This window comes from Lygodium microphyllum, chromosome 16 (genome assembly GCF_053477565.2).
Source record: "Lygodium microphyllum isolate KBCC chromosome 16, Lygodium_microphyllum_v1.1.10, whole genome shotgun sequence".
NCBI classification, from domain to species: Eukaryota; Viridiplantae; Streptophyta; class Polypodiopsida; order Schizaeales; family Lygodiaceae; genus Lygodium; species Lygodium microphyllum.
The window spans coordinates 51,251,919-51,391,756 of record NC_141150.1 but is presented as its reverse complement, the minus strand read 5'-3'; the positions used below and the strand labels follow the sequence as shown (position 1 = coordinate 51,391,756).

At 39.8% G+C, this 139,838-nt stretch overlaps 1 protein-coding gene and 1 pseudogene across 1 annotated transcript; one reads left to right on the top strand and one right to left on the bottom strand.

Moving 5' to 3' along the window:
• The first annotated feature begins 48,440 nt into the window (after positions 1 to 48,440).
• LOC148022808 (Clathrin adaptor complexes medium subunit family protein) lies at positions 48,441 to 104,468 on the top strand. The gene is made up of 13 exons (XM_087695732.1): positions 48,441 to 48,906; positions 49,696 to 49,873; positions 49,959 to 50,049; positions 50,144 to 50,238; positions 50,322 to 50,414; positions 50,504 to 50,552; positions 79,313 to 79,451; positions 79,594 to 79,710; positions 103,448 to 103,538; positions 103,665 to 103,807; positions 103,899 to 104,013; positions 104,104 to 104,148; positions 104,230 to 104,468. The coding sequence occupies exons 1-13, from the start codon at positions 48,824 to 48,826 to the stop codon at positions 104,308 to 104,310; spliced, it is 1,320 nt and encodes a 439-aa protein (XP_087551858.1). The 5' UTR covers positions 48,441 to 48,823; the 3' UTR covers positions 104,311 to 104,468.
• LOC148022809 (copper-transporting ATPase HMA5 pseudogene) lies at positions 55,286 to 60,414 on the bottom strand (annotated as a pseudogene).
• Positions 104,469 to 139,838: the final 35,370 nt, after the last annotated feature.

Genomic DNA, 139,838 nt, shown 5'->3' with positions numbered 1-139,838 from the left:
GGCTTAGCTTATAGGTACTTACCCTTGTTGTTAATAACTTACAAGGTAGAGAAGGGCTTTGTGTCATATCCTTAGAACTTCCAAGGGTAGGGAGAAATTATAAGGGAAAAAAGTTTGTATCAGAATGCCCAAATATACCCACAAGACCAGAAAAGGAGATCAAGTGCTATTTCATGTGCCAACTTCATTGCAAGAGAAGGCCTTGTATAAGTATTGTGTATTGTGTCCAAAATGAGGAGAAGTGAGGCATTGTCATGGCACCATCTATGACTTGCTCTATTCGTGGCAAATGAAAGAAGATAGAAGATCACAGCTATGTTAAGCGGTTGTTAACTGCATGATGAGCTATATAGGCTAACTAGAGATTGCACCCAGAAGATAAGTTAGGTGTCAGATGACTAGATGCGTGTGCTAAAGCCATCAAAGTCTTCATTGGGAATAAGACATATATATTTTTGTAAAACTATTTTTCCCAAACTACAACAACCCTCGCTTTAGGATGATGAGTAAGATAGAAGAGAGCTAAAAGAGCTCTACTTACAATATCCATCACTACATGAAAAAGCTGATCAAGCTTTTAACTCTAGTTAAGATGATAGGTCCCCATGTTTTAGCCCAAGGTGCAATATGCTTAAGATTCAAAAATATAACTCATAAACATCCTACATGGCCACCTTAAATGGCTAATTAGATGGTAATGAACAATAAATGGGTATAGATTTGAAGAACAAAATAGACCTTTGTAATCTCACCATCAACACAATCCAAGCTAATGTCTAATGATGATGAATTTAGAATCCATAGGGATGAAGAGAGCTAAAAAGCTCTATGATAGAGATATTATTCTTAGTAAAATTTTAGCCAAACGAAGTGCAACTAACTAAGAAAAGCCAATCATGATTGTACGAGCTGGCCTTTAAGTTATCTATAGTTAGGCAATGCAAAGCTAGCATTGTATACAAAAATAAGGCTCATCAATACCCACTGAGGAAAATTGTTGATACTTGGTTCGACAAAACATAATCTAAGAATTTCCTTATTGATTTGTGCTAGAAACATTTCAATCATCAAAGTGTCAATAATAATATAGCTCTGAAAGAAAATATGTGCAGGGCCTTTTTCCACTTCCATGTCACACCATTAATAAGAGATTTATTGTATCCCATCATATACCAAAATTTGTAGTGGTAATTGGAGCTACATGAGCTAAAAATCACGCATTTTTTTCATACAATATATGGAGTCATGTAGTCATATCATCCTAGTATGCATCACGTCTTTATCACAAAGATGTGTAGTGATGGAAAGAACTTAACATGCTTAATGAAGGGCATTGATCCCAATGAGTGCATGCCCATGTTGCCCATACTAAGTTGATATCCACATATCATATATATTAGAAATTGACAGACTTTCTACTATGCCTATGCGCAATAACATATATCAAGCTAAAACATAGGCTCATATGTCATAGTGCAAGCTATAATAAAAAAGGACAAGGATTATAATGACTAAGCATTAGCACTTAATTTAATTGATGTAAACAGTATATATGAAGTTATGCCCCATTATGTAGTCATCTCATCGCAATATGTGTTGTGTCCTTTTATCAAGTTGCATAGTACTTAGGGGCATTCCCCCCAGTCTAGTTGTGCATACTATTCCTGTAAAGGAAGGAACCCTACCTATACGTCAAAAAGTAAGGCGTATGCTTTTTGAATTAAGGGACCGGTTGTTTGAGGAGCTATAGAAGTTGCAAAAAGCGGGTTTGATCCTCCCTGATCAACATACTAAACGGTGTTCGCTAGTTGTGATTAGAAAGAAGAAGAACAATCAAATCCGATTTTGTGTAGATTTTAGAGAGCTAAATAAGCAAACAGTCAAGGACTACTACCTGTTGCCCTTTATTGATCAAAATTTGGATCAATTAGCGGGTAGGGAAGTATATTCATTCATGGTTTGCTTTGCCGGGTACAATCAAATGGCAATTGCTGAGCAAGACAAGCTTAAAATGACATTTATTACTGTCTTTGGTACCTTTGCATATCATGTGATGGCATTTGGTTTATGTAATGCACCTGGTTTATGGCAAAGAACATCTGACAAGACCTTTGGTGACATCTCTCCAAAGGAGTTGACACTATTCATTGATGACATGGGGGTAACCACCACAAGAGAAAGGCAATTGATTATTTTGTGGAAGTGTTTTGAGCGTTGCAAACAATTTTGCATTGCTCTTAACCCATAGAAGTGTGTCTTTGGAGTGCCTTATGGGCTATTGTTAGGCCATGTGGCCAGTTCAGTAGGGGTTGCAACTGACCCTGAAAATTTTTGATCTACCAATTTGGTTAAAATTTTATAAAGCTCTTTGTTTGTAGATTTTACTAAGCCATTGGCTTGTATGGAATGAGTTATTCAATGATTTATGTGACCAATCAAGAGTAAGTCAATGTATGACACAATGTAAAGTACTAGTTTCACACAATGGAGATGTAAGTGACCAAAATTAAGTGTAAGAGACCATTACGAGTGTGCCAAGTCTTATTTTGAGTGGTACAAGTCTTCAAAGTTGAAATTATAAAAAAGAAATGCATTTACCAAAAAGTGATATTTTTTATTATTCTAAGAGGATCTTTGTATTTATGGCTGCATTGCCTTGTTGATGCGGTCTATTCACTTCAAGTTGAGACCTGGATGACTCTACTCTGAGTTCATATGCAAAAGTTATGATTGAAATAAGTTGTAGTTATGCACAGATTTAAAAAATAGATACATGAAAAGTTTTGGAAGGCAAAAAGCATAAAAAGCAATAGTGAAAGCAAGCTTGAAATGTTATAAATAGAGATATCAGCCATTGTTATAGGTTTGGGAGAATAAATAAGTGCTTTGCTACATTGATTAACAAGGCCAAAGTAAAAAGCAATTGATTCTACCTCTTTGCACGTGCCTTTAGCCCACAAAGGCTTGCTAATAAAAGGTTATTTTTGGGACACATGTGAAGGTATCTTTACCTACTAATGTAGGTGATGACTAAAAGTGTTTGTGTAGTTATAATTGAAGAGATCATAGGGTTTTGGCAAATATAGAGGATTGAAATGGTTCCAAGTCATTTAATGCATATTTTAGCTACTTTGGTAGGGTATTCTACAGTATTTCCAAGTGTTTCCTTTATATTTGCTAGTGTGATTTCTTTTGGGTTGAAAGAGTGGTGCTGAGCTATCGTCTTAAACAGAGTTTTCCTACACCATTATCTTAGGTGTAGTGTATTCATATTGAAGGGATTTATTGTAGTTGTATAAAGTTTCCAAGAGTAATACAATTTCTTGTTGGGTTTATCCATTTCTTGTGTTCTACAATATATTCAAAAGTTTTTGCTCCAATATTCACTTATTCCATCTATATTTTCTTTTCCTTGCTCCCCAATGGATTTAGGCCTAGACTTTTTCAACCCTTAATATTTGGTGAACCTACCATGAAAGGCCTACCTTTGAGTCTACGAGACGATGGGAGAACCGATTGCAAGAAGTGATTACAAAGATGAAGATTTTTTATGGCAAATTTGCTTTTGTGCATAGAAGCTAGAGTTGGCTAGTGTATCGATAGATGATATGCCGATATATTTTGTCAAGGTTGTTTCTTATCAAATCCAAAGCCACATAGAGTCCATCTACACAAATTATGAAAAGACATGGGCAAATTTTAGGAGAGTCTTGAAATAGGAGTATTATTTCTCATCAAATCTGAAGCTACACAGAGTCCATATACACAGATTATGAATATTTTACTTGTTGGGAATAAAGGGCCATCGTGCTTGCACCCTACATGGTGTGAACATATCCTTTACGAGTATTGTACTCTATTTGATATATCTATTTTGAAAATTTAAAGAGGTACAAGTCATTGTACCCACATATGCTGTGTCTACTCTCTTCTCTCTCAACCCACTGCATCTCCATTGAAGCATTGAGGAAGCTTCGTCTAGAATCCTTCACTTTAACTAATATTAGAGAGGTAGAGATCTAGAGGGGCTCTCTAACATTGCTTCAACAAACAATTCAATACCTATAGGATTGACAATCATGGCAACTCATCTACAAGGTAAGAGTTGATCTCTTATTGATCCATGGATTCATTAGGACTTGTTGAGACCTTACCAGGGCATTGTCAAGGGGCATTGCATTGAACCCATTCAAGTGGACATTGGCCTTAGCATGGAAGTTGTGAATCAATGTGGTTTTGAGCCTACTTGAGCTTGGAAATTTCAATGTGACCAGCCTTTGAATGTAAGTGCTCTCCCATCTATGTTGATATACACCTATTGAGGCTTTTTGTGAAGGTTATTTGGGAGCCATTCAAGCTACCCCAACACTAAATAGCATTGCTTTGTTCACTAACCCCCCAGGCTAATTCACGTTAGGTTGCACTTGATTTTAGGCTTCTACTCGGGCACACAATAGCTCATTTTTAGATAATATGGTTTGTCTTCTTCATTGGGTAGCTCATTGAGCACTTGGCATCTTATTTTGAATGCTTGGATGTTGAGCATTACTTCTTGGCATTGATTCTTGACTTGGCATTGAGCTTTGAGCTCCACACTCTCAGTCAATGGTGGTGCCTAGAAATTACAGGTAGGCAAGTTGTGTAAAATAGGGTAGCCCCATGTCTTGAAGGTTCCATGCTTAGAGGTTATGCCTACACGATGCTTATTTATGTCCGCTTTGGGGATGTTTGTTGGCCATCATTTTGGCATTCTCTTGAGCATTCATTGGCTCAGTTTTGATAGTGATATAGATGTTGGAATACACATGGCTAAATGCATTTCATAGGGATTATGTTATGCCTAATGCTTATGGCTACCATTTTGGGTGCTTTCTATGATGCGCTGATGTCTACCATGGATGTTATGCACTCGAAGGTGATTATGGGGATGCTTTCAGCTTGCATTTAGGCTTGCCAACATTATCACTGGCTATAGTAAAATTACAAGTTGCAGGTACAATATATGGCAGAGCATTTGATACAATTTTATGTTTCCTCTTGATGTCTTCGAGTAATGATTTGGTATTGAATCATTGGCATATGCTTGGATAGTGATTGCACATGCTTTGTGCCTCAATTTTGGGCTGAAATATATTAGCTTTTGCAGATATTTTCATGTTGTATACCAAGGATAGTAGGTCTTACATGCTGACAAGAAAAGGGGGTACGGCCATCAAACATAAAGAAAGAGGATTGGTAAGATATGGATGAGCTTGCATACTCTACAATAGAGCTTTCAATTTTAGACTCATTGTTGTTCAACATAGAGAAGTTGGATTTTGCCTATGCTATGTGGACTAGACTTGAGGAGTTGTATGTTTAGAAGAATGTTGCTCGCAATGTTTATTGGCTGAAGAAATTGATGGACCTTTGCATGAAGGAAGGTACAGCCATGTTTGTACATCTCAATGAGTTTAACTTGATTTTTAGCCAGCTGGTTGCTTTGAAGTTTAACATTGATAATGAGTTCAAAGCCACTTTCCTGCTATGCACTTTGCCTAAAAGTTGGGATACATTCAAGATAGCCATGAGTAACTCTAATGTCATGTTGATATACTTTGATGCGGAGAGCTCTTTGCTTATGGAAGAGCTAAATAGACAAAATATTGTAGCCAGCAAGTCTTCCGATGCATTGCATACCAGAGGCAGATCCTAGCAGAAGGGAAAAATTGAAAATAAAGGGCTCAACAAGTCTCATGGGAAAGATGTAGAGTGCCATCATTGTGGTAAGAAAGGACACTTTAAGTGTGGCTGCTATAAGTGGAAGAAAGAGAAGGGCAAGGGTAAAAAGACTATTGATAGCAAGGATGAGAAAAGGGACAGCCAACTTGCAAAGAATAACAATGTCAAGATAGAGAAAGTCAATGTAATCAATCATGAGAGTGACAGTGGCAATGATGTTATCTTTGCTTCTTCTTTTAGTGCATAGTCTCTGATTGTAGATTCTGATGATGACATGCACACTTGGATTCTTGATTTAGGTGCTTCATTCCATGTAACACCACACCTTGAGTGGTTCTTTGACGACAGTGGTGGCAGACATGGTATTGTCCACTTGGGGGACAAGTATGCATGTGATATTGCAAGGATTGGTTGTATACAGTTGGAATTTCAGCACGATTTAGTGTTTATCTTGCATTATATGAGGCATGTACCCCAGCTCAAGAAGAGCTTGATAAGCACAAAGTAGATAGATATTAAAGGCTATCACACTACTTTTGGGGATGGCAAATTGAAGATATGTAAGGGATCTAGAATCATTGTTAGAGGCTCTAAGAGTAACACTTTATATCCAATACATGTATCTAGTGTGCGCGATTGTGTAGTCGCCATAATTGAGTAGCCAAGTGTTTCTTTGTGGCATGGTAATTTGGGACATGTGAGTCAAACTAGAATGAAAGTGCTTTCTCATTTGAGTTATTTGTCATGTTTGAGGTATGATGATTTTTATCATTGTGATTATTGTGTCTATATGGTAAGCATGCTCAAACCACATAAAAAGTCTCTCTTATTGAGATCTTCTCCCTTAGAGTTGGTATATTCAAACGTATGTCAAATGTTTCTCCCTTAGAGTTGGTACATTCAAATGTATGTCAAATGCCAAGGTTGTCTCTAAGGGAAAAGAAGTACTTTATCACTTTTGTTGATAATGATACATGCAAAGTATGGGTGTATCCTATTTGTTGTAAGGATGAGGCCTTGGATAAATTCAAGAAATTATTGGCATTTGCTGAAAATATGACTAGTAAGACATTAAAATATATTTGCTGCGACAATGGTAGGGAATATGTGTCTAAAGTCTTTCAGGACTTTTGTGACAGCAAAGGGATAAAGAGAGAACTCACTGCCCCTCATAATCCACCCGAAAATGGCGTTGCAAAGCAGACGAATAGGATAATTTAGGACAAGGTCCATACTATTCTATCTCATGTTGCATTACCTCATGGATTTTGGATAGGGGCTATAATGACAACCGTACTCTTGATAAATTGGTCACCAAATAGGTATTTGTGGGGGAGAGTCCCTCAAGAAGAGTGTTTGGTTGTGAGGCATTTGTGTACATTCGCAAGGAATAACACAACAAACTTGAGTCAAAGTCTTGTAAATGCATTTTTCTAGGATATGGTGACAAGGGTGAAATGGGGTATAAATTATGGGATCCGAAGAAAAGGAAAGTTGTACATAGCAACAATGATGTTATCTTCTGATAAGATCGCATGAATAAACAACTCAAAAAGATAGAGGAGGTTAGAAGGGTTGTATTCCAAAAAGAGGTACCTCTATAGGACAAGAAAGAATGCCCATTGAATAGCAGTAAATGCCTATTATAAATAACCCTAAAAATGCAGGGAGTTATCCTAAAAACAATTGGCAAGGAGTGGCCCATGATATACCATAGTCTCAACATGAAAACATGCAATTGGGATAGTTGGAATTGGCATGATAACATGCTGAAATTTTTGAATAGCAAGCTATAAATGCATATTTGTAGGCCCAACAGCCCGCAAACCTTAAACCTTTGGTCCATAGGTCACCCAAACTCCAAGACAATCGGATAGCTTTGTTCCTAGTGCTCAATATGCTACTAATTATGTCACGATGACAAATTGTGGTGAACCATCATGCTTCAAGGAAGAAATGGCATAAGGCTATGCTATCAGAGATGGAATCTCTAGAGAAGAATTGTACTTGGGATTTGGTCTATTTGCCTAAGGGAAAAAAGTACTACCATGCAAATGGGTTTATAAAATGAAAGTCACTTCTAGTTCCTCGCTAAAGGATAAAGCACAGCTTGTTGCAAAGGGGTACAAGCAAGAACATGGGATTGATTTTGATGAAATCTTCTCTTTTGTAGTCAAAATCAAAATGACTACTTTGTGGACCATCTTGGGCTTGGTTGCATCTGAGGATATGGAACTCATATAGATGGATGTAAAGACCACCTTCTTACATGGCGATCTACACGAGGACATCTATATGCAGCAACCTGAGGGTTTTGTTGTTGCAAAGGGGAAAGAAAATATTATTTATTTACTCAAGAGGAGTTTGTATGGACTTAAATAGGCACCACAAAAATGCTATCATAAGTTTGATACATTCGTGTAGTCTCAAGGGTTCAACAATAGTCAAGTAGATCACTGCTTATACACCAAGAAGGCAAGGATGACATGGTGATTGTTGCAGGAAATGATGTTCACACCTTGGATACCTTGAAACAAAGCCTACACAATAGTTTTGACATGAAGGATCTTGGTGAGGCAAATCATATTCTTGCGATGCATATACTCATCAATAGATCAAAGCATCTTCTCTATCTGTCATAGTAGGAGTATGTGTCCAAGATTTTGTAGGGCTTCAATATGGAGGGGGGGAGAAGTGATTGGTGTACCATTGCCTCCATATGTGAAACTCAATACACAAAGGACAACCCTACATCTGATGATGAAAAGGCTAAAATGGCCAAGATTCTATATGCTTCAATTGTTGGTAGCTTGATGTACATTATGGTTACAATACATCCTAACATAGCATTTGTGGTGGGAGTGGTTAGTAGATATATGGCACATCCCCAATTGTCCTTTTCTTTTCATCAATGTTGGAGAGTTGTCTCCCTGGTGGATTGCATTAGATGATTTAAGCCCTCGTGGCTATGATGGACTTGAGCCAAAATTCATTAGATTTTTGTTTAGTTATGCTTCCTATCATAATTTCCTCCATTAGGCCCTTGGGGATCTGGTTGGCAAACACGTTGAGCTTAAGACAAGTGAACACATTATGAAAGATTTGAGTGTGGTAACTCTCAAATCCTTATCTTGGATAGCACTTAAGAGTAGCTCAAGTCTCCCTTGTTACACTACATGTTTGAAATCATTATTGCTTTATTGGCCTTATCATAACTTTCATCCCACATCCTTCTGCTTAGGACATGCTCCACCAACTTTGGCATGAGTGAAACTTGGGTGAATTTCTTTTCCCTACTTTCTATAAAACTCACTGTAGAGGTTTTGGTTTTTGGCTTAAATTCTTGAATGAAGGCCTTGTATCCAAGCATTTATTTGGCACGCCCATGACCTTGATGTATTCAGTGAGTTTGCATTCATTTATTAGATTTTTGGCCATGTCACTACTTGGTATGTCCTAACTTAAGCTATTCAAAAAGTATAGATTGGAGGTCAAATTCTTGTTTTTGCTCTAGAGTAAACATGATTTTGTTATGGTTCTTTACTTCTTTGATGGCATTTATTTTTTGTGAGTGGGTACTTGTTCCACCGTCTAAATCAAAAAAATGATGTAAAGTGAAGTTTCTCCTATTCAAGTAGTATTTTTTGAATAAAGATAACAAAGCAAAAATTGAAAACACTCACAAGGGATAGGGTTAGTTTTAAATTATTCGTATAGCATTTAATTTAATTTTAAATATTCCTAATCTCTTTCTTAATTTATAATATTCTAAATCTCTCTCATTTCAATTAAATTCATTCAATTCCCCCTACCATGAACAACATTGAATAGCTTCCTAGTTGGAAATAAGTCCTGTATTGCTCTTGAGGTATGCCTCTCTCTTGGTGCCAAAAATGCAATCTCCCTTTTTAAATCAAGTGAAATCTCTAATTTTACATGATTTATTTAGCATTAAATTTAGTTTTCAATATTTCAAATCTCTCTCTTTCCATTTAATTTCATTCAAATCCCCCTCCCATGAACAACATTGGATAACTTCTTAGTTGGAAATAAGTGTTGTATTGCTCTTGAGGTATCTTGTTGTTGTTGATTATCATTGTTGAAATATCAATTCTTTTAAGCACCCTTTAGTTTCCACCTCCTCAATTGCACAACTAGATTTTTCTTAGACCATTTAACCTTCATTTGAAGTGAGACCTGTTTGGGCTAGCATCCAACTATGAACTTCTTACATTTAACTCTTATGCAGAGTCCTTATCATTGTCCTTGATTTCCTCTATCTTGCTAGGCCATTGAGAGTAGGGGTGAGATCCCCGAGCATATATCCTAATTGTTCATGTTCTAGGACTACTTCTAGCCATTATAATTTTGACTTCACTCTCACCATTCTGATGTCTTCTAGTAATCCTTCACCCTTTCGAGGCTTGGGATCTACTAGAATTTGTTCTAACATCTTATCGTTAAAGTCATGGGCTTGCAACTTATCATTCTCTTCATCTTTGAAAATATATTCTTTAGCATCACTATATTCATTGTCCTTGTGATCTCCAATTCCATTAGCAACACCGCTAAGTTATTACGGTAATCAAATAATGCTTGGTGTAACTTGGTCCATTTCCATTCTTGTTGTTGAAGAAGCTCCTTGAAAATGAGTAGATTGGCTTGGGGGTTATGCTTGAGATACCATTGCCAATGGGTGTGGATTTTTCTTAACTCTAGGTGATTTGTGGGAACATTGAACCCCCTGGCACTAGGTTGAGATGGTTTTGGGTTCATCATAAGGAAAGGTATTATATAATTAGTCCAATCATGCTAGGCTCAACCATGTCTGTAGTGAGTTCCTCTCCACTACACTAGCAAATTCATTCATAGGCTTCTTTATATTCACTCTCTTCCATGAACGGAAGGCTTAGAGTGACGAGAATGTACATCTAGTCTTGCTCGTCTTGGGGGCAGGGGATGTATTTCTTATTAAGGGGTTTGATCATAGGTCTAGAGTTTATGTCTCCTCAAAGCATGCTAGATGTGGCATCTAGGTTGATAAGCATAGTCTTCCAACTTTCCATTTCTACTCTAATTGTGTTGCATCCATTTCCCAAGAAGACAAACCCATTGCCTTTTTCATTGATTAGTCAAGAATTTTGCATCCAAGGGCAACCAAGTAGTAGTTCATAATCTATACCTTTCATGACTAGGAAGTTCATGATGATTCTAATCCCCATTATCTTAATATATCGGTCCTTTAGCACTCCTAGTGGTCTGAGACCTTGACAACAATATGCAACATCAATTCCCTTCTTGTATGTAATTATTTCCCTATGGATGTCATCAATTTGGATTTCTTCATTGAATATGCTATTAACTTTGGATATGTCTAATGTTGAGTTTCTTGCCATAGCCTCAAAAACCATTTTGTTATATATAATCTTGAAAAATGATTTGGTGAGGGCCTTGGCATTAGACCTTTCTACCAATTGGGATCCTCTTGTGTAACCTATGGACCTTTGAGACAATCTCTCATACTCTTATTTTCTTACTGAGAATTGTGACTTAGTCCAATGAATTGTGTATGTTTCTTTTCATCCAAGCACAACCCAAAGCCTTTCCCTTTCTTCAAGTTTAAGGTGAGGCTATCTTCCTAGTATACTTGCTCAAATTGCTCTACAAAGTCGTAGGGTCATCCCTTACTCAGTACTTATCTAGTTGTCTGGCTATTAAGGAACACTAGGTTGGCTAGGGAGTCATTAAAGGATTCTAGTAGTCCTATATTCATATCAACCTCTTAATATCATCATCTCACATTAGATCTTTCTCCTTTCTTCCTATGCAGCTATTGTTAGGTCCATTAGCTTATTGAGAGCATCCTTGCTTTGGTCCACGTGTGTTGATATTATCATTTTAGATAAGGGCTACATTAGTTGACTTTGATCTAAGCATGTTGCAGCATAGAAGCTGCTTAGGGACTCACAAAAGTCTTGTAGAACATTTCCTAGTGTGGAAGAGACCTTGCACAAATTGAATTTAAACACAAACCAGATAGATAAAATGCAAGAAAATGAAGCATGACATGAATTGGGTACAATCTCCTCTCATGCATTGAGTAGGCTCTTCTCAATGCATGTATTTATTGAGTTCATTGGTCTTGTGAACAAGAATTGGTTATTACATTCATACTTTTAGCCTCTTTTCTTGAACTCCTGCTCTTTTTCTAATATTTTGATCATATCTAAAATTCCAAACAATATCTATTGGTTTTAAATAAATCTGTCCAGTTATAGAAATAAAATATAAAGGTATGCAAAGTATTAAATGTCTTGCATACCAAGCACATAAATAATACATCTCAAAATGTCAAAAATATTATTTCCACTCCATGTAGTGCTCCCTTGGTGAGATATAGAAATCATAATTCCCTCTAATTCTCTTGTCTAATAAATTTCTTATAAAAACCACAAAACACATTGATTCCCCTATCATCCACTTAGCACAATGCAATCAGTGCTAGGCATTCACACATGCAACAAGTCGTGATCGTGTGTCAAATGTACGTAAATTATAATAATTAAATCCTTTATTTGAGTCAATTGGATCAATAATCATAACAACTAGAGTATTTATGATCTTGATTTCCTCTAAGGTATGTTTGAGACTTGGAATCCAACTACTTTCACAATTTGGGACTTCCAAGTCACCATGCGAATGCATGCACTAGTGATTTCTAACTCTTCACTAGCAAATCAATCATTCATGGACTTGATTTCTCACCCTTTGGTTGCACCATGTACTAGACTCTATTTCTAGTAAATTGTTGTTTATGTGTTTTTAGGTTTTGTTTAATTTTTTCTCTCTTGTTTATTCATTTATGATTCAATAGTTAAGCAACACAACCAAGGCTTGTTTCAATGCACTAGGTGTGTGTAATCTTGTGCTCAATATCAAAGCATTCTACTTTTCATGAATCAAATGATTAGATGCATAGACAAATCCTTTCACTGATGTGCAAATTATCTATTGGTTAGCTTGGGTTTTTCTACACTCTTGGCCTATAAAAGTCACCTCCTGCTTGATTAACTGTTGTTAGTTGGTCTAGTGGTTGGGCCTAACAACTGAGTCGTCACTAAGTGGATCCAAGTTCGTTGAAGGTATATGTACCATATCCCATGTGCCTTGTGGTTGGATCTAAACCAATTCTCACCAAGTGGATCTAAGTACATTCAAGCTAAATGTACCCCCAAATGTACATAAAGTATAATAATTAAATCATTTATTTGAGCCAATTGATTCAATAATCATAACAACTAGATTAATTATGATCCTGATTTCCTTTAAGGTATGTTTGAGACTTGGAATTCAACTATTCTCGCGATTTGGGACCTCCAAGTCACCATGAAAGTGCATGCATTGGTGATTTCCCACTCCACTAGCCAAATTCATCATTCATGAACTTGATTTCTCACTTTTAGGGCTTTGTTTGCACCATGTAGTAGACTCTATTTCTAGTAAACTATTGTTTATGTGTGGTTAGGTTTTGTTCAATTCTTTATCCCTTGTTTATTCAACTACGATTCAAATTTTAAGCAATACAACCAAGCCTTGTTTCAATGCACTAAGTGTGTGTAATGTTGTGCTCAATCAAAGCATTCTACTTTTCATTGATCAAGTGATCACATGCATAGGCAACTCCTTAAATGATGTGCAAGTTAGCTACTAGTTAGCCTAGGTTTTTCTATGCTCTTGGCCTATAAAAGTCACCTCTTGCTTTATTAATTGTTGTTAGTTGGTCTTGTGGTTGGACCTAAGTGAGTCATCACTAACTCTTTGCAAGTGTTCCTAGGCTTCATTGGGCACCTTGTATGCCCCCATTTCCCCCCTTATCCTTAGCATAACCAGCATACCCCACAATAACAACTCACGTTTTTTGCGGCCGTTTCAAAATTTGGCTCAAAAATCCCATTTTTTCTCATATCTCGAGCATCCGAAACACTATTTAGCCAAGGTAAGAGTCTAACTTGGGGTTTTGACATGCTCTGAATGCAATGGTGATGTCAGATTTGCCAAATTCTGATCACAAATTTTTTTGTAACAGATCTGAGTTGATTTACAACAAGAAAATATCATGCTCTTAGCTTATACGATGCTCTCGAGGCTTGATATTTGATGCCCAAATGCTTTGGGGATGTTTGCCCAATGTTTTGAGATGCTTTGGGACTTGGTTTGAGCTTCCATGGCTCGAATTTATGCATGGATTTGTTGCTGTACATTGTTTGGGTAGCAAGGTTTTATCAGGGATGGCTTATGCATAATCATCTTTGTAGACATTCGGGTGTCTTGTTGGATGTATTGATACTTGGTCATCATGGTTTATGCCTGGATATGCTATTTGAGAGCTATTGAGCCTTGATTTGGATGCGAACACTTTGTTCTTGGTTGGGATTTATGCTACCTTGGTTCACAACTTACTTTACCTCCAATTTGGTTATGCCTATGGTCTATGGGCGCTCCCGACTACTCGGGATGATATGTTGATGTATTTGGATGATGCCACTTTGATGTTTATGCTCTCAGATTCTTCTTGAGCAAAGAGTAGAGCTCAATTCTTGGTTCACTATCATTTTCTTTGCAGCTGGCATTTCACTTGACAAGGTTTATGCTTCGTGCTACCCATTATGGGACTTATGTTTAATGTGGATGCTTTTGGGTTTGGCTGCAGTATGGCAGATGTTTGGGCTTGAATCGACTTGCAATTGAGAAGTTTGTGGAGAAGTTTGCATTTGGTTGGCCTATCACTTATGCACCTTGGATGTTATTTGGCCCTTAATGGCCCGATTATGGATCTTGGATTTACTTAGATGCAGATACATATTTGAGCAGTGCTTGCTCCATTGTCTTGGCAGTTGGTTATTGAGCTTTCATTGCTCATTGATGCTTGGTTCTTTGCGGGTTACTCCTTGATCAGTGGACTTCTTGATAGTGCTTGGGTTTAGCAGTTATGGCTTTGTTGCTTCTGTGTTGCCTAGCTTCTATGCTAGTTGGGTTGCTTTTGCCCATACATGTCAGAGAGCAGTTGCTCTTGATGCTTATCCAGCTATGCACTTTGTCTACTATCATGTACTTTACAGAACCACTTATTTGGATATTGTTATACAGATAATTGGGCTTCTCTTGAAGCTTGACCATTGCAAGATCTTATGCCACTTACCGGACTTACATTGACTTGGTGCTACTATGTGGTCTGATGTACTGCAGAGTCATGTTTGCCATTATGGTTATGGGATGATTTCATGGCTGAATACCGTATGCTCTTTTGACAGATGTCTTGGCCTTTACACTATTGTGGTTGGTTATGTCATGCACTTAGCTACGAGTCTTTTTCATGTGGGAGCTTCTGCATCCCTAGTTGATGCTTCTGTGCTTCCCTCTCTATTGAGGATGGAAGAGTACTTGCAACAGCATGCTTCTACCACACTACAGAAAGTGTGTGTAGGAGGAACTACAATGATTTTGGGAGTTATTTCCTACAATCTACCAAGTAGGAAATCAATGCAATATCTTCTTAAGGAAAGAAATTTTATATATTATGAAAAATATTTTTATCCCTTGATCTTATCAGTTCAACCTTGAATGTTGGACCTTATACCAACGCTAGGAATGGTCACCAACTTATTTCTCCATTTATGCCAATCATACAAGCAATCTAAAATACAATCTATGGAGGCTTTATAGGCAAAAAGGCTTAATTTAGTCAACCTTTACATGTTTCATCAAAGCAGCCAAAACTCATTGGTTCACATTGAAGGTGAAACGATGACCCTAAACTAATGGGTTTATTGTTGTATCACCAAGGTCATTTGACTAAATTTCACCATTATGGCTTGCCAATATTTTATAAATAATTACAAAATTGAAGAACACCCCAACCTTCCTGATAGTTATCTAGCCACATACAAGGAACCTCCTACTTACACCATTTGGACATTACCCCGAATCCATGATTAAGAAGCCCTTTTTGTTAAATATGGCTATTGTTTTAAGGAGATATTCTTGATTTGGAGACATGATGGAGATGATCCAAATTAAGTGGACCTTCCACATCACCCGAATCAACATTTTGGGACCCTTGTTTTCCTAGATGTAAGGTTTGTTGACATTTTGGGACCCTTAATTTCTACTTTTCATGTTTTCCTAGATATAAGCTCCATATGATTACTAGACTTCCTAGTTCTACTTGATTAAGGAGGGAGGGTACTTTGGTTTAAAATTAGTTTTTGAAAATATGACATTGTGAGGGGGGATGTTTGAAGACTTGGATAGAGGAGAAAGAGAATAATCGAGTCCTCTTCTATGTGTCTAGAGCAAAATGGTGGAAATCCTTTCATTTAAGCAAGTCATGATCACTTTTCAAGTCAAATTCGATGCCAAATGGACAAAATAGAGTGCATAAGTGTTAGAGATAGCTAAAAGCTCTATTACTTATTAAAGAATAGTCACTTTTCTCTTCTTTCTCAATCGTCCAACAAGGTTCCATGGAGGAGTCCGTCTCCTTCTACTCATACAAGCTTCCACATCCTAAACAATGCCACAAGAGTGTTGCTTACTTGCTATGTTTATGATTGAGTGGCTATCTGGAGTCATTTGATCCATCTAGCCCACATGGACAGCCAATTTGCACTAGTTGTAAGGCCTATTCTCTAGTAAAAAAATGAATGCATAATTATCATATTAAGCAAGCTTAGCTACTACTTGGAGTAAGCTACTACAACAAGTATTAAAGGTTATCTTCATCTCTTCTTGCCACTCCTTTTAGATGAAACCCTAGCAAGCAAGGTATTCAACTTGCTCGTCTTGAGCATCAAGTTTTGAAACTATTCCCTTCTTCATCAGAGATCCTTCCCTTGCCTTCCTACATCAATGATCACACCAGTAGAGCTTCATAAAAGCGCTTCCCCTCTCATTATGGACCAAAATTCTTTAAGCTTCCACTCTTACAAAAAGGGAAATAGTAAATCTTGGTTGCAATCTTCCAATTCTAAAGGGGATTCATCACTCTAAAACTCCTACAAGTGATCTACTATTAAGAGGGAACCATTGATGTCAAGATTGGGCCATCTTGCAACCATTTTGAGCTCTTTTCTCTCTTCAAGCAATGCTGGATATTAGGGTATTTAAAGATTCACTTGCAATCTTAAGAAAGTTTGAAGCAAAGCCTTAAAAGCTTGTAAAGGGAGTCTCCTACACAGAAAGCAAATGCAAGCATCAATCAAGGATCAAAATTCATTATGGGCAGATTAAAGCTTCATTTGGTACCCTGATTTTGGGATTTCACTTCAAAAGGTTCAATTTCTTGCTTCCAAGCATTAAGGAGACTTGAGGACAATGGGAGAAGGAATCTTCATCACTCACTAATCATCCATTGTGTGAGATTCAATTGAAATTGAAGTATCAAGTCACCAACAAATTATTGAAGAGGTAACCCAATGATTCTTGATCCCTCCATCTTAGCCAATTGCTGAGCCTATTTCCACTTGCTTACAAGTTCAGTAATTCAATTCTCCAATGTATGTAAGTCTACTATTCTATTAAAGTTCTCAATTAATCTAAATGAGTTGCTAAAATGGCTTTTCCAAGCTTAATCGAAGTGCTAGTTTGTTTATAAATTTTCTATCACTAAACCATTTGTTTTACCTCTAATCTTTGTTAATTTGCTTGAAGATTGAAGGATAAATTATTGTAAAAAGAGGTAAGAGATAAATTAATGAGTCACTGATTATGCTAGTAAATCTTTCCTATTCCCAAGCATTTAGGAATGGGCTTCAAGAACAATAAAAGACTCCAAAATATCATTCAAAAAGAGAATATAAGTTTTCTAATAATTTATTGATAAGTTCTTAGCAAATAACTATTTTTTGTTGAATCCAAGCAAGGGAGGGAGAAATATGCATAGGAATAGCTTGTAGAATGCGATTCTTTGGTGTAAGAAGGACCATGATTATTGGTTATTATCACCCCTTTAACCCATGGAGATACGAGCATGGAAAAGATCTCACTACATACATGAAGAATGAAACTTTGATGTTCCATATAGGAACGATGCTTAAGGAATAAATTTGTTATGAAATTATATTTATTGATTATTATTATTGCCAATTTTATCTATTTATTGCATAATTCGTGACTTATCTTTCGAACATTTGTGTGTGTGCACATGTAAACCCCATAAAATGTTATGGAATTATATTTATTAATTGTTATTATTGTGGATTTTGTCTACTTGTCACATAATCCATGACTTGTCATGAAAACATATGCACATGATATTGGTCGCATTACGCCTCGTAGATAGATGGAAGGATATTGATGTGTTTTGTGTTGTGATGAGCAAATAAATAGATGGAGCTAAGTATAATTATTATTTTCGGGTGCACATTTTAATATGTTGAATTTGTATGCTTCATAATGTTGAAACAATATATCACAAACATTATATTCTGTATGTGCTTATTAAGGCAAGGACTTTACGTATACACATATATAATATATTTATTTTGATGTATGTATTAGAATATATACTATATTATTATAGATGTAAAGCTATTTAGAACACGAAAGTAAGTTGCGCAAGGTGAAGAAAAGGAAGAACACGAAAATGATGATTTTAATGTATTTTGAGGATAAAATCTTATTCTAATATAATAAATACATGCATGGGGGAGGTGCTCACTCATGCATGGGGGGAGATTGTGCCCATTCTTGTGTTGTGCAAGTTTTGGAATTCTCTTCTCTTGTGCAAATTGTTCTCTTCTTATTTTTCTTTTAATTATTGACAATTGTGTGGTAAAGGCAAGCAACAAAAATGGTGGCCTTAGTGGGAAAGGGGGTGTGTTATATCCCTACCCCAAACAAAAAGAAATAGCTACCTTCAAACCTTTTTTTTTTAAATCTTTGTGTTAAACAAAGCTTAGCTTGAAAAATACTATTGTCTATGTGATGTCCACAAAGCCCTAGTCCATTTGCAATAAAATTCATTTGGGCCTGCGCCTAATTGTCCATGCTAACATTAACCACATGATGCTTGAACTAGAAAAACAATAAATAATCAAGGTGGTTTTGGGGATGTTATGGTAGCTATAACAACCCAGTAATCCCAACTCTCTCTCTCTCTCTCTCTCTCTCTCTCTCTCTCTCTCTCTCTCTCTCTCTCTCTCTCTCTCTCTCTCTCTCTCTCTCTCTCTCTCTCTCTCTCTCTCTCTCTCTCTCTCTCTCTCTCTCTCTCTCTCTCTCTCTCTCTCTCTCTCTCTCGTGTGTGTGTTGCCAAAACCATCTTGAGGAGGGAAAAATCACCTTATGGATGGAATGGAGATACACATGGTTGGAAGAGAACAAAGGCCCGTTGAAGGAACCTTTGGAAAGGCCTATTTTACCTTGAAAATGGTAAAATTGACATCTCCCATACCCCAAATAAGAAACCACTCTATAAAGATTTATGTGATGGACTCTTTAATGATGCTTCATGGTGAAGATGGAGGAGATCTGAATGAGGGGTGGATACCATGTTCTTGGTGTTGACTTTGATATCGACACACAAACCAATTAGTGTGCTCTAATACTAATGTTGCAAGAATTCAACATAGCTTTGCACAAAATTGAAGGAAATGCATAGAACCACTAATTGCAAAAGAATAGAATAGAAAGACAAGAGCTCACGAGAGACCAATTGGGTATAATCTTTCCCCCATGCACGGGTAATCACATCCCCATGCATATCTTTATTTAATTTTATTGTATTGGTGCTCAAAATACAAAAGACATCCCAAAATAGACCCATACATTTCTCTTTCTTCAACAGCTCTTCTTTCCCAATTCTTTTCTCCAAATTGGACTATCTTTCCTAAAAATAAGATCTAAAAATATTCTTCCTCATCTATTCAAGATATACATCAATAAAATAATCATTCCAACCTTTTATGAATCAGCTCTCAAATAATCATTATCACTTGTGCACATACAACCATCACACTAAAGAGCATGCATCAAACATAATAATTCCATGCTACTTGAGCACCCAATAAATAAATATCCCAAGTTCTTGCCATTTATCTACCAAGAATGAGCAACTAGTGTCACATGCAGGCCTATATATGACAAGTTACAATCATGCAGTAGTTAATCAATGTTGAAGATTTATAAATTAAATCATCATCTTATTTTCATTGTTCTTGTAATTTTAATAACATCCATGGCTAACCCCCATGGGGTGGCCATACTAGCCAAAGGCGATAATGGTAGCCACATGGGCCCTAATAAAAGGCTTAGACCAGAAAGTAAGATTGAGGATGCTGGCCACAATTGAGTGCCAATGGTCACATGGTTGGTATAGTTGGCTTAGGCCTAGGCCAAGGAAAAAGCACGGGGGGTGATCAAGAGTATTAGCATGGCCAAGAAAGTATGTTAGTCAATGTAGTAGTCCTATGGGCTATGTAAACAAAGCTCTCTAGGGCCATGAGCTAGGGTGCGATGCCTAGCTAGCGACCAAGCCATCAAGCAACTAACTTGGTATGAGTACGACTTCTATGGTTGAATTGATGAAAGGCTATGAAAGCCAAGTGAGGTGGTGTTGGGAGCTTGTGGGCCAAATCAAAAGTTGAGGGCTGAGTGAGTAGGTTGGGAACTCGAGATGTTGTTCGAGCCACCAATGGCCTAGTGGTTGAGTAGAGGGCCAAGCCTTGTGGGCATGGGGAGCCGAAAGGCCACATCTATCCAAAGTCACATGGCTTTTGTACAATGACCAAGCTACCAAGAAACAAGCCACACAATCAATTGGGCTACCAACCTATTAATTGAGAAGTAGAGATGATATCTACAGTGGATGAGAGTCTAAGGGGTGATAGCCTATGGCCAATATCATGAGATGAGGGACACGATGGGAAAGCTAGTAGAGGGGCACCTATGATGAAAAATGTTGCCGAGTGGACCTATTACAATAAACGAAAACCTTGCCCTAAAACAATAAACTTAGCTCATAGAAAAACATGGTTATGGGACTACTTGTGCATTATGCTAGAGATGGTGATAAAAGCACACCTATTGCACAAAATGCTTGGACCAGCATAGCCATGTATTTTGCAAAAATAGCAAGCCCAACAAGGAGACAAATGAGCTTTCCAATTTCCTTTGACCAATGAGAGGCAACCAAGATTCTGGCTCAATCCTCGAATCTTCAAATACAATGAGCACAAATCCATGTAATTTGAAACTCGGATTGATTTGCTAGAAAGCAACTCAACAACCAAAGAACTAATTGAGGAGGGTGGTCTACACCAATATATACAGCTATTGGGGGGGATGCAACATCAGCCCTCATCAAATGTGTGTTGAACTCCTTAAATATGACAATGTTTTGAGAATAAGTTTAGAACTATGAATGTGGAGACACCATAAGGACTAGTAGAGCACCCAATCACCATAATGAGATGAATAGTAGAAGAAGTGCTTGGCACAAAGTGCAAGAATAGATATTATGATAAGAGCCACGAGGCAATAGAAACTACCTTGAGACGGGGACACACACTATCCTCAATCAAGATGGCATGTGGCCACTAGCTTTAGGGGGTCATGGGATAAAATTAAAAGGACCAATTGTTTCATACTATGATCTTCAACATGCCCTAGAATAGTCTCACGACAAGGATCTCTAAAACCTTTTTGGAGGACATTCCAACATAATAATAAAGGAAGAATATCTAAATAGATGTTTGATAGAAACAATGCATGATGCAATTATAAGGCTATAGGAATACTTAGGCAACACAAAGAGTGCATCTCACAGAAAGAAAGGGGACATAAGCATCATCACAATAGGGTTTAGTAGTGCTTTAACATAGATCATCAGTGAGGCTCTGAACGATCCTCATGCCCCATCCCCTATACAACAAAGGCCTCACCCTGAGAAGAAAACAAAACTATCTCATTGGGAGAACTCGTAACAAATAGAAGAAGTGAGAGACTAAGGAAGCACGCGGAGCAAGAACAAAGGAAGATAGCATTTGAGGCCAAGAAAAAGAATATCTTAAAAATAAGTAAGGACAAGACAAGATGATGAACATGTGGAAAGAGCAAGACAAAATGATAGATGGAAGAAAAATTGAGGATGGCATTAGAACAACCAAGGAGAGAATAGAAAGCTTTCCAATATCGAAGTTTTTTTTAATTATATGAGGATTATTATATCATCTTTTGAAGAGGATCTTTAAATCACTTTGCTTTGCAAGCAAGACACGAGGTTAACTAGAACAATGCTTACTATAGCTATGTTTATGGTACTCAAGCTAAGTTAGAAGAAATTTGAAGCTTGCAAACAATACAAGGTTTAGCACAAATGTTTGCACTAAGGTTGTGATGCTCAAACTAAGTTGGAAGATTTGCATGCTTCCAATAAATCAGCAAAGCTTTTTGTATGTATGCAAGAGTCAAGCATGAAGTTTCCTACTTTCATTACCCAAGCAAACCAACCCTTAAAAGCAATGTAATAGCTCCATGTATGCCCAATTGTGTAATCAAATATTTCTTTTTGTGTAAGATCCTAATAATGGTTTACTTGTGAAAGATAGTCATGTTTGCATCAAGCCATTTCAAAATCATAATCCTAATCATTTGAATTGATAACATGACACTCCTAAGCTAGCATCTAGCCATGGGGTATTGACTATCACTCACCCACCACACTAATAAGACCAAAACCAAGGTAACTAAGTAGCAAAATGTGCACATAGGGCTAAGCCCTTCACCATGAAGCTTGTGAATCAACCTCTCTTGCATGGAAATATACACACAAAAAGGATTCAAGGCATTCCCACACCACCCAAAAGATGAGATGAGGTGGCTCCTCTCCTTCCTCTACACACATAAAATCATAGTTTTTGCATAGAAGTAGGGCAAGAAGAACGATGGACAAAGACAAAGAACAAGAGAGAAGGTAGAGGTTAATAAGGTAGCTACTCATGGGAGGGGGACATTCAAAAAACACCTCTAACCAAATTTTCACACTCCCTTTGCTTCCCTTTCTATCGTTATTAAATTGAAAAACTTTTAACCATATAGAGATAAAGGTATAGAGCCTTTAGTGTTGTGTATACAAAAGGCTAAGGTTCCTAAGGCCATTCTAAAAAAAAAAGATAGAACATATACAAATGATTTCATAACTCCAAGCCAAGCATTTACGATGCACCCCAAAATCTAACATTGTACAATGAAGATGAACATAACATAGAACTTTTGAGAAAAAAAAACATGTGTATCTCAAGCCACAAACTTTTGCCCTTTTGGTGCCAACATAAAAAACATTCCTCCCATACTCAAATGGTGAACTCATGAGAACTAAGTAACCAGGATAAACTTCCATCTATAGCTTTAAGAAGCTTTCACAACTACTTTCCTTCCATTTTGTCATACTTTACTAGATCATTTGTCCACTTCTTAAGCCACTATCTCTTCACATTAATTTCTTCATTTCTCTCAAATACTCAACACAATTACTTTAGTCCACAAGGAATGGACAAGGAGAAACACAATGACACTTTGTTAGTGAAACACCCCACCATCATGAATAAAAAGTAAGGAAACTTCATCACTTTGAACACCAAAGAGGGTGAAATCACACAAAAAATCACCATTAAGCACTCTTGCTCATTAGATTTGTCCTCTAGCCCATCAAATGCACATACTTTTATACCAAATAAACTACTAGAACCTTTGGATTATTGAGTCTTTCTTTTCCTTTTACATGTATTGCATATGGACACATGGATAGTACAAGGGCAAGACATGAATAAACAAATTGCCACATGGAATAATGAAGGCGAAATAGGAGATTTGTGAGAGAAAGTATGTCATTGTTGCAATCTTCAAGTTCCTTCACACATCAAGAAGGTGAACACAGTTGTTAGCATTGAGAGGTGGAACAAATTCGGGGCAATGATTGCTAGAATGGTGTGAGATGCCTCTCTCTTTTTTTCTTTTTTTGTTGTGATTTGATGCTCTCTCTCTCTCTCTCTCTCTCTCTCTCTCTCTCTCTCTCTCTCTCTCTCTCTCTCTCTCTCTCTCTCTCTCTCTCATCTTACATCCCTTTCTCATTTGCTTCATTTATATGTTGCTCTTATTAGAGGATCACTTGTCATAATAATGGTAGTTGTAATGGCCAAGCATGAAACAAAACTGCTCGTGCATACACGAACATGATAAAGCCAATCTAGTTAGAATTTGGAAAGGCATTTAAATTTGGTAGGAATGATCTCTACTTGAGATAAAGTAGTCCAAGTTGTTGAGTACCTATCAGATAGCAAAGATACGCTTTGTTGCTTGCAAATTCTTGGTACCTTAGCTCTACACAAACCTATGCATATGTGACCTTAGAAATTGAATGTTAGACCTTGTATGCAAACATAAATGAAGCATCAAAGTAGTTTTTGGCATCGTGAAGGCTTGAACCTATCTCCATAGGCATAACATGAATTTGAAGTCCTTAAGACTAAATCTTTACAACAATATATGCATAATTTTATGACACAAAGCAATGCCTTCCATTACATTGCTTAGATTGAATGCCCAAATTATGATGTAATAGGCCCAAATCTAACAAGTCAAAATCCAAATTCAAAACAACCTTAAAATCATAAACACATGTCAAACCAATAAGTAGCATGTCATTTGCCTAAGTTACAATGGTTACAGGCACATCACCCTCATGTTTGACATACAAGGTGCTTTTAGTTGGACTATTATGAAAACAAAATGTAGTTAAGTAAACATGCATTCTCTTGTACCAAGCTCAAGATGCTTAGTTTAGACCATATAATGCCTTCTTCAATCTACACACATTATTTTTCTACCTTTTCTAGACAAAACTATGAGATTGAAATATATATATGCTTCCCATGCAAATCAATATGTAGAAATGTAGTTTTAATTTCCAAATGCAATACACTCCAACTATTATGAGCTACTAATACACAAATAATACAAATTATTGCCATGTAACAAGTGGGAGCGAACATCTCATCAAATTCAATGCCCTTTTGTTGAGCATAACACTTTGCCAAGGTGCCATTCTTAAGAATAAAATCAACTTTTATTGCATAGCAACCATCCAATTCTTTAAATTTTCTGCCACTTTAAATGAAACAGGCTCATCCTCATCATACCTACTAGAAGCAACTAATGCATAAAAGAAAGAAGAGGAAAGAAGGCCAGGGAAAGACTTGTTGTAGTAAGTCGCAAGATTCACACAAGAGCAACGAGTCGATAGGCAAAGCAAAGAGGTTGAGCACAATGCATCTTGGCATTCACAGGGTGCATGGGATTGGGGGTGATAGCTGGCATAGGACAAGCACTTGAAGCAAACCTCTAGCTGAACTCCTAGCCACAATTTAATCAATGAGCAAAATAGTGTTACACTAGCTACCTCAATCCTAACTATATTAGGAATTGCGCCCAATGTCAGAAGCCAAATTAAAAACCCGATAGTCACAAAAAAAAGTTGAGAAATACAAGGTAAGAGATGACCCATACAGTTTTGTGGAACAACTAAAGTAGGTGTGTGAGGCAAACAACCTCCATGATACAACCCAACACACACAAGCCTTCTGTCCTTGGGAGAAAAAGAGCATACCTGGTTCACCAATCTTGATGATGCCAAATGCAATGATTTTGATATATAAGATGTTGAGATGTCAAGCTCAACACAAGTTGACACTCATGTACCTTGATGACCATTTTTGCATTCATATCATTGGTGTGGTTGGTACCTGCATTTGTATAGCATTTTAGTGATACATTATAGCTAGACATTAGTTAGTCCACCTACTTGAGTTATGCAATATCTACCGAGTCATCTTTCTACTTAGCATGTTCACACTATGGAATGCTTGTATATTATGTATGTTGTACTCTCTCTTATTCTTGGTAGACTCATATAGCAAAGAAGAAGAAGAATAAGAAAGACTAGGGTTTCAACTTCCTATCTTGTGTGCATTCTCTCTATGTATTTCGTGTCTTACAAGAGCTCAAGCTCTCTCTCAAGCAAGGAGCCATGAACCACAAGTACAAGAGTCTACAAGAAAACCCTATCATGGAATACACTTGTGGAGATATCTCTCAGATGATCTCTAATGGATGAGCTATCTTCATGAGCTTTTGAAGTGCTTGAGGAGTGTTACAAACCTTTGGTCTGCACCTTTAATCTAATTTTGTGTGGTTTGATTCATGTTTCGAGCATGTTTTAGTGTCCATTCAAGAGTTTAAGGCTATTTGTATAAATAATAAGATTCACAATTTATGCCAACATTGTCATTTCACAAATAGGTTGTTGCAAGTTTTGGGTGTGGAAGATAGGTAGTTGGATACTATCAAATATTACAAATGTTGCTCATGATATGTTTATGTGCTAAGTTTAGTACATGTGATAGTTTACATGAATTAGCAGGTTGTTGATAAAGGTAGATTTGTGGGCTTTGCCACACAATGTCTCAAGAATTGAATCAATTTATCTACGACAAGTTTGACAAGCAAAAGTTCAATGCTTGGAAGCTCCAATTGACCAATTTCCATATGGTGGATAAAGGTTATTGGGACTACATCAAAGGAGATAATGCCAAGGCTTTGCATTGATTGAAGGAAAATGCCATGCTTGAGAAGACCAAGGCATTTAAGGAATGGAACCATGGTGCTCTCAAAGTTATGTGTTGGCTTTCCATCAATGTTTCAGACAATATGGTTGGGCATAACCAATATGTCCTACAGAACCATGGAATAACTTGGTCAAATTATTCGGCACAAGTACCAAAGCTAGAAAATTGCAGTTGAAGAGTCCGAGTTAAACAATGTTGAGCATAGCAATCTATCTATTAACGACTGTGCATTGAAGATTAAGAGCATTGTTGAAGCTCTTAGATCTATTAAAGTGTAGTTTGATAATGATGATAGAGTGACCCCATGTTTGGATGGCTTAGGCGAGGAGTACAAGTAGTTTCAAACCTCTATCAACATAAGAGATGCCATCCTTAATTTTGTAGATCTAATATCTATGTTGATATTAGATGAGAAAAATGTAGGTCTTATTGCATCTTCATTGCAAACCAAGAACAATTCGAAATGGATGATCTACTCTAACACAAGTATAGGCAAAGGTCATGGTGGTAGAGGGCATGATAGTGACTGTTATGGGCAAAATCAAGGGCAATCTCATGACTCACAAGAACAACCACATATAGGTGGTAGAGGCGAATGTCGAGGCAAGGGGAGCCATAGATGATGTGGGAGATAGAATGCAAGTTGTGATAATAGAGAATGATATAATTGTGGTTAAAAAGGTCATATTTCATATGATTGTCTAGAAAAAAGAAGAGGTTAAAATAACAGAAATGGAAGAAGATAGGATAACAATTATGCATCAACCAATAATCGGGTTGATAATGAGAAGTTGTTTTTATGTAGCATATGATGAAAGTAATAAGTGTAGATGCATCAATAATAATGATCGATGATGTATGGTATGTGGATTTAGGTGCCTCTAAACATACAACATCTCATGGAAAATAATTAAAAGAATGATTTTGTGGAAACACGTGATAATACTGCGCATCCAAGTATTTACTTAATGTTGTACATTCAAATGTATGGGGTTATATAGATCTTGCATCAATGACTAGATGTAAGTGTTGTGTAATCTTTATTGATGATCATACAAGGAAGGCATGGGTGTACTTCATGAAGGAAAAAAGTGAGGTGTTCTCTCACTTTGAGGATTTTAAAAATTTGGTTGAGAGATAAACATGTGTGGTAGATTAAGTGTTTGAGGTTAGATGGAGGGGAAGAGTCAATGAATTTAGTATTTTTTTTAAACAACATGGAACTTAGAGACAATTTACATGTATGTATACTTTGCAATAGAATGGTGTTGATGAAAGGAAAAGCATGCACATCGTAGAAATTGCATGAATCTTGATGTTGAAAAGAACATGCCTCATTATTATTGGGCTAAAGCTATCTCTACAATTATGTATATTATGAATACGACTCTCATTGCTGTAGTGTGTAATGTGACATAAGAGGAGAAAATTAATAGCAAGAAACCATATTTATCACATGTTAAGGTATTTGGATGCATTGCATATGTATATGATTCTAATGAGCAAAGAAACAAATTAGATCCAAAAGTTGAAAAGTGTGTATTTTTGGACTATTCCCTTGAGCAAAAGGGTTACATGTGTTATATTCTAATTCAAGTTATAGATGAGGAGAGATGTTTACTGCAAAGCAAAGGAAGGAGGAAAAACGAGGCATCAAAAGGAAAAGTGCAAGGTGGAAAAAAAAGGAAAAGGCGCCCTACAAGAGAGTGGGCTCGGAAGAAATCTAAAAGAATAGGAACAACCACTAGGAGTACAAGATGCAACCATGGAAGCCACAAGAAGCCAAAAGTAAGAAGGCGCACATTTAAATACAAAGGCGCAACCAAAACTTCTGTAAAAGAGCACCGAGCTCTCACCTATGCAATTTGCCCACTATAGGTATACCCACACCTTCTCCTTCATGCATAGGTAGGATCTCGAGGTGCTCGACTAGTGTGAAGGGCACAATATCTCGGTGCAGTGATATTTTTGTCGACAAAAAAAAACGTGTTGCATTCAACCTGTCGACTCTAGGTCGAGTCCTAGAATCAGCCCTTGGCCTTCTTATATTCAGCTCTCAGCCCACTCGACTCGGACAGGTGGAAACTTGGCCATCGGTCCACTCAACTCGGACACGTGGAAACTCGGTCCTTGACCCTTGGCCCACTCGACTCGAATGCTCACTCCTTGTTCGAGTCAGTCACTTGACCCAACTGGCCCGTTCGAATAAGCCACTCGGCCCAACTGGCCTGTTTGAATAAGCCACTCTGCCCCTGCAATTCGAACCTATTGGGCCAAGTCTGATTTTTCCAAAAAATTTTGAAAATTGAACCAGACCACCTATACACCAATTTTACGAACATCCGAAGACCATACATACACTTGAGATGCCCTTCTGGCACAAGGAACAAAGGGATCATTGAGACACATGCATAGAGGTGGTGACACTAGTCGACCATCTAGCAATCCGGCCCGGCAGCAACATCGAGTGGAGTCTTAGAGCACTAACAAATCATGACTGAGTGGAGAGAATAGTAGAGAACCCTATAAACTAGCGAGGATGAGCGTACAAGCCTATCAGGCTAAACCCACAATGAGAGTGTTAGAGTCATCTAGGCACTTGTTTTCTCACTTACTCTAATTTCGAGCCCTCAAGACACACTTGGAAAGAGCTAAAAGCCTGATTTCGCACATCGCATGGAAAAGAACACGCATACGCACAAAGTGAAGGTAAGTTAAGGGCTAGTTGTAATTAACAAGGAACTCACCCAGACTTAAGAACTTGAAGGAACCCACCAGTAAGAGAAGACCAAAGACATAGAAGGGTGATCGAATCCCTAAAGGTAGGCCCAAGCAAAGACCACAACCAAAAAGCTAGATGCAACAAGGACATGCACTATCGTGGAAGTCGCTCTACTTGGCCTTATCGACTTGATCGACAACTTGGAAGAGCAGGAAGCTTTGGACATGGAAGAGGGCAACTCAGGCCATAAAAGTAATGAAGAGCTGGACCTAGGTGATTTTTTGAAGGCTGTCCAACAGTTAGTGCATAAGTACGATGTTCAAACCTGACTAGAACACCATGGTAGACCTATGGAGGACATCATACAAACCTCGAGGAAGAGAGGAAGTTGGCTCGCAAGGCTCTGCAAGGCCTAGCTGAGTACAATGAAGACCAGTAAACCAGAAGCTTACGCCAGAGTTTGGAAATGCAAGAGATCCAAAGAGTGCTAGCCTTAGCAACCATAAATCGATCGGATAGCGAGAGAGCACTAAAGGGAGACCTCACATTGAGAGAGCTTCTGACCAAGCGACTACTAGATAACACGACAGCAAAGCAAAGTGCTGTAGCATTAGTAACATCATTGCTAGTAGGGTTAGGGTTAACCAAGGCTTTAAGAGCAAATCGAAAATCCCTGTGGTGGCGAAGCAGCCGGACAAATAGAAGCAAACTTCGTATAGCTTTGTGGAATAGTTCAAGCATGTTTGTAAGGCCAATAGCCTTACCGATTTTGCTCAATGCTCCCAAGCTTTCGGACTGTGCTTAAGTAACAAGGATCGGACTTGGTACATGAGTTTGGATGTTGTAGAACATGCCAATTTCAATGGCTTTAAAAATATCCTCATCAAGAGATTTTTCGAACTTGGGGTACTCTGACAACCTGCTAGTGCGACTCATGAATGTCAAGCAGAGAGAGAAAGAGGATATTCGAGATTACGTGACCTAGGTGAGGAACCTCTTCAGGAGAATCCCAACGGGTGAGAGCACAAGGCGAGAGACCAATTGAAAGAGCGATATCCATGGTATTCATCAGCTGAATACAAAGTGAAGAGCTCTACAAAGCCTTGGCCGGTAACTCGAGCTTGTAGGGAGACCCATTGGCAAGGGTCTTTGAGGAAGCTATTAGGGTGGATGATCAAGTCAAGGAAAGAAGCTCCAAATGCTCAAATCGAGAAGAGTCAAGCACCAAGAGTTCCGAGAGGGCCTCAATGCTGAGTGAGAGAGCAGGCCCAAGCACGCAGAACAAAGTGAAGGGCAGTGACTCAGGACAAGAGCTAGTAGAGATTAGGATGGACATAACCAAACTATAGGAGACGATGAGACGACCAACACGCCCACATGTCCAATACGTGCATTGTGGCAGGAACCACTTGCCAGTTGAGTGCTAGGACCCTAGGTCACGACCTTTGCGCTAATTGTGGTAGGTTTGTCTCTAACGCCATGTGTTGTAGACTGCCTTGGAGATTCTCATATTCGTAGCCTTATGGTCAACCCTACCTTGAGAACAAGTCACTGAACTTCCTTGGAAGAGGAGCTTCCCTGGCTCTCCCGGCACCTAATGATGCTAAGCCATGCATCCCTACAGTGGAAATAAATCCTATAGGTATCCCTAGACCACTTGGACCTTACATGACCCACCCACCGAGTGATACTCCAATCCACTATGTGGACAAGCCTAGCAATGCGAGGCTTGTGTAAAATCATACGTGTCGTACGATGAGGAAGGCATCATAGTTTTTATGGACTAATGACCAATACCTGTAATGGCATTAGGTAAGGGGAGAGGCAAAGGCCTAGGGGCACAAACCGAAGAGCCAATCATGTGTTAGATTTGCAGTCACCCACCAGGACACATTTCTTCGTTCTATCTCGAGAGGGAGCAAACAAATAGAGATAAGACTAACCTGAGATGCACTGAGTGTGGAATCACTCACCTCTTTGTCAATTTTCTTGGGTGGAGGCCATCCTCTAGTTCAACAAACGAGCCATCGGTTCTATTGGGGTTGTTCGGTGTTGAGAGACTTGATGGGGAGGCCACATCTATCCCATTGCATGTGATGACTCGCATGCAGATGAAGCATGCCGGCATATCATTGCCAGGGCACAACAACCTTGACGCAACCTCTGTTGGAAAGATGAACTGGAGACAAAGGAAGAAAAGACCAGATGCTAAAGTCGCCCTCAAAACCAAAAGTGCCACAACACTTCCGGTTGGAGGGAAAGTCATTGACGTGGAGGAAGAAAGGTCGACCCCATGGACAACTGAAAAGGAAAGTGCTAAGGTCGGGGAGTATCCCAACTCGAAGCACTAACTCGAAGCCATCAAGAAGGTGAAAGAGTAGGTGAAGGAGGCCCAGGAGCACCCAAAGGATGCAGAACCTATACTAGAAGATGAGATCGATGATCTCTCAAGCGTGAGCACACCAATCTCTCTCCCATGACCAAGATCAAGGGAGGCGATGGCACCACAAGCTGGGTTGCCTAAATAAAGCCTAGATGCTCCAAGCCAAAAAAAATAGTCAAGGCCATTGGCCAAGAACCGTAGACTTAGGAAAGAGGCAAGTGACTAGCAACCTCCTCAATACACTGGTGACCACCCCTGTAACTCTAAGCTTGAGCGACCTGTTTAGGCAGCATCCAACACTATCGCTAGAGCTGAAACAGTAAGTCAAAGAACCAAATGAGCCAATTACCACAGACTTGCCTGAGCATGATGTAGAAACTTAAATACCGAGTCCGACACTACACTTCATACCTAAATCCTTGCACGTTAATGCCTTTTGGGAAGGCACGAAAACGCATGTAGTCTTGCTAGTCTTAACACTGGGGGACATCACCAGGAAGGGGATTGTGCACATGGGGGCAGGAGTGAGTGTGCTAAGCCATGCAGTGCTCCAAACTTGGGGTAACCTACCAATCAAGACTGCTAGGTTCAACGTCACACTGGCTAACAAAATGAAGGTGAAACAGTTCGGCGTGTTTTGGCCAATGAAGATCACGGGAATCCAATTTTCTATTGATTTTATAGTCACGAAGGGAGTGGACTATGACATCCTACTAGAACGACCCTGGATGCGCAACACGAGAGTCATAGAGGACTTGGGCAATGGTTTTATCTTCCTGGGCAATCAAAAGGAGGCCGTAAGAGTGGAGATGGACACATGGAAGACTACACCGATTGACCTGGATGGCATCTCCACCATGCTGAATGGCGATGGACAGACTAGGGGATCCTATGGGGCCCTTACCAAGTATATCACGTATCCTAAGGACGAGCGAGGCTGGATGCATGTTCTTGCTACCATTGGCCTACTGTTCTCAGACACTGAGGAGTACGAACAAGCCATCAAGGCAATCGATAAACCCAAGGACACACCCTTAGTGCAAGTGTGTATGATGACTGGAAGCCTACATGGAAGAACCAACCCTGTTGTGTTCCAAGTCTCAAACAATAGACGAGAGCTCCTAGAGGTCATGGGGCTCTTGACCGAAAAGTTGGCTAGCAATCCAGCAACGAATCTTAAGCCACTCAGAGATCTCTTAGACGAGCCTAAATGGCGATGGTCCAAAGTGCACAATTTAAACTTGAGATAAAATTGGGCCTTAATTCTCGACCAACAAAAAGAGATATGTCAAAACCTGGAGAATGATGAGCAATCAGACAAAGACAGCTCTGACGACAAATATGAGGACTGTTGTTCCTTCAGTGATGACAGCAACAGGGAAATCGATATCCTGAAATACGACAATGGGGAACATATGATCGAGCATATATGAGTAGACCCCAGCAAGCAGAGTGCCCTTAGAGTAGCGAAACAAGTTCGACACAAGGAATGCAATCACAAGTGCAATCGAGTACGAGTATGCAGGCCTAACCACGCCAAGTGACGCAGCACTGCTATGAATGAACTCAACTTTTGAGCTACAACCGCCAGGAGAGAGGCCCTCTTCTAGTGCAGACGACGAGTTTGATTCTAAATTGGAAGTCAATTGAGATAGTAATCCTGAAATGCCTTGACCTCCCAATACTAGACGCACCAAGGGGGACTTACCCGTCCACTTAAGATGCCAATGATTAAGGAAGGAATGCGGGATGCTACCTAAAGAAACACAGATAAAAGAACAACGAAAGCCACAAGACCTATCGAAATGATTCACAAAGTTTTAAAAGGGAGATAGGGTGGTGATCTTGCTGGGAGCCAAACAAGAGGGGCAAGAAAGCAAACCAATCGAGGGACCCGCCAAGGTCAAAGAGTTCAATTTAGCCAGGGAAGGGGAGAGCCCACGACCTGTCTTTATAGCCAATGACTTGGCAGAGTAAGATGAAGCAAGTCTCATTACTCTCTTACGGGAGTATATAGACGTCTTTGCTTGGTCCCTAGAAGAGCTCAAAGGCATAGACCCAAGTAGGGCGACCCACAACATACCCATGACACCTCACGCAACGCCGGTCAAGCAACGACCATATCCCATGAATCTAAAGCACGCCCATGTTGTTAAGGAAGAAATCGACAAGTTAATGAGAGCAAGATTCATCTATGAAATTGAACACACGGACTGGGTTTTCTCCATAGTCATTATATTAAAGAAGAATGGAAATATTAGAGTGTGTGTCAATTACAAGAAGGTAAACGCAACTACAAAGAGAGATAACTACCCACTGTTATACACTGAGCATATGCTTGAGAGAGTGGCTAGCAAAGAGGTCTACAGTTTCCTGGACGACTTCTCTGGATATAATCAGCTGCAAGTACATCCTAATGATAGGCATAAAACCGCATTCGCCATGGAATGGGGAATCTTTGCCTACATAGTCATGCCTTTTGGGTTAACTAACGTGCCAACCACCTTCCAACGACTAATGTGTATAATATTCAAAGACATGCTTAGGAAGGAGTTAGAGGTCTTCGTAGACAACTTGTGTGTTTACTCTACTTGGTGAGAACACTTAGATGGTCTTTGAATGATGTCGACTATACTGTCTCTTCTTGAACCCCTTAAAGTGCTAGTTTTAGATGAAGCATGTATGTATACTAGGATACATCATGTCGAAGAATTGCATCACCACAGATTTCTCAAAGATAAAGGTCATTGTCGATCTTCCACCCCCAACTAATTTCAAGGGTGTTCAGTGCTTCTTGCGGCATGCAGGGTATTATCAACGGTTCGTGAACTACGCATTGATTGCTAGACCTCTATACAAACTGTTGATCATATTTGAATGGACCAAGGAATGCCAACGTGCATATGAGGAACTGAAAAAGGCTCTGACCATAGCACCGATTCTACAAGCCCTAGATTGGACACTCACGTTTCATGTGCACATCGATGCTTCAAAAATCGTCGAAGGAGTTATGTTGTGCCAACTTGGTGAACATAACCTGGATTATCCAGTGAGCTTTGCTAGTAGACAATTCACTGAGAGCTTGAAATGAAATACTCAACGACGGAGAGAGAGGGCTTGGCCATGGTATTTGTCATAAAGAAATTTTGACATTATCTTTTGGCTACACCTTTTACTTTCATTGTTGACCATCAAACCTTCTTGTATATTGTTAACAAACCATGTGCTACAGGACGCATTGCTAGATGGCTTCTTCTGCTTTTGGAGTTTGACTTCTCCGTGGTGGTGTGTAAAGGGAAGCATCATTACATGGCTAACCATCTATCTCGTATCCCTACGGGAGAAGTGACTAGACAAGGCATTGTGGATAAACTGCTAGACACACATCTATTCCGCTTATCGAGCGAAAAAAATTTGCTTAGAGCTGACATGATGCCGTATTGGGTAGATGACATAGTTCGAGTGTTTGAAGAGGGACTACCTCAATGATCAATAGAAAAAGCTTGACTCAGGCGACTCATCCTGAAGGTCCAACCCTATCAATTGATAGCCAGTCAACTTTACAGGCTAGGGCAAGATGTATTACTGTGCAGATCTATGTGTGAGCACGAAATGCATGACATGATGTGACAGAGGCACACGACGGAATTGCAAGAGGACATTTCAGTGGAGACACCATAGCCTGCAAAGTGTACTGTAGTCCAAGTTGTGGTGGCCCACCCTCTTTCGAGATGCGGCACGATTTGTGAAGCATTGTGATGAGTGTCAAAAAACTAAAGTTTTGATTCATAAGGATCACATGGAGTTAACCCCAATTATTGCACAATAACCCTTCAAAAAATTGGGGATTAACTTCATCGGACCCATTAGTCCTGCGACACAGTATTCACAAGCCAAATACATCATTGTGGCTACCGATTATCCAACAAAATGGACATAAGCACAAGCTATGAGAAATAATGACCCTCGGACCACTGCTAAGTTTCTATGGGAGCAAGTGATCTCACGATTCGGCTGCTCATCGAACTAGTTAGCAACCAAGGCACACACTTTATCAATGAAGTGATAGCTCACACCTCTTGTCCTCCTTTCTAATCATCCATCGAAGATCCTTGCCTTATTACCCCCAGGTAAAATATCAAGCCAAATCCACAAATAAAATCTTAGTAAACGTCCTAACCAAAGTCATATATGCTTCATGCAATGATTGGGATAACAAATTGATGGTGGCCTTGTGTACCTACCACATGGTTTATAAGATGGTTGTAGGCGGAAGACCCTCCTCGCACTCGTCCTTCTTCAGTCCATGCATCTCAAAGGGTTCCATCTACTGCGAAGGTTTCTTCTTCTCTCACGATAGTCGCTCTCTCCCTCGCTCTCACTCTCAAAACACAAAACATGCAAACGTGAAATAAAACCGCGCTCGGTTTCGGCCCGCTTTTTTCCCTGTGGAGCATCGCTATTTGCGTCGCTATTGGTGTCGCTATTTGCGTCGCTTTTGCAAATAGCGACGCCAATAGCAATGAAAACAGCGACGCCGGTACCCACCGTCGCTAATCGCCGTCGCTACTAGCCATTGACATATGGTACAGAGGCAATCCTTCCCTTGGAATTCTTTGTACCAAGCCTTAGGATAGCCCTTCAAGAAAGATGGGATGGGAAGGAGGCATGGACAAAATGCTTGATTAAACTCGAACGCTTATCGAAAACCCAGCTTTTGGCCACCCATGCACTAATATGCGAGAAGGCAAGGTGCAAATGCTGGTTTGACAAGCATGTCAAGCAGCACAACTTTGAACAGGGTGACTTAGTACTACTATACTCATTCAAGGGACACAAGCAAAAGTTAAAGTTTCGGGGGTTAGGACCTTTTTAAGGTTTGAACCATCAGACAAACTAGCAATGTAGAACTCGAAACCCTAGAAGGTGAGGACATAGGCTTCTTCAATGGCAGTCATATAAAAAAGTATTTCCCTCCCACGCACACATTGCATGAGCCCCCAATGCTAGCACCCCTTATCCACGTATGAGTAGTCACTATCACTAAGGTGAACGGTGAGGATGAGGAAGCAGTACCACCAGCTTACCTACGCATGACAGACACTACTGAACACACATGCACCATCAACGCATTGATCGATGAGAAAGCTGATTTTAATATCTTAACCCATGACCATTAGACCCAATTTGGCAAACTACAGTTGCAGCCCACTAATGCTAATCTCACCCCTTATGGAGGCCAACCCTACACACTTTTGAAAAAGTGTAAGGTTGCAGTTTCTATCGAGTCAGAAAGCGTGTCGATAATCTTCTATGTGTTGCCCAACACTAAGAATGCAGGCACAAAATCGCTATTAGGACAAACTTTCAAGAAGCAAGCTCATTGCAATGTTGACTATCAATTGCAGCATATCCACCTAGCCGTGGGAAATGTTCGCATTGTTACAGCTTTTAGAAAGGGTGACATGACTCTTTCCAAGTCCGCAAAGCCATCAGTAGAGAAACCCATCATCAAGTCTAAGCAGGGGGTTGTGACTCGTCACAACCTACTGAGCCTCGATGCCAGCAACCCACTAGAACTAACACTGAAGCCCATGAACCCTAGTTCAAATGGGTACTTAAACAGAGAGCGCCACCTAGGAATAGAAACCCATGGCCTCGCAAGGCTAATGATCCATACCCAAAACCTCGGAAGCCACGACGAAACTATAAACATCGACTTACGGTCAAGCCGCAATGGGTCCCCAAGGCCTTATTGCAAGCACAAGGCTATTATGCGGGTAACACCTAGATTTGGCTGCCTAAAGCCAAAACAACCAAAGAACCTACTCAAACACCCCCTGACCACATGAAACATCATGCCAGAGACACTCAAACCACAATAGAATCAGGCCATTAAGTCCATAAAACCTCCAAACCCTAGCTCCAGTAGGGCCTGAACTAATCTATCGCCCAAAACCGCAGCCTGCTACTAACAAACCAACCAAATCTAGCCCCAGTGGTGCCCCTTAGACCTCAGATGCGTCTATTAGCACCACAACTGCAACTACAACCCAACCCATTGAACATGAGGCCAAGCTACATCCTAAGGAGCAAACCATGTTGCAATCATTAGATGTTGAACTCTCTAGTTCTGTCAAGCCTCAACCACCCACCAGGCTTAGACCCTCTTATGAGCGGTGATCAATTCTAACCTTGGCCCTAGATTTAGCTGAAAAATACTAGGGATGACTTGGTTGCTTGCCTCTGACGCTTGGACACTACTTTCATGACATTGGCTAAAAGCTAAAATCGACTAGACTTAGGCCTCTTGGAAGAACCTATAGTGAAGGAAGTACAAACACTCCCTTGCTTTTGGGAGGAGTCGGAATTCGCATTCGTTAAAGCTTTCAAAGTAGCTGAGGAGTTAATTACAAGTGAGATATCCAAGGAACAAGTAATCAAACAGCATCCCATTATGCCATGTAGCAAGAACACGATCATGGCTACAAACCAAGAAATCGAGAAGTTGCAAAAGCTTGCTAACAATAACTCCTCCTTTTTGCAGAAATGGTACGTTGTACGATTGCAATGGGAGCTAGAGGGATGCCAAATAATGACCAACACTGAACAACAACGTGTAATCAAGGCATTTGAATACGACCCAACCTATGTCACTCCAACTTCCTAAAGGGTGTTGACTACCATTCGTAATCGGCCCCTAGAAGAACACATTAAGGGACGTTCTTATTTAGATCGCATCCTCACTGAGGGGGAGTTGCATGCTGCTAGCCGAGTGGACTCCGGTGACTTCTTGCTTGATGTTCTCACTTACATTATGCATGTAGGCATACGCCCTTTAGATATGGATAGCTATGCTACTTTAGAATACAACCTTAATTTCTATGCTTGGCTTATGCGATAGTAAAACACTAAGATTATGTGTTGCAAGACCTTCATTCGCTAAACATTTAATCATAGGAATGATTCTTCTCAATTCAAAAGGGGGGGGTACAGTGAATTAAACCAAACACATAAGGAAAATAGTAAAGGAAAAACACACATGGGGGACCTCAATTGTAGGATGAAAGCAACTTGTGATTGAGAAATTGACAATAAAATTTGAAAGCAATAGACTGACTGCTTGGAAGAAAAAGGCTAATTCTGTATTAAAAACAATTTAATCTACCAAGTCATGAAGTCTGTTCTTTCAACAAGTGACTATTTGGAAAAGCACTAATGACAAACCATGGCTTATGATAGGAGCTGAAGATGTTGTAGCAAGACCGAGCCCATCACCTTCCCTTCACAAAAGAGGAAAGAGCGAAGTATGGCCTCTCCCTTGAGAATTGGGCTTAGAACCAGCTCAAGTTTAGGAGCATCCATAGCATCAAAGGGGTAGTGACTAGCAATGAAGCCATCAGGAGGATCATGGACCAATACAACCTCACCACGTATATCGAAAAGTTTGGACAAGAGCCTGACCACACTAAGCGTGTGGAATTCCTAAGGACGTATGATCCCGATAAGGACCAGTGCAACCTTGCCACGTATATAAAAAAGTTTGGATAAGAGCCTGACCACACTAAGTGTGAAATACCTAAGGATCGTGGACCAGTGCAACCTCACCACGTATATCGAAAAGTTCGGACAAGAGCCTGACCACATTAAGTGTGTGGAATTCCTAAGGACATATGATCCTGATAAGGATAGTGGGATAGTGTCCTTGGCAGCAGAGAAGGAATCAAGCAGGTGCAGGCCTCGCTCAGTAGGGCCTTAGTAGAAAAGGGATTGGGGTTGGAACCAAAGGTGGAGAAGAGGCATAAAAGAGAAGTCTATGACATGCTGGGGATGAGGAAGGAAAGTGTCTTAACGAATGATAGCATAAGTATCCAGGACATTCCCAATGCAGAGGTTAGGCTACAAGCCAAGGTGATCCACACCCTCTTCTCCAACCTAAGATACAAATCACTCATGCATAGGATCAACGTGCCTGTGCTGGAGAGCGTGGCAGCTCATTCGTTGCATGAAGTGGATTGGAACGGCTATGTCAGGAAAACCATAGATCAATCAGCCAGGACACTAGACCTTGGAAGCAGACCGGCGGGTGGAGAATCCCTAGCATCAAAGGGAATTGACAGGAATAACCCCTCAGCCAAGGCCTCATCCATAGGGTATGGAGGAGTCTTGATCGCCCTTATCCGAGAGGCAATAAAAGAGGCACAAGACGAAGTAGAGGGATCAGACGAAACACTTGAGAGGTCACCTCCTCGTCATGACAAATAACAATCAAGTGAGAGGATGGTGAGTGAATAAGAGGAATAGCAAGAAGCTCAATCGAGCAAGAGGGAGGTAAAGACGCCTAAAAAGAAGACGACTGAGAAGAAATAGGTGGAAGAGAGGAAGAGAAAGGAGGAAGCGAACCTACTAAAAGCCAAGGCTACATAAAAAAGAGCCGAGAAAGAGAGGAGGAGAAAAGCCACCGAACAGGAGGAGGAGTTGAGAAGAAAAGAAGAGGACTTGGTGCAAGCTGTGCACATGTCCATAGAGCAGCACTCCACCTGACTCCGCCTACCCTCTTGCCAAATACCCCAACCATTGCGGCAATGCCAGGCACTCCAACCACGGCTGACGCCAGCAACCTCATGGCATGGATGCAATTGTTGGTTGATAAGGCACATACCCCAATGCCCACCTCTAGTCAAGAACCCCAATGACAGGAATGAAAAGACCGGCAGCTGCGGACAACAAATCTCAACAGGGGCCCAAGCGACTAAGAAGAGGTACTACTACCACGGAGCCACAACCCACTGACCAGGACGAGCATCTCAGGGAGCTTTATGCTCAATTGGAAAGGGCAAAGGAGCAGAAGAGAGCAGCAGTGGCGAAGCTACAAACGGAAAGGGAAATGTCAAATACCTTCCACCTAAAAAAGACCCACCAAGTGGCATTGCAACAAAAAGAAATCCATGCATTGAAAGTAGAGCTAAGGGCCAAGGAAGACAATGAACCGTGGTGAAAAAGACTAGAGAAAGAGAACCAAGAGCTGGTCACAATGCAAAGGGAATAGAAACTCCTGGTTCTACAGCCGGCAGAGCTCAAAGCATAGGTGAGAAAACTCCAAGAGGGCATGGAAGAGCTCGCCGCGCTAGAAGCAGAGAGAGCACAAGAGCAAGAAGAACGGAAAAGAGAGAGAGAGGAAGTAGAACGTGGAATGTAAAGACAAAGGAAAGAACAAGCAACGCTAGAAAAGGAGATCGGGTGCCTAACAAAAGAAAAAGAGAACCTTGTACAAAAATGGAAGATGCAGGAGCCGGTGATAGTGGCCCTGTCACAAAGGCAAAGCGAGGGCTTGGATGAGATAAAAAAGAAGGCAAGGGAATGGGAAGCCAAGAGGGAGAAGCAAGTGAAGGACCTAAGGAGCTGCTTGGCCCTTGTAGAGGGAAGCCGAATACTAGCAGAAAGCAGGGCAGGTACCACTCAAGCTAGTCTCGAAGTCCAACAACATGCCTTCCTCAGCACAATCTTAGACATCACACTCTCTGAGGAGGAGGAGGCAGTTGATGTGCTTAAAAGGAAACTAGAAATAGCCTGCAAGGCGATCAACAAGGGCTGTGCTCCCAGATCCAAGACACAAGTCTCAACTCGATCGATTAAGATCAATGAGAGAATCGGTTGGGAGCAAGCTTGACGCAAGAGGAGATTGACGCATTGGAGCTTCAAGAAGGACAACCCCAAGAGGTAGGGTCATGGTCAAGCCATGAAGGAACGCAATGAGATGAGAAGTGGATTCCACCACCCCCCTCACCACAACCAGAGCCCCCTTAAGAATAAGATGCCACAACGGAAAGGAAGGCAGAAGCTAATAAGAAGAGGGCCAGAATATTGGATCAAGCACACAAAAGAACTCAAGAACAACCGCTTGTAGTTCCACAGCCACCCATTCCACTACAAAGGGACTACTTACCCATGAACTCGAATACGGAGCTATCAATGTGGGAGCAATGGAAAAATTGCTACCAACCCTTGGATTTCACATTTTGATACCTAGCGGCTTTGAGCAAAGTACTATCCACCAGAGCAGTAACGAAAGTGATCACCATGGGAAGAAGGCTTGGTGACCGATGACTCGCTGAAAGAGAGAAAAATCCAACGGCTTGGGGGACAGAATCCCTAGATTACTGGGAAAACAAGGTTGAAGAGGTACCCCACACAGTGAAAGGCTACGAATCCCAACCTAAGTGGAGGAGAAGAGTGTGGAAAGGCAACGTGGATGCATGGATGTCGTTTTGTGGCTCCCTACTCTTCGAATGGAATGACCCGACCTATCTACCATATCCTCAAAGGGTGAAACTAGATTTTGACCCTGACATCCATGACCGATACGACTTTCCAAAGATCTACAACATCAATGCCACAAAACCAGAGGAAGTGCTCACCTTCTCAGAACAATATCTATGGGACTCCATGACCCATTTCCTGATGGAATTCTCATCTTGCCAAGATCCGCCTTTGTAACAACATGTGATTATATTAGATTACTTAGGACTCTCCTATCCCCGCACCAACAAAGTACCATCTTCCACTGCTCTTTTTTAACATTAACGTGGGAATAGATGAGTGCGCCATGACTCGGCTAATGATGCATGCTGCTTTACTCCATCCTTTTGCATGGCCCTCCTTCAGGACATGAATGACAGCTAATTCACCAACTGTAGCCATCCATTCTTGTCCACCACCCCTCTCCATGTTAGAATAGGCCAAAAAGGGTATATGCTAAGTAGGCACTTCCTTAATAAATCATTAAAGCCCCCAACCTCCCCATCCCACGCCCATGAACTGAAAGAATGAATCCTTTATCTTGTATTACCTCACCAAAGTCAAGAAACTGTTTTTTCCACAAAAAAAGGGAGAAAGAAGAAAAATAAATGGGATGAGACACCAGGCCAAAACCGCAAGTCGCACATAAATCACAATCACTGCACCTAGGGGTTCTCAAGTTAGGTCCGGTGCCACCGGTCAGCCAGCTCCATGTCTAACCCCCTAGCCCTTTGGATCCCCCATGACACATGCTTAGGGACATCAAGGGTAGGACATACCTAGGAAAGTAATTCTTACCTATGGTTAGAATTGTCACACTAAGCCCCATGCACCGCACCTCACCTCTACACAAACCGGATCCTCAAGTGTAGGACACCACCAAGTGCTTGGCCAAGGTTAACCCATCTCCCAAATCCACAAGCACGGGCACCACGCACTCCACGGTAAGGCAAAAATGCCCCCCCAGGTAGTGCACCTTTATTTTCTTTTTAGGTACAAAAAAAGGCCCCAACCATCAACACTAGAGACCCCATCATCCATGCAATGCACTCCCCATCCTAGGCAACGTGCTACCAGGCAAGCACAACAAAGCAAGGGGAGAACACGACAACCCCAATCAAAAAGTGAATGAAGAAGCTCATTTGGGACAACACAAGAGACGACAAGCGTAGAGGGCCAGCAGAGGGATCCGTTCAACACAACATTCAATTTCGGTTCCATAAATCCCTCCAACAGGTCCATAAATCCCTCCAGCAACAGGGCTCATTCCAAACTCAAGGATCTTTCAATTCCATAAATCCCTCCAACACCAGGGCTCATTCCAAACTCAAGGACCTTTCACTTCCATAAATGCCTAGTAGAGGGATCCGTTCAATACGACATTCAATTTCGGTTCCATAAATCCCTCCAACAGGTACATAAATCCCTCTAGCAGCAGGGCTCATTTCAAACTCAAGGACCTTTCAATTCCATAAATCCCTCCAACACTAGGACTCATTCCAAACTCAAGGACCTTTCATTTCCATAAATCCCTCCAACACCAGGACTCATTCCAAACTCAAGGACCTTTCAGTTCCATAAATCCCTCCAACAGGTCCATAAATCCCTCCAACAGGTCCATAAATCCCTCAAGCACTAAGGTTCATTCCAAACTCAAGGACCTTTCAATTCCATAAATCCCTCCAACAAGTCCATAAATCCCTCTCGCACCAGGGCTCATTCCAAACTCAAGGACCTTTCAGTTCCGTAAATCCCTCCAACACACTTCCCAATAGGGCTCATATACACACTCAAGAAGCCACCTAGCTACCCCAGCAACACTATCCAACTCACCATCCAACCGTGCGATGGGACTGGGACTCACCTAGGAGGGGGGTAATGTTTACTACAAAGTGAAGAAAGTGGGAAATGAGAATCAAAAGAAAAAGTGGAAGGCGGGAAAAAAAAGAAAATGCGTCCTACAAGAGAGTGGGCCCAGAAGAAATCTAAAAGCATGGGAATAACCACTAGGAGTACAAGATGCAACCATGAAAGTTGCAAGAAGCCAAAAGCAAGAAGGCACACCTTTAAGTATAAAAGCGCTGCCAAAACTTCTGTAAAAGAGTGCCCGTGCAAATTGTAAAGGTAGATGGGCGGTAGGAAGGAAGTGAGGAAGATAGGAGAACAATGAAAAAAAGGGGGGATGATTGCCCAAGGGAAAGAGAGTTTTGTATATAAAGTTCAAAAAGTGAATGAGAGCTTATTCTTTGGTGTGTGGCAAAGTGGACTCTTCTTCTTCTCTGCTTCTCTTCTCTTCTCTTGCTTGCTTGCTTGTGAGTGCGTGAGGGAGGGAGTGAGAGTGAGTGAGGGAGAGAGTGTGTGAGGGTGAGAGATCTTGGAGGTGAAGCCCTCCACCATCTCTTTTTCTTCTCTTTTTCTATTCTCTTCTCTTGTCTTGCATGTGGCTATGGAGGATGGAGCCTGAAGGAAGAGACTTGAGGACGCTTGAGTGTGCATTACGAATCATGGAGCTATCAAAGTTCTTGAGAGAGGAAGCAACTCAATCGGGCATTAAGGTAAGCTCACTACACTCATAGAGAGGGATAGTACATTGGCTATGTGAGAGGTAGCCATTAGTGCTCGCTTGAAACGCTTGACCAATAAGCGATTCGTGGGTCTTGGCAGTGGGCTCGAGCTCGCCTCTACGAGAGATGTGTTTGATGAGATGAGAAGGTGGTATACTATTGAAAAACAGGTTGTTGTAGATGATACAAAAGAAAAGCTGATTGTAGAAAATGTGGGTCCACAAGCATAGACATTGAGTGCGCTAGAAGAGTCCTCTTCTAGTAGGTCTATTGAAAGACCATGGAATGGTAGGTTGCATGCAAATAGCACTCCTACAAGTACAAAAAATGTATCACATGAGGGAAAAGAAAAGGTGTATGAGTCACTTAGTGTGCTAGATGTTTCTATAGGCTATTCACACATAAACAATGAGTCTGATGGCTCAGATCAAAGAATGAATGAGAAGTTTGATATTCTAGTTATTTGTATGTCTAGTGTAAGGAAAACCAAGGTTGATGCAAAAGGATCATAGAGTGCTCCACAAGCGCGGAGGTCAATTAGAGTAAGGTATCCCTTAAACAAGTTGACATATAATGGCTATGTTGCTCACCATTATATGCCTATGGTGAAGGTTATACAATTAGTTGAATCCACTTATTTTGAGGAAGCTACTAGTCATGTGTATTAGGAGAAAGCCATGGATGAAGAAATGGCTACATTGGATATAAATCAGACTTGGGATTTGGTGCCACTACCTAAGGGAAAGAAAGCTATATGCTACAAGTGGATTTACAAAGTAAAACATAATGCAAACGATAGTGTGAGTAGGTATAAGGCAAGATCGATTGCTCAAACTTATGCTATTGATTATAAGGAGACATTTGCTCTAGTGGCAAAGATAACACCCTTAGTGCTAGCTTATCCTCTAGATAAATGCATCTCAATATGTAGTCTCCGCCGCCCCCCCCCCCCCCCCCCCCCTTTCCAAATGCCTGCAATGCCCTTAGCTCATGTAGTGTCACTACAATACGTTCTTAGTGTGTTGGAATTTGTTGGAATTTTTGCACTTGTGTTTCCCTTTGTTCCAACAAATTTTACTATTTGTGTCTAACTTTTTCACATGACTTACAAACAATCTTTGAAGATCCTTTGCTATACTACGTGGTTCAATGAAGTTTCTTATATTTTTTCTTCAAGTTTGCTTTCTTGCTCATAAAGAGTAGCTTCCAACCATTGAGTTGGGTTTTCTGTCTAGTAGATTTCTCAAAGTTGCTGCCACTTGTTCATATCCTTTGTTAGGTTTGTCAACACTATTAACAACACAACAATCGCTTCATCTTTATTGATATTTTTAGTAATAGAAGCTAGTTGGACCTTTAAGCTTTTAATTTTATTTAATAGTGAAGTCAATGAGCCATAATTGTTTAGATCGAATCTTCCATAAGATGATTTATGAGTTCTCTATTGAGAGCCAAAGGTTTTGTGCAATTCATCCTAGACTTCTTTTGCTTTTGTAATCCCATATATTTGGTGTAGAATGCCATCTAACAATCCCCATGCAATCATGTAGGGTGCTTTATTATTATTATTTTTCCATGTTGGATCATCAGGAGCCTTAGGTTCTTCAAATGTTTCCCAAAGGTCTCTCATCATCTAATGGTACAAGGTTTTCATTTTCCAAGTGTGAAAACCATTGTTATTGAATATTTTCACTAACTCAATGTTAGACATATTGGGGATGGAGAGACTTGATCAACGATGACTCACAATGCATTGTCTAACTCCGATTACAAGGAGTTTTCGAAATTGTATAATGAATATCTAAGAAGTTAAATCTTGCATGAGAACCATACTTTATATATTTTTATAATATCTAACCTTTTAAGAATGACACAATGCTTCATGTAGCATGAACAAGGACTTATAACAACCAGTTTATGAGCTCTCAATGTGAAAGTGGATTAGATGTAGGTGTGAAAGGGTTTAGATTTGGAGAAGATTTAAACCTTATGAAAAAAAAGAAGAAGATTAAGAAGAGGATATAGCACTTGTCATTCTGTTGGATGGCATGAGATAGGCCAAGCCTCTTACATGGCTTGACTACATCGATTTAGGCTTGAACATCCTCCCATAGTTGTTTGATGACTTATAGATCTTTTGGCTCCCTCTTGGGCACCACCACAAGTCAATCTCTCTTCATTTCTCTATGTTTGATAGAGGAAGCAAACCCCCTTGCTTATCTCCTCAAGCTGCCCCAACTTATCTTCAAAAGTAGGCCTTGTGTTTGGTATAAGCATCCCCCTTGTAGATAGACAACATAAGAAACTAACAAAACAGACCTTGTACAATTTCTCTACTACTGGATGCTCTCTCTCTTCTTCGTGACAATGGAAGACCTCCAAGGATGGATTGAAATTTATAATGAAGAGGTATACATCAAGGACGATGACCTTTTCCAAAACAATGAGCTTGGCAGCTTTGAGCCTTCAATCTCCACTCCAAAAACGTATTGGACCTTGTGCACAAGTATGAATGTCTCCCTTCCTTGCAAGCCTCAAGGATGAGGCTTTGATACCATGTTACAAACATGGTTTGAGCAAGAAGATAGAGATGAGCTATGGGGGAAAGAATAAGAACAAGTAGTGAAGCATAATGCCATGAAAGAGACTTGCTTAATTGATAATTGTGCCAAGTACATTCTTTTATAGATTTTTAGTTGGAACATACTCTTCCCTCTTTGCTTATGGGATATAGTTCCTTACATGTGCTTGTAGCATAGCCTCTAATACCGTACATTTTAGCTACGAACTTGTCAACTTGAAATGAGGGAGATCGAAGGATATTTCTATAGCATGCGTGAAAACATATGGAGTTGATAGGAATACACGCATGTACTTTCAAAAAAGTAGAAATGCAAGCTGATATTATTATAATTTTAATTGGGACCTATTTCAACCTAGAATTGATCAGGCCAAGGGCGAGGGCATTACCTAATGGGGTCGCAAACCACCTCATTATTTGGAAATTGAGCAATTATCGTTCATGGATAATTTTAGGGTCACATAATTTACTCTTGATGGTAATAGGTAATATTTCAAGCTTGTGAAAATATGATTATACATACAAACTCAACCCGACCATGCAAACAAGTTCTATTGGTTCGTAACCAATGCTTGTCTCACTTCTTGCAAAATTGTTGTGAGCATGGTGGAGAGAGGTGCACAATTGGTAGGATGACCTTGGTTGCTTACCATAAATATTTGTTTTTTCATTAAATATATGTTTGGGATATGATGCCAAGGCCCCCCCGTAGAGGGTATCCCATCCATGGGATCAAACTTGACCCTTCATGAATGCACATTTTTCGCATTGATCCACTAATACTTTATTTGGTCTTTTTAATGTGATAAGTTTGGGATACAATGCAAGGCCCCTTCTACGGGCAAGGCAAATCGAAGCTACCTCATCCATGGGATCAAACCCAACCCTTCACACATGCACATTTCCTTCGTTGTCCCTCTAAGGTTGGTTACAATGTGATAAGTTTGGGATACAATGCAAGGCCCCTTCTACGGGCAAGGCAAATCAAGGCTGCCATCCATGGGATCAAACCCAACCGTTCACACATGCACCTTTCCCTAGTTGTCCCACTAAGGTTGGTTACACACCAAATGACGAATGCCTACTTTTTAAGTTTTGACCAATCAAAGTACTTATTTAGAGGTTGGGTGTTGGTAGTCCTTTACACATTGGAGATGGTATGACCTTGTTGTTTACCTGGTTAATAGGTGAACTCCTCACCCACTTTTGGACAGGGAGTCTCCCACAACCACCACTTTTTGCATTTGTATAAAGGTGTTAGGCTAATGTTGACGACGAATTTCAAAAAATGCATGCCCATACTTTAGACATGCACGCCCATACTTTGGGCAAGGGTTGGGCATCTATAACTCGGTGTGTAACCAGCCTAATAATGATAGTTTGGAGAGGGCTCTCAATTCAAAATTTTGGCCTCCTTAAAAGAAAGAAAATCTAGGAAATTTTAAATTCCACTTGAAATGAAACTGGAAAGTGTCAAAGGAAGCTTATTAGTAGGACAGCAGACGGGAAGAGCAAACAAAGAAGAAGAAGAAAGGAAATCGTGCATTCCAACAAGAACAAATAATAACAACAAAACTCGCTCTCTCTCTCTCTCTCTCTTCTCCCCTTCTCGATCCCACTCGCAGAGAACATCATCGGCCGGATATGGAGTTCATGGCTGCAGCTGAAAGCTCTGTGCCGGGCTAGAGCCAGAAAGGATTAGGTAATGCGATTCAGAGGAAGAAGAAGTGCCATCTCCTTATCGCAGATGTGCAGCCAGGTGCATCCGTAGAGGACCTCCAGCACGATCACGCAAGCATTGAAAGTAGAGCTGCATTCGAACAGCGCAGCTTTTCATTTGTCTGGGCAGCGAATTTCTGCACTACGCGGGGCAGGATGCCGGTCGCTGCTTCCGCCATCTACTTCCTCAACCTCCGTGGGGACGTGCTCATCAATCGACTCTACCGTGATGATGTCGGGTAAGATTTCTTGCAGATTAGCTGAATCTTAATTTGGAGGATCGATATTCGGCTTGTTTAGAATGCAGATCTGCTGTATATTCCATTCCACCCCACACGAGCATCCCATTGCAGCACATCCAACAGTGTCTGTTTACCTGAGTCCAATGCCACTTCAAACTTACCTTGAATATTCCCCCTCTGGAATATTGTGTTGGCGCTTTTTTGCTGCTATCTACTACTGTGTGGCACACACAGTGCCATGGAGAATTAGCACCATTTAGCGCATATAGAGCTGTGGAGAGATACCTCTGGATAGCACACATACTGCTCTGGAGCTTCTGATTTTAAAGTGCCAGTTCCGTATCCCTTGGCTTGGGCCCTGTTATGAACAGTGATAGAAATGGCAGGCAGATGAGCAGGTTTTGTGTAGCTAAGATTTGGTTCAAGGTACCCTTCTGGACTTTGCAAACTGATGACAGTGCACAGCAAACTAAGATTACCTATACAGATGCCTATTTTTGCCTGTGAAGGATGATTCAAATGCTTGGGCGTTGCTGCTGGTGCTGCCAGCTTTTGGGGCCATTGTGTAAAGCCTTTCATCTGAATGTCTGAGCAAGATGTGCTTATGCTTATGTCGAAGGGTTGTCAACCCATCTGTTATTCAAAGTGTTATTGCCAGGTCTTATTAGTAGTCCATTTATGAATTTAGGTGGTCTTTCCACCTTTTGAGATATATTTTTTGAACTTGTGGTATATAAAAAACAGTAAGTTTTTAGATGGTTCTCTTGTCTGCACAACTGTTGGCAGGGGAAATATGGTGGACGCCTTTAGGATGCACATTATGCAGACCAAAGATCTTGGAACTTGTCCTGTGCGACAGATTGGTGGCTGCTCATTTCTGTACATGCGAATTAGTAACGTCTATATTGTGATAGTTGTCAGTAGCAATGCAAATGCGGCTTGCGCTTTGAAATTTGCAGTAGAGGTATGCCTGCTTTTTTTAAAATTCTTGTTTTGTCTTAACTTTTATTTTGTACTGCAATGGGCAGTAAGAAATATCTGCATACCAGGCAGTAGCACTTTTCAAGTCATATTTTGGTGGTGCTTTTGATGAAGATGCGATTCGAAATAACTTTGTCCTTATCTATGAATTGCTAGATGGTAAGCTCACATTATTATCTTTGAAAGTTGATTATGTGGTATTAGAAGGCAGCCAACTTAATCTATCTGAGATCAAATGAATTTCTTTTCACAGAAATTATGGATTTTGGTTATCCCCAGAATCTATCCCCTGAGATTTTAAAGCTTTACATCACACAGGAGGGTGTTCGCTCTCCTTTCTCTTCAAAGGTAGGATACTGACGATACTTCTTTTAATCTGCCCAAGCTTTTTAGCTTAAGCCATCCAATCATATTGGTTTTTGTGCTTCCAGCCACAAGACTCAAGACCTCCAGCAAATGCAACTCTTCAAGTAACAGGAGCAGTGGGATGGCGCAGAGAAGGCTTGGTTTACAAGAAAAATGAGGTGTCAAGTAAAATTTTCTGTGACCTTTTTTGTGAATATAGTACTATTTTTATATAGTGAACTCATCAATCAAAAATTGCCTTCTGCAGGTCTTTCTTGATATAGTTGAGAGTGTAAACCTTCTAATGTCTTCAAAAGGTATAGCACATTCAAATTGATGCTTTAATAGTTGTCTTGTTAATGTGATATTTCTATACTCTTGTCAGCTCCGAATGATAGTGGGATAATGGAAAGATTTTGTTCTGACCACTGTGGTCAGCATATCAAAGTTCTGCCTTGAGCTTTTAAGCTTCTCAATCAGGCTGCCAAAGTCTTTCAGTTTTGTGTAGTATGCAAATGTGTGAGACTTGCCTTTTTCTCTCTGGCTTAATTAAAGTTTTCTACTTCAGTTGCCAGAACCTTTTGTAGAGAGAGAGACCTGGACCCAATCGGCTTCAAACCTTAGAACAGTGAAAGAATAACAATAGCAATCTCTATTTTTTCCTTCTTATCTGTCGTGATAATTCATTTGCATATATAAAAGTAGAAAGGTGTCTTGTCTAGACTGATTATAAGTATAGAGCAGAACCTTATAACTCTCTCACTGTTGCTTTCTAATCCACATGTTAAAAATGCGGTTGCCCAGCCCCAAAATCATCCAACGGTGTCTCCTCAAGGGCCTCCTCTAAAGGTTGCAATACTTAATAAGAAGAAAGTCCCCCTTTGAATCATCACATCACTTTGCCAATACTTGCTCTCCAGTTGATGATGAAGCTTGTGGCACATTTAGTGGTGAAGAATGTTGATGCAGAGGTAAAAGGAAACAAAATGCAAATTGGTAGATGAAGTTGGAACTTGTATGGCAGGAGGCGGAACTCCAATTAATAAATCTTTTGTGGGTAGGAGTCATCACGAAAGAAAGAGGTATGGGTAGGAGTTATCATGAAAGAAAGAGGTATGGGTAAGCTTGCTAAAGGAGACGTCACCCCTCTCCCCTCTCCCCTCTCAAGAGCAAAGTGCCAATATTTGTCAGTCACATGAAAGGATCAATGTGTGTCTCAACCTTTGATGTGCTAAGGACTCCTACTATGAATGGCCTTGTAAATGACTTGCTTTTACAAGAGAAATCTGTAGGTGCGACAAGAGTCCTAAAGTAGTGAAAGAAATCTTTGGCTCATTGCATATGGTTCACACCTATTACGTAATAGTATAGTGTTGTTTCTCCACTACATCACTCTCCAAATAGAAAAAGCTCTTGAAGAATGCCATAAAAAGTACAAAGTTGGGTGATGTGCATGGAAAATAAAGTCACGTTCACGATCAATTGAAGAAGAATATGTCTCTTCACCGTAGTCTTGCCACATACAAAACTTGTAAGGTGCCCAATTTGAGATTTTGTGGCTCAATGTCTTGAGGAATCATGAGCTTAGTAACATGACTCCAGCCAACAACACTTAAGTGTGCACATAGACACGTACCGGTTGGCATGGGTATGCTCTAGAGATATAGTAAGATCATAGTTTTGCCACCCTTGGAAAGTCTTATGGTACTTCATTGAATCTCTTCTCACAACAAGGGAACTTATGGTCTAGCACCGCCATTTAGTTTCCCTTAGTTAAATTGTCTGGTGTGCCTTCATCAAAGGTTACAAGGTGGCTTGAAATTGAGGATGCCGCTAGCATTGATACCTATATCTAAATATGGCTTTGCTCTAGACCCTTCAAAAGTGATCAAGCTCTCGATTAAGCACCAACTCACTAGATGCTCAAAGGACGGCCTTTGAGGAAAGGTGATATAGTAAGATCATAGTTTGGCCACCCTTGGAAAGGCTTATGGTACTTCCTTGAATCTCTTCTCACAACAAGGGAACTTGTGGTCTAGCACCACCATTTAGTTTCCCTTAGCTAAATTAATCGGTGTTCCTTCATCAAAGTTTACAAGGTGGTCTTTGTAATTGCAGATGTCGTTAGCATTGATACCTATATGTAAATATGACTTTGCTCTAGACCCTCCAAAAGTGATCAAGCTTTCGATCAAGCACCAACTCTCTAGATGCTCAAAGGATGACCTTTGAAGAAAGGTGTCCATTGTAAAACTAGGCATTATGACATAGCCTAATTATGGAAATAAAATTCAGCAAAACAAAGATCTCCACCCTTGTAATTGGAAAGAAGGATAAGTCAAGCCAACAAAGTTGAACTACCTAGAGGCTAGTGCACTAGCAAACTCCATAATAGGACAAGGTAGCCACATTGTGACATTCCATATGACATGAAAGTGTTTTTGATCCCAATCCTAGTAAACTAAAAATATTTGAAGTTGTTGTATATAATAGAGAGAAAGATCAAGCTACACAAGCAAAGACAATATGCCTTAGCCGAATTATCAAAATGAAAGTAGAGAGGGGAACAAAGATCTCCACCCATGTAATTGGAAAGAACAGGATAAGTCAAGCTAACAAATTTGAACTACCTAGTGCACTAGCAAACTTTGTAAAAGGATGAAGTACCCACACTTTGGCATTCCATACAACAAAAATACTTTTTGATCCCAATTGTAGTAAACCCAAAATATTTGAAATTGTTGCATGTAATGGAGAGGAAGAGCAAAATACACTAGGCAACAATGTTTCTCTATAATGAAGTCATGGGCACAAGTTGTGGTTGTGGTCCATTAGGCTTTGGTATTGGCACTAGTTCTTTGGCTCTAATTCTAGCTCTTGGGTTTTGGTGGTGTGCATTGGCTCTCATACCATAATTGGTAACGGATTAACTCTCTAAGTATGGTCATGGCTCGTATCGATTGATTATTAGCATGTACAAGGGTCAACTTTGATTTATGTCAGTGCTTAAGGTAAAGGGGCCGAAAGAGTGTCACCTAATTTTTACCTTGCTGATCTTTTCACAGGAGGCTTGGGTATGTTTTGCATATAGGAGACTTCTCGCTAAATTGAAAGGGAGTGGTAGGAATATTTTTGCGATCGAACTTGGAGGACATCTTTGTGTTGTTGTAGGAGAAAGGTAGGGTTTGTCAGAAGTGGTGCAGCAATGGAAGCGTAAAGAATATGCTGAAATAAATGCTGAAACACAAGACAGAAGAAAGAAAGAAAGAATGAACACAGTAGACAGATGAGAACTCAGATGTATGCTCGGGAAATGGAATCCATATCGAACACGAGACAGCAGCATACAACGGTGAGTCACTGGCTGCGTGGGCTCCTCAGCACCGGCTCCTCTCTCCCAGAAGGATCTCCACTGATGGCTGAAGTACCGAAGACTGTGGAGGAGGAGCCCAATAAATAGCCACAAAAGTGGGGAGCATAAAATGCAGGTCGGCCAGCATTTAATGCTGGTCGGCCAGCAACAAATGCTAAATAACACATCATAAATGGCCACTAAAATGTGCCATAAAATACTGCATAAAATGCCCAGCCTCTAACACAGACTCACACCATGAGCTGACTAATATCTGCTAACACCCTCTCTCAGATCATGTGTGATCGGATACAATGAAATAGTACAATGATGGAGAATCATAAACTACACAACAAAGAAACACCAGAAGGACCATGGATGTCCAAGCGGTGAGTGGCTAGCCCACCACCAAGAAGCCTCGGAGAGTATCTGATGTCGATGTCGATCATACCAACAACACCTGAAAATAGAGAAGACTCATAGCAGCTCTCTGTGTAATGTCACCTATGTCACTCAGGACATACAAAGCCAATCTGCCAAACATGTCTCTGAACATGTGACCATGGAGTTCCCGCCTTTGGCCAAACCACCAAAGTGTCCCCTCATGTGAGCTCCAGACGAAAGCCTCTCGCTCTCTGTCAAGAAGAACAGCTCATCATGAACCCAGAAATCAACTACAGTCTCTAGGATTTCACTGCCAGATACCGTCGATGCATCAGGGACATCCCTCGCTGGAACCTGTGCACCTGTATCAAAATATAGATGAGGCACGGCAGCCCCACCAACACCTGCTCACACTCCCTCTCTGGCACAAGAGAGTCGTGAGGGATGACATCATGACCACCACTAGAAAGCAGCCGAGGAAGGGGCCACCAAGCCCTTCCCGTGATCCGAAGAAGAGGATCCCTTCCGCGCCTTGGACTTCTCCTTGGTCGGAGGATCGGAGTCGGAGTCTGATGAAGGAGAGGACTCATCGGTAGAGTCAGCATCCCGCTTCGTCTTCTGCTCCTTCTTCCTGGAAGCCGCGAACTTCTTGCAGTCCTTCCGCAAATGTCCCTTCTTGCCACAGTGGTAACACTGGGCCTTCGACTTCTTCTTCCCATCACCCCTCTCTGAAGCTACATAAGCCTCACCTCCATAATGTGCCGGAAGCCGCCCCTGTAATCTCAAGGATGCCTCATGCTCAAGAAGCATCGAGGTCATATGTGTAAAACTGACAGGAGACGATGATGTCTGCGCCCGCAAGGCATTGGCCACTTCATCAAACTCCGGGGGGAGCTTGTAGAAAGTGCACGGAGGAGCCATATGGAGAGGATAAGAAGAGAAGTAGAAGAAAAGAGGGTCGTTGGGAGAGTGAGCACAGCCAAAACGCAACCAAAAACACCAAAAATAGTGAGTTCACATGCAATATAACCCAAAGGCTGACCAAAATAAGCCAAAAGCTGCTGCACAAAGTGAAAAAATCAGTCAAAAAATTGCCAAAAACAGCAAAAACGGCCTGAATAATCAGAAAAACAGACAAAAATAATGCTGTAAACAGCAAAACACAGGCTGCAAACTGAAGAAACAGGGTCTAAAGACTGTTGCCAGCAGGTTGATGAAGGAAACACGGGCAGCAAAGAGTGGAACAGCAGTAAACGCAAATCTGTCTAGAAAAACGCAAAACGCAAATGCTGAAACACTGTCGCCAGCAGCAAATCAGCAGTCGCCAGCAGGAAGGACAGTTGGCTGATCAGCAAGAAGGGTGTAAATCCTGAAATCAGCAAGAAAACACAGCACAAATAGGTTGCAGCCTGAAATCTGATACCATGTCAGAAGTGGTGCAGCAATGGAAGCGTAAAGAATATGCTGAAATAAATGCTGAAACACAAGACAGAAGAAAGAAAGAAAGAATGAACACAGTAGACAGATGAGAACTCAGATGTATGCTCGGGAAATGGAATCCATATCGAACACGAGACAGCAGCATACAACGGTGAGTCACTGGCTGCGTGGGCTCCTCAGCACCGGCTCCTCTCTCCCAGAAGGATCTCCACTGATGGCTGAAGTACCGAAGACTCTGGAGGAGGAGCCCAATAAATAGCCACAAAAGTGGGGAGCATAAAATGCAGGTCGGCCAGCATTTAATGCTGGTCGGCCAGCAACAAATGCTAAATAATACATCATAAATGGCCACTAAAATGTGCCATAAAATACTGCATAAAATGCCCAGCCTCTAACACAGACTCACACCATGAGCTGACTAATATTTGCTAACAGGGTTATAGTCAGACACCAAAAGGACAATGTTGAAAGTGTAATAAATCAAGCTTAGTTGTTTTGTAGGTGTCATTCAATCATGGTGGTTCATTCCTCTCCGATTCTACACCTTTATTGGGGGTTGGAGTGTACTCCTTTCGGGGGACTTCTTGTGCCCTAGTATCATCCACAACACTAACCATCTAGAAACCCTCAATTAACATCCTTGTATGTTCTTTGTACTTAAAATTGCTTGCTTTTAATAGGAGGCTCAACCACTTCTAGCAACAAATGTCACTGATCACAATCTCCACATGCCAATGGTGTTGGGAAAGGTATCAAATTGTAGTCATGAGCATGTCATAAAGTATTTGATGGGTCCCAAAATAAAAATAGCTCAAGGATGTGTAATAATCACATAATAATATTGCTTATTACTAAATAGAGGCCTAAATACTTGTATTCTCTACAACATTCTCTCTCATTCCCTAGCCATTTCAAGTTCTCAACAAAATCTAGCCATGTGAGCCATTAGAGGTGGAGATTTTGGGTAATCTTTGTTTAAAACCCTAATTTATAGTAGAAACTAGGGTTTGATAGTTGCCTTGGGAAGCGTGCTCAGAATTGAGGGTCTAGGTTTTGAATTTCCAACAGCTAAAATTGAAGAATTTTAGGAAAATTCAAGAGCCAGCTAGCCAATGTCAAATTTAGGGCTAAATTTGTCTCTCAAGGAGTAGGGTGAAGGCCAATCTCCGAGCAAACCAAGGGGTAGATTTGTTTGAAGGTTTACTGGTCATTTATGACAACAAGAGGCACTTGGATTAGCGAAGGAGATGAGAAAATCTCAGTTGTATTTCATCCACTTTCATTTGAAGATAAAGAAATAGTACAAGAGGCACAAGTGTGGGGCCAATACAGTGTCCATTTTCTAAGATTAAAGTGATAAAATGTGCATTTTAGTTTATATGATTTATTTACTTATTGTAATAATCGCTTAATTTGGTTATTACCACCCTATCTGAGGAGGAAGGTTAGTTTCATCTCCCAAATTGAAAGCACAAGTCTCCAAAGTAGCCAACATGGCAAGAATCCAATCTCTATGTAAGCATTTGGGCAGCGCAACATAAGGTGTCTTATCTTCGAATTAAAGTGCAAAATAGAAGGATGGACTTGAGAAATCCTTGTCAAATTGTCTTATTCTCTCACCTCAATACAACCTTCTCTCTCCTAAACATCACAACCATTGCAAATCTTAGTTATAAATTTTAAGTTTTATTGCTCACTTGTGTGTTCCTCAATGCTCAAAGATGGCTGCCATGGCCATGGAGTGGTACCTTCTTGGGTTGTAGTCATCGACCGTTATCCAAGAAAGTAATACCAAAACCCTTTACACCAGCTTGAACATGAGTATAGGACAAGAACAACTTCTTGTCATACCCATCACTTGTAATATGTGTTTGCCATTTTCAGCCTTGTGGCTAGTAGTGTCCAATATTGCACTATTCGAGATAAAAGTGAACCTATTAGGTGAGGATCATCATGATCTTGTTAGTAAATGATGGTTTTGTGTATGTCATTGAATCTTGTGTCGAAGAGCAAGTTGATGCTTAAGACTAATGTAACGTTTTCTTGTGAAGATATGCTAGGGTTTGCACTGAGGAAACAAAGCATGCACGACCTAGACTGAAACACAAAGACTCAGAGAGAGACAAACAAAACTCAAACCCTAAAACAAAATGCAAAACACAAAAACTCAAAACTCAAACATAGAGACAAACACAGAGAAGAAACTTTGAAGTGAATGAATGTTGTAAATGAATGTAAGAGTGTACAGAATGCCCAAGGGCAGAGCAATGGAGTGCCGAAAAGTGACGTCCATCGGAGATGGATTCTGATTGTCGTAATAGAGTGTTGAATAATGAATGTGCAGCAGGCTGGTCACCAAAACACAATAGTTGGAGGCTGAAATTTGGTAAATGCAGTAGTGTACCACCCATGGACGGCTGAAAATTGATCACCTGAGGTAGAGAACTGTCAAGTGACAACAGGAGAGGGGTTTGCTAATGTAGGTGGCTTGTTGGACAGCAAAAATGTAGGTACTGCAGTAGTTGCTTGGTGGGAGAGATGGCAACAGCTTGTCGCTTAGCACCAAATGCTGAAAACATAGGCTAATCAAGTGCTATGATGATGCAATAGATGGAGACCTCCAAACAGTAGCGTGATGGCTGAAAACAGGCTGCCTAGGGCTGGATAGTGATGGGCTATGGTCGCTGATGGTTGGACTGCAAATGGTAGATGGCCATTGGTTTAAATTTGCACGGTAGAGGGAGAAGCTTGCACGAAAGGAAAGGCTGAATGGTGGGCAGCCCGTCTATTTATAGATGTTGAAGGGTCTCTCAAAAAGTTAGGGTTTTGGGGGATCATTGAAACTCTCTCAAACTGTGCACCAAATTTGTGTTTTTCACATAGAAACATGAAACGGGGAACGGGAACGGGGAACGGGGACGGGAACGGGGACGGGAACGCCAAACCTAGGGAACGGGGATGTGGGAACGGGAACGGCATTTAAAAAATCAAAATTTATGATCTCCCTTTCAGAAATGATATTGCCATCTACGTCTGTAACAAGCAAGACAGCAATATCTGGAGCAAGCTCCATAAGCTTGGCAATAGCTTCTGAAGTTTTCCCCTTGGCTAAAACTTCCAAGTATTTCCCCAGAAGTATGAAGGATATCAGCATGGCATTTGTCTCAAAAAAATCTGCTCCCACAAAGTTTGTAGAGGTTGCAGAACGCAAGACAATATATACAGAGTAAAAGTAAGCTGCATTTGTGCCTGGGGCCACTAACACATCCATATTGGCTGCAGCTTGGTGGAGGGCTTTATAAGAACCCACATAAAATTGTCTTCCAAAAACTACTTGTACAACAGTAGATAAGAGCCAGCATAACACTTGGCCAATTGTTAGCATGTTGACAATTTTGGTATCCAGACATTCTTTGATTCCAGAACGTACATCAACACCATTGAGAGAAGAAATACAGGGATGGTAAAGATGCAACTCCAAAGGAAAGAAACCTTGTAATGTGCAATCTCTCCACTCCTATCAGGCCCACCAATTCCCGGAGGATTGCAAACACTTGCTTTAAAATTATAAAGGGGAAATCCCGTGGATTCAATGACCTCTATAAAACACCGAGGTCCTGTCTGATCAGGATCATATGACACCATCACTGTCTCAACATGTAATTCCATTTCTACAGATTTTACCCCTGGCAGGGCTTCCAAGGAAGTCTTAATCAAGTTTATGCCTTCAATGGAATGGGCACCCTCGACCTTCAAACTCAACTTATCATTCTCTTCACCTACACTTATGAGAACAGCCTCGAAGCCTGTATCTTCAATAGCCTTCATGAGCTGCTTGTAACTAACCAAGTTAGGATTGTAATCAAGTTGAGCTTCCTCTGTTCCTAAGGCAACAACAGCTCTTTTCACACCAGGTAACAAACTTAGACTAGATTCAATAGAAGTTGAGCATGATGTGCAAGTCATGCCCTTGATGCGCAGTCTGCATGTTCTTATGCTTTCCTCATTGAGCCTGTGTAGAATGTCTTGAGCTTCAAAGCCAGCATCCTTGATGCTGTCACAAATTTTAACTTCCTGTTCAACTTCCTGTTCATGCATAAAGCATTCTGTTTAGGCCTTTTAATTAAAACAGCTTATTGATGAAGCAATATGTATGGTTCTGAGGAATGTCAACTAAATGAGCTTGAAAACAGGAAACCACCAACAAAAAACCAGTCCAATAAACTTGGAACTCTCATGGTGCATGCAATCTCACCAATTATCAACCTAAAGTTACAAGATACGGTGGGTCTTTTATTATAATAGAAGAACCGCAACAAGTTGAAGCAGTAAAAGGGCAAAATTTCAATAGTGAAAAGCCCTTCTGTCAAATTGAGGAAAAGGTTCTGACGATCCAAGGTCTGTATAAAGTGATCTCCTTATTTCTCTTGGCCTAGGACGTATCCAGAATGGGATTTAGAAGAGCATAACAGTAATGCAGTTAACACCATTTCACATTCCACATTTCTGGCACTGGAAGCAAAGTGGTGTTCAGGAGCTGCAAGCAGCAGATTTTTTAATTTCTCTGGTCATGTCAAGCTAATGCTACACTTCATGGGTCTAGATTAGACCTTTGTATATGAGCTGCTGGAATGGCCTGTGGGAAGGAAAAGGGAGGATTTACAGTAGTCCAGAAAATATCGGAGTACATGAGCCTGTGCTAAGGTGTTGAATGCATGGGTATTCAGGAAGTTGTCCACGAGAGCAAAAAAGTGACCAGCTTATTCAGGCTGCCCCAAAGTTGAGTTTCAAGTGTTTTATCCACTGGCAGGACTTGAACCCCTACACTGCACGACATGTGGGTGGAAATCCAACTTAAGCGCAGGTAAGTTTTGCCACGTGGCGTTCCCTGTCCCGTTTCAGACAGGGAACGCAGCAGGGAACGCGTTCCCTGCTGCGTTCCCTGTCTGAAACGGGACAGGGAACGTTCCATCATTTGGAAACGCGGTCCATGACGGAAACATTCCGGGGACGGCGATTCCGCGTGCCGGGGGGCCGTTCCGGCCGTTTCCTGTCACTATGGTTTTTCATTAATTAAGTGTGTTTTGGGGCTGTTTTAAAGATGTTAATTAGCTGTAAAGTGTGTTTTAGCTTAACACCCCCCCTCAAGCCCAAAATTGAGACTAAGAGGGAAGGTGGGTGATGTTTTCCCAAGGTGTTCCATCCCAAACTAGCCAAGGCATCAGGCAATGGGTGCACGTTGGCTGCCCAGTGGTCTAGCAGGACTACATAGGCGATGGTTATCTTACCAAGAGAGTCCAAGTAGTCACCTTTGAGAGAACAGGACGTCGGACAAAGAGTACTTTGCCTAGTGGTCTATCAAGCCCTACAAAGGTGGATGGAACCACATTGAATTATTTTTCTGTTGGTTGTGTTTTGTTTGTTTTTTTTATAAAAGGTGGAAAGTTAAGTTTAGAGATAGCGATCGATTAAGTAACAGTGGCCTAGAAGATAAGAGTAGGGATGGTATATCCATCATGTTACAAAACAGTACAAGCTTATCCAAGCACTTGAGGATGTTGATGAGGAGGGAAAGGGCGAATGGTGGTGTAATTCGCCAATGGAAATAGCTTAGGATCCATCTAGTGGTGCTTTGCACAATGGGATGCATAGTATGCTACATGTTGAAGAATGCTCCTGTAGCAGGTGTCACTTGGACAGTGTCCCTCATGGGGAAATTGTTCACTTACCTAAGCGCCATAGTACAAAGATGATGAAATCATGCAATGCGTAGGGAAAGTGCAACAGGGGGGAAGGTTGATGTAGAAGAGAAGTGCTGAAACATGTAGAATACCAAGAAGGGTAGGAACTCCATCTCAACTTGGATGTTGATGTCGAAGAAAATTTGCAAGCACAGAGGTGAGTAGTGAGATGCTTCAAAAAACAAAATAAAAAGTAAAAGAAAGCAAAGTTAAGTGCAATGCAATGAGTATGTAAATATGTAGCCGAAGTTTAAAAAAAGAAAGACTAAGTGTGTGGTCACTATCACGTATGGCAAGGTGGGAAAGGGGTCTTAGAAGGTGCAGTAGATACCCTAGGAATGGATGCATAAAGTGCAATAGGTGAGTCACTAGTAGACCAATCCTTTAAGAATAGTAAAGGAGATAGGCTGTTGAGAGTGTCCACGTGCCACATATCCAATAGGCATTGGGGTAGATAGAGTAGATAGTGTAGTAGCAGGAGGCGTAGCCCCTTGGGTTGGTTAGCTAGAGTGGAAGTAGTTGCATTAGTCTTTGCAGTGGTTTTCTAGGAGGAAGACCTTGGGCCTTGGTATGACACTTCTCATCCACATGGCTCGACCTTTTTCTTAGGAATTTGCTAAAACCTATTTTTCTTAGGAATTTGCTATCAAAGGGGTCGTGTTTCTCTGGTTCCGTTAGAAGTAGTGTCACCCTTGTTTTGGCTTGCCTTTGCATCTTGCGAGATCTTGCCACTAGTGGTTTTTCCTCCCGAAGGAGAGGCAGTCAACCTTCACGCCTTTGAATGGATGTGTGTGGAGGACTTCTTGTGGACTTGATTGGGCAGTCTCGCGTGATGTAAGAATTGGCACTCATAACTTGTAGAAGGTCAGCAATCTATGTAGTGAGATAATTTATTGTATAAAATGGAAGTATTAGTCGAGCAACTTATTCAAGAAGAATGTGACCTGATCATTGTTTGACTTTGGGGAGCCAACAATGGCAAACTTGGCAAGTAATCGTTGATATTCGGCCAACTTGACTTCGAGATCATCCCCTTACTTAATGGAAAACTCTTGAAGCTCAAAATCAAGATTGATACATTGACTACGATCTCGAGCTGCATAACAGTCAATGAGATGACTCCAACGCTCAAATGTGGGGAGAAAATGTTGTAATTGAGAGTGGAACTCAGGAAGCAACCCTTGCATTAACTCAAGATTGACTGTGGCATTGCAGGCTCTCCATTGACGGATGTGATTAGGGTGAGCTAATTAAGGGATAACATAGGCTTGATACCAACAACGAGGTTTCAAAGTTCTTGAGATTCAAGTACTCGTTGTACAAAGTTTGACCAAGTGGTGAAATTCAACCCGTTAAAATGCATCTTATCTGTGAAGGCATTCTTGGCCGTTGCAACACGAGTGGTAGTGCTGGGAGATGGAGGTGTGTAATGGGGATAGGGTGAATAGGGGGGATAAGGTGGGAAAGTGGAGAACACTTGGGAAGGAATCCTAGAGTGCCCACCATGCATACCAAAAGTGTGCGTAGCGGATACAAATGTGGGCAAGGGCGGATCGGATATAGGCATTGTAACCATTTGTGGAGTCCAAGGTGGAGGGACAGGGACACGAGGAGTAGAGGATGGAAATCCTTGCGCCGCAGGAGTGACCCAAGGGATGTGTGACAATAGACCATAAGCAGAGGATGGATATCCCTGTGTCTGAAAGGTCCCGAGGGGGGTTTGTGAGTGTTCAAGGGTGGTGAGGGGGATGCCCATCACAATTGTCCCAGATTGAAAGGATGTGGTAAATGTTAGCAGTCATGTTTGTCATGCCTTGTTATCTCCTTCTTGGAGCCTCAGTCTGAGTCAGATGAGGACTTTAGGAGCTTTGACCTGTCTATCACTTGTTTTGATGGAGGAGGTAGCTCATTCTAGAGCACTCAGTTTTTTGCATTTTTGGCATTTTTACTAGCATTAAATGTAGATCAGACTTATTTTTGGTCCCAAATTTCAGGTTGACCAATTTTTGGGTTTTTTGGCTATTTATAGCCATTTCCAACTTGGCAGTCAGTTAGATTATCATCTTCCCTCCTTCCTTGGCAGGTGCACACTCCAACTCCGTCATCTTCCTCCATCTTCGGTGTTGCTGTCATCATCAACGTGATCTAGTGCCCTCATTAATGCTGTGGGCTGCGTGCAGGGATTGATTACTCCTCTTGTATTCAACATTTGTTCCTTGTTCAGTGCATGTTTCTTTTCTTCTTCTCTTGCAGATTGTCTCTCTCTTTCTCTGTGTTCAAGTTCCTTCTTCCATTGCGCACTCTCACATGGTATCAAAGCACGGTATTTGAGAGTGACACAGAGTTCGTGAGGCCATCCACATCTACATTTGTTGAAAACGCAAGCTCCTAGTAGTAGGCGACTACCTTTTGCAGTAAAAAAACAACCTTTCAGGAGCAAGTCATTGCATTCACATCAGCGTTTTGGTGCTTCTATACCCTTCATGAGCAGTCAACAGTATTTTCTCCCTCAACACACTACATTGAGAGTTTCCTTTCTTTCTTTTTTTGTTTGTGCTACATATTTTACCTAGACAATTGTACCATCATACATGATTGTAACTCATGGTCTCATAGGTCATTTTGGCCTTTTGTAGTCGTTAATTTCTCATTTCTCATTTCTCATTTCTCTCCCTCGTCAATCTCCACAATGTTGAAATGAGGATCCACTAGCCTCTAATAGCCTTTCCCTCACGTGCCTAGGCAAGTTTTGCTGAGTGGCAAATTTTTAAATGTATTTTTCAGCAATTTTCAGTCCAATTAAATTAACTCTCATAATTTTAATTTGAAAAATTAATTTAATGATTAACACTTGGTTAAAAAATTAATTATACTAGCCAACAATTAAATTGGCTAGGCCAATTTATCATCCAAGCATTCTTGATTATTTATTAGCACTTGAATTGACATTAATTCTTTAATGTCTAGTTCTAATTGTCACCGGTAACATTAATGACTAATAAAATGATTTAGGCCAAAATCTGTCATGAGTTACCATCTAGTACCTATCAAGTACAACTTGTTACAACTTTTGCCTTTGACACCCACTAACATCTCAAGATCCTTGGTGCGCCATTATGAAATAACTAGCTGGCATATCACATTTGCACCTCACATTTGCATATTTGATTAACAAATGGTAAGTAGAGCATCAAAGTTTCATGTCCTCACAACAAGCACACTAGAGCATTTATTAGCCATTGAATTGGCATTAATTAATTAATTAATGCATGTTCCTTATGTCACCATTGACATTAGTGACTAATCAAGTGATCTAGGCCAAAATCTATCACCAAGTTTCACCTAGTACTTATCAAGTACAACTTGTTATAGCTTTTGTCTTTGGCACCTATTGAATTTTCAGGGTCCTTGGCTTGTCAATGCGAAATAACTAATTTACACAACCTTGCACATCACATGTGCACTTCACATTTGCATATTTGATTAATAGTTAATCAAATGCTAAGCAAAGTATGAAAATTTCACCTCCGCATAACACAAAAATACTCCTAAAGTATGTTGCCTGAATGTTGCAATAGATGGCTATCCATCAAACGCGGCAAGGTTTAGGGTTTGCATGGTTGTATTGAGATAAATGCATGCATGCCTTAGTATGGTGAATGTTGGGGATGTAAACTGAGTCAAAGGACAGTAGATTTGGGGAGATTCCAGAGGCCTACAAGAGGGCTAATTTGCTTGTAGCACAAGAACATTCAATTTGGGCTGCCTTGGTTGTGGATCAAGGGGAAAATTGGATTAAAAGGTTGCTGATTATAGAGAATAGCAAGATATTTTAAACTTTATAAGAGATTGACTTGACCAATAGAGGAAGGGAACTCCAGGTCTCTTAATTTTGTGGCAAGGCCTTTCATCTTCTCAAGGGTTCTGTCAATTCTTATGGTTGTATACAAGACCTTGGAATAATGTGAAAAGAAATACCAGGAGGGGTGTGCACCGTGTTTTTGGAGGCAATGGGGTGTTGGCTCATCTCAATTTCTTGAGGGCATTCTAGCTCTCAATGATATGTGTTAAACTTTCAAGTTATCATTCATATTATGCTTTAAGTGCTTATTGTAATCAGAGTAAATTAGGGTTCCACCATCCTTTTGTAAAAAGGAAGGCTGGTTTTATTCACTGCTGAATGTGCAGTTGTTTGATACCAAAACAAGTGGCAAAGGGTGCATTGGTGATTTCAACAATTATCCGGACTGAAAATGCAAAGTGCTTAGAATGTTATGTACCGAAAGGCAAATTTGTAGACTTGGTGGGATGGCTGGAAACCGCACGAATTAATAAAGACTAGTCAATACTAGAGTCTAGATCCTTTTGCTAATTGAAACCTCAATATTTAGATGGATTACTTGTTGGGTTCCGCTTATAAATTTTTCATACTTTTACATTTAACACATGTCATATGTGTAGAATTATGAATGTAAGATTTACTCCCAAGCTTGAATTGTATATGCTTTAAGATTTTTCTCTAATCTTAAGAAAAATTAGAGAAAATGTGTTGAATGCACACATGGTAACATAGTACTTTAGATTATGAAGCAATGAAACCAAACTTCTCAATGCATATTTTTTTCCCCAAAAAACCTAAGTGCTTTAAGATCCAAATATTGCCAAGTGCGATTGGCCCATGTCATACACACACGATATTGAAAGTTGGATAAATATGATTCAACCAATCACTAATATGTCTATGATTCCTATGGTCATACTTTCTAGTCTCAGTAATTCTAATAGAGACTTCAATAATCAGTAGTTTCCTTTTTTTGGAATATTGCAGTCAAAGACAGTCTACAGTCTTAATAGAGGAGAATGTACACCTTTCACGATGTAGTATTCTTTCTATGCCAAAAGTAGAAGACAATGTTGGTTTGAGCAACATCTTGTTAGAAAGATTCTGAAGTTATAGTACAAAATTTTCGGTTCTAGACAATGAAAATTGTAGTACATCTATGACATGGCAGAATTCTTTCCATGTCAAAAGTAAAAGAAGATAATTTTGGGCTGCAAATTGAGCTACAACCTTGCTAGAAAGAAACCATAGGTAGAAAATTGCCCACTCTAGTCATTGAAAATGACTCTAGATGGCTGTTTCAGTGGTACTTACTGGCATATCTTACTTTATATTCTTTAAAAAAGATCTAGTTTATCTTATATCTCATCAAAGAGTTAGTGGCTATGTAAAGACTTGAGCCTTCATGTTAGTCATCATGTGCTTGCGTTGTGTGAGTGTTTTTAAATTAGTGTAATGTAAGTTTGAGGTGTGCCCTAATTTGTTTGTCTCTCGGTCTTCTCTTTCTTGCATGTACATCAATGCACCCACCCAAAGTTTTTGGTTACCTAATTGAGATCTACCAGTGCACCTATGCATCCCAATGGTATTCGGTGCATTAGTTAGTTGGACACCTGTATTTACATGGTGTGTTCGTGAAAGTCTTTGCTCTTGCCCACTTGAACACTCAATTGGTCTTGACTTCTACTAGGGTTGTTGAGGAAGGAGAGTCCCAGTGTGATCAAGCTCCACTATTCATTGTGCTTTCAAGCTATCCTATGTATGTATAGGTGAAATGCTAGCTAGTTCTTGCGTGCTATCCTATTTATGTATAGGCGAAATGCTAACGTAGTTCTTGCACCCCCTCGGAGACCCAAGTCTTTGTGTGTTTGAGTGAGTGTCTTTATCTTTGAAAGGGGGGGTGCTTATGGTAAGCTTGCCATCTTTTTCCATTTGTATCATATCGGATGGCCAGTTAGTGTTTGTGGTGATGCATGTGATTATAGGGGTTGTGTAACTAGCCTTTCTTCTCGGAGGGGGTGGGAAAATCAGATCAAGCACTTAATTACAACAATTAATAAATGGATATAAACTGAAATGCATACTTTACCATAACATTCTTGGACATTGGACATGCTGTTTGCCTCAAAATTGGTGCGCCTTGTGGTATTTCTTTAATTTGTATTGCTATTGGATGGAGTACAATTTAGATGTCTTAATCTCCTTCGCTGATCCAAAAGCCCCTTGTTGTCATGATCTATTAGCAAGCCACTTGGGAAAATTGCCCCTTGATCTTCACCTAGGACTTGTTCAAAGGGGACCACAAAGTTTATGTATTGGCAGGGGTCCCAAGGTGGTTGCTAAACCCTAATTTTTGTAGAGAATTAGGGTTTATAGCAAAAATCTCATTGCTGTCCACTAAATCTAATTGAGAACACTTTCAATTGGCTGAGAAATGTTGAGATACTCAAAGAATAGGTTGGAGAAGGTGAGAGGTTGTTGAGAAGAGAGAGAAATCGGAGTTTCCTCACAAGCAATTTTTCAAAACTGCTTGCTACATTGCTTGATGAGTGTTAAATGTTGTTGCCTGCCTTGGAGCCTCAAATTTGTTGTCACCTGTTGTCCTTGGAACATTAAATGCTGTTACTGATTTTTGAGGTCTCTTGCTAGTTGCCGCTTGTAGTCAATGGCCTCTTGCAGCTCTAGAAACTGTTCAACAGCCGCCTCCTTTCTCTCACAGCTAGCCAACGAATTGAATGAGCCTCCCTCAGTCCCAAACAACCTTCTTCCCCATTGCATGGGAATTTTTGCCTAGTGGCTGTCACAACTCTATAGAAACAGAATTTGTATCATTTTTCATCAATTTGTCTATATAATGATTTATTAAATTTGTTTCCTTTGCACTAATTAGATATAAAGAAAAGTGCATTGGAGCTGGCCACTGATGAGTGGTCACAGGTTATGGTGGACCCACACGGTGGGTTAGAGAAAATATAGTTCACACTTTCACCTATATGGCCCGATTGGGCGCCTGTGACCAGAACTCACGCATATCAGGGTTAGACTCGCACACAGAAAGGATTGATGCCTTGAAGTGTGGGCTAGATCCGCCAGAACAGACAGTTACAATCAACAAGATGGCATGATCATGAAAAGCTTGTACAATGTGCATGTGTGGGCTGAAAGCTTGAAATGCGCATTTCTTTGCATAGGAAAGTCACATGAAGATTCTGATACCGTTTTTGCAATGTACACGGAAAAATCTTTCATATGACACCCATATTGGGGGGTCCCTAAATTTTAGGAGGTCCCTAAATTTTAGGAGCCTCGAATTAGCCTAAAAATGCTAGTCCTAAAAAATAGGGATGTCATTCTAAAAATAGTAAATTCTGTACTTTGACTATGCTTACTAAATTTGGTTGTTTCTATTCTTGACAGTATTCAGCCCAAAAAAGAAGACCATAGAGAAGAGACAAGTGTCAAGACACGTGTCACACAAGTTTCTAAGAGTCCCACCACTTGTCACATCTCATGACATGTGGCTGGACACTTGTCTTGTGCTACTCCACTTTCCCTTTTTGTACTAGCTCTTTCCTCTCCTATAAATAAGAGCTCGTTTTTCTTCATTCAGCATCATTTTTCTTTGCTGTAAACTCATGTACAGCACCCACAGATAGCCAGAAACTGGCCCCATCCATCCCCAACATCATCCTCCACTTCTCCATTATCAAATTTCTCCATATTCCCTCTTCTATTACTGCTGTTTTACAGGATAGCAAGCCTATAAATTCATTACAGCACCTCCTTCTCGAGCTCTTTCTTCCATTTTAGCAACAAGAAGCAAGCCCTATCCATGTACTGTTGATCAACGATGGAGAAAGGCTGATTTCCCCTCTTTCTTCTCTCATACTGTAAAGAAATCAGTTCTTATCATTGTATAATAGATAATGCATGTGTGTTTGTACATCTTTGCATGATCTTGTGAGAGTGAGAATTACTTCTCCTCACTCTCAGGTTGATTGTAACTGAGCTCTTTCCTAAGGGACTTGGGTTGAGCAGAAATACATTCCTTCGCGGGGGGGGGAAGGGATTGCCCATCTTCAACCCTCAATCTTGTCTCCATTACTTTTACATTTTCATGGCTGTAATTTTGTGAGTAATTTTCATTTTCAGCTTTAAGTGTTCATTCTCTTTTATATTAAATCTCGAAAACAAGCGAATATCATAATTGTTGAGCATACTACGTTGTTCGGGGCGTTTACAGTGGTATCAGAGCTTTGGCTCGGTCCTCACCCCAACACTGGTAGTGCTTACAATTATAAGTTTGTTTGTTTTCAGCCCTTGCATTGAGTGCTTGAGCATATTTTTCTTAGAGTCTCAATAGAACAATCGAGTGCTATCCTTCAAGCCATTCAAAGTCTTAGAGAGGAGAATCAACAAATTCGTGAGCAACTTCTCAAACTAGAAAAAGTTGAGAATCCCAAAGAATTCAAGGAAAGAAGCCCATCTGCTTCAAGGAGACAAAGCCATACCAATGAAAGGAGCCGATCAAGAAGTCCAATTACTTCTAAGAGGCAGTCCCATTCTACTTCAAGGCAGAGAAAGAGATCGCGTCGAAGCTCATCCTCTTCTTCAAAGTCATCTAGCGCCTACTCTGATGGACCCTCTTCTAGTGACGAAGAGTCACACCCTTCTCGTGGAAGACCTCATCATCATCAAAGGTGTCGACATTCTTCACCCTTGTCTCCATCTTCATCAAGCACTTCATCATCTTCAACCTCAAGATCTGGGCATGGACGAAGGCATAAGAAGAAGAAGACTAAGTCACTATCTCAACTTGAAAAGAAGATCAAGTTCAGTATGTATGATGGTTCCCGAAATCCTGATCTTCTTCTGAAGTTTATTCGTCAATTTCAAATTTTGTATGGTCGTAACAAGTATAAAGAAAAATAAAAGATTAAGTTTGCAGCTTTACATTTGACCGACTTAGCTCATACTTGGTGGACGGGGTTGGAATATGATCATGCTGCCCCAAAATCATGGCGGACCTTTGTTCGCATGATACAAAGCCAATTTCTTCGTGTTCATTTCAAAAGAGATGTAAAAATGGAATGGGATTGGCTTTGGCAAAGGAAAAATGAGTCACTTGGTGACTATACCAAGAGATTTTGGGAGCTACTTTTGAAGGTCCAACATTTCAAGAAGATCAGCAGTTCGGAAAAGCTTAGGAATTTTCAAGGAGGTTTGCATTTTAAACTTCGTACTGCTCTTAATCATTATCATTGTTCTAGTCTCAGGGAACTCATTGACTATGCTGAGATATGGGAACTGGAGCACAATGGCATAAAATCATTTCAAAAGAATGATAAGAAGAGAGTAGCTGATGATGAGGAGTATTCAGCCCCAAATGAAAGACAAAAACAACGGCAAAAGCAGCCATCAAATCAAAAGAAGATGAAGCCCTATGCACCTCCTAATGCTCCTCAATTTCGCTCCAATCTATACCCAGAAGCAAAGCAACTTTCCGAAGAAGAAAAGCAGCGCTTCATGAAAGAAGGAAAGTGCTTTAAATGTGGACAAGCAGGCCACATAGCGAAGCAATGTCCAAACAAAGGACAAAGCAAGGTTTCTGACAACAAGCGTAAGTCGCCAGTGAAAATTAATGCTATCAGTGATGTAGTTGCAAACTCAACTCACACTCCAGAGATGCGCAAATTATTAAAAGCTTGGGGACAATTGCAAGGTAAGCAAGCACTATTCTTGATAGATCTTGGGGCGAATGAAAATGTCATTTCCTTGCAATTAGCTAAAGAGCTTGGATTAAAGAATGAAGAGATGGACACTCCAGCAGAAGTTCGCCAAGCTTTAAATGCCGATGAAGGTGACACAGTGAAGACTGTGACACCCTACATTGGCAAGCTCAAGTTTCAAATTCAAGGCTACAGTGACGAAGATACCTTCTGTATCGGAGACCTTGATGGTTGCGATGTGATTCTTGGCATGCCCTGGAATCATAGAGTAGATTCAACTATCTTCTCTCAGAAAAAAAAGGTAGAACTCACCAACAAAGGCAAGAAGTACGAGATCCAAGCTGGAGTTTTTGGAGATACCATATCTATTGTAAGCCATATGCAAGTCTCTAGAGCAATTAAGGATTGTGTTCAATATTGTTTGCTTTATGTCACTGATGTAAAAGATAATATGAATGCTGAAAACCAAGAGTGACTTCAGCTCTAAGAAAAGTATAAAGATTGTTTTTCGGAAGATCTTCCTTATCAGCTTTCCCCAGAAAGGTCAGAAGACCATCATATTGATATTATTCCGGGCAGTTCTTCTCCTAATATAGCACCATACTGTGTCAGCCGTCCTCAACAAGAAGAAATTAGAAAGCAAGTCGAAGACCTACTCAACCGTGGGCTAATTAGGCCAAGTAGCTCACCATTTTGTTCACCGGTTCTTCTTGTTCGAAAGAAAGATGGCACATTCAGGATGTGCATTGATTATCGAGCCCTCAACAAAATCACTGTGAAGAATCGGTTTCCTATTCCAAGAATTGATGACATTTTGGATCGTCTAGGAGGCTCAAAGGTTTTCAGCCGCATTGATCTAAAGAGTGGTTATCATCAAATTAGGGTAATACCACAAGATGTACACAAAACTGCTTTCTGCACTTTATACGGTCTTTATGAATTCTTGGTGGTTCCTTTCGGATTAACCAATGCACCAGCCACCTTTAATCGAATGATGGAGCGCATCTTTAGAGAGCATCGACAATATGTCGGTACTTTCTTTGATGATATTTTTGTCTTTAGCAAGAATGAAGAGGAGCATTGTCAGCACTTGGAGATTGTTCTACAATTACTTCAACAAAATCAACTCTTGGTAAATGGTAAAAAGAGTGAAATTTTCATGCATAAAATAAATTACCTCGGGGATGTCATCTCTTCTGAAGGGATTCAGATGGATCCTGAAAAGATCAAGATAATCCAAGAATGGCCTCATCTTCATGATGTACATGAGGTGCGATCGTTTCTTGGCTTATGCTCTTATTACCGCCACTTCATCAAGCATTTTGCACATATGGCTTCTCCACTTCATGACCTTACAAAGAAGAAGACCTCTTTCCAATGGAAGGAAAAAGAGAAGGCAGCCTTCACAAAGCTGAAAACAGCTCTTACTTCTGGACATGTTCTTATCATTCCAGATTTGGTAAAACCATTTGTGGTGGAAGTAGATGCTTGCGGTGATTGTATTGGTGCAGTGCTAAATTAAGAAGGACATGCCGTAGCCTTTGAAAGCCGCCGTCTAAATGATGTGGAGAAAATGTATGACATTTATGAAAAGGAGCTCTTAGCAGTGGTTCATGCTTTAAAGATATGGAAACATTATCTTTTATGCAATGGATTCCTTATTAAAACTGATCATTAGAGCTTGAAGTATTTCAAGACTCAAAAGCATTTACAGGAGAAACATGCAAGATGGGAAAATTTCTTGTCTATGTTTCATTTTCAAATTATGTACACTCCAGGGAAACAAAATGTAGTTGCTGATGCACTTTCTAGAGTGCCTCGCATTGCAACTATTACAGTGGCTCATCATGAAGATTTTCAAACGATGAAGAATACTTATGATGAAGATACTAATTTTGCAGCAATGTGGTCAAATTTACAGCAAGGAGGTTCTCATCCAGATTATTTCATCAAAGACGGTTACCTTCTCATGAACAATCGCCTTTGTGTCACTCTTCCTGTTCGACAAAAGGTGCTTAAAGAAAGTCATGAACCCCCTCATGCAGGGCATAGAGGGAGGGCAACCACTCTAAGTGCAATTGAGCGCTACTTTTATTGGCCAACATTATGAAGAGATACACATAACTTCATTGAGGCTTGTCTAGTATGCCAAAAATCCAAGTATGATAGGCAGAAGACTCCAGGATTGGAATCTATCACAATGGATTTCATCTCAGGTATTTCGAGAACACCTCAAGGTCATGATATGATTTGGGTCATAATTGATCGATTCAGCAAGCAATCACATTTTATTCCATGTCATAAAACATTGAAATCCGCACAAGCTGCAAGACTTTTCATTCAACATATCTTCAGATTACATGGTATGCCTTCTGAGATCATTTCAGATAGAGACTCCAAATTCACAAGTAACTTTTGGCGTGCTTTATTTGAGAATTTGGGAACCACTTTAAAGTTCTCCTCAGCTTTTCATCCTCAAACTGACGGCCAAACAGAGGTGATGAATCTCACTCTTTTGGATATGTTGAAAGCTTATGTTAGTGAACATAAGTCACAATGGGAGAAATATCTTCCATTATTGGAGTTTGCTTACAACAATACAATGCACTCATCCACAGGGAAAGCTCCAAATGAAATAGTACAGGGTAAAGTGATTTCTCCTCCAATTATTCGCACTAAAGATAAGATTTTTGCTGCTGATGAGTTTGCTTCAGATTTAAAAACAGCAATGGATCAAGTTCGAGCCACTATCAAAGTTGCCCAAGAGCGATAAAAGAAGCAAGCAGATAAACGAAGAAGATCTTTGGCTTTTGAAAAAGGTCAATATGTCTTGCTAAAGTTTGATAAAAGCAGGCTCAAACAAGGTTCCGGTCAAAATTCATCTTTTCCAAAGCTCTCCAGTAGATACTTTGGACCCTTCAAAGTGATTGAGAAAATAAATGAAGTTTCTTATCGACTTGAGCTTCCTGCTCATTGGAAAATACACAATGATTTTCATGTAAGTTTGCTAAAACCTTACATAGGACCAGAACCAAAGGAACCCATTATTGAAGATCCCCCAAAAGTTGAAGAAACAGAGCAACTCTTGGAACCTGAACATATTTTGTTTCACAAGGATCGAACCACGAGAAGTGGCCTTGTGACACGAACATTCTTACTAAAATTCAAGAATCTACCCACAACAAATGCACAGTGGGTAGATGAAAAATTCTTCAGCCATATCAAGAAGCTTTTCAGCTGAGGACAGTTGAATAAAAGCCAGAGGGCTGTCACAACTCTATAGAAACAGAAATTGTATCCCTTTTCATCAATTTGTCTATATAATGATTTATTAAATTTGTTTCCTTTGCACTAATTAGATATAAAGAAAAGTGCATTGGAGCTGGCCACTGATAAGTGGTCACAGGTTATGGTGGACCCACACGGTGGGTTCGAGAAAAGATAGTTCACACTTCCACCTATATGGCCCGATTGGGCGCCTGTGACCAGAACTCACGCATATCAGGGTTAGACTCGCACACAGAAAGGATTGATGCCTTGAAGTGTGGGCTAGATCTGCCAGAACAGACAGTTACAATCAACAAGATGGCATGATCATGAAAAACTTGTACAATGTGCATGTGTGGGCTGAAAGCTTGAAATGCACATTTCTTTGCATAGGAAAGTCACATGAAGATTCTGATACCGTTTTTGCAATGTATACGGAAAAAGCTTTCATATATTGGGGGGTCCCTAAATTTTAGGAGGTCCCTAAATTTTAGGAGCCTCGAATTAGCCTAAAAATGCTAGTCCTAAAAAATAGGGATGTCATTCTAAAAATAGTAAATTCTGTACTTTGACTATGCTTACTAAATTTGGTTGTTTCTATTCTTGACAGTATTCAGCCCAAAAAAGAAGGCCATAGAGAAGAGACAAGTGTCAAGACACTTGTCACACAAGTTTCCAAGAGTCCCACCACTTGTCACATCTCATGACATGTGGCTGGACACTTGTCTTGTGCTACTCCACTTTCCCTTTTTGTACTAGCTCTTTCCTCTCCTATAAATAAGAGCTCGTTTTTCTTCATTCAGCATCATTTTTCTTTGCTGTAAACTCATGTACAGCACCCACAGATAGCCAGAAACTGGCCCCATCCATCCCCAACATCATCCTCCACTTCTCCATTATCAAATTTCTCCATATTCCCTCTTCTATTACTGCTGTTTTACAGGATAGCAAGCCTATAAATTCATTACAGCACCTCCTTCTCGAGCTCTTTCTTCCATTTTAGCAACAAGAAGCAAGCCCTATCCATGTACTGTTGATCAACGATGGAGAAAGGCTGATTTCCCCTCTTTCTTCTCTCATACTGTAAAGAAATCAGTTCTTATCATTGTATAATAGATAATGCATGTGTGTTTGTACATCTTTGCATGATCTTGTGAGAGTGAGAATTACTTCTCCTCACTCTCAGGTTGATTGTAACTGAGCTCTTTCCTAAGGGACTTGGGTTGAGCAGAAATACATTCCTTCGCGGGGGGGGGGGGAAGGGATTGCCCATCTTCAACCCTCAATCTTGTCTCCATTACTTTTACATTTTCATGGCTGTAATTTTGTGAGTAATTTTCATTTTCAGCTTTAAGTGTTCATTCTCTTTTATTTTAAATCTCGAAAACAAGCGAATATCATAATTGTTAAGCATACTACGTTGTTCGGGGCGTTTACAGTGGCAACCTTCTAATCCCTTTTTCCAGCAATGTCTAGTCAATTAATTAGCCCTTTTGACCTTGCCCAAAATTAGATATGCCATTTTTAGTTTGATTGGCTAGTCCTTTTGCAACCTCAAGTGATTCCCATCCTTAATTGAATCTTAGTTTGGCATTAGTTAATTAATTAATGCCTAGTTCCTAGTGTCAGTGGTGACACATCCTAGGGCCAAACTGATGCCAACTGACATCCGAAACCTATCCTGCATAACTCGTCACAACTTTTGCCTTTGACACTCGTCGTTGCCTTTGGATCCTTGGCCTAGTACCATGAAATAACTGCCATGTGTATCACATGTGTCTTACAACTTTTGCACATTTGATTGTTAAATTAATCAAATGTTTCTAGCAAAATCAAAGCATCTAAAAAATTTCATGTCCTTGTGACAAGCTGCTGTGTAACCTATCCGTGTTTCCAATATCCTTTTTTCATTTTGTATCATGTCCCTCTCTTGGACTTAGGTTGCATGAACTTGCATGGGGTTTCTATTCCACATATCTATTGTTACTTCATCACATATGAGGATGATTGGCCTTGCTCTTTGACCCTTTACTTAAAGTTTGCGTTTTCGTCTTGTCAATGATGTGACCCAAACTTGAATGAATATCTATTCGAAAGTGTTGTTAATAGATTTTCACATGTTTGTGGAAATACTTGATTTTTGAAAGATCTTAGATCTTTCGACAGAATATAGTATTGCGAATGGAGGCAACAAGCAATGATCCTTCCCTATTTTAGGCTATTATTGTATTAGCACATTAGTCAACTCGTGAGTGAGTTTGTGAATGCACTGTGGGCTAGGCACATTATTTATGCATTTCTTTTTTTGACGCTCAATTTATTGGCCCTTGATTTGGGCTGATTGTGCATTATTGAGTTGGTAGACTTGATTATTTTATTCATTTATTGTTGGTTGACTTTTTGCTAGTTATGGCCTATTTATAGGTTGGTTGCTCTCCTCCTCTAGTCATTCATCACTTGTAGGTTTTGTTGGAGAGGAGATAGTACCAGTGCCCATACAATTAGTGACTCAGTGTTGTATGTGACTATCTCATGTTTGGTATACGGATTCCGTTTCTTGAGTAGGTTGACTTTTTGTTGGTTATGGCCTCTCTTTGATTGTCTTGTTTGCTTGATCTCCTATCCTCTCCAAATGGCACCTCCCTACTGGTAATAAACTTCATAGCCTTGACTAACACATAGGGAGTGTTGTCATGGAAGCATGGTTTGTGTAGAAGTGATTATGGTATGTGGTTTCAAGAGCTAATGTGCAGCCTTGGACCCCAACTCCCTTTCTAGATGATTGGGACCATGACAACTATGAGAAAGTTGTGCTTACATGGGATACAAATGATGCCGTGCATATTCTGCTCTTCTTTGTTGCATGTTTAAAGAGGTTTTATTGGCGGTCACCACATGGAGGAGAGCTTCACATGTGTGGCTGAACTTGTAGATGTTGTACAAGGGTCCATCGACCATTTATGCAGTAACTCTCTAGAGTCAGCTCCTGTACATGAAGTTTGAGTTAAAGGATACTATTCAATATTTCTTACTTTGTGTTTAGGTATAAGTTCAGCTTCGACACATGCAGTCTGTGCTTCCTAAAACTCATCTAATTGGGATTGTACTCTATAAGCTTTCTCGAGAGTTTGATGGAGTTGCCAATGCTTTGAGGGCCTAGACATATTCGCGGCTAGTGAGTTTCACTCATATGTCCTCGATGCTACTTGAGAACAAGGCATTCTTGAGATTACAAGGGAGGCTTCCAACTTGACATGGTGGCCATGATGAGACATTTGCAGTGTCAAATAGGGGTGGCAGGAAGAAGAAGTTGAAGGTAGAGTGCTGCCATTGTAGAAAGAAGAGACACCTATGAAAGGACTATAAGGAGTTAGCGGCTTTGTGGAAGGAGGAAAAGAAACAAGAAGCGGATTCCCTTGATAGTCATCATCATCTTCCTCTGACTCCAAATTAGATCCTTTGGCTAAGGTGAGGGCCAAGGTGCAGAAGGGTCGTCTTCTATTGAGCAAGGGAAGGGCGTGGCTGACCCTCTTGTTGCTAACTTCTAGTGTTGGTGATGTGGTCATCCCTCGTGACTCGTGTCAGAGAGGGAATGTGAGAGGGTGGTGAGATGGGGTATGCGCACCTCATTTATACAAGTATACATGTGAAATAGATCCAAAGTGGGATTTCTCTTTTGCATCAATTGAAGTCTAGCAAGTTTGAAATCCTAGAGCTGGGATTGACGTCCAAGTTCATGATGGGCTGTTACTTGATGGAGAGTGGGATTGACTCCTAGTTTGAACTCACATGAGGGGACTCATTGGGGGTTTGGCCGAAGATGGGGAATCCATGGCCATGTTTGCTTAGAGGCATTGCCGATTGGCTTGTAATGTATGCTATTGTGAGGTATTGTTTAGCAAACATTGAGAGCTGATATGGTTCTTCTTTGTTTTCAAGAGCTGGTATGGTTGACTTTGACCATTGAGTTTTCTCTGAGGCACCTTGGTTCAGCCCACTTTATTCCAACCAAAATACAATATTCAGCAAGGCAAGTGGCTGAGCAATTTATGGAAGGTGTGTTCAAGCTGCATGGTATCCCAATGAGAATAGTATTGGATAGAGATAAAAAATTCATGGGAAACTTTTGGAGAAGTCTGTTCTCTTCTATGGGTACTTTTCTCACTCCTAGTACAGCCTATCACCCCCAAACCGATGGGCAAACAGAGAGAGTCAATCACTGGGTGGAAGTGTACCTTAGGCATTATTGTCATGACACGCAAGCTTTATGGGATCATTGGATCCACCTTGCTGAATTTTGCTATAACAACACGTATCACATGAGCATAGGTATGTCGGTGGATTGTGCACCCACTGCTTGGGTCCATTGATTTGGGTCGGCTGGGCATTATTGAGCTGACTGACTTGATTATTTTATTCATTTATTGCTGGCTGAGTTGGTTGTGGTTTATTTATAGGCTGGTTGCTCTCCTCCTCTAGTCATTCATCACTTGCAAGTTTTGTTGGAGAGAGGGAGCTGGTGCCAGTGCCCGTACAACTAGTGGTTCACTGTTCTATGCAATTGTCTCATGTTTAGTATATGGATTCCATTTCCCAAGCATATCTCTAAGTTCTCTCTTTGCTGTGTTCTTGTGTTCTTCTGTTTCTCTCTTTTCTCTTGTGGTGTGCAGTCTATTACAGCAGTCTTCTATGCTTCCATCACTGCACCTGCTTTTGACAAATTTTAGCAGTAATCAGGTGTGAAATACCCAAAACACATGTGGGTGGTTAAACTTGTTGCCCCTTCTTTCTCTAGTGTTATAGTATATAAAATGGGAGTGGAGAGAAAATGAGATTTTCTAAGTGCTCTATTCGATTGCTACTGTGTAGATACGGGCAGCCACCTTGCTGCACATTAGCCTCGAGGAGTCTAGATAGATTGTGTTTGATCCATTTCTGAGATGATGCTGTTAGGCCAGCCATTGTTGTCTACTTCTTTGGATATACAGTAGTTTTTCTTGAAGGGGTCAAGCTGTTCCATGATAGTGTGGTGTTCGTGTGTTTTGCTATTGTGGGATAATGCTCTCTTTTCTCTCTTGTGGAGTATCGATTGCAACTTTGAGCAAGATCTTAAAGGGTAAAATAGTTTTTAGTTTGTGGCATGCTCAGCCATGAGTTATATTGCTGATGTTGCTTCGATCTGTATATCTATGTTGCATGATATCTTTTCAAAAAGGCAACCATTTCTCTCTGGAATCAGATATGTTAGTGTAAGGAGTATCTATATTTTGTTGAGCACTAAGTACTACATGAGCTTACGCACTTATACACCTTGCTTTTCCAGGAACAGTTTTGAGGTGTGATGTAACAGGAAAAATTCTTATGAAATGTTTCTTATCGGGAATGCCAGACTTGAAACTTGGTCTGAATGATAAGATAGGACTTGAAAAGGAAGCACAAATTAAAGCTCGTCCCACAAGAAGGTATTACTTTGTTGTTTATATGGAGATGGTATACTGGGTAGTTCAATGAGCTTGGGCTATGCATATTTGCTTCAGGATTTTGTTTCTGCAGCTGCTTGCAGCATCGTGGGCACTGATCCCTGTTTATTTTGTTACCTGCTAGTGGCAAAACCATTGAACTGGATGATGTCACTTTCCATCAATGTGTAAATCTGACACGGTTCAATTCAGAAAAGACAGTCAGCTTCGTCCCACCTGATGGGGAATTTGAACTCATGAAGTAAGTAAATATTCATGCCAAATTTGTATGTTGTCAATATTTGATTTGAGGAAAGGTGCACATTTTTGTCAGTTTAATAGGTCTTCATCTATTTTGAGTGTGAACTGTTCTCAATCAACTGTGCATTCTCTCAGTTGGCTAATTGCAGGGCAGCTGAGAACAGCTGCAAATTGCAGCTGTTTCTTGATGTGGCTGGCTGCATTTAAGGGCAGTAATGATAGCAATCCTCCAGTAGCAGATAATGCAGTAGTGTGTCAGCTCCAAGGGCAGGGACCAGCAGCATGTGCAGTCAGAGAGCAGCCTCAGCTGTCAGGGCAGCAAACCACAGCAGTAGACACCCCTTATGGAGGCAAATGGACAGAAGTCTGCCAGTGGTGCCAATGGCAGCAGGTTGCTGCAGTAGAGATGGATGCCATCACAACAGCAGCAGTTGCCTCCACTCTAGGGCATGTCAGGAAGAAGTACGGTGAATCATGAAATGTAGGCACCTGGCTAGGTAGGGCAATGAGCAGGAAAGGCAAATGATGATGGTGCTAGTGGCAAATTGGTGTGGAAAAGTGAGATAGGAGGGATGAGAGATAGCCTGCTCACAATCCCCTTTTATAGACATTTTGAGCCAGCTGTCTTACAAACAAATAACGTTTTGGTTAAAAAACACAATTTAAATTGTTAACTGTTTTTGGGGCTGTACAAAAGCTCAATGATTCAGCCACTTGAATGTGATTAATGTCTGGCTTAATTCGCGGTAGCTTCACAGATGGGGTGGGTGAGGCTTCATGGGGATGTTGACATTTGTGGCACAATCTGCAGCTTACTGATCCAAATTTTAATTTGCACCAGTCCAAGGAGGAAGTGCCTGTGGTGTAACCGTGCTCCCTTTGCCTCATGGCCATGTCAGTTATTACTGCTTTGCCTATACATGTGCTGTGTGCTTTTTAATACAAGTACACACACACACACACACACACACACACACACACACACACACACAATAGATGCCACCCCTTGCACATATGATGAACACACATAAAGTCAAGGATACTTGCTGCATCAAGATTCAAAATATTTGAAAAGAAAACCTGTAATTGCTATAAACAGCTGAGCATTGAAGAGATGGATCTAATTACTGCAACAGATTTGGGTCATGGCCATGGGGGTGGCGAGTCTATCTTTAGGAACATTCAACACAATCTAGGATCATGAAACAATATGTCCACCAAATTAGAGCAAGTAGGAAATTATTCTAGGTTTAAGCAATTTAGGGGGTTACTACCTTGCAGTGTAGGAGTAGCTTCAATTGAGAGAGAGAGAGTGTGTGTGTGTGTGGACACCACATTGAGAGGCGAAGTGGCCCCTCCCTCTTTATAGGAATTTATTGAAAGAAACCACAAGAACTAAGTTCCTAAACCATATACAAAGGGATGATTTGCTACAATTTTGAAAATTAGAGTTTTGAAACCTTAAATTTTGTATACTCAGAGTAGCAAGCTGATTTTTTTCTTTAATGCTTGGACTAGAGTAAGCTAAGTAGAAAGTGCTTCTTGGATGAGTGATAGATAGGAGAGTACAAAGCATGTGGCTGAAATTCTAGCATGAGAATTTATTGAAAATGGAGAGAGAGACCTTCAATATATAGATGTGGGTGTCAAGAGAGTGCTAGGGTTTGCACTTAGGAAACATAGAATGTGCGACTGAGGAAACACAGAATGTACGACCATGATTGAAACACAAAAACATAGACGATGTGCAAAACTCAAATGCAAAACGCAAAACACAAATAGAGAAGAGAGAAAGAATGAATGTTGTGAATGAAGGAAAGAATGTACAAGAAGCTCAAGGGTAGAGCTTTCCAGAAGCATGTGGCTCTCATTGGAGTGGGTTGAGGAAGGTGTCGATGTGTATTGTCCACCAGAGACGGATCTCGAGTGCAGTAAGCAGTAGTTGGAGTAGAGACTGATGAATGAAAGTGCTGAAAACACAAAAACGACCTGTTGTAGGTGATGGAAGCTAATCATCGGCAGTAGTGCAATGTTGGGCAACAACTGTAGACTACGTAGTAGCAGTTGCTAGGCGGGGTTGGATAGCCAGTGGAAAAGGATTGATGATTGAAAGTTGAAAGATAAGGATAGAGCTGAATGGTGGCTAGGTTGTCTATTTATAGATGTGGATGGACCCTCCCAAATTAGGATTTACATAGAAACTCTCTTGAACCGCTTCCCATCTTAGGATTTTTACATTAATTAAGCATGTTTTGGGGTTGTTTGAGAGGCTAGTTAGTATGTAATGCATTTTTAGCTCAATAGCCCCTCTCAAGCGCAAAATAGAGCTAGAAAAGAAGTCCAACCCAATTTAATTGGAATACATCCCATCCCACCCCAAAGGAGCCATGGCATTAGACAAAGAGTGCACGATGATTGCCTAGTGGCTTACCAAGATTACAAAGGTAATGGTTATCTTACCAAGGGAGTCCAAGTAGTCAGTTTAGAGAGGCCAAGGCATTGGACAAAGGGTGCACGTCAATTGCCCAGCGGCTTACCAAGCTTTGCAAAGGTGGATGGAGTTACATTGAACCTTTTTTTTGAGGGGGTGAAGTGATTTGGTTATAGATGGTTTGCAGTTGATTAATTGTGCCTATATGGGAGAATGAAAAGGGATGGCTAGATCCAACACATCACAAAACAAACAAGCTAACCTAACCACTTTGGGGTGTCGATGACAAGGGAAAGGGTGATGGAGTGGTGGTATGGTGTAAGAATTGTTGATGGAGATAGCTTAAGATTTTCTTAGGGGTGTTTGTTAAAGAGCCCTCTCTATTGAAGTTTACATATAGAAAATCATTCGGATCTTGCGCACCAAAAGGAGAAACAAGAGAGGGTTTTGATTCATATGACTCAAAGGAGTTTCAAGAACCTAACATTGGGCCTAGCTGAGATGGAGAAGATGGGCCGCTAGTCGTCCCAAATGTTGTGTATCTTTCATCATTGGAGAGGTAATCAATCTCATCAATTGGTTTAGATGATGTAGTAGCGAAGCTAGTAGGAGGGGTGTAAATGCGACTATACGTGATACACAAGTACTCTTCAAACTCCTGGAATTCCTCCTTAGGGCCTCTAGTGATGAAGAAACCTAGTAAGACAATATGAGGTCCCGAGAAGAAGGTGTTTCAGACCTTGTGATTCAGTTATGAGTTGTTTGTTGTTGGGAATAAAGAGTCACCGTGCCTTTTATTGTGTTCGGGTGTGAACGCACCCTTACACTTTGTACTTTATATATATGTTCAAAACCTAAAATATGGTACACTAGTCATTGTACCGAATATCCATTGTGTCGTGCTCACTCTCTCACTCTCTACTGCTCTCAACTCCCTGTACTCTCATCTCAGCTCGCGACCATACCTTCACAACAAATTGGTATTAGAGCTCACAGGTTGTGCACGCTTTTCGAAGTTAGTAATAGTCGTCAGGCTGAGTGACAAACGAGCAGGAGCTTCAGGTACCAGTCTTTAGTATTTGGCAAGTGCAGGATAGGCAATTGACAGGCTCAGGTTGATGCAGGCCAAACGGGACATGTACGTGACCAATTAGTGTACACGTGACCAGGCTCAGCGTCTGTGACATGACCAAGCAACAATGCGACAGGTTCAACGTAGACGGACTGGCGATGACGGACGTACTGCAACTTGAGATTGGATGGGACGGCTGCAATTGGTGCACAACTTGACCGTGCAAGCAGATTGGTTGAGATAGTTGCGACTGGAGGACCGGACTGGACGAGTTACCATGAACATGGCTTACGCGACAGGCAGTGCTCGATGGTTTTTAAAAAAAAAGAGGAAATACATTTTTTTTTCTCTCCTTCATTGGGCGTTCACATGCCAAGGCACAGAGTTAAGTCCTCAAAAATTTTGGGGCTTTTGGAGAATTTCATCAATTTGTGCAAGAATTGCTAGGTATGCACTTAGGTACTTGAATTGATTCAAATTTGAATAGATTATTCTCAAAAATTTGGGGCTTTTGACCCAAATTGTCAACTTCGTGCTCGGGAATGCTTTTGGAGCAGAAATTACAGTGAAATTTTGGGGATTTCACATGTAACTGGTGGGTTGGTCTCTAATTGTGTCAAAAACTGCTTGAGGAGTGTAGAAAGTGACATTTTTTAATTCTGAAAACTCATTTGCAGATCTGAAAATCTCTGCAATCTTGGGATTTTCATTACTGGTTGGTACTCTTGGGCATTGTGGTCACATGTGTCATATTTGGGCTTGCCTTTGGTGGCTGGTCAGTCAATTTGGGGCTGCAAATTATGGCTGGAAACAGTGACAACAATAATCTTTTGCACATTAAGAAGCTTGAGGGTGCCTATAATTTTGCAATCTGGCAAAAACAATGCTATAATGTCTTGGTGCAGAAGAAACATGTAAAGCCCATCAAAACAAAGGGAATTAAACCAGCAGACATGGAACAAGACGAGTGGGATGACTTGGATGAACTTGCGCGCTCTACCATTGAGCTTTCAGTGTCAGACAACTTGCTCTTCAACATTGAGAAGCTGAAATCAGCATATACAATGTGGCAAAGGCTTGGAGAATTGTATGCTCAAAAAAGTGCAGCCATCAAGGTTTATTGGCTGGAAAAACTAATGGTTTTTCGCATGAAAGAGGGTACAACCATGTTTGTACATTTGAATGAGTTTAACTCAATTTTTAGTCAATTGATTGCTTTGGATTTTTATATTGATGAAGAGTTCAAAGCTACCTTCTTGCTATGCACTCTACGTGAAAGTTGGGATACTTTCAGGACAGCTTTGAGTAATTCGAATGCTCAGCTGTTATACTCTGATGTGGAGAGTTCTTTGCTGATGGAAGAACTCAATAGGTGGAACAACTTAGCAAACAAGTCTTCAAATGCATTACACACTAGAGGCAGATTTCAGCATAAGAGCAGTTCTGAAAACCGAGCATGCAACAAATCTCGTGGAAAGAATGTGGAGTGCCATCATTGTGGCAAAAAGGGATACTACAAAAGGGATTGCTTTCAGCTGAAGAAAGAGAAGGGTAAAAACAAAAACAAGGACATCCAACATGCCAAAAAGAGCAATGTGAAAATAGAAGAGATTAATGTAGTCACTCATGATAATGATAGTGACAGTGATGTACTTCTAGCTTCTTCTTTGGATGCACATGCATTGATTGCAGATTCTGAGGATGATATTCACACTTGGATACTTGATTCAGGTGCGTCCTTTCATGTCACACCACATCATGAGTGGTTCTTTGACTACAATGGTGCTGTACGTGGCGTTGTTCACTTGGGGGATAACTATGCATGTAAAATTGTAGGCATTGGCAGTGTGAAACTGGAATTTCAGCATGGTTCTATGTTTGTTTTGCATAATGTGAGACATGTACCTCAGCTCAAGAAGAGCTTGATAAGCATAGGGCAACTAGATGATGAAGGCTATCACATCACCCTTGGGGATAGCAAATGGAAAATATGGAAGGGCTCCCTCATTGTTGCCAAGGGGTCCAAAAGTGATACTCTGTATCCTTTGCATGTATCTAGTGTGCGTAACCATTTTGTCGCCATAACTGAGCAGCCAAGTGTTTATTTGTGGCATAGCCAGTTGAGACACATGAGTCAATCTGGAATGAAAGTGCTCTCTTGTTTGGGTTATTTACTGTGTTTGAGGTATGCTGAGTTTGAACAGTGTGATTATTGCATTTATGGTAAACATCTCTTTCTCTAAAGTCTTCACCCTTAGAGTTAGTACATTCAGATGTATGTCAAATGCTAGGGTTATCTTTAGGGAGAAAAAAATATTTTATTACCTTTGTTGATGATTCCACATCCAAAGTTTGGGTTTATCCAATCTGCCGCAAAGACGAGATCTTAGATAAATTTAAAAAATTCTTGGCACTTGCTGAAAATCAGACCAACAAGACATTAAAATGCCTTCTCTTTAACAATGGTTGGGAATGTGTGTCCAAAGCCTTTCAAGACTTTTGTGGCAGCAAAGGGATTAAGAGGGAGCTTATTGCTCCTCATAATCCGCCCCAAAATGATGTTGCAAAGCGTATGAATCGAACCATTCAATACAAGGTCCGTACAATGTTGTTACATGTTGTTTTACCGCATGGTTTTTGGGCAGAGGCTGTTATGACAGCCTTACACTTGATTAATCGGTCACCAAACAGTTCTTTGGGGGGCAGGAGTTCCTCAGGAAGCGTGGTCGGGCAAGCCACCTTCGTATACACACTTCAAAGTGTTTGGTTGCGAGATATTTGTGCATATACTCAAGGAAGAACATAGCAAACTTGAGCCAAAGTCCTGTAAATGTATTTTTCTAGGATATGGTGATGAAGGTGAAATGGGGTATATAGATTGTGGGATGTCAAGAAAAGAAAAGTAGTACGCAGCAATGATGTACTCTTCCGAGAAAATCGCATGCACAAATAGCTCGAAAGAACAGAGGAAGTCAGAAGGGTTGTGTTCCGAGAGGATGTGTCAATTGGATAGCAAAGAATGCCCATTAGACAATAGCAAATACTTGCTGAAAATGTCCCTGAAAATGCAAGAAATGATGCTACAATTGATTAACAGGATCTTATCCATAATGTCCCACAAATTCAGCAAGAACATGTGCACCTGGAAAAACCTGAACTAGTTATATAGCAAGCTGTACTTGCACAACAACAAGCTGTTAATGCAAATTTACAGGCTGAACAGCTAGCAAATATTAACCACTGGGTCCATAGGTCGACTAGAGTCAACCAAATAGAATTGTTCCTGGAGTAAACTGTGTGGCTGATTATGCCATGTCAGCAGATTGTGGTGAACTTTTATGTTTCCAGGAAGCAATGGACAGACAAGATAGTAAAAATGGCAGAAAGGAATGCTATTAGAGATGGAATCTCTCATGAAGAATGACACTTGGGATTTGGTACTTTTGCCAAAAGGACAAAAGTGCTACCTTGCAAATGGGTTTACAAAATGAAAGTCACTTTTGGTTCTTTGCCCAAATACAAGGCACACTTGGTTGCTAAAGGGTACAAGCAAGAACATGGAATTGATTTTGATGAAATCTTTTCTCCCGTAGTCAAAATGACTACTTTGCGAACCATCTTGGACTTGGTTGCATTTGAGAATATGGAACTCATACAGATGGATGCAAAACCCACCTTTTTACATGGTGATTTGCATGAGGAAATCTATATGCAGCAGCTTGATGGTTTTGTTGCCAAGGGAAAAGAGCACATGGTACGTAAACTCAACAAAAGTTTGTATGGGCTGAAATAGGCACCACAAATGGTATCATAAATTTGATACATTTATGCAATCTCAGGGATTTCATCGTTCTCAAGTTGATCATTGCTTATATACCAAGATGGCAGCCTTATTCTCTTGGTATTGTATGTGGATGACATGCTAATTGCAGATAAGGATGTTCATGCCTTGGACTCCTTGAAGGAGAGTCTACACAATAGCTTTGATATGAAAGATCTTGGTGAGGCAAATAACATTCTTGGCATATGTATACTCAGAGACAGATCAAACAGTCTTTTTTATCTGTCACATCAGGAGTATATTACCAAAGTTTCGCAACGTTTCAATATGGAGGGGAGAAGCTATTAGTGTACCATTGCCTCCATATGTGAAACTTAGTGCAGATGACAGCCCTACATAAGATGATGGTAAGGCTGAAAGGGCCAAGATACCTTATGCTTTAGCTGCTGGTAGCTTGATGTATGTTATGGTTGCTACACGTCTTGATATTGCATTTGCGGTGGGAGTAGTTAGCAGATACATGGCATATCCTGGCAAAAAGATTGGGAAGCAGTGAAGGCATAGAAACAAGGAACGACTGTTCCGGCCTGTAGGAACAGTCTAACGCGTTCCAAATCCTCCAAAGAGGTGAAATGGCTAGGAAACGTTCCCTGCCGTTCCCAAGGCCGTTCCTTACGTTTCCTTGCCGTTCCTTGTTTGAAACGGCCGTTCCAGGCCTGTTGACCGAAAATTGATGTTTTTTTGTTTTTTTTTTGGCTTGGGTCACACTCCTACAACATGTTCATCCATCTCCATTGCCTAATGTGCACACACTAATCTCTCTCTCTTTCTCTCTCTCTCTCTCTCTCTCTCGAATTAAAGATTCAAAGTGTCAAGACAACCCACAAGCTAATTAGGAGTTCATACAAAGTTCAAATTTGACGCATTATCAACTCTTGTAAATCACAATCAAATTTCAGTCTAACCTCAATTCCAAGGTATTCATCCATTTATATTATCTAATTTCAAGGGAAATTGGGATAATTGGGGCAATTCAAGGTAATTTGGAGCTATGGGGGTAATCATGTCAATTTTGAGATATTTGGGTTAATTTCAAGCATTGAGGGGTATTGGGGCAATTAGAGAGACATTCTTTGGGGCGATTTGGGTCATGCAGGGCATATATGGGGCACTTAAGACATGTGCCGTTGCCCTCGTTCCCGTTCCCTGACCTTGGACATTTCCCTCGTTCTCGTTCCCCGTTCCAGGTAACTATGAGTGAAGGATCTTATGAGATACCTTAAGGGCACAAAGGATTAGTGTTTTCACTTTGGTAAGCAGGAGTCATTTGTTGTTGGTTTCACGGATGTAGACTCTTTACAACAGCATCAACTCTTTTACCATGTAAAGAAACTGCTAGAGTTTACATTGAGGAAACACAAAAATACAGAAGTGACGTACAAAATTGAAATATAAAATGCAAAATGCAAAACACGAATAGAGGAGAGAGAAAGAACTATGAAATGAATGAACGAATGTTGCAAATGAAGGAAAAAATGTATAGTATACTTAAGGGCAGAGCTGTCCAAACGTCGGTGGCTCTTGTGGGAGTAGATTGAGAGAGATGTTGATGTGTATCGTCTATCGAAGTTGGATCTTGAGTGCAGTAACCATTAGTTGGAGCAGAGGTTGATGAAGAAAAGTGCAAAAAATACAAAAATGACTTAAGTTTGCTTAAATTAAAATTTAGATTCTAGAGAGCTTAATTGTATAGCTTTATTGATTCATAGTTTGTTTCTTTGATCGTTAACATTTGGTTTCACTTTTTGAAACCATCCATTATATGGGCTTTTAGTCAATGTGACTACGTGAGTGAAAAAGTCTTTGTTATTTGGGCTTTTGGTCCATTTGACTATCACACTAAACTTGTAATTTCTCTTGGGCATCTCGTTAGTGACAACCTAAGTATAATTCTAAGGTGTTTTAGCCATTGATCACCCTTGAATAGAAAGAAGAATGCTTAACCATATTTTAAAATACTCAAATAATAATTAATTAAAATCATTGAGCCAATATGTCTTGGTAATAATTGATATACAAAACTTTGGTTACATCCCTCTCTTTTGAAATCTGTCTTGTTCTCAAGATGTTACTTAAAGTATGTTTGGTCCTACAACTTCTTCATAGGCTGTAATAGATTGTCTTTAAAATACTCTAAAGGAATCCATTTAGAATCTAGATAAGAGTTATTTAAATTTCAAAAGGAGCTTTTTAAAAATATTTCTTTGTCGTTTCCTAATCATATGAAAGACTATTTGTTGTGGTTGAAGTGTCTCTTTTTGCTCATCTACTCTAGATGGATCCTTTATTTTAGGCTCTGATGATGGAGATCCTTTATAAGGTTTTAGAAGATGGATATGAAAAACATTTTGAATTTTCCAATGCTTTGGAGATTGTAACTTGTAACAAACATCATTAATCTTTTCAGTGACTTGAAATGACTCATGATTTCTTGTTAGAGCTTCTTAAATGAGCTTTGTCAAATTTAAACCCCACCGAATCTCGTTCTTGTAAAACCAAGTGCCTTGGATGCTTATTTGTTGCTTTTTTTTGTATTCATTGAGATCTTTGTATAGCTCATTTCAGTTGGATAAAATGTGTATCCATGTCACACAGAAATTCACTTGTATGAAATCTCTCCTTTGTTTTGAGAATAGATAGTAAGAGTGGTTTTTCATCTATGGTCTCAAACAGTGTTTTACTTGTAGAAATATAAATTGTTGTTATAAGCATATTCTACCAAAGGTAAATCTTTTTCCATAGTTGGTTGGCTTCATGATAACAATACTTCAACATATCCAACATTATGAGATTGACTATTTTACTGTGACCATCTGTTTAAGGATAATAAGAAGAAGAAAAATGTGGAGCTCGAATCGATTCTATCCCCTACCCAAATATCCTATGAAAAATCCGACTCAAAGAACAACCAATGAATTTCTAAGCTTTGTACCCAAGTCTTTAAAACGAACCGGCTAAATGAGACTAGTAATTTGTGAATCTCTATTGCTAATGATGGATTATGGTAACCCATGATACTTGAAGATTTGTTGAATAAATATTCTAGCTATATGTTGAGACTTGATAGTCTTTTTCATTGGAATGAAATGAGCATGCTTATTGTTGAACTCGTCAACAATAGTCTATACGCTATCATTGCTGTGTGTTGATTTTCGCAAGCCAAAACAAAAATCCATAGCAATGTTTTTCCAAGGTTGACTTGGGATTGGTAATGGTTACAAAAGCGTTGTAGGCTTTTGATGATCAAACTTGATCTTTTGGTACACAAGATATTTTTTAACAAATTATTCAATGTCTCATTGAAGACTTGGCTAAAAGAAATACATTTCAAGTACCTTGGTTATGGCTAGAATACCATGATGAGTCATGTAAGGAATAGTATGACATTCTTCCATTACTTTAGGCTTGAAATCTTTAGTAACACACAACTTATTCTTCATAAAAAAAAATCTATCTTTGATAACATAAGAGTTTGCATTTTTTACCAAGCTGAAAATTTTTCCCAAATGATTTTAAAGTCTTTGCTAGAAGTATACATGTCTCTTATACTAGTGAAATTTATATGATGAGTCTTGGACGTTGCATGAATGTGAGGTCTTTTGATAGGGCATCAACTACCTTGTTTCACTTCTGAGGAATATGCAATATTTGAAAGTTAAGTTGAGCTAAATAATTGGGTCATCAAATATACTTCTCAGAAATCTTTGGTTGGTTTGAGAAAATGTCTCAAATTGTCACGGTTCGTCTTGATAATAAATTCTCCACCTAAAGGCTTTGACAAATTAGAAAGAAGTTCTTTGTTGATATAGAATTTTGGAGCTTCAAGAGCTTCCTTCTCTAGTTTGGTGAATTGGAATGCCACTGCTTTCTTGGTTTAATTATATAATGGTCCAGTAATTGCTGGGAACTATTTAATCAATCTCTTGTAATTAAGAGCACTCCATGAGCATTGGTCAATTCTGGCCATTCTATGATAGCCTCGACCTTCTCTTGATTTATCGGTATTCCTTCTCTTGATTTAACGGTTGAAATGACCCTCCAGGACTATTGAAATATAGTCCTAGTTCAAGTTTTTCCTGAAAATGAGTCCATACTAGGTGGGATATTCCTTGGTCCATTTTTTATAGGGATTGATGCACGGAACACATTCCAGATTGTGTTTCATGCTAGGAACAATTCTTGAAAGCTGTGTGAAAAAGGGCCTTACTTGTCTTGTGTGATTTTGTCTTGACGTTCTACCCATTCTTGCCAGGCTCTCCTTCTTGCTCCCATGTCTTACCTACCTATGCCCACCCGACGATCATACAAACAGCCTGCATAGTGCACCACCTTAGCCAGGCAGCAACCAACATTCTTCCTTCTCCATAGAAACATCAATGGGGAACGAGAACAAGGCGCAAGGACAACAAATCCATGGAATGGGGACGTGGGAATGGGAACAACATTTAAAATTCATGAAAACATATTTAATTATTTCATTGATAATTCATGTGAAGTATTGAAGCCAAGGTATATAATACACAATGACAAATCATTTTAACTATAAGGATATCATATATCATTATATAACTAGTTACTATAAATTGAATTACAACTTACAAGGCTCAAGCTAGTCAATTATAAAATGCATGTTATAAAATAAGAAACAACGAACTAAGCTGAAAGAGTATGCTACTCTTAAGATTGAAGGAAAATGCGGCATACCAAAATAACCCAAAGGGCAACTGCAAGTACAAATATAATGCTTGCATGGTACAATGGCCGAAGTGTGTCATTGTCATGATATACATGTGTCATGATAAGCAAACTAAATCAAAGATCATCATGATCTAAGGCTATTTTAGTTGCTTCTAAAGTGCCAGTCTCATGATCATGTGTACCGTCAACTCCTGCATCTCCCTCAACATTAGCATGTGTTACCTCTTCTTGTTATATCCGTTACTCTTCTGTGAATGGATCGAGCTTTGTTGTTATACTATTATATTTACATCCTTAAATTAACACTAATAAATACTAGATCATTTTTCCTCTCCATAACTAGACAGTTCATCCTTTTTGAAGCAATGTAAGTTTGCTGTCGCAAGGGGCTCTCTCACTTGCTCTCGTGTCTTGTATGCGTGCTCCTGTCCGATGCTTACACACACAACCCGCATAGTACACTATCTTGACCAGGTAGTGACCCTTACTTTTTCCACTTTTCCTTCTCTCTTCTCTTTTCTCAAGAACTTGGTACTTGTCTTCTCTTTTTGCTCACAGCCCCTTGTCAGAATAACAAGTATGCTTTGATACCATGTCACAATATGTGACGATGCAGAGAGATAATAGGGTTTGCGGGGAGAAACACAGTGTGTGTAATGAGGACATGTATTTTTGAAACCTCACTTTACGTATGGATTAATTTTTAATTACATGGTAAATTTTAGTAAATGATGCACATGTGAGGTGTAATTGGGGTTAGAGTAGATTTACGAGCTTGAAACCTAAGAAAATCTTAGGATGTCAAAGGCAAAAGTTGCTATAAGTTATGTTGCATAGATATTTGGGGGTATTTGGTACCAGTTGTTGGCCTAGGTCATTCATTTGGCTATAAGTGTCAGTTTTTAGTGACATTACAGAAGTGGCGTTTAAGAGTACCTAACACCAATTTGATGGCCAAAGATGGTGCAGAGACACTCGGGAATGGGAGTTGCCTAGCCAATTTAATTATTGGCCAATCATATTATTTTTTTTGAGCATTGAAATAATTATTAGATTAATTTTTAGTATTTAAAGATTAAAAATTAATATTTAATTATGGATAATGCTGAAAAAACCATTTGGGAAGTTTGCCATTTGGCAAACTTGCCTATGAAGGCTGGTGGGACTCTAAAGAAGAGGAAAAAGGTGACCATTTTACTGTGGTGAATCATAGGGAGTTGTTGGAGCTGATTGGGACTGTTTTTCCTTTATTTTTCAGCAGGAAAGAGCAAGTTGATTGCAGCTAATAGCTCCTAGGGACCCCCAAATTGCAGGTGACAGCATCTATAGACTGTTGAGTCAAGGCAACAACAGTAAATGACTGATTTTCTTTAGTGCTTTGCGAAGAAAGTCTGAATTTTCTCTCTCCTCAGTATTCTCTCTTATCTCCCAGCCTTTCTACAGCCTTGATCCAAAGATGACAGCATTGAGATCACCAGAGGTTGAGAAATTTCAGATTTTTTTTTTGTTAACCTTAATCCACATAAAAAATTAGGGTTTAACAGTAGCCTCGGGAAGCGTGTCAGAAATTGGAAGCTCCAAGACTTGGATTCAACATGGCTGAAGCTGTTTTTAGTCAAATTCAAGTGGAGGGACAAGCAAATCAATGAATTTGGGGCATTTTTCATCTCCATCAAAGTGGATGAGGGCCAATTTATTGTGCGAATCAAGGGGCAAATCAGATTGAAGACTTGCTTTTCATTTTGGATAACATGGGGAGTTGGAATACCGAAAGGGATTCGGAAAATCCCATTGTACATTTTCTTCTTCAATTAAGTTAAATAAATCTTGAAAAGGATGCCAGTTTTGGGGCCAATAGGATGTTCATTGTCCAAGATTGTGAGTTAATTTGCATTTCTCAATTTTGTAATAAATGTTGCTGCTGTAACTAAGTTGTTATCAAATAATTACCACTCAAGTTGTTATCAAATAATTACCACTCATCCACCCAAGGACGGCTGGTTTTAGTGTGTTCAACAAACTCTAATTCCAAAGAGAAAGAACATGATGACGATGCACTGAATCATGCGATGAGAAGGAAAGTTGATACAACGTAGTCAAAGCTCAAAAGATGACTGTATTGCCATGTTTGAATCATGCGGCAACACTCGTGGAGAATCTGCATAGTGAAGGGAGCAAAACACAGTCCTTCAGACAGTGGGCTATCGAAGTAACCTAAAGATGAAGGAAAACTCTTGATGGAATGAACCGCAGTCCTCAGATGTTGTCAGGGAGAAAAAAGATGGATCACTAGTTGTCGAGGGAGTGAAGCATGATCCTCGGACTCCAGGAGGTGGGCTAGATAGCAAAACATAAGATGGAAGATAATGCCAGAAGCTTGGGAGCTACAAACGCAAATGTTTGAGAGTGATGAGCTACAAACACAAATGTCAAGAGCTTTGAAAGTTGACACCGGTGATGTATGAGATAACGCCAGGCAGGAGAGAGAAGATCCAAGCTGAAAACGTAGATGTAGATAATAATGGAGATAACGTTAGCAACATGTAGGAGTGATGCTAGGTGGGGAAGACCCAAAAACAAGCTAGATGGCAAAATGTAAGATGGAAGATGATGTCGGAAGCTTGGGAGCTTACTAACGCAAATGTTTAAGAGTGATGAGCTATAAATGCAAATGTCAGAAGCTTTGAAAGTTGATGCTGGTGATGTGTGAGATAACGCTAGGCAAGAGAGAAGATCCAAGCTGAAAAGGTAGATGTAGACAATAATGGAGACGATGTTAGCAGCATGTAGGAGTGATGCTAGGTGGAGAAGACCCAAACACAAGCAATTTGATGGCTGCTAGGTGAGAGAGAAAGTGTCGTCAGTTGTCTAATGATGATGCCACCAAGGATGGAGCTTCCAAATGTAGCCTAAAGGGGGAAGAGAATAGGGCCCTTGAAGGAGAAGAGAGAGTGGTGACCAGGAATTGCAATGTCCTCTAGTAGGGATATGAGCAGCATTGGTGTGGAGAGGAAAGGGTATTAGAGTGACAAAAAGAGAGTGTCAAATGAATGAAGAGAGATGTATTGGATGAATGGATATGTGACCTATTTATAAGCCTTAGCTATTTAGGGTGGTACGCCAGTGAGTGGCCGCCCATTGATAAATTGCCCAAAATGAGGGTGCTAGCCCTTTTTTGGGACTATCTGTGCGAAACCATGACTGAGGTGGGTACATGGAGAAAGTGGTTTCTCAATAGCCCTCTTCTCTTTAGGTTGGAGCACGTTTCTCAATCTCCGCTTTTCCTACTCAGCACTCTCATTTTACTTAGTTTTGCATTCTCTAGGCTTTGGTCTTGAGCCATTTTTAAAATTTCAGCTTTTAGCTTGAAATGACTTTATCTCTTAGTCTTGTTCGTTGTATCGGTGGTCAATGAAGAAGGTCCGATGATTAGTCATGGTGGGAAGTGTGAGTGAATGCTCTAAATGTAGAGAACACAAAACCAATCGTATGATAAAACACACACTAATAAACCTAGAACACAATTAGGATTAGATAACTCAGAGACAGTGAATACAACAAATAATCAAGTGAATGGTCATTGAATATACAATGCTCATGTAGCAAACACACTATGCATTGAATACTAAACCTCGAACTCTCGTATCTTTATTTTCAAGGCAGATGTTATGAGCTAGAGAGTGTATCCTACTTGGAATGGATCCCGAAATGCAAAGGCAACCTCACTGTGTTGAACAACAACAAACACATCTTGGAAGGTTGAATTTGATATAGACAAGCAGTGAGGAGGGAGAAAGACTAAAAACGTATGTACTTGAGGAGAGCAAATTTGAGTGACAATTGGAAGCAGTGGTTGGACGATTGTGCAGGAACTGTAGGCAATAGCTGGAGGAGAAAGAAACTCAGCAAACGTAGAATATAGATGATGGTGACAAGTCCAGCTGAAGATGACAATAGCAAACACAAGGTTTTGGCAATAGGCAATAGCTCCAGGGTACCAAGCGATGTTTGCAAGATGAAGGCGAAGGTTAAAATCACACACCAGATGGTTGTGGGAAGCTTTGACCATGATGTCCGTTGCGAATGAGGTATGAGCAACAAAGATACAACTGTTGAAACGTGTAAAAATGAGATTAAGACAGAATGGTAGGTTGCATGCCTCACATGCAAAACCATATTAGGGTTTTGCATGTGAGGCATAGTAACTCTCAAGGATCGCGCTTCTTTTGTAAATAAGAAGGTTTCTTCATTAATTAAGCGTATTTTGGGGTTGTTTAAATCAGACTAATGCATTTTTAGCTCAACACCCCATCTTAGGCTCAAAACTAAGCTGCAACAAATAAGCCCTTTGGATTGAATGTTTTTTTTTTCTTTTCTTTTACCCAAGGCATTCCACCCCAAAGTAGCCAAGGCATCGGGCAAAGGTGGTACGTTGGTTGCTGAGTGACCTACTAAGGCTATAGATGTGATGATTATCTTACCAAGGGAGTAAGTCATCACCCTAGAGAGATCAAGGCATTAGACCAAGGGTGCTTGTTGTGGCTATCTAGGGCCCTATCAAGTTTTGCGAAGGTGGATGGAATCAACTTTTTTTTTTTTGTTTTTTGAAGGTTGTGTTTTAATTTGGTCAAAAGATTTAGCGTTTAGCATTAAGTGAGGGTTTCAAATCAATATTCGGCCTATGGAGTCACTGTGTCTCAAAGTATGGGAAAGAAAGATAGATAGCCCTACTACCTTAAAAAAACAAGTAAAACAATCTCACACACTACTAGGATAAGTACTTTGGGATTCCTAAGAGTGTGTGTATGTATGCGCGGACGTGCTAATCATATAGAGAATATAGGGAGAGACAGGCAAGACAATGTGAGAGCAAGAAAGACAATCAAAGCCAACATGCAAGCATAGAGGGAAAAACCTACAAGTAGGAGATTGTTGTGTGGAATGGCACGGTTATGGTAGATCCGGAGTCGACCACTCCAAGGTGACCGAAAAGAGATAAATGCGCATAGATGAATTTTTACATGAACGGAATGCCAATGCATGGGGAAATACACCCCCTCACGAGTCCAAAGGTGGAACCAAAAAGGGGTTGTAAACAAGCCTAAATCCTTATTCTTTGGGAGGCCAAGTGTTCATCCTACAAAGCACAGAGCATTGGATAAGGAGTATGTATGGGTTGCATAGTGGTCTACTAAGTTTTGAATAGGTAATGGAAACACGACGAATCCTTTTTTTTTGTTTTTTTGGAGGGCTTTTATTTGGTTTTTCAAAAGATTTATCATTAAGTGTGGGCTTTTTAAAAGTTTTAGGCCTATTGAGTAACAAGGTCCCAAAGAAATAAGAGATAGTCAGCCCAAGACCTTCACAAAACAAGCAAGACTATCCCTACCACTACTAGATGGCGATGACGAAGAAAATAGGTTGTGTGAGGGGCAAATATTGGTGGGTATGTAAAGAGGTAAAAAAGGACGTATTGTAAGCTAGGCAAGTTGAGAAAGTGAAGCAAGGAAGCTTGCCTTAGAGACTGCCATCATGTGCAATGCCATAAGTATGGTGGATCTAGAGTTGACCACTCCAAAGATTGAAAATTGATGAATGCGTACAGATGCATGGCTACAACAACAAAATGCCAATGCATTGGAGTTATGTAAGAGACAATGCAGATTATTAGAGTGCAGCGATGCGGAAGCGTAGGACAAAGACTGAGAGAGAGTGAACACAGAGAGAAGAGAGAGAGAAAAGGAGATAGTGTAAACGCAGAAAATCTGCGGTGTAGTATGCTATATAAGAGTGCAGAAATACACAAGGGGGCAAAGGAAATATTTGCGTATGTCTCCGACTTGATGACCTCGATCTCCGTCAGCCTGAGCACAGTCTGTCTCAACCAACAGATCTCAAGATCAGAATCTGAAATGATGAATGCTGAGTGTGCCACAAGACCGACTATAAATAGCCGAAAATAGGAAATTCCCAGCACCAGATCGTTTGCATTTAATGCAACTGACTGCAGAAAACTGGCCGATTGCAGAAACCGTGCCATGTGGCACTGATCGATCAGCTGACGTGGCATCCACTCTGGCCGGATTCCTCTGCTGTCCGACTGGCCGAATGTCCAAGAAATGACACTGTCTAATACCCCCTCTCAGATCCTGGACGGGTCAAAAGAGTGAGGGATTTGGAATGTTGCCGAAGAAGAGCTTGGGGAAGCGCCTTTGTAAACAAATCTATAAGATTATCCTCCGTCTTGCAATATGCCACATCAATGGTGCCATCCAGAAGCTTCTCCCGAATGAAGTGATACTGGATCTCAATGTGCTTCGTTCGTGCATGGAATACATGATTCCGTACCAAGGTAATGCAACTCTCATTGTCGCATCGCAGAAGAGTAGGACAAGTCTGGGGACAGCCAAGCTCCTCCAATAATCTCCGAAGCCACACAACCTCACATGTGGTGGAAGACGCAGCTCGATACTCCGCCTCAGTAGAAGAAAGGGCGACCGTGGGCTGTTTCTTACTACTCCAAGAGATAACACCTATACCCAAGATAAAATAGTAGCCTGTAGTAGACCGTTGGTGGTCCACATCGCCAGCCCAATCCAAGTCACTCCAACCTGCAAGAACTAGATCCGAAGCATTTGTACCTGCGGGATAAGAAATCCCTAAATCAGAGGTTCCCCTCAAATACCGAAGAATCCGCAGGGTAGCTTGTCAATGCACCTGTTTGGGTTCCGTCATAAACCCTGCCAAAAGACCCACAGCAAAACAAAGATCAACACGAGTGTTGAGAAGCCAAATCAAGGATCCAATCAACTGGTGGTAGCGTGAAGCATCCATCACGGGAGAATCTGAGTGTGAAGTGGCCTTCCAATTCGGATCCATAAGAGTAGTAATGGACTGACAAGTCTCCATCTCAAAAGTCACCAAGAGCTCTTGAATGTACCTCTGCTGAGAGATGAAAATCCCCCTCTGAGACTGATAAATCTCGTGACCCAAGAAGAAATGAAGAAGCCCCAAATCCGTCATCTCGAATGCCTGATGTAAAGCTGTCTTGGTCTCTCGGGCCTTCTGTGTATGATCCCCTGTCAAAATCAAATCATCAACATGTAATACAAACAACACACAACCAATCTCGGAAGTGGGTACATAAAACTGCGGATCGGCCGTAAAGTACCGATATTTCAACTTCGACTGAAGAAACGAGTCAATCTTCTCGTTCCATGCACGCGGAGCTTGCTTGAGGCCATACAAGACCTACTTCAACCTGTAAACTTTCCCATCCGAGGATCCAAAGCCAGGAGACTGCTCAACATAGATCTCCTCCTGCAAGTCACCATTCAGAAAGGTCGACTTCACATCCAACTAATAAACAGGCCATCTCCTATGGCCAGCAAAGGCAAGAACAACTCGAATAGTCGCCATACGAGCAGTGGGGGCAAAAGTATCATGGAAATCAATGCCTGGGCATTGAGCAAAATCTTTAGCAACAAGGCGAGCCTTGTGCTTATCCAAAGAACCATGGCTAAGATACTTGTTCTTGAAGACCCACTTGACACCAATCACCTTCTTGTGAGAGGGACGAGGCACAAGAGACCAAGTGCCATTCCTCTCAATAGCCTCCAACTCCGCTTCCATGGCCTTCCGCCAATGATCAGACTGCAAAGCCTCCTTCATTGAAGTGGGCTCTCGATTTTGCATAACACGAGTCAGTAAACAATAGTTGGAGCAAACAAGCTTCGAAGAATGTGCTTGGTTCCTCCGTGACCTTCGCGGTCCATCGTATGGTTCCCACTCCTTAGGGACCCCCTTGATCCCTAAATCTTGGAGTGTGTCACGGGCCCAACGAGAAGGACGAACCTCTCCCTGTCGCTCTCCATCTGCTGAAGACTGAAGAACATCCACTGGCGGAAGCTCCTCGGGGGTTATTGGTGAAAGAGAAGACTTTGAATCAGAAGAAGAGTCTCCATCAAGAGGCCCTGGCTCCAAAGAAACTGTCTCGGGAGCCCAACTCTCCCTTGGATCTCGAAGGATGGGGTGCTCCTCATCCTCCTCTGTGGCCGGAACTTCCACGAACTGCACATCTCGGCTCGTGTAGACATCCCGCTTGACGGGATCAAACAAACGATACCCTTAGGACTGGGATCTATAGCCAACAAGAAACTGTCGTCGCGAAGCCGCCTCGAACTTATCACACTGCGTCTTTGGAATGTGCACATAAGCGTCACACCCAAAGATCGTGAAATAAGAGACATCAGGCTTAGTCCCAAAGTAAGCCTCAAAAGGTGTCATCTTGTCAATGGCCGAAGTGGGAGATCGATTAAGGATGTGAACTGCGGTAGCCACTGCCTCGGCCCACAGAAATTGAGGTGTCTATTGGTGCTCTATCATGGTGCGTGCCATCTCGATCACACTTCGGTTCTTCCGCTCTAAAATGCCATTCTCTTGGGGAGTGTTGGTGTTAGCAAACTCTTGGTGAATGCCCCTATATGCACAAAAACGAGCAAACTCATTAGACCTAAATTCACCTCCCTTGTTTGAATGCAAGGTCTTCAGTTGCCGGCCAGAACGGTTCTCCTTAAAGAGAAGCCAATCCTTGAAATGAGAGAAAGCCTCCGGCTTCAAAGTCAAGAAATAGGCCCAAGTCATCCTACTGTAGTCATCTACGATCAACATGAAGTACAAGCTTCTCTTCAAGGACTCGGTTCTCATCAGGCCACAAAGATCTGTAGATACAAGCTCCATGGGTGAAGTAGACCGCCTAGAAGCTTTGTTGGGAATCGCATCCTGATGCAGTTTTCCACGAATGCAGGAGACACATTAAAATTTTGATTAACTTTTAATCAGATGCTAAGCACAACATTAAAATTTCATGTCCTCTTGAGATAGCTTCTATGGAGCCATGAGTCAGCTAAGTCATGGTTATAGCTTAAGTACCTTAAGTATGCAATGGAGTGATATTGACAAAAGCTGCATCAATTTATGCTAGACAGGTGCTTGTGGGTTCCTAGTGTTAGTTTGGGTCTATGACATTAAATGGACCTTTAAAATATCATGTGGTGGCATTAAGACTATGCATTAATTTATTAATTGCTAGTCTAAGGCCTTGTAATATTGGGAACAATTTAAGGCTCCAAAGGAGTTAGATCGATAAATGCAGATGGGGACCAGCCAATTATTGGGTAGGATCAAATGGACAATTAATTAATTTTCAGAAATTAAATGTTGAAAATTAATTAATTATTACTAGAAATTACTTTTAGAAGGCAGTCACTTTGCAAACTTGCCCATGCAAGCTGATAGAAGGCTGTTTGGGGCTGGTTGAGTGTGGAGACAAGCATTCAAGAGGTAGAGGGAGGTGGAGAGTTGTTTGAGAGGGAGAGATCAGCCATTAGGAAGCAGTTGGCACCTAGACAAGTAAATTTTTTAGGGGCAGGATTCCAACTCCACAGTCGTTGGAGTTGTCAGATAGCTCTAAGACAGGTATAAGATGATCGTGCAGCATGATAGGATAGGGACCATAGGTTTCCTTCTCCGCCTCAGCGAGATGCAGCGATAGAGGAGGAGGGCTCCACAATCACATTGGGGTTTTATCCCCCTTTTGAAGTTGTTGGTGCCATCAGAGCTACCATTGAAAAGCGTCTCCCGCCAGTTTATTTTATCTCTCATTCTCTAATATTCCCTCAACAATTCTCAGCATATTCCAGCCCTTGGTGAAGAGCAACAGTGGTTTTTGCTGTTAAAACCCTAGTTTACAGCAGCGACTAGGGTTTGTGAGCCACCTTGGCATCCATGCCCAATAATTGAAGGCCTCATACTTAGAGTAGCAGTTTTGAATTGAGAATTTACAGCTGATTTGAGGGATGAACCCATTCCCATTTGATCTGGCTTGCATACAAGAGCCCAAGGATCAATTTGTTCCCACTTTATAGTTAGATCAAGGGGCAAATTTATTATTGTTGTTGCTGTTTATTTATGGCAGCCATTTCTAGTGAACTTTGAAGGAGATCAGTCCATATCTCAGTGTACTTCAATTTAGATCAATACAAGATAAATAAATACTGCAAGGGGCACCAATGGTTGGGCCAATTGGGTGTCGCCTATCCAAGATTGATTGGTAAAGTTTGAATTTCAGATTTGTGGATTTTATTGCCTGTCGTAATAAGTATTAAATTAGGTTATTTACCATCCTATCCGAGAAGGAAGGCTGGCTGCTAGTTTCAGCTATGTTTTGCTCCCTCCATAAACGGCCCTTTTCCATGTCATTGACTCCTTTGCCGAAAGGACTGTGGCTCACTCCCTTCATAATGCAAATCCCTTCCAGTTGTTTCTATCTGATTAGCCAAGACGGTGCAGTTATCTCTGAGCTCTGCGCTGTTGTATTAGCATGATTCAATGTTAATCATTTTTTGTTCTTCTTCTTCAATGTTTCTAAGTTTGTTTGTCTTAGTGTTTCCGGTACATTCTGTATTTCTCCCTGCAAACCCTACCATATCTCAACATAGTAGAAAGCACACTGTTCCATCTATTGACAAATATCATTATGCTCAAGAGCGCATCTTGGATGGTGAGTTGAAGTTGCTCTATTGTCCTAGAAAGGACAATGCTGCAGATATCTTCACGAAGGCCCTTGTATCTCCTTCTATGTTCCATTGTATTCATCTACTTGGTCTTCAGCCACTTCAGGATTTGAGCGGGGGTGTTAGCAGTACGTGTGTTCTGTTATGACCTCTTGGTTGTGAGCTCCGTTAGGTTTTGACCGAGATGGAGGAGCTTTGATATGCCTTTTGAGTGTGCATGCATTAAGATTTGTCACTTCCTTCTGTTCTCAGCCTGTTCATACTGTCCTCAGCTTGTTTTAGGGGTGCATTTCATCTCTTGGCGATGTGGCAGCTTTTACAGCATCGTTTCCAGTTTGGCGACCAGTTTGGAGTGTCTGCCAACCCATATAGTAGCAGGTCAGTCGGTCTGTTCATTGGCAGCAGGCCAAATCTCCTATATTAATCTGAGTAGGAGTGCTATTCTACATAGTGGTATGGTGTAGGTTGGTGTTATGGGGCTGCAACCTTTGTGACGTGAGTGTGACAGGTGAGCCTATTTGGCTCTACACTGTACAGTTGGGAGGTGAGTCAATGGCTATTCCCTCTTTGTATGTGTGTAAAGCATATGTTGGGCTCGTGTAGGTTGGATCCTTGGTAAATGTTTTGGCTCATGTAGATGGCTGTCAATGAGAACTTACACTAGGCGAACTAAGGACAGCATACAAGATACAGCAGTGGAACAGAAGCGAGGCACAGTAAATGATGATGTTTTGACCCAATGGTCATTCTAGCAAGCTCGATCACCCTCAAGCTCAAAATGTGCATATGGAACTGCCTTCTAGCCACATATCTCCACTTATGATGCACTTAACCCAGATAAAGATTCCCTACTTACCTGGAATTGCGTCCCTGTGTTGATCGCCACATTGAAAGACTGAAGAATTGGGGCGTAAGAAGGGGACACAACAAGTTAAAATTATTGGCACATCATTATGTGAAATGCCTGTTCGCTACAGATGGCAAGAACAGTTTGATTCTTGGTTTCTGGGCAGTCTATGGGTATTGTGATGTTAATGGGTTTGCTTTATTGTTGGCAGAATCATGGTGATTTTTTTGGTGATTCTGATTTTTGCATCTCTTTCTTTGATGCTGCATAACCAGGTATAGGATTACTGATGGAATCAGCCTGCCTTTCCGTGTTTTCCCAAGCATCAAAGAGTTGGGTCGAACACGCATGGAGGTCAATGTTAAGGTAAGTTAGTCTTCTGTTTTCTGTTATGGTCTGACTTGCCTGGGTTTGGGTGTTGCTTCGTTCTGTGCATCTGTTGCTCACCGACATTTTTCTCAGATTGCTATTTGTCTAACCACCATTTTACAGGTAAAAAGTGTTTTTGGAGCTAAAATGTTCGCTTTGGGTGTCGTTGTAAAAGTCCCTGTTCCAAAGCAGACAGCCAAGGCCAATTTCCAAGTCACAAATGGAAAGGCAAAGTATAATGCAGCAATTGATTGCTTGGTTTGGAAGTAAGTGCAAAGTCTTTCATCAAAGCATACAAAGGATGTTTGATGTCTTTGCTCTTAGAATGCCTTCCTGATCTTGAATTGTTATTTTCAGAGTGAGAAAGTTTCCAGGTCAGACAGAGTCAACAATGAGTGCTGAAGTGGAGCTGATATCAACAATGGTGGAAAAGAAATCCTGGACAAGGCCACCGATTCAAATGGAATTTCAGGCAAGCAGACAACAGACAATCTTTATTCATGTGAAGCAACTTCCGATGTGGTGTCTCTTGATCTTTGTCTAATTGCAATGCCTTCCACAGGTTCCAATGTTCACTGCATCTGGTTTGCGGGTGAGGTTCTTGAAGGTGAGTAGTCTGCACCTTTGAGTGTTCAATTGTTCACACCATGTCAGTTTTTGCACTTATAACACAGTTTTTGCATGGCAGGTGTGGGAAAAGAGTGGCTACAGTACAGTGGAATGGGTTCGCTACATTACCAGGGCAGGCTCATATGAGATCAGATGCTGATTTTTTGGCATGTTGATGTATGCATTGTGTTTACTAGAACTTGCATCAGCTCATAATAATCGATTTAGTATGTTGAGAAAACAGTGGGGTAGCTTGCGGTCTTCAGTTGGTTACATTCCTTGTTATATTGAGTTTTGTATAGATGAGGTGTTTGATGAAGAGCTCTCTCTCTCTCTCTCTCTCTCTCTCTCTCTCAATTTTAAAGGCATGGCACTTGTGTATCTGCATTACAATTTACCTTTTTACTCATTTATATCCTGAGAAAAATGAGAGGCATGTCAAAAATTGTCGTTGGTACAACCCTAAGGGCTCCCCATGTATTGCCAAGGAATGCGGTATTTTGAATGCATGCTTGTTTGGTCGATAGGTAATTTCATCAAAACAAAACATGCGTTAAGTTACTTAGTGGGAAAATGGGCGAATGGAATTGCCCCATGTATTTTTCAAGAAGCAAAACGATTTTGCTTGTGTAATAGAATAAAAAGTGCATGCAGTCAATAGGCAAGTATAATAGAGGATGAAAGGCTAAGGCATCATGCCAAATATTTGTAGTTGGAGTGGATGAGGTCAAAATGTTTCCTAATCTAGGTTCCCACTAGCAAGAGGCCTGATTTGAGTCAAAAAGAACCTTTCATGGTAATGAAGTATATGCACTAGAAACTCTAGTGCATAATTGATGGGGAAACAAAATTAGCCCATGTTACTATTAAGTATTTCAGGGCATTTGAATTTAGTATATATGTCTACTCACGCTTGTGCAGGTGGTTTGTCATCACATGATGACCATGGATGCTTCATACACCTAATAGTAGTTGAGTTGAAAAATTTAGTCCCTTGAAATTCTTTTTGTCAAGTGGTGAGGTTTCTTGGATTGCAAACACAGATCAAATGATCTTATTCTAGACATCACCTAATGTATAATCTAATTATTGTAGTTATTGCATGGAGACTTTGTGCAGAAATTTTTGCATAGTTGTGTACTCGAATTATATGATACCATGATGCGGCGGAGGACAAATCAGTGCACATGTTGGTTTGAAAAATTGGCAGTTGCAAATATTTAATGTGCTCGTCTAAACATCAGAGGTGTTGCATTAGAATTATCTACTCCACATGAAATAGGACTGGTTACTATATAAAGTATTTTTTACGAAAAAATGAATACAATTAGATATTGGACTTAAATGTTGACGATTGAAAAAGTTGGAAATTGAAGTTGATGTTAAAGAGTGATAGGGCAGCAACATGTGGTTCCTTCAAGATATATTTCCATTATCCTATTTCATGTGACCTAAAATGAATGAGACATTGGCTTTATGACTCCTCTCAAGCCACATGAATAAGAATAGCAAAATCAACTACGTCAATGCATTCGAGATAGTTTGTCTATCCCAATGCGTTGTTGGGGATCCACCCTCAAGTGGGACATTTGTTTGCATAATAGTGAAGTTTTGTTCCTTTGCCACATAAACATGTGCTTGTTGGGTTGAGCTTATGATGAATTTAAGGTGCTTTAAGTAGCATCGTGCACCCCATTTGGCAACCACCCTTCAGGTGGGTGAATTTACATTATCAATGTAGTTGATAATGAGCAAACCTTTGTTTTTGTATCATGTTAACATGCAAAGTGTGAAGTAGAGGTATGAATGTTAGTCTCTTGAAAATGTTAAGTCTCAAAATTTTCTTGATAAAACATGTTCTAGGGATTTTGTTAATTGGCTAATTGGGTGTGTCACAAGACATGGGACTTCAATGGATATCAAGCAATCCTTGGAAACATGGATTAGCATATTTGGGGTGAATGGAGTGCAAATGAACTTCTCATGAAACAATATGAAAAGGAACTTGGAATGATGTTGCACCATCATTACATTGTCTTCAAAGATTATAAGGACATCATGAGAGAACATGTGATCACATGAGATGAATCATTGCATGACAAATTGCACCAGTGCCATATTGGCAAATGTTGATTGCCAATAAATTGAAGAGGCACGACACCTAAACTTAATTATTGATATTTGCCACATGCGAACAAATTGATACTCAAATAATTGGTTTGCATAGCAATATCATTGGCAAATGAATGAAGAGCTCTATATATTCGTGAGTATCTACCACTCCATTACGGCCCTAAACATAAGTCTAGAATCGATGAGGTGATGGTATTTATGACGGAGTAATAATAAGGAAAGCAAGAGGGGCTAGCTATTTGTGCACCAAAGAGGATACAATTGAAAGTGAGGGGTGACATAGGTTTGTACAGCAAGATGGCTATGACCAGCCTATGTTGGTATACTTGTATTACCCTATTAGAGTACTACTATGTGTATGTGTTGTATTACAAAATAGGGGAGTGTGAACGTACCTTAAGAAAAAGTCAACATGTAAATAAAAAATTTGACTACACGAAGCCCTCCTAGGCCTCCCTATAGTATTTGTTAGCATGTGAAGGTTTGTTAAGTCTCATCTCAATTAGAGGGAATCAGGTAAAGGATGTTGAAAATTTTGTGGAGGAGGACAAAGTCGGCTCTAATACTAATTGTGGGATTTAGTGTTACAGGATGCACACACATCTTAGAGAAGAAGAAGAAGCTTGAGAAACCACAACTTAAAGTGTATTGGAGTAGTATTGATAGAGAGCATTTACAAGACTAGGTATACTTTGAAGTAAGTAGGCATCGATTCAAGGTTGAGGGGAAAAACCTCCTAGAGAGGGATAAAAGTGCCCTAATGGTTGGAAGTGTCATCACTAGTAGAATATGGTAACAAACATGGATATGTAATATTGAGAGCTTAATAATCTTTTTCATTCTCTATCTCATACATATAGTGAGATACAAGAGTGAATAGTATGTCATGTTGAGTGTTTTCTAAACTTTCTTCATACTATCTTCTCCTCTTTTACTATTTGCCCATACATATAGTCGTAGTAGTAGTCTAATAGAGTAATATAAATATGCCAATGCTCCCTTTGAAGTTCAGTATGAGCTTACACATGAACTTCCAAAGCACTTCTAAAGTAGAACTTATCTTATCTCATGCCTTGGTAAAGATATCTGTCACTTGGTCACTTTGTTCTAGTGTTGGGCCAAGTTTCTCTCATCTTCCAACACCTCTCTAATGAAGTAATAATGAACCTCAATTTGTGTTATCCTTTTCATGGTAGATTGGATTCTTGGCCAAAATGATGGTGCTAATACTGTCACACTAGAGTGTCACACTCCCATCTAAATCAATCCTCCAGTCATAATGTAGTAATCTCGACCATGTTTTCCCACACGTAGCTATCACTAGCTCACGATGCTTCGTCTCCATAATGCTATAGTAGGTTGTCTCTTACTACTCCAAGCGATCATGGTCATACCTAATGAAAAAGCATAAGCACTTGTAGATCTCCTATTCATAGTGTTGCCATTCCATTTTGCTTCATTAGTGTATCCAAATAGTTAGCATAGAATCATTTCTATATTAAAAACCATATCCAATGTTGGCCTTCACATAATGTATGATTCTCCTAACCATATCAAAGTGTATTTTGCATGGACTCTACATAAACTAGCTTATCATCCCAACTACATAACTCAAGTGTCATCTAGTGATTGTGAAGTAGATTGGAATGTGAACCATTTTTTAATACATAATGGCATCCTCAATGTAATTTCAATCATCCATAAAATTTTTATTTTGATTCATTAGAGCATCTACTGGTTTGCAACATGTCATTTTATATTGCTCAAGCATCTCTAATGCATATTTTCCTTTCAAAAGCCATGTACCATCTAGAGTGTAAATTGCTTCTTTGTCTGAGAAATGTCTTAACTGTCCCAAATTCTTGACGTCAAACACCTTACATAATCTATCCTTCATGAATGGGATATTCTTATCAATACTTCTTGTAATGATGAGATTATCGACATAAATGATCAGCATAACCACTCCTTCCTTTGCACTTAACATAGAGTGAGTAATTTGCTACTATACGAAAATCCCATGCTTGTAAAAAATGTGCCAATTGTTTCATACCAAGCTTTCTTTTGGTACTTGTTTTAGCCCATATAAAGCTTTCTTCAATCTACACATATAATATGGGTAGGCTAGTCAATCTTACACTTATCTTTGTATATCCACTTGCACCCAATCATTCTCTCTCTAGGTGTAAAGTTCATAAGATCCTAAGTATGATTATTCTCAAGTGCATATGAATGTCCATAGATCCTCTCCAATCCTTCATTCCAACAACCCCTTCAAAATAAGCTAGGTCCTCATACTATGCATGAGACACCATATATACATAATGGATGCATATATATTTATTATATGCAGACCTATCAACTAGATGTTTTATCTTTTTTATCTTCTCAATTGTGGCACACTACTCAGTTGTTTTGTTACACATACTTCCTAGTACTCTTTACTCCAACTTTCTTAACTTACACTACTCAGTTGTTTTGTTACACATACTTCCCAGTACTCTTTACTCCAACTTTCTTAACTTGTGGTATCCCTTACTCATCATCTAATGCTTCATCTTCAAAGTCATCCACCATGGACCCACTTTTAGCCCTCTTTTTCTCATCTCCTAACCTCCCTACCCATGAGTTTCCAATACCACTTCTTTCTGCTTGTTCATAAGGCTTTCACATATTTTCAACAACTTGGTCATGATCTTCTTGGCTGAATAGTTTTCAGCATCACCACAATCCTCATTGCCTTTGTATGCATGCATATAATCATCATTTTTGGCAATATACCATGATTCATACTCACTAAAACTCACATATCTACTTATGCAACCTTCTCTTGACACTTGGATAATAGAATTTGTATCCTTTCTTCTCACCTAGATAGCCCACAAAAATGCATTTAGTTACTTTAGATTCCAACTTCCTTAAGTCATTTGGGACATGAATGTAGCATACATATCCAAAGACTTTAAAGTAAGCAATGTTGATTTTTTGTAATACATCTTCTCATGTAGCGACATGTTATATGTAACTATTGTAGGGGATCATAAGAATTGTTGTATATTTGGGGATTGTCATAGCTCAAGTTGGAAGCCTTTAGACAACCATACAAGGCTAGAATGAAGGTCAATTGATCAATTAACTAAATCCTTAGAAAGAGATGCTTCATATGTGGCAATCGCATGGTTTGTTTACATAGGGGGCCAATTTAAGAAGAGGTTAGCTTATTATAAAAGGATGGAGGTAGTTTGTTTGTTGATGCATGGAGTCTATTTGTGTGACGAATTGCAAAATAGAAATTGAACAATGAGATTGAATATAGGTTGTAGATTTTATAAGGGCTTTAGGCTTTGAAGCCAATCGTTTATGGTAGGAGGGACATGTTTTTTTCATTCAGTGCTAGCACATCTATATTCTTGTCCTCAATAGATTTGAGTTCATAGCACAAAGGTATAACTTTTTATCGTAAGGACCCGCTTATAATATTACTATTAAGCATTTAAACCTGAATATACTCAATGGCTTTTCACATTACAACTATTTCAATGGGTTAGATTGAAGTTCTTTTCGAAAATTTCATTTTAGCATCGAATTATTTGAACTAATTTATTGAGTTCTTGAAGCTTAAAGAGTTCATAATTGTGAGCTAGATTCCATTATTGTAGCAATTTGAATTGGATCAATTTTAATCACTTGGAAGAATAGTTATGTTCACAAAGTGCAAAGGATTGAGGTTGTTTTAATGTAGATTTTAAAGGTTTTGTTCATTGGAAAATCTTAACCACAAAAAATGAATAAAACCACCATGTATTGAGAGTGTTTGGGAAACTTTTTGGTAGCAAAAAATGGGTATTTTGACACCATTTTGGACATTTTAAAGGCCTTTTTTATTTACTTGGTGTTAGCCATTGTAGTGTTGCTTGAGATATGTATTGACAATTATTGATGATAGTGGATGTATCTACTTTTAGCACATTTTGAAGATACTCTAGGCCATAAATTGGGCCTATCTTTTGGCACACAAACTTAGATAATCAATATGTATGTGTAATGGATATATTGATGGCATTGCCCTCTTTTGATTGAGCATATTGATGCATACATTTTGGATTATATTGCAAAGTTTACTTTTGAGGCATTACGTGCTTGTTTTTGGGCCATAATTTTGGCTAAAATCATGTTGAAGATTGCACAAATTACTTAGATTATGGTTGAGGAAATGATTGAGGATAACTATAGTGCATGTTAATATAGGATGGATAACTTTTTGATGGGTAGAAGTCTACGGGACCTCATTACATGGGAATATCCTTGTCGAACTACTAGAACAAAATTGTATTGAAGAGTAGTAAAAAATATATGAAAATTGGATGGAAAGACTAACTAGAAAGGTCTTGCATTGGATTTTAATATTAACAGAGATATTGATCCAAATATAAGGCACATAGGCACATGTATGGAAGCATGGGAGACTGGAGAAAATGTATGGTACATACAATGATGCATGAAAATTTTAACTTTAAACAAGGTTGCATGGATCTTGAAAATGAAATGTAATTACAGTGATTATTTTGTAGAAATCAAGCAAATATCAAATGATTTCCCATCCATTGATGCTCCCGTGGATGATAATGACCTTGTTTCAGTGACCTTAAATGTCATGAGTTGTGCATATTTTCATTTTTGTTTGTGGTGACTCCATGCCGTACTTTGAAGAGTTATTTCTATCTTGATGACATAAGAAATAAAGCTTGATTTGAACACATCTAGTAGCAATGAGTTAGGAGATGGAGTTTTTGAATCATTAGCATGGACATGGGCATGCCTTTAGAGGTAGAGGCTCATTGTGGATCTATTGGATGTGGTGATCATATGTAATAGGAGAGTACAATTTTGTGGCTATGGACATGCTACTTACCCATAGATAGAAGTGCTTGTCACCACTATGGGTAATATGGAAACTTTAAGAGAGAGTAATTTCATAAGTAGGGTAATGGACAAATTTTTATTTGGGCTCTTTTTGGCCTTTGTTTACACTATTGCCAATGCTAGATAGGCTATTTTGTCTTTTTGTGAAATTTTTTTATAGCAATCAAATCTAAAATTGAGAGTCTCTAGAGTCTACTTTATATTATGATAAATAGCATATGTTTATGTATATGTTTCTCTATTTTTCATCGTGTAGTTAATGGCTATGGCCGCTAACAATGATGTATTTTGAATATTGGCTCTTGATAACAAGGTGGATGGAACCAATCATCCACTCTATATGATGCATCATGTATTGGTTGCAAAGGGGGTTTAGAACATTGTGCATGGAATTGAAAAATATATTGTGATGTTTTTGAAGCTACACGTGCACAAAAAATAATAGAAGCATGTGTCATTGAGGATATTTTAGGTCCTAATTCTACTCTAGAAAATGCTAGAGCACCACCACCACCTATTCCTAACCAAATTTGTTTGGGATTGAATAGATGCAAAAGGTCATGCCTTGATTGCATTGGTTGTTAAACTCACCATGATCCCACACATTTGATCACATAAGATAGCTCATGTTAAATGCAGTTGCACATTTGTATAAAGGAAGAAATAATACACACATTTCTCACTTCCGGAAACAATTAGAGATTGAACATATGGATGAAGGTGACTCCATGGAATTTTTTTTGAGAAAGATAAAAGAACTTAAGGGGCATTTTACTGGTGCAAATGAGATTTTGTTAGATAATTCGCTTGTATCAATTGTTCTCAATGGTCTTCTTAATTCTTATTAGAGTTTTATATCCACTATTTATTTGACAATATAATAAAATCTAAATTTTTGTCATTTAATGAATTGGTATTTGTTTTTCTACAAGAATCATCACGACAAAATAGGTCCATTGTGTGCTTACAAATCAAACTTTTGTGGCTAGTCAAAATGGTAAACAAAAAACTACCTTGATGAGAAGAAGAATAAGAGTGAAATTTATTGCAAGTATTGTAAGGAAAAATATCATGTCATTACGAATTATGTCTTAAACTGGTTGCAAAAGATGCTAAGAAGAAAGAGAGCCTAGTATGGGTGTTGTAGATACCTTTGTTTCTAAATTAGAATCTCCAAATATTGTGTATGATATAAAATGCACATTTAGTGCACGATGTAATCATAACTCCTCTTTATATAATTCTTATATATTATTATGGATTCCAAAGGATGATACTTTGACAATGGTGCCATTGAGCATACTACTTCTCAACGTAATCTATTTACTTCTCTTAAGTCTAGCCCTTAAGGTAACACTACCACATGTGCTACTAACTCATCTTATTCTATCAAAGGAGTTGGTAAAATTGTATTGGTGTTGCTAATGATAGTATTTATGTATCAATGATAAAAAAATTTGTTGTCAATTTTTGCACTTGCCAAGATTGGCATGATTGTGAAGTTTGTTGATGATAAACATATAGTTCATGACCTCTCACGTGGTGATACAATCATTACATTTGGTTAACTATGACATGGGCTATACAAGCCACTAGGTTCCTCACATTGTTTTTATTTGAGTTTTTGCCAAAGACCCATTTTTATTGGCTAATAGTACTAATATCGCTATGCCTAAAGTATGTCCATTTGATTTATAAGCCTTCGTGGTTAAGATTTTAGGGCTTATTTAATGGTCATCACAAAACTTCAAAGACATAGCACGTGTAGTTGGAATCAAATGCACAATTTTTCTATATATGTTTTGAAAATTTGAATTTTGCTATTTTGATGCACATGTAGGGATTTGATATGTTTTCATTAGCTACTCTTGAGGACATAAAAGGCACCTTTGTGAGGGCTACATATTGAGTAAAATGTAGCATACTTCCCTTCCAAAAGATGGTTCAATGAGGAGCTATTTGCAAATTACAGGTTGTACACAGGGATGTTCGTGGTCCAATACACACACCCTCTTTTGGAAACTACTTCTATATTGTGACTTTCATTGATGATTACTCTAGGCCTGTATAGACAAATGGTTTGAAAGGTAAGTCTAAAGAGTCTTTATGCTTCAAGAAATTTGTAAGCATAGTTGAAAATTTGCCAAGATGTAAAGTGGACACTCTCTATTTTGATTGAGAAGGGGAGTATATGTCTGAGGAATTTAATGCATATATGGTTGGAGGTGGGATAAAATACCAATATACGGGACCATATACACCATAACAAAATGGTGTACTTGAGAGAGAATAGATTTCTCATGGAGATGGCATAATGCATGATTAAAAGCCAAGCTTTGCCACATAGCTTTTGGCTTGAGGTTGTTTTTAATGCAATTTATGTATTTAATATAGGTATCCCACTAAGGCATTATAGTCTATTACTCTATATAAGCGTGGTTTGGAAAAAATACATTTTGTTGCTCACTCATTGTTTTTGATTAGTTGGCTTATGCTTTAGCAATGCAACAACCCAAGAAAATAGATGATAAGCCTATGGAATGCATTTTTATTGGGTATGTACTCAAATCAACAATTATATTTTATACCAACCATAAACTAAGCATATTTTGGTCAAAATTGATGTTTTCTTTGTGGAAGATGTTGTTTAGCCTTTATTTACATGTACCAATGAGAGAGATATATGTTTGCAGGGTATCTATTATACTTTATTGCTTCTTTTAAGTGATGCATAGTCCCATGTAACACCAAATGAGGCGATTTTGCAGTTTATGTAGGTTCCCCATGATTTCATAGATTAGCCCATTTCTGGGGTGAAGATTTGAATAATGGACTTCTTGATAAGAGAGTAAGATTGAGCAGTCTATGACTATGCCAAAGTGGTCGCTTCAAACATTTGTTGATAGTAAATTGGATGCACCTTTGTCTAGTTTCACTTAACTTAGCTCTCATAATGCTTCTTATGCATCGTATTGTATGAATTGGATGTTTCTAGTCTATGGGATGAAGATGAATCTATTTCTTTTGAGAAGGCACAAATTCAAAAAATTGAATGGTTGCTATGTATTTTGAATATGATTCTATTCTCAAAAATTCTATTGGTTCTTATGTGACTTGTCTTTTGGCAAGAAGGCCATTTCTAATAAATGGGTTTACAAGTTAAACTGTGTTGGGGGTTAAAGGCCACTTGTGTGAAAGGTGAGAAGGATCGAAGCTTGCACTCGAGAGCTATGGTAGGAGAGCAAGAGCAAGAAAGAGAGAGATAAGAAATGGGAACTCCAACAGTCACAATGTGACCGAGCCTTCCTTTATTCAATTTGTCACTAAAAGAATAAAGAATAAAGTGACGGTGACGGGTGCCCGCCACGTGCAGTGTGTGTAGTGGCGATGACTGTCAGTGTAGTAATACATGGGCAGCTAGGCGGAGGTGCCTTTACCCCCAACAACCTCCCACTTAAAGGCGAATCTGTCCTAGTGAGGAGTGAAAAGAAAAAGAAAAAGATAGTACAATAGGTACACATGTACAACAGGATGAGGAAAGACGTCATCTCATCCCACGCCCATCAACCTCCTGAGGAAGGCAAAGCGCTTTGTAGAGAGGCTTTTTGTGAGCAGATCTGCAGGATTCTGGTCAGTCGAGATCTTGACAAGGTCAACAGACTTGTCCTCAAGGACCCTACGTATGAAGTGATACCTCACCTCAATGTGTTTCGTCTTCACATGGAAGATCAGATTCTTGGCTAACTGAATAGCACTCATAGAATCCAAATGTAGTGTAGGGGTAGCATCAATACCAAGGTCAGCAACCAAACAACCCAACCAAATGGCCTCCTTGCAAGCCTCAGTGTGGTGGCTGCAACATACTCGGCCTCTGTAGTAGAAAGGGCCACACATTTTTGCACCCTGGACATCCAAGAAACAACACCTCCAGCATAGGTGAATACATAGCTGGAAGTGGACTTCCTACTATCTGCATGTCTTGCATAATCAGAGTCAGTGTACCCCACGACTCCTGTATCCTGGCTGCCATAGCATATGCACATATCTGAAGTGCCCTTCAGGTACCTCATGATACCCTTCACGGCATCCCAATGCTTCTTGCCAAGTGTAGTCATATAGCGTGCCCATAACACCAACTGCAAAGGCAATATCTGGACGAGTGGCTATCATGGCATACATAAGACTGCCCACTGCGGATGCATAGGAAATCTTGGCCATCTTGGCCTTCTGCTCATCTGTGTGCGGACAATCAGCCTGTGATACCTTCACATAAGAAGGCAATGGACAGCCAATAGGCTTTACGTCCTGCATGCGAGAGCGCTCAAGGAATTTATGAATGTACTCCCTCTGTGATAAGTAGAGGAGTCCCTGATCCCTATCGCGTCTAATCCACATACCAAGTATGTGAGCGGCCTGTCCCAGATCTTTCATCTCAAAGCTCTTCTTGAGCTGAGCCTTAAGAGCATCTAGCTCATCACGAGCTTTCCCTGCTATCAGCATATCATCCACATAGAGTACTAAAATCAATAAAGAACCATCACGTGCTTTCATCGTGTAAAGACATGGATCCATAGCACTCCTGCTATAGCCCTGTGATTGCATAAAGGCATCAAACTTATGATACCACTCCTTAGGTGCCTGCTTCAAGCCATAAAGACTTTTCTTCAATTTGCACACTAGGTTCTCCCTGCCAGGTTCTGCAAAGCCCTTAGGCTGCTCCATATAAATCTCATTATGCAAGTCCCCATGTAAGAAAGCCGTCTTGACATCCATCTGGTATAAATCCAAGTCAAGCTGAGCAACCAAAGCCAAGACTAAGCGCAAGGTGGTCATCTTAACCATAGGAGAAAAGACCTCATCAAAGTCCACACCATGCTCCTGCTTAAAACCCTTTGCTACCAATTTAGCCTTGTATGTCGGCTTGGGGTGTCGAGGGGTACTTTTCAGCTTGTATACCCACTTGCATGGCAAAGCCTTCTTGCCTGTAGGCAAGGAAACCAAATCCCAAGTGTCATTCTTATGCAAGGAGTCTATCTCAGATTGCATAGCCCTCTCCTAGGAGTGACTGTCACCCCTGCACATAGCCTCATCATAAGTGAAAGGCTCTCCTGCATTCAGGCTGCCGATGCATCTTGTCTTCATGGAAGACTACATGATGACTGTGGATGACTTTCCGCGCCTGCGGATCCTAGAGACGGTAACCCATCTCACCTGCATCCCCATAACCAAGGAAAATGCATTTGACACTCTTAGGATCCGACTTACTTCTCTTGTCCATGGGCACATGGCAAAATGCCTCACATCCAAAGACATGGAGATGCGCATAAGAGGGAGGTTTTCCAGTCCATACCTCCTCTGCAACCTGGAAATCCAAACCACTAGAAGGTAATCTGTTTATGACACGCACAGCTGTACTAACTGCCTTAGCCCAAAAGCTCTATGGTAAGCCTGCATGGCTAATCATACTGCGTACACGTTGCTGGATGGTTCGATTCATCCGCTCAGCCAAACCATTCTGGGGGGGGTGTAGGGGGCGGTCAACTGACGCTTAATACCCCTCTCATCACATAACTTCTCAAAAGCACGTGAGACATACTCACCCCCATTATTTGTCCTTAGGCATTTTAGCCAATATCCAGATTGGTTCTCAACCAATGCAAGCCATCTCTGAAACATAGCCAAGACATCAGATTTCAGCTTAATGGAATAAGCCCAAACTTTCCGTGAAAAATCATCTATGAAAGTAACAAAATACTTGGCACCACCCATAGACTGACAAGGCATGGGCTCACAGACATCCGAATGTACCAATGCCAAGGGCTCACTCATCTGAATGTACCAATGCCAAGGGCTCACTCATGCGTGGCCTACCAGAATTCTTATGCGTAGACCTAGTCTGCCTACCATAAAGACAATGCTTACATGAATCAAAACATGCATAATCAAGGGGCGGTAAGTACTGCAAACCAGAAAGCATTTTCATTCCCTTCAAAGACATATGGCCCAAACGGGCATGCCAAAGAGATACATGTGGGATAGAACCCACAAACAAAACATGATCAAGGGAAGAAGCAGATACAATCAAGGGATAGAGGCTACCAATCGCCTTGGCACCTCTCGCGATTACAAGTCTGCCATGAGTGATCTTCCATGCAGAGTCTCCAAAAGATACATGATAACCTGCGTCATCAAGCTGTCCAGCTGACATGAGACTGCGTGTCAAAGCAGGTACATGACGTACATCCTGCATAACAAAACTGCTACTAGAAGGAAACTGCAACCTAACATCACCAATGCCCACAATATCAAGGGAGCTGTCATCACCCAAGCGCAACAGAACCCAAAACAGTACGGTATGAATGAAACCACTCTCGGCCAAGGGGTCACATGAAAGGACACACCTGAGTCCAAGAGCCAACACTGTGCATACTTAGAGTGTATCTTTGTCATCTGCGAAGCACTAGAAGAAGCTGCAAGGATATAATCATCATTAATATCCTTAGGCTGCATAACATTGATCTCTTCAATTTTAACACTGGACTTTGCAGGCACTATGTTGCGATAAGAAGACTTATCCTGCACTTTTCCTATCCCCTTATCTTTGCGCCTTTCATTGCGCAGTTCATGGCATTGTGGCCTAATATGGCCCTTTTTTCCACAATAGTGATAAGTAACATCTGCATTTCTGCCACGGGATTTGCTACGTGACTTCCCACGAGACTTGGACCGAGATTTCTAAGAATCCCGTCCATGGCCATTGCCACTACCATGCTTTCCATATCCATCATTCCTGCCTAACTGTCATAGCATGCGACACACGAGAGGCATCCAAATTCTTACGGTTAACATCTTCCTGCAGAAGAGCACTCTCAATATCAGATAATTTCAAGGTAGCAGTAGAGGCACATAATGCAGTGCGGAATACATCCCATGACTCATTAAGGGTACCAAGCAAGAAAAGAGGAGTGAAATCCTCTACAAAAGTGATGTCCTGCGAAGTCAAGTTCTTGAGTATAGCATGGAACTAGCTCAAGTGAGTAGACATAGTCACATTCTCCTTCATGTGCAGATCCATAAGCTGCTTCAGTCAATACATCTGACTCACTGGACTTTTCTTGTCATACTTGATTTTATCCCACAACTTTCATGCACTCTGTTCTTCCTCAAATGCATTGTAATGAACTTGTTCTGTGAGAGATAATACAATAGTGGACTTGCATAACTCATTAAGCTCAAGCCATTTCTCATCTGGCATAGTTGCAGGCGGATGTCCACTCAACCTCAATGGTTTGATCTGTGATTTCTGCACCAACACCTACCAAATCTGGCTCTTCCAATAAGAGTAATTCGTACCATCAAGCTTAGTGATGTTGAAAATAGCATGATCAGTGGATGAACTCGCCATAATGCAGGCTAGAAGACTATAGACCATTCAAAACTACTTGCTGTTTACTGTAGAAAATGATCAAAAAATTCACAAAAATCGAGAGAAAATGGCGAGAAAAGTGTAACCAAAGTTGCTGCTCACCAAATATAGTGAAACTACATCATTTCAGAATATTTCAGCATGAAAAATCCATGTCAGTCCGGAGTTATATGCTTGCTGTAATAAATGACAGCAGGGTACTGTGAGAGGCAATTGCTGACCAAATCACTGCACTAAGTTAAGAAATGATAGCCAATACAAGATCAGCCATAAACGGGCATAAATCAGCACCAAACAGTCGTCAAGACCCTGAGCAAACATCCAAACATGTTACCAAAGCATCCGTTAGTGAGTAGGCATACCCTCTGGACAATAGGGCAAAGTATACATAATATTGGCAAGACCTGACACTAGTAGGTGTATGCTTACAAGAGTGCAAAGCCCAAGCTAAGGTCAAAAGCAACTCCAAGATATCAATGCATGAACCATGTAACATTTAAGTGTAAGAGATCCCAAAGTCTCAAGTATCTGCAAAATGCTCAAAATAGTATAAACGTCCTGCTCAATGTCGATCAAGCATACAAGATGCTCCCATTGGCTCCAAAGGCGGATAAACGAGCTCAACAACTCAAGCAAACCAAGTCAAAGTACCAAAGATAGGTAACCAAGACAATGCCTCAATAGCATCTAAGGTCATAATGGAAAAAGCCAAGTCGTAACGGAAAAATCCAAGTCAATGTCCAACTGCTCAAGGGAATACTCAAATGAATGTCGAGACGAGCTCAAACAACTGCCATCCACAGCCAAAGCATAAAGCATTCACCAAGACATCATAACCCGTACTGGGTAGCCTAGGCATAAACCATGTCATAGATGAAATGCAATTTGCAAAGAAGTGACAGTCAAACCAAAATCGAGCTCTAATCTCAGCTCAAAAGCATTCCGGAGCATAAACAAGACATGTGGCATAGTCCAAATACATCATGACATCATACTGAGTAGTCGAGAGCACCTCGTGGACCAATAGGCATAACCCAACTGTAGCATAAATAGCTTCAGCCCCGAAGTTTCCAGCAACATATAACCTCTGTAAACTAAGAAAATCAGGGCTCAATCCAAGCTCAAATCCATAGGCAAACCATAGGCATACATTCCCATATGTATAGGCACCAACCGGGCATAATTAGGCATAAAATGCCAAGACCTGTAAGCATAAAATTGAAGTAACATGTGGCTATCCTGTTTTGGACAGATCTGGGATTGTTCAAAACAGTCAATGGCTGAGCTAAATCAGCTCCAAACGTGTCTCACATAAGAGGCATAACATCCACAAGTGATCCGGTATCAATAGACATCAATAGAAGCATCACATAAGCCATAGGCATACAAATACATGCTGTCTCAGACCTAAAATCTGTTACAAAATATTATGTCATCAAAATTTGGCAAATCCGACATCACCATCGTGTTTGGAGTGTGCCAAAACCCCAACTTAGACTCTTGCCTTGCCTGAATCGGGTTCCGAATGCCCGAGATATGACAAAAAGAGTGATTTTTGGGCCAGATTTTGAAACAGGCGCAAAAAAAACGTGAGCTGGTTGAGGGGGTCTGCTGTCCCACGTGTCAACAATGGGGCCCAAAGGGGGCACAAATGGGGGCCAAGGAAGGCCTACACCAAGCCTCAGCAAGCCTTGATAGGCTGAAAGCAAAATCCAGGTGAAGGAAGCTCCAAGAGGTGTGAGTTGTGACTGCCCAAAACTTGTGAAAACCCTGTTTACCTAGACCTATGGACTGAGATAAATCTCTGAAATAATGAAGCAATACCTCAATGTCAATGCCCTGATGGTGCCTCAATAGGCTGGGAAGAAGCTCGGGAAGTCGAGGAGTGACGGGAGCTCAAGAGAATGAGCTATGGTTGCCGGGAAGGAGACCCAATGCGAGTGGGGAGTCGATGGAAAGCTGAGAATGCCACGAGCAAGATCAAAAGTCAGAAGCTGTTCTCTAATACCAGTTGAAAGATGAGAAGGATCGAAGCTTGCACTCGAGAGCTATGGCGGGATAGCAAGAGCAAGAAAGAGAGAGACAAGAAATGGGAACTCCAACAGTCACAATGTGTGACCGGCCCTTCCTTTATTCAAACTGTCACTAAAAGAATAAAGAATAAAGTGACGGTGACGGGCGCCCGCCACCTGCAGTGTGCAGTGGCGATGACTGTCAGTGTAGTAATACACGAGCGGCTAGGCGGAGGCGCCTTTACCCCCAACACTGTGCCTTGTTGCCTACATTTACTTCTATTTACTACTCACACGCTTGTACATTACAGGTGATGGCCACCCATGATTGTCACTTTATTCTTTATTCTTTCTATGATAATAGAATAAGGGAAGGCATGTCACACATTGTGAATGTTGGAGCTCCCACATGCCCTTTTGCTCTCTCTTGCTTGAACCTCCATAGCTCTTGCTTCTCTCTTGCTTCCACTTGTTCTTCCACTCTTGCTCCACTCTCACGCCACCTTTCAACCAGTATCAGAGTGAGCATTTGAGGAGCTTCATTGACATTCACTTTAGCCTAGGTAGTTAGCTTCATTCTCAGCTTTTATTGCAAAAACTCATTGAGATATCATCAACCCTAGTGCTCTTGGATGAGTTTTCCACCTTCCTGGTCCATTTCAAGGTATTTGTGAGTGCCAATAGCCCTAGCACTGTTAGTTGTAGCCAAAAGCAAGAGCATGGAACAACCCACATATTTTGTTGCATTTTTAGGATTGCTCCTTGCCTATTTCACATGCTCAAATTCATATTGTAGCTCTTCTGGTCATTTTCATGTACTTTGTGGTTCTTCCTAGGTTTCTTTGGCTCTGTATCCTATATCATTTGAAGAGTTTTGGACCAACCATTGCTCTATAGTTCAAGACAGATTGTTGTACACTACTTGGACAACAAGTATTTGATCGGTTAATGCTCTATTATTGCTTATGGGGAAAGTTTGCAATGCCCGAATGATGTATTGATACTTTAGAAGGACTTTTGGATTGATTACAACTTATTTAGCTTAGTTCTTGAAGGGTTCTTTGCTGTAATACATTGTGAGCACTAAGCATTCATTGTTAAGGCTTATGCATTGAATGCCTACACATGCTTTGGGAATGCTACATTGATGTATTGATGCTTGGCATTGGTTATTATTCCTAGATATGCTTATTTATATTGAGCTCTAGGATTTGGATTTGAGCTCCATTGGATGCATATTTGCAGTGGATATTTGCTTCAATGATTTTCCACTTATGAGCTTGAAGGCTTATTGTGGGTACATGCTCTAGATGTATTGCTTTATGTCATTGGACACAGATTCTATTGGGCATATGTATTGGGATTTGTTTTGCTCTTCCTGGGAGCACTTTGTTCTTTTCTTTGTAGAGCTTAGAGACTCTTGAGTTAGTGGGAGACTCTTACTTACTTATGTATATATGCTCAGTCAGTTGTGATCTTCATTGTTCTTGTAGATATTGATGATTGTGGGATGATTTAGCTTTGGTTTGTACACCTGGTACTTCCTCCCATTAGATTGCTTTGTTAGCTTTGGATGTATTCTTGGTTATATACTTGAGCTTCACTCTTCATATGCAGTGAGTTAGTTTTGGAAATTGGTGGATCTCCATTGCTTTTGGAGATATCTTACACACAATTGGCTTATGTAGATGCTACTTTCTTGTTTGGTATTGCAACTATATCTCTAAAATATTTAGGTCTCTAATAGCACTTGGTACCCTAGTAGTTTATACCCATCTTGCACAACTAGTTGCATTAGACATCTTGGTTTTACCCGGATGTTTCTAGCAGTGGGAGCCTTGCATTTTGGTCTTTTGGCCACACTTATACACTCATTTATTGTAGTTCTATGATTAGCCATACTAAAATTTTAGTTTTGAGCAGTTCTTTGAGAACAGACATTTGTGACAGACACTCTATGCCATCTATTTTGTGGATAGCTATATCTTGCATTATATCTCGCCTCTTGCAATTGGCTTTGGGCTGATTTTGGGGCCATTTTACTATTATTATAGTAGATGGTTTACTCTTTTCTTTGTAGTTATCATGACATCTGCTACTAGGGATAGTGCCATCTTTACATAGACAAGTTGGATATCACCAATTTTGTTGAGCCAAAAACACCAACAATCGGGACTTTGGACGGACTTCTATTGTTTCAGAAGAACTCACATTGGCAACAATCTCTCGCCTTATCTCTCAACACTCCACTCTAACTAACTACGCATCCTCCTCTCCAACCCAAAAAAGTGAGAACACAAGACTAGCTCGAGTTGTAGTGAACTCACCTAACTTACCTTTTGAAGGCTCAAAGATGGTTCCATGACCATGATCAACACGATCCAATGCCATTTCTCCTTTGCATCCACCACTATCCCTCGCTCAACATGCCTCTCACTCACTCTCTTTTAGTCATTCCCAACACAATGGAAGCAAGATGATAGAATATAAAGATTGAATAGAAAGCTTGAGTTGTCCCATTGATAGAGCTTTTGCATCATGGATATGCCAAAAGGTGTGAATACAATGAGACCTCCCGCCCTTATAGACCAAGAATTAGGGTTAGGGTCAAGGTTTGCATTTTGCGCTTAGGGTTTGCACCCTCTCTTGGGGCATCCTACTTGCTTAGTGGGCTCTAGGCCGGTCAATCCTTGAAGCATGCTTCAACCTTAGCCTAAGTAGACCAAGCCTATCTAATCAGTCCATGTGCGCAACCCACGCAAGCACTTGCGTGTGGTGCGACAAATACAACTGTGAGTGGTAGATACAATCTGGACAAGAGTGAGCCCCCAGCTCTCATAGAATAATATATCCATGATAATATGATGATGTCCATGAGTACAAAATAGTAGCCGACACTTGCTCTTTCTACAGCCTTCTCAAAATACCAGTAACAAATTTCAATTATTAAAAGACTCAGATTTGGCAAGTATTGGTGCAAAAGAATTAAATTTGAGCATTGAAATGTCGAGGCATAAAGCTTGAGGAGTTTGATGGAGAGGCATGAGCTAATTTGGATGAGCTATGCAAGTCCATCATTATCTTGCCATTGTCCAAGTAGGTTTATTTCAATGTTATTGAGATAGAAGGTGGTACTTATGGCTCAAAATTAATCTCAATGAGTCCCTTTTTAGCTCTATTTCAATAGTTCACTCTTAATCTTTCATTAATATATTTAATCATTCCTAATTACAACTAAAAACTATCATTTTTAACACTTAAACCTCTATATGTATTGACATATGCATGATCAATACATAAAATTTGATTTCTAGATCCATTTCAATGTATTTTGGCTCTATCTTAATACTTCATATATTAACAACACATATAATTTTTAGTTCTCACTAACCTAAACTTGCAGTTTTTAAACTATTTCTCATAATTTCTCTTTTGTCTAGACCTGTAAAATGTAATATATCAATTCTAGTTCACTTCTTTCATATAAAAAAATCATTACAATAGTATTTTGCAATCAAACACATACTTTTCTCTTAAATTCAACTACAAAAAAGATACCCAAGAATAGTTAATAATAGATAAATCATATGCTATATTTGGTGATGTAAACCTCTTCTCCTCCTCATTTATACCTAAATTTTTTCACTTCTTCTCTAATATCCTCCAATTGATTCTAATAAGTACTAACCTTTTGCTAATCTTGTTGTAATTTTCATTTTCTATGCTTAAGAGAAAAAGGGATAGACTATTGATGTTTGATGCTAATTAATGGTCTAATTGTTGCTCCAATTATCCACAATGCCCAAAAATATGGCATTCTATTTTCTTGCATTTTCTCACATTTTGATTAACTTCTCTCTCCCCAAGACATCCCTCAAATTAACTTCTTGAATGTCCACGATTCAAAAGTACTATTTTCCCACTTGAACCGATTTCCTTTGGTACCTTTCCATATCTCTGTCTTATTATTGACCTTGGCCAATGTGATTTTTCCCAAATTTTATGCATAAATGCTAAATTCTACCCATGTCCCCTCGTCACTCAAAATGTCCACTAGTTCCTATAAAATTTCTCATCACATACTTAACCATTAATCACTTCTTAATTCTTAAAGCCCAAAAACTCCCATCCAAAATATCTCGATTCCTTCACTCCTAAATCCTTCCTTGCATAATCAAATATGATATTTCAACTATTTTGAATTAGTTTTCTTAAAAACATTGTATAATACATAAATAGAACCATTCATTTTGCATGAAAAATGTCATTAAAATGGCTCTAAATTACTAGCTATCAAGCCATCACACTAGTGCAAGTTTACTTGCAATCAGAGAAGTATTAGTACAAGAAGAAAGGCCAATGGCTTACATCTCATGGAAGTTGAAACCCTATGAGTCCAATTATACTACACATGACTTGGAGCTACTTGTAGTGATTCATGCCTTAAAACTACGAAGACTTTACTTATTGGGAGAGGAAACTTTATTGTAGTGATAGACCACAAGAGCTTTGAAGTGGATTTTCATGCAAATTGACCCAAAGATAATGCAAAGAAGATGGATAGAGACACTACAAGAGTTTGATTTTGAGATTAGGTACCATGATCAAGAAGGAATAAGGCAATTGTAGATGCCTTAGAGCAAAAAAACATTTCTTAATAGCATTCCTAAGTGCAAAGCCTAAGAAACATGCCAATATGCAAGAACCCTATCTTAAAGATTGTACATTGTAATTGGGTATAAGAAATACAAAAGAATAACCCACATACCATAGTTTACACCCAACATAGAATAAGCTCAAGCATGATATAATTATTGATTAAATCATAAAATAGAAAATGTAATATATAGCAAAAAAAGACACGATTCTAGCACAAACATTGTTACTTCATTATTAATCTAAGAAGGAGATACATTGTATTGTTATATTTGCACTATCAATGATATGTATGAATAGAACAACATTTTACATAGCCCTTTTGAATAAAGCCCATTGGTTTCGTGTCCAACACCCAAACGCATAGCATGCACAATCAACTTGAATCTATAGAAGCCAATCTTCATCTAGGTCATTGGATTCATTAAGAGCTAGGTTTATCCATAGCAACCAGAGAGGAAGAGGACCCAAAGCCACATCAAGGGAAGGTGGCCAATGATGAACAAGAGGTAGACTAGGGGACTAGGCTAAAGAGATGGATACAGTTGGTAATTCTAATGATGATGTTACATGAAAGCATCAATACACGCCCAAAGAGAAGGTTAAAAAACATTTTAGAAAATTATTTCAAACACCAATGCCTCAATGCATTGGGTAGCCTCATGAATTGATCATTGGAGTTGATTCTGTCATCTTAAATCATATTTAGTAGACTATTCTAGGCATCACTTTACTGAAGTAGACTGGTTTTTTGGTGCTCTAGTAGCTCAACTGAATCCAAAGAAAACATTGGGTAGACTTTGACTAAGAAATCATATCAAACAGAGGTTCTTGGGACATGCTCTCCTAAGGGGCTGAACTTATCCTAGACAAAGTGGCCATGCCCTTCTTTATAAGATTAAAGAAGAGACCCTTCAACCCCTTAGCCATCTCCTATCTAGACACAAATCCTTCCAAGGCTATGGACATTAACACCCCTTCTTTGCTCATGCCAAATAAAGTAGAGAAGGGAAGATACATAGAAATTGGGACCTACTCCCCTATGGAATTTTGAATATGATTCCATATAAATTTGGCCTCCACCTCAAAGCCAACATGGTAATAAAGAGTGTCCTCTTACAACACTTTGACATGCTCCTTTAGCTCAACATTGTACTACTCCATCAGCTAACAATGCTTGTGCAACAGCTCAAGAGTTGAGTTTCAAAGAATTTCCCCCAAATGGCCCCAAAACGAGACCTTGAAGGTAGCATTGAAGATTGGCAACACATATAGGGCCTCATCATCACACTTTTTATTAAATGGGTGGCATTAAGAAATGAGCCAGCAACTAGATGCAAACATCCAACAACAAGGAATGGATCCACCTCCAAAGTGTGACCTAGTAGAATAGAAGTGCGACTTGCCTAAGGAGGAGTTGTAGAGCCCTATGAACCAGTCTTGGTCCAATGTGCTAATAGTCAATTGGAAGAGAGGAACCAAGTGGAGTCATTGAAAAACAAGGTTGGTATTGAGATCGAGCATTTGCATTTGGATCCTCACCATCCTTAGGTAGAGTTGAGAGATAAGAGTGTGTATCTTGTAGGGCAATGCGAAGACAATGAGTGGCTTCCTCCCACTTGTCTTGGAGGTCTTGAATCAGGTAGCTCTAGAGCTCTTACAACTACTTCGCATGAATAAAGAGGGAGTTTTCTTGAGGATATAGAGTTGCCACATGAGTCTACAACATCATTTCCTCTACATGTGCAACATGTAGCTAGTTCCAATAGTACCCAACCTATTTTAGGAATCACGTAGTGGGGGAACTTGCTTGAGCTAATATGCCGCCAAACACACTATACACACAACGAGAAGGTCACCTAAGAACACAAGACGAGAGAGGGAGGCTAAAATATTTTCTAGTTGGTTTCTTCCTCTTCTTTTTTACACAATACAATGTACACAAAGTATAGATAAGATACAACATAAAGGAAAGTAGCCTACTAAGTCAAATAGTGCATAATTGACTATACTAATCAACTAGTGCTATAACTACGCCAGCTGTAGGTAGGCGCAACAAACCAAATATAATAAGTGATAAGTCAATGGCCATGTAAAGGTCATAATAATCACTAATATGCTAAGTGTAGATGTGCAAATCCATCTAACCAAGAGATCCATCACCAATGTCTGCACATGTTGAGCTTGCCATCTCAACACTCCCCCTCAAGCTCAATTGTATCTCTGCAACTCTAAGTAAGCTTCAAAATTTTCCAAGCTTCTCTACATCTAATGCCTTTATAAAGATGTCAACTATTTGATCATATGTGCTAATATATACCAATTCAATCTCTTATGCAATCACCTTCTCTCTCATTAAATGGTAATGCATCTCAATGTGTTTTGTCGTAGCATGGGATAGTGAGGTTCCTAGTTAATTGTATGCTGCTCATGTTGCCACAGTGAATGACAGCTAGGCTATCTCCCTACACATCCAAATTACCCAATAGCTTTTGTACCCATGCCATCTCACATGTTGCCATAGGAGCAACTTTGTACTCAGTCTCTATATACTCAATAAAGCAAGTGTAGGCATTAGGGGAGATTTGGACCCAAGTTTGGGCCTTTTAGTTTTCGAGAGAGAAAACCCTTCCAATAGGAGGAGCTACCATTACAGTAAAATAGGATTTTTTCAAATTTAAAGTCTTTTATCTCATTTTTATAGATTTTTGAAAAGAAGCATTTTTAGGTATTTTTGGAGCATAAATTCGTGGAGGTACAAGAAACAAGAGATACTGGCATAATTAAAGACAGTAGATGGAGATATTTCTTGTCAACCTTGCACAACCTTATAGTGTTTCGATCATTTTCTTGAAATTCTTGAATAATACACCCAAACCTTTTCCCTCTAGTATAGTATCCCTCTCTTTTTCCCAAAAAACTCAAACAGTTTAGCAAAGTGTATGTTATCCCTTCATTTTTGCACAAGATTTTCTATTCTATTCTCTCTTTTCACTCAACATCTTCTTCTATTTCATTTTCTATGTCAATGGAAGCCTCACATCCTCGGCATCCCTCATCTTCTATCAGGGAAAGCATAATCTACAACAATTTTGATATTGACAACAATAGGTGGATTCCTATTACCATCTCTATTGGTAGTTGGATTATGTTGTAGACAAGGAAGAGAAGATGATGTGGAAATGAGTTCATTGACATCTACAAGGGTGAGTCAAGGATTTTAAAGTCGAAGGATCAGGGAAAAAAATCAAGGAGATGCTTATACAACATGTGTATATACGCTCAGAACTACGTTTGTAGAACTAGCCTATTGAAGTGCCATGCCATAGATCAAACTCTAAGTTCAAAAAATTTCAATAGGCTTGAAACCAAGTTTTTATGTTTCAAGAATTTAGTGAAGTCTCTTTAGGGTTGTAGATATATATCCATCAAACCTTGAAGACTGGCAATCCATCAAAAGCATACTTGGAATCTTTGATGCCATTCATGGCTCTATTGGCGAGTAGTTGTACAAAGTGACCTCTAACACATCATTGGCCAATGATGGGGTTTTTTTTAATGATAAATTTTACAATACACCATTAAGCATAACATGATTTGGATCTCTCATTCCTCTTCCACTCCCAACTTTGGATAGTGTAGAGTGGCCAATCTTAGATATGGAAACATATGAATCTTATATATTAAAGATTTATCTAGATATTCAAAGATATCTACGACGGCCTAATGTCGCTAGCAGACAAGATGCCATTACATGTTTTTATGGATTTTTTAAAAGATAAGGAAGCTTTAAAAAAACATCAATGTTCATATGCAAATTAGAGAAATGTATGGACTTCTTAGGTTAGAGCTAGGGTATAAAAGAAGCTTGTGTGATTATGTCTAAAGTGGAATGGAAATCTATTTTTTGCAAATATATGATTGCATCACAAAATTTTATTCTGACCTTGTATTACATGAGATGGCATTATGTGAATGGAAAGATTGTGGCAATTGATCAAGACTTACAAGATGATGTTGATAATCCCGTGATAATGTTGGAGGTTTGGTTAGAGGATGAGCTCTTAATGATGCTCAGCATAAGAGCAAACATCTCTTTACATCAAGTGCGAAGGGACCTAATGAATGAGAACCTAAATATCCCAGCTGCTTATTTGTTTATGTGAAATGGTTACGATGTAAATAGAATGTGTAATCCGAAAGTATAGTACATTGTGTAAGATACAATTTTCTTGCAAATAATATGAATCATGGTGAACCTTGTGTGCGGGTGACCCAAAGAAAAGAGAGAAATACTTTATGTAAGGACATTCACACTACACAAGTTTTCCTCTTGCCTCAACCTATCCAATAGTACAAATGGAAATACAGATGCAAAATTGTAAGAGGGATGAAAAGGGATACAAAAACTATTTGAATTTCATTTCCAATGATGGCAATTTGATTGCAAGAGCTCTAGATTATGTGAAAAAGGGCAATTTTTTATTTGAATACTATTATTTTGCCATATTTACAATGCTTGCATCCTCTCTATATTAGAATTGTCCAAATAGTTGGTGTTATCACTTGAGTGCACATAATTTAAGTTAATGGCATTGGGATGGGGATATGGCATTCTGGCTCAGGGTTCTAGGCGTGGAGCTGGAGGGTCATATGTAGGTGGTATTGAGAGATTTTGATGTGAAGCACAATTGATTAGATTTTCAATAATCTCTACTCTCAACATAGAAGAAGGTTATCATATGTATAAGTTGCTAAGTGCTCGCCCTGCATAAAATCTTAGAAATGAGACTAAGTATAAAATTGTTAAGGCTATGAAGGGTTAAATTAACAAAAAGTAAACTTACATTACCTGTTTTTTGCCCAAGTAGATGTTCCAAGAGCATTTTTGCATTGTAACAAGCTCTCCATCCATAGCTATGGCCGTCACCCTGCTTTAGCACTCTACAAAGAATAATTTTTGTGTTGTCCAATATTTCATGGTCTTGAACCACTGCCTCGATGCCTTTTACTAGCTTTTCCAAAGAACTGTTTTGGTAAATGAAAACACAATTAGTGCTTTTATTTCTCCCCTCTCCCTCTGAAATCCATGAACCTGTTAGACACTGACTTTATGACCACTAAAACTTGCCGTAGATATTCTAGATATTTGGCTAAGTTTAAAAATCATCATGTTGAAGAAGCCCAATGGATGCACGCCTGTGACCTAAGTGCTTACTCCTCACTGCTCGCTCCACATTGAGCTAATAGCAATTGAGGAAAATTGCTATCCCACCTCAGGGGTATGATGCCGGGAGGCATATTCCACGGTGGATTCCGTGAGTTTTTTGGTAGATTCTGTAAAACTATATTTAATTGTCGAGGCTTGTACACAATGTGGATTCCTTGTGTGAGAAGTTGATGGGGACACCTGTCCTTTTCGAGCGTCATATTAATTTAATGTTGCACATGGGTGATTCCACAGTGGGTGATTCCGTAAAATACATATTAAATTAATGGATGTTTATGGGTTTAGAGTACACTCGAATTAATTTAAGGTTAGGATAAATTTTCAATATAATTAATTAATTAATTCACTTTTGTGGATTTTATTTTATTATTTTCTAACAATTGCGAATGCTTCAGTTGATGTGTAGGGCAGGCAATGATGGCGTTGGAAAGCACCGGGCAATGGCATGAATTCAAAATACCTAGAAGAATTATTATTTTTGATGGACGCGCACCTTATCACTAAATGCATGGTACCAGCATTTATTTAGGCACGCTTATTTATTAAAGCACTTGATAAATATTTATTATATTGTATACATATGGGTGCTCGATTAAATATTTCATGATTTGACATTGTATTTGGGCACAGCTCGACTTTTGGGACGCCCAAACGCTTTACTCTTTATTTGGGCAAAACAAACACAAAGGCCAAAAGCTTGCTAATTGTAAAGTGGACTATTTTTGAGCTTGAAGATAAATAAATTTATAAATACATGCCTTGTGAAGCGCTCACACAAGGCATGGGGGGAGATTGCACCCAATTCACCTTTTTGTCTCATGTTGTGCAAACTCTCTTCTTGCTTTTATGAAGCTTTTGTAGAGTTCTTTGTTCTTGGGGACCTTCTGGCATTCACTACGCACGCATACAACATCCGATTTGCACTTCACCCTCTCCCTCTCCCTCTCATGGAACTTACTACTTCACACTGTCATTGTATCCTTCAGTTGAGTTGGCTACAAAGCATCTCCATGTGGGAATATCATAAACAATTAGGCTGCAATGAGATCTACAAGGCAAGGAGGAAAATAAAGTTTGGCAATTTAAAAAAATATTTGAGTTAACTTAAAAGAAACATACCAAAAAGGCCTTATCTTTCATGGTATGACATATTAACCAGATGTTGTACAGTATCTAAATTGCAATCTCAATATCAGGGGCACACGTCTAGATATGATGTTCTTTCCAAGGTCAAAACTATTGATAAAATAGGAGAGAATCTATGATAAAAACCTTCTCTTGAACATTAGAGGGAAGGTTTACAAGAGTTAAGTTGCAAAAGCAAATAAATAGTAAGATTTAGGCCATATGCATACAAGGAAAACATGAAAAAAATTTAGAGTTTCACAATACCTTAAGACTACGGTCTCATTACATGATCATTGACCTCCTTTTGAAGGGCTAAGAGGAATCCAATATCCTCCTTGCTAAAGCGGATGGCATTGAATTGTTGTTGGTGTGGCCTTCTTAGAGGCAGCACAATATCAAAAAATGGACCCAGCATCTCAAGGGCCTCACAATTGTCCTCATGCATGCTAACATGCGTCTCTCTTTTCTGCACGGTCTATCTCTCAACCTCTGTCTCCCTGCCTTTTGTCTCATGACTCTCCCTTTCTTCCTAGGCAACCTTCTAGGCATTTAGCCTCATGTTGTGGAAATGCAAGGGTATGATATTAGTCACCCTCACCTCCTTGCTCTTTTTGAGGAGAGAAATCTCTAAAATTTCCTTCATCTTCCTATCCATAATGCCTTGTGGAACTAGTAACTTGTCATATCTAAACTTGAGTAACTTGAGGGATGTGAACTCCCTAGGCATCATTATCACCCTATGGGCATGAGTTGCCAAAATGTAGGAGTCTCGAAAAAATTCTACCATAAAGTCCTCGATAGCTTCATGCATGCAATCCAGTGCTGAGGCATGCCAGTGGAACTTCAGTTTGTTTGTTTTTCATATATCTTTAACAACCCTAGTAAATGGCATCTTCGCAATTGCATGCTCATGGAAGTTCATGATCCTCCTTAGCTCTTTAATCATTGAGGCATGTTGCTGATACCACTTATGACGAATTCTTATCTGCCAAGGGGGCCATCCTCTTCCCAAAACCAGATCCCTACTGCAAGCTTAGGCCGGGGGCTAATGCATCATCCTACACACTTTGCCCAGAGGATGCTCCCTATTGTGTAATGTGTGGGTCTTTGGACAATACTACCCTCGCAATTTGCTTTGTTCTAGCCATGTCTATGCCTTCCTAGGAGGAGTGGACGTAGACTTGAGGGAGATGCTTGTAGATTTCCTTGGTCGAGTGGGACAAGAGCATCTACTACGACAAGTATCCTAGGTGTTTTCTATCATTGCCTCTACGGAGGAATGGATCAAGGCCTCATGAGTCTTCCTCGAGGAATATGAGGCCACTTTTTGGAGTAGGCATCTGTTGGAGAGGTTTCTATCGAGGGCCTGCAATATGCTCACGTGAATGACGCCTTTGCTAATAAGCCCAAAGGAATAGGTTCTATAGGAAAGTACTAAGGGTTCATGAGAGCATGAAGAAGGCAGATCTATAGTGCCTTGCACACAATCAAAAGTGCCATCTCATGGAGTACTTTCATAGGTTTGTATGCTTTCTACATGTGTTGCTAGGGAATGAAGGGAAAGATCTTGTTCAAGTCCTAGAATGTGCAAGAGGTTTCACAGCTAGTAGATGTGGCTAGTGAGAGGGAGCAAAGTGCTCAACTCGATGTTGGAGCTTTGAGAAGGGAGAACACAGAGGTGGTGGGTTCTATTGTTGAGCAAGAGGTTGAGGAGAATGTTGGTGAAGTTCCCATAGCTTTGCTCCCCTCCTTCCGTATTGGTGAAAGGCAGTATGTTCTCTTGTCCGATATACAAGAATGCACTCCGATATTGGGGTAAGTATCTACTTGTGGATTCAAGTATCAAGGAAATGGAATACCTCTCCGCAACAGAGACTTTGACTATGATATACAAGAATGAACTCCGATATGAGTCATCCATTCCTTCAGAGGAAGAGTTCGAGGTAACACAAAAAAATTTGAATATTTCTTAGCTGGTCAAATCAAACAAGGACTTGACTCTTAAGTTCTTTCAAATCGGCCAATCATCCATTCAAATATGGGAGTGAGGAGTTGCTTGTTTTAGATGAAAAGCAGAAAGTTTGTTTCACAAACTATGCTCATTTGGATACCATGTTGATTTCCATTGAAAATTTCATAAGACTCACTATGTATGTTTGCTATTTTTCAATTTTTTGCGTACAAAGATGGTTTCATTGGCCGTGTTGCAGGTGGAAAATGAAAGGGAGGTTTAGGCAAGGACTTTGCCTTGGGCCATTACATCAAAGACCTCACCTTTCCAAAGTTCATTGTGTTTCACCACAAGTTCTCAAGGGACAATGCAGAGTTCTCTCTTTTTGCATTGAAGACCTTGTCAAGATATCTTGGAGGGAATCCTATTATGTGGAATACAGACAAGATAATGTTTTTAGAGAAACATGAAGCTATGAGACTTTTTGGTCAAGGCCCTTGTTTCCAAAGATTACATGCCAAATACCACTTTTAGCATACGCATCATTTGGGATGATGAGTGGGATTAAGGATCCCAATATACTTGCAGAATATGGAAAAAGGCACTTGCTTAGAATTAGATCAACTCAAAAAATTGATCAATGATCCTTAAATGAGCTAGAGTAACAATTACAAGAAGAAGCTGGGCCATCTTCAAAGAGGCCAAGAGTAGGTGAGTGAGCTTCATTATTATATACTCAAGAATAGTGGTTTTTTGGAAAAAGTGAGTTGTATATTTGTTGTGTAAAATGTTTCTCCCAAAAATAGATTATTGATAAGTGCTCCTCTGTGTCAAAATTTCTATGAACAACTCAACTATTTACAAGGAACTATTGGTTATGGTATCCAAGTTTTTCATTGCCTTTGTCTAGTTTGTTGTCACATAGTATGTTTAAGTGATGCATTAGAATTCTCCCACGATTGTTTTCTTCTTTGTCTCTCCAAATGTTGCATTACTTTGTTGATTCTAAGTACTTCTTTTCTATTAGCTCAATGGACAAGCTTTATGTATGTCCATTGGTGTAATTCTTTTAAACTGTTGGCTTTCTCTACTCCTCCACTATGTCTTGTATGGTTGAAATAGCCAATATGCGCTTGATAATGGGTTTTCTCCATACCTTGAGTTGACCACATCGATAAATTGCTGCCATATTCCTTGTCAAACCAAGGGGTATGACCATATATAATGTGCTATCAAATCATAAGGAAGGATGCCATATTAGTGCTTCATGCACATGTGATTAAGCAATTATATTTTATTAGATATCATGAAGATAATGTGTTGATCTATCCATGCACTATCCATTGACTTTTTTAAATTCATCCAATGCTATTCAAAGGCTTGGTAGTCATCTAAGTTCGATGCATGCATGTCACAAAACTTAAAGATTGTATCTAAAGACTTCCAAACAATGGCCTTGCATTATCGTGCTTCACCACTGTTAGCATGGTCCACAATTGTATTTTGGATGCACTTCCATTTGTTGAATTGAATTCTTTGAGTGGAGTGTTTTACCTGACTGGGATTATTGAAGGGTGGTGGAGATAAAAATCTCTGTGCTTTTACACCCCCAATGGAGAGTTTCTTTGGCATGTTCCTTTGACCTTTTCTCATCCCTTTCAATCTTCACATTTCTTCCTTGCAAACCAATGTCTGATAATGCCTTCTCTAGCGTTGCAATTGCCTTGACTTGCATAGGCCTAGGTCGCATTGTCCAAGTAAAACATATATACAAGAAAAGTAATTTCTCAATGATCCTGCACAGACCATGCATTGTGTAGATATGGACTCGAGACAAGGGAATATCTAAAAATGCTCTCAAACTTTGATCTTTGAGATTTCGATTGGGTGCCTTTTTCCAATTCCTTTTGTCAATTTTCTTTGTAGTATGCATGCAATTTATACATGGGCTCTTTGAATTGGCCCCTTTTGAGACATTGTACTACAGGCACTTTAGGGTCTTCAAATCACCTGCTAGATGCCACTCTACTTTGAATCTTCCAAATTCTTCCACATCCAAGATTCTCTCATTGCTTTGCTCACTAATGATTTGGGATATATTCATCTTATGGAAAGTCCAATGCAAGGTTTCAAAATTCTCGAATATAACCTAGAATACACACATATTATAAGCATGTGACACAACAATAGTATTAGCATAAGTAAACTTCCAATTTAAAATATATTGCTCACCTCAAAGGACCCTAGAGAGAATATATTGTTCTTAGATTAGACACTAAAGCATTTTGGATTGTGCTTTGAAATTGTTGAATCAAGTGCCCTATTCATGAGTGTGATGGTGACCCGTTCTAGCTTTTTATCCTTCACAATGTGGCACTCATTGAGCTTGAGTACAAATTTCAGGAGACCATCACATTCATTAAAAGTCACCTCAAATAATTAAATAGAGTATGACTGTAGGGCCTCTAAGTTGTAAAATATATTATTGTTGTATTTGTTGTAAACCATCACCTCCCCTAGTGCCAAATGATACATATCTTTGATATGAAATGGAGCTCCCAGGAGTTGTAGAACTTGATCAGTCACTTGTTTTTGTATTCTTTTAAGTGATGTTGGGTTTGACAATATTGATCCTTGCATCTTAGATTCTTTCATCTTCCTGTAAAGAGATTTGTAAATAGATATGTATCCCTTACTAGATATTCCAACAAAGCTTGCATATCACTTAAGCTAAGTTGACTCCCTCTCAAGAAAATCTCAATCTCCTATTTTGCAAGATGTCAATACTTTGGATCCTTCAAGATTGCTTTGATAGCTTCCTTATTTGGAAGCATTTTGAAGTGTTCAATTGATGCTCCCATGCTTGAAGTCGTTTCTTCATTAGGTTGTAGGATATCCTAGTATTCACAATAAAAAATGTTCAGTTATCATAAATTATTTTACAAATACTTTATGAGATGGTGAAAAAAGTAACAAAGAGCTTACTTCATTGCATGTATTCTTTTCTTAATACCACCACTTCATAGCTTCATGTCTTGAATATTCCAAAGTTTCTTGCATTGTTGCAAACCCTAATATTGTTTCTTTAAGCCTTAATTGATCTCTCTGTTTCTCCAGCTCTAAAATAGTCTCCTTGTTCTGCAGTGATTTGTACTTGCATTACTGTAATGTTTGCCTCAAAGAGGCATTCCCCTTGTCTAACAAATCTCTTTCCAACTTGTGTACATTGCTAATGGCATCCAGATGTTGAGTGTCCTAAGAGCCATTATAACCATTTCCAATGAAGCTTACTGAGGATATAATATCCCTGAGAATAGAGGTATGGAGTTATGCAAAGGATATTTTGGACACAATTTTCTATCAATCCATAGATCTATATTTCTCTTTCCTTGCAGCTTGTAAAGTTCTTTGGATGTAGAAGACATGAGACAAGGTTTGTTTTTCTTACTTAATGTCTCATACTTGCAATCAAGCTCGACATGGAGGTGATATGCCTCTCTTCTGTATCTCTTTGATGATGATTCAGACACCATTGTCCTCCTCTGTGATGTTGATTCCAACCTAGCCATCTCCATTTCTGATGTTGATTCAGCTTCATCCATCCTTGTTTGCGATGTTTGTGAAGTTGCTTTAAAAAAATGAGGGAGAATACATGAAAATCTTCCAAACGTAATGTGGCGGGCACAACTCAAGGCTTCACGTAGTCTTTTGGCTTATCTTTTAATAAAGAGAGACTATGTCATTAATTCCAATTGATTCGAATATGAGCCATCAAGTTTTGAGCACTAGGCACTTAATTCCAAGAACTAACCTCTAAACTCTTAATTAAGGCTAATTTATAACTTAAAGGCTATGGGCTAGTTTGTGTACTTTGAAAAAAAATCTTAAAATTTTTGAATATTTCGCCATTTTTACTAAATTTTGAGTTATCTCTGTTTATGCTGAGATGGAATTTCTTATATAGGCCCAAATTTGAGTCCCAATCTCTCCTAATGTTGCTTTTTGTTACTCCACGTAACTATTGCACTACTAAGGGAAAACATGAATCTGCTGGTAGATCTTCTATCAAATATGCTACCAACCAAATTTGCAATTGTGTATCCAAACACTTGTATACCCTTATTTGCCTAATAAAAAATTCCATAATGCAAAGTGGACTTAACATACCTCAATATACGTCTAACTGCATCTAAATGAGGTTTTCTAGGCATCTGCATAAATTGACTGACAAGGCTAAAAATATAACTCGAGTCTAGCCTTGTGATAGTCATGTAAATCAAACTCCCTACTATCCTCCTAAATGTAGTAGGGTCTTCTATCTCATCCCCAACATGAGCACTCAACTTCACATTTTACTCCAACAGCATTGAAAGAGGCTTACATGCTTTTGTACCATACTTGGACAACATATCCAAACCATAGGGATAGCCATATACCATCATGACATTTGATCACCTCAATATCAAGAAAGTACCTTAGCTCACCCAAATCCTTTATCTCAAACTTCTTCAAAGGGTTCTTGACTTCAACAATCCCATTGTCATTGTCACTTGTAATAATCTAGTCATCCACATAGATGACTATGATGTTCAAACCTGCATCTCCCTTTTTCACATAAAGTGAGTGATTAGCATCAAAAAATAAAAGCCAATATTGACAAGATACTCTTGGATCTTGTTAAACCATACTCTAGGTGTTTGCTTCAACCCATACCTTCTTTAACTAACACATATATGTGGGATTGTCTATATCTTCATAACTTGCTAGTTGCTCCATATACACATCTTCTTGTAGTTCATCATGCAAGAAGGCATTATGCACATCCATTTGCTGCAAACTCCAACATTTGGCTATTTCCAAAGCAATCTCATATCTAATAGTCGTCATTCTAGCAACTAGACGACTGAATGTCCCTTCATAATCTATGCCATATATTTGAGCATAGACTTTTGTAACCATCCTAGCCTTATATCTATTAATATAATCATTTGTGTTATGTTGATTTTGTAGATCCACTTACAACCTATAGTAGTCTTATCCTTAAGCAATGGTACTAGGTCCGAAGTCTTATTGGTCTCTACTGCAACTATCTCCTCATTCATTGCTGCATCCCAATGAGCATGACCAATAACATCCTCAAAAGAAGTGGTCTCAACATCGTCAAATATATTTACTATATAATCATAATGGTGAGCTACATAACTTTCAAAACTAAATCTAGACCTACATACCATTGGATCAATTAGTGGAGCCTTTACATTACCATGTGTTCTTTGTACACCTGGTGAAGGAATACAAAGCTTATCATCTAAACTCTCTAAACCGTTGGAATCTCCATCAAGTCCCAAATGATTAGCAAATGTGTCATTATCATCTAACCCTTTTCTCTTCCCTTTATCTTTACTTGTAACACTAGTAGATGCACATGAAGATGTAGGAATGCTCAGTCTCCTAGGCTAAGGGCTAATTGCAAATGTAGTATGAGATGATACTTTTGGTCCACTCTAGGCTCCATGATACTTTCTTTTCCTTTTGTACATAACTATCATCATCATCATCATCATCCAATGCATCATCATTAGATACGTACCAACTCCTCATCTCATCACAAATAATATCCCTGCTCACTCTGAACTCACCTATGATAGGGTTATAATAGTGATACCATTTCTATCTTAAAGTTATCCAATAAAAACACATATTTCAACCTTTGGATCAAGATTCTTTTGCATCTCGTCTCGCACGTGAACATGTGCAATACAACCAACCATTTTCAAGTGTGAGATATCTGGCTTCTTGTGTATAAAGCATTATTCAAGGATCGTCTCGTGAATTGCAATTGTGGGAGTTCAGTTCATAATATAGATAGTAGTATTAATAGCTTCCAAACAAAAATATTTTGGAAATTTTCTTTTAGATATCAATGCTTGTGAAACTTCTATAATATGCCTATTTTTTCTTTTTGCAACTCCATTTTATTGTGGGATATACTTGCAAGTACATTGTCTCTTTATCCCATGAGACCTCAAGAAGTCACTGAACTCATTAAAGAGGTACTCTCCCACTCCATTTGACCTCAAACACTTAACTTTCAAGCATATTTTTATTTTAATGACATCTTTGAAAGTTTTGAAGTACTCAAACACATCACTTTTTTCCTTCATGAAATATATCCACAACTTTCTTGAATAATCATTAATAAATATGAAAGTTTTGAAGTACTCAAACA

What these genes read in the sequence shown, in the direction of transcription:
- LOC148022808 (XM_087695732.1), top strand. Translation starts at nt 48,824, where the DNA reads ATGCCGGTCGCTGCTTCCGCCATCTACTTCCTCAACCTCCGTGGGGAC. An exon ending in TATCTATGAATTGCTAGATG is followed by an intron (nt 50,050 to 50,143) that starts GTAAGCTCACAT and finishes TTCTTTTCACAG; the next exon opens with AAATTATGGATTTTGGTTAT. An exon ending in ATTGATTGCTTGGTTTGGAA is followed by an intron (nt 103,808 to 103,898) that starts GTAAGTGCAAAG and finishes TGTTATTTTCAG; the next exon opens with AGTGAGAAAGTTTCCAGGTC.